The 144,179-nt window shown below is 42.4% G+C and overlaps 5 protein-coding genes and 2 pseudogenes across 10 annotated transcripts; 4 read left to right on the forward strand and 3 right to left on the reverse strand.

The window, feature by feature from the left end:
• Window positions 1-8,984: 8,984 nt before the first annotated feature.
• On the reverse strand, window positions 8,985-15,315 carry LOC139388519 (intracellular hyaluronan-binding protein 4-like). 3 transcript variants are annotated; one of them, XM_071135217.1, is made up of 8 exons: window positions 14,848-15,315; window positions 13,336-13,447; window positions 12,883-13,017; window positions 12,729-12,800; window positions 10,686-10,757; window positions 10,264-10,444; window positions 9,476-9,670; window positions 8,985-9,281 (listed from the first exon to the last, which is right to left on the reverse strand). In XM_071135217.1, the coding sequence occupies exons 1-8, from the start codon at window positions 15,116-15,118 to the stop codon at window positions 9,216-9,218; spliced, it is 1,104 nt and encodes a 367-aa protein (XP_070991318.1). In that variant the 5' UTR covers window positions 15,119-15,315; the 3' UTR covers window positions 8,985-9,215. The 3 variants fall into 3 exon arrangements, with proteins under 3 accessions (XP_070991318.1, XP_070991319.1, XP_070991320.1); XM_071135218.1 differs by having other exon boundaries at window positions 9,476-9,667; window positions 14,848-15,314; XM_071135219.1 differs by having other exon boundaries at window positions 10,686-10,739; window positions 14,848-15,306.
• Window positions 15,316-21,273: 5,958 nt separating this feature from the next.
• On the reverse strand, window positions 21,274-23,756 carry LOC139388162 (uncharacterized; annotated as a pseudogene).
• Window positions 23,757-50,205: 26,449 nt separating this feature from the next.
• LOC139388163 (phosphatidylinositol 4-phosphate 5-kinase type-1 beta-like) lies at window positions 50,206-60,765 on the forward strand (the record flags this gene model as incomplete). The annotated part of the gene is made up of 11 exons (XM_071134737.1): window positions 50,206-50,262; window positions 50,744-50,896; window positions 51,071-51,367; window positions 54,249-54,439; window positions 54,604-54,684; window positions 54,790-54,838; window positions 54,925-55,009; window positions 55,124-55,264; window positions 55,388-55,523; window positions 59,164-59,261; window positions 59,629-60,765. Coding segments are annotated over 11 exons (1,332 nt in total), but the record flags the coding sequence as incomplete, so codon positions are not given.
• A 1,576-nt stretch (window positions 60,766-62,341) lies between these two features.
• Window positions 62,342-96,848, forward strand: LOC139388548 (tight junction protein ZO-2-like). 3 transcript variants are annotated; one of them, XM_071135271.1, is made up of 24 exons: window positions 62,342-62,487; window positions 76,381-76,519; window positions 80,879-80,932; window positions 81,800-81,924; window positions 82,035-82,137; window positions 84,161-84,887; window positions 85,085-85,188; window positions 85,426-85,579; window positions 86,545-86,656; window positions 86,852-86,994; window positions 87,119-87,203; window positions 87,363-87,513; window positions 89,607-89,715; window positions 89,823-90,042; window positions 90,502-90,686; window positions 92,463-92,558; window positions 92,782-92,861; window positions 92,994-93,204; window positions 93,406-93,506; window positions 94,414-94,641; window positions 94,837-94,938; window positions 95,034-95,303; window positions 95,799-95,884; window positions 96,048-96,848. In XM_071135271.1, exons 3-24 carry the CDS (start codon window positions 80,888-80,890, stop codon window positions 96,199-96,201), a joined length of 3,591 nt encoding a protein of 1,196 aa, XP_070991372.1. In that variant the 5' UTR covers window positions 62,342-62,487; window positions 76,381-76,519; window positions 80,879-80,887; the 3' UTR covers window positions 96,202-96,848. The 3 variants fall into 3 exon arrangements, with proteins under 3 accessions (XP_070991372.1, XP_070991371.1, XP_070991373.1); XM_071135270.1 differs by lacking the exons at window positions 62,342-62,487; window positions 76,381-76,519 and adding an exon at window positions 80,348-80,419 and having other exon boundaries at window positions 96,048-96,356; XM_071135272.1 differs by lacking the exons at window positions 62,342-62,487; window positions 76,381-76,519 and adding an exon at window positions 80,348-80,419 and having other exon boundaries at window positions 95,988-96,189.
• An 87-nt stretch (window positions 96,849-96,935) lies between these two features.
• LOC139388549 (amyloid-beta A4 precursor protein-binding family A member 1-like) lies at window positions 96,936-108,304 on the reverse strand. Of its 2 annotated transcripts, XM_071135273.1 has the most exons (14): window positions 108,169-108,304; window positions 106,791-107,117; window positions 102,954-104,850; window positions 102,548-102,763; window positions 102,394-102,433; window positions 102,033-102,178; window positions 101,436-101,468; window positions 101,211-101,294; window positions 98,977-99,180; window positions 98,680-98,859; window positions 98,247-98,459; window positions 97,849-97,968; window positions 97,608-97,748; window positions 96,936-97,408 (listed from the first exon to the last, which is right to left on the reverse strand). In XM_071135273.1, the coding sequence occupies exons 3-14, from the start codon at window positions 104,775-104,777 to the stop codon at window positions 97,337-97,339; spliced, it is 3,273 nt and encodes a 1,090-aa protein (XP_070991374.1). In that variant the 5' UTR covers window positions 104,778-104,850; window positions 106,791-107,117; window positions 108,169-108,304; the 3' UTR covers window positions 96,936-97,336. The 2 variants fall into 2 exon arrangements, with proteins under 2 accessions (XP_070991374.1, XP_070991375.1); XM_071135274.1 differs by lacking the exon at window positions 106,791-107,117.
• Window positions 108,305-116,148: 7,844 nt separating this feature from the next.
• LOC139388164 (structural maintenance of chromosomes protein 5-like) lies at window positions 116,149-126,418 on the forward strand (annotated as a pseudogene).
• On the forward strand, window positions 126,314-140,160 carry LOC139388559 (AN1-type zinc finger protein 5-like). Its single transcript, XM_071135293.1, has 7 exons — window positions 126,314-126,491; window positions 129,594-129,875; window positions 137,262-137,437; window positions 137,570-137,681; window positions 137,848-137,948; window positions 138,101-138,229; window positions 138,386-140,160. Exons 1-7 carry the CDS (start codon window positions 126,457-126,459, stop codon window positions 138,532-138,534), a joined length of 984 nt encoding a protein of 327 aa, XP_070991394.1. The 5' UTR covers window positions 126,314-126,456; the 3' UTR covers window positions 138,535-140,160.
• Window positions 140,161-144,179: the final 4,019 nt, after the last annotated feature.

Raw genomic sequence — 144,179 nt, forward strand, 5'->3', positions numbered from 1 at the left:
TTGCCTGATTCAGGTCTAGAACTTAGGGAATGATTTGTACCAAATACAATGCTCTTAGTTTTAGAGTTTGGTACTGGCCACCCGTTGTAAAACTGACTGCAACTCATTGTTTAGGGTTGCAGTGATTTCACTAGCTGTGGTTGCTGACGTGTATATGGTTGAATCATCAGCATACCTGAATACACACGCTTTGTTTAATTCCAGTGGCAGGCAGGCAGGCAGGAAGGCAGGCAGGTAGGCAGGCAGGCAGGCAGACAGACACACATGCAAACAGGCAGTTATGCAGGCAGGCAGACAGACAGAGGCCCGGCAGGCAGGCAGACAGAGGCCCGGCAGGCAGACAGAGGCCCGGCAGGCAGACAGACAGAGGCCCGGCAGGCAGGCAGACAGAGGCCCGGCAGGCAGACAGAGGCCCGGCAGGCAGACAGACAGAGGCCCGGCAGGCAGGCAGACAGAGGCCCGGCAGGCAGACAGACAGACTGAGGCCCGGCAGGCAGGCAGACAGACTGAGGCCCGGCAGGCAGACAGACAGACAGAGGCCCGGCAGGCAGACAGACAGACAGAGGCCCGGCAGGCAGGCAGACAGAGGCCCGGCAGGCAGACAGACAGACAGAGGCCCGGCAGGCAGACAGACAGACAGAGGCCCGGCAGGCAGGCAGACAGAGGCCCGGCAGGCAGACACAGACAGTTTCAAGTTTCGGGGTCAAATGACTTCAAATGGCATATGCCGCGTCATGATGGTCCACCAGTCACAAATATGTACAATTTAGGAAGATTTCATATTTTTAACCCTAAGAAACTGCTCCTATGACCTCAATTAAGTCACTTCCTGTGATCACAGGAAGCTCAAATTCAATGTATGTCCTCCAGGGGGCGCTCTTTAATGATGCCCTTTTATTCTTTACGTTAAGAATTGACTGTTCTACAGAGGATGGACGACAGTGTTTTGTGTAACTGCAGGGAGAGAATGAAGGACCAGGTTTAGAATGAATTAAGACACTTCCTGTTACCACACGAAGCTGACCCTCAACACAGGGCAATCCTATAAGGTCACAATTGGTTGTGTGCTGGTTAGCTAGCTTAATCGCAGTCAACGGTCTATGTCCTAAGTCTATGACTTAGGAAACATGTTGTTATATAAAATGTACATGAAATACATTAAATGAGACTACGAATTTGAATTAATTACAACTTCTTTCAAATGTAAACGTGCAACATTGCATCAACATCGCTGAAGAAAAAAAGTGGTTGCATAATTGTCTATGCAAAAAGGGCACTGTAAACATTTGTACATGGGCCTTGAATAAAAAATAACAATAATACAAAAATCAGATGCATGTTTTCTGGAGAACAAAGGAGAGTTGAACAAAAATAACAATCTGAATGCACAGAACCTCACTGTGGGCCGTGCAATATTCATGGATAAGTCACTCTGGGGCTTAATGAGAGAAAAATCCGCTTTCTGTCTCCTACCAATGCTTTGAATTGTGTGAGAGCAACTCTGAGACACTGGTGCAGGTGTTCATTGGTGATGCTGGTGCGGTATTTGTTTTTAATAAAGTTAATTGTGGAGAAGGCTGATTCACAGCTGTGTGTGAAGCCAAACATGGTCAGGATGTATAATGTCAGTTTCTTGAGAACAGGGACCTCAGCTGCAGGCACCATCTTTTCCCCAGAAAGTGACAGGGTCACAATCACCAGCCTGCTCCTTCAAAGCCACCTTTTCTTGCAGCTCAATCAACTCCATCTGCAGTGATGCAACATCTCCCCATCTGAAGATCTGTTTTGCTTCGTCTGACAACTTTGTCACATTTGTGACCATGAAGGGGTTCTGGATGAGCAGCAGCAGTTCTCTTCCAACAGTGAAGTCATCAAAGAGAGCTTTGAAGTTCTCCATCAGCTTCTGGATGAAATCAACATGGTTGAGAACATCTTTGTCTCCCTGCGTTTGCACCAGAAGATTGGAGTTCTCCCTGGAGATCATTCTCAAAAAGCTCAAATTTCTATTGGAAAGCCCGGACTGCTGTTATCATATCCCATACTGTGCTGTCCCATCCCTGCAGCTCAACATTCAGTTGATTAAGATGTATTGTCTGGCAAAAATGCAACTGTTTCCATCTTCTCATCATCTTCCAAAAACTCAGAGAACTGAGTTGCCTTAATTAAGCTTTGATTTCCTCCTGAATGGTCCAAAAGTGTTCCAAAACCCTGCCTTTGCAGAGCCCTCTGACATTGTTGTGCAGTGGTAAGTCATCAAAACTGGCATTGACCTCTGTCAGAATGCCTTGTAGCAGGCGGTGTTGTAGGGATGATGTTGCTCTCAAAACGTAGCTAACTTTCATCATCATTGTCATGACCTCAGAATATACTCTTTCCCCAGACTGGCACACAGGACAGATTGATGGATGATGCAGTGATATGATGTCAGGTCAGGGTGGTCCTCTTTCAAACGTGCAACGAGTCCCCTACCTCTTCCTATCATGGCTGGAGCTCCATCTGTCGTGATGGAGACCACTGACTTCAGATCTGTCCCCCTTTTTGTCAGCATCCCTTTGATGGCCTCATGGATATCCTCTCCTCGCTTCTAGATTTGTTAAACCCAGCAGCTTAAGAATTCCTTTGTTTCATTATAAAATCTAACAAACACCAGAAGATAGGCATTGTCGGTGTTATCTGTTGATTCATCCAAAGTTAATGAAATGCATGGTGCATTCTGAATGGCCTCATCAAGTTGTGAAGTTAAATCTTCAGCTAATATTTCAGTTCTCCTCATTGCTGTGAATGTGACAGGGGGATCTGTTTGATCTTTTTGTTTACCTTCATATGTCAACAACTTCACACATACATTCTTCTACCATCTCAGTGTCTGAAAATGTTTTTTTTGTGTGTTTTCCCAAAACCTAAGTTTTGAACACTCCATTGCATGTTGCTGGGCTGTCAGGGAATTGACAAGGACTTTGGTGGACCTCTCATATTGGGATTTCAGTTGGTTAATCTTGTTTGTTCTCACCTCCGTGTTCAGGAGATATGTCTGATCGGATTTACTATGCCTGGTGTTATAATGGCACTTAACATTGGCATTTTTCACGAGAGATAAGGAACTCACTGCATATCAGGTACATTGGTTTTGTGCTAGTTGCGGGGAGAATTAATAAATACTGTTCCATCCACTCGTCTTTGAAATATATGTTTTTCAGAGTCCTTTTAAAAAACTTTTTTTTTTACCAGCCATATTAACAAAGATACTGGTAACTAAATTCTATCTGTGATATTTACAGTTGAACCGCGGTCAAATATTTCTGTTTCTTTCTGCCTACTTATCCCAAGGTTCCACAGAGGATATTTGGATTCATGTGATCGGGTAAAACGTAGCCTCCTGTATTTGCATATAATCTTGCGTTTGGATAAGACGGGGCACTAGTAGAGGTGGCCATTGCTTCAGGAGAAGAGAGTGAGAAAGAGAGTTTACTAAGTCAAAGAGGCCGCTGCGCCCAGTTGATTTCTTAAAGCTGTCTAAAAAAATAATGCAATGTTGTCCGGTCCGGATTGACCCTTCTCTGGGTCCGGGTCCGGAACGCAGTCAGCCAGTTAAGTTTGGCTGCCATATGTGAATTTTGTTTCTAGCCTCAAACGTTCTGCCAATGTCACTCAAAAGCCCATTAAGTCTAGGTAAAGTTTCAAGTGAGGCCTACCTTTCTGCCATGTAGTGGGGGGAGGGGCACATGAATGAATTGTTCATTGAACGGCCTAACCCAAGCTTCATGTCCACTCCCTGCCCAACCCCAACCATAACTAGCTTCATGTCCACTCCCTGCCCAACCCTAACTGTAACCCCAACCGTAACTAGCTTCATGTCCACTCCCTGCCCAACCCTAACTGTAACCCCAACCATAACTAGCTTCATGTCCACTCCCTGCCCAACCCTAACTGTAACCCCAACCATAACTAGCTTCATGTCCACTCCCTGCCCAACCCTAACTGTAACCCCAACCATAACTAGCTTCATGTCCACTCCCTGCCCAACCCCAACCATAACTAGCTTCATGTCCACTCCCTGCCCAACCCTAACTGTAACCCCAACCGTAACTAGCTTCATGTCCACATCCCGGCTCAACCCCAACCATAACTAGCTTCATGTCCACTCCCTGCCCAACCCCAACCATAACTAGCTTCATGTCCACTCCCTGCCCAACCCTAACTGTAACTAGCTTCATGTCCACATCCCGGCTCAACCCTAACTCAAAGAGACAAGATGTGGAGGGCTATGGTTGAGCCAGGATCTGGATATGAAGCTAGGGTGTTAGGTTTAGGGTTGAGTTTAGAGTTTGTCTGCCTGCCTGTCTGTGTCTTTAACCAATTTACCCATTGCAGCTCTGTCACCAACTTTGTTGCCTTGAATGCAATGTATTGACTTATATGTCAATATCCTCTCTGTGGAGGGGGTGAAGTGGAGAGAGGTGGAGGTGGGAGAGAGGGAGAGAGAAATTGTATAGAAGAGACAGAATGGGGGGAGAGAGGGAGGCAGGGAGAGAGGGGGAAAATAGAGGAGTAGGGTGTCATGTACAGTGACTTGCGAAAGTATTCGGCCCCCTTGAACTTTGCGACCTTTTGCCACATTTCAGGCTTCAAACATAAAGATATAAAACTGTATTTTTTTGTGAAGAATCAACAACAAGTGGGACACAATCATGAAGTGGAACGACATTTATTGGATATTTCATACTTTTTTAACAAATCAAAAACTGAAAAATTGGGCGTGCAAAATTATTCAGCCCCTTTACTTTCAGTGCAGCAAACTCTCTCCAGAAGTTCAGTGAGGATCTCTGAATGATCCAATGTTGACCTAAATGACTAATGATGATAAATACAATCCATCTGTGTGTAATCAAGTCTCCGTATAAATGCACCTGCACTGTGATAGTCTCAGAGGTCCGTTAAAAGCGCAGAGAGCATCATGAAGAACAAGGAACACACCAGGCAGGTCCGAGATACTGTTGTGAAGAAGTTTAAAGCCGGATTTGGATACAAAAAGATTTCCCAAGCTTTAAACATCCCAAGGAGCACTGTGCAAGCGATAATATTGAAATGGAAGGAGTATCAGACCACTGCAAATCTACCAAGATCTGGCCGTCCCTCTAAACTTTCAGCTCATACAAGGAGAAGACTGATCAGAGATGCAGCCAAGAGGCCCATGATCACTCTGGATGAACTGCAGAGATCTACAGCTGAGGTGGGAGACTCTGTCCATAGGACAACAATCAGTCGTATATTACACAAATCTGGCCTTTATGGAAGAGTGGCAAGAAGAAAGCCATTTCTTAAAGATATCCATAAAAAGTGTTGTTTAAAGTTTGCCACAAGCCACCTGGGAGACACACCAAACATGTGGAAGAAGGTGCTCTGATGAAACCAAAATTGAACTTTTTGGCAACAATGCAAAACGTTATGTTTGGCGTAAAAGCAACACAGCTGAACACACCATCCCCACTGTCAAACATGGTGGTGGCAGCATCATGGTTTGGGCCTGCTTTTCTTCAGCAGGGACAGGGAAGATGGTTAAAATTGATGGGAAGATGGATGGAGCCAAATACAGGACCATTCTGGAAGAAAACCTGATGGAGTCTGCAAAAGACCTGAGACTGGGACGGAGATTTATCTTCCAACAAGACAATGATCCAAAACATAAAGCAAAATCTACAATGGAATGGTTCAAAAATAAACATATCCAGGTGTTAGAATGGCCAAGTCAAAGTCCAGACCTGAATCCAATCGAGAATCTGTGGAAAGAACTGAAAACTGCTGTTCACAAATGCTCTCCATCCAACCTCACTGAGCTCGAGCTGTTTTGCAAGGAGGAATGGGAAAAAAATGTCAGTCTCTCGATGTGCAAAACTGATAGAGACATACCCCAAGCGACTTACAGCTGTAATCGCAGCAAAAGGTGGCGCTACAAAGTATTAACTTAAGGGGGCTGAATAATTTTGCATGCCCAATTTTTCAGTTTTTGATTTGTTAAAAAAGTTTGAAATATCCAATAAATGTTGTTCCACTTCATGAATGTGTCCCACTTGTTGTTGATTCTTCACAAAAACATACCGTTTTATATCTTTATGTTTGAAGCCTGAAATGTGGCAAAAGGTCGCAAAGTTCAAGGGGGCCGAATACTTTCGCAAGGCACTGTATGTGATGCCTTTCTCTGTGTCCATATTGTGATGCTATTCTTCCCCCATTGACTGCAATTTATTGACATACGCTTCAACCCGTGACACATCTTTTCCTATAAACTACATTTATTGACATAAGATTAAATTGGTTGAAGCTTGTATTTTCCCATTGACTGCTATGTATTAGCATAAATGTCAACCCTTGTGACACTCATCTTTTCCCATTGACTGCAATGTATTCAGAAAATCAGATTCAATGACCTTTGTTTTTAGCAACAACTAAAAAATGTGCCAGGATGATGTGTTCAGGCTAATAATGGGCGGATCAGCCTATTTGGGCCCAATAACAATTATAATATATGCCATTTAGCAAACACTTTTATCCAGACTGAGTCTTAGTGGCATCATTAGAGTAGAAGCAGTGTGTACGCTGTATATACACTTATTTTTCAGTGGGCATTGCGTATACTCACTTCTTAATCCCCACGATGTGTATCAAAGTAGTGTACGGGAGGTACATGCCGTATCAATTAATAAAGTTGATGGAACAGATCAGAATGTTTAGATTCAAATGTTAAACTATTATTTCTTCACATCATAGGCGCAGCAATGTGCACACGGTGGTAAGCCTACTCAAATGTATTTTTTTGTCGATATTATCAATGTACTGGGACAGAGCCAAGAAAAACCACAATACTGTCTGGTGGTCTTTGTGCACTTTAACCAGCCTAGATGGGGTCATAAAAGCATAAGGACATGCAACAGACATGATTAAGTATTGTTTCTTAATGTTCATTCCCCACCCTTAATTTTTTTAAATACATGTTCATCTCAGCATGTATGTGTATTGTGATTTTTGATTTTGTGATATTTACTTGGGCATTTACAAATTCCTTGTAAATAACCAGACTGAGGCATTGACAGATGAACAGCACTCAAACCACTCACTCTCTTCTGAGAAAAATAAATAACTTCCCCCACATCCTTTGCAACAACAGGGCCTTATGGGGCTCCACTAAGAGCCTTGTTTTGATTTCCTCAGATGAAAGACAGATAATTGCCAAAATAAAGGAAACACCAACATAGTGTCTTAATATGGTGTAGGGCCACTGCGAGCCAGAACAACTTCAGTGCACCTTCACATAGATTCTACAAGTGTCTTGATCTATTTTGAGGGATGGAACACCATTCTTCCACAATAACTTCCATAATTTGGTGTTTTGTTGGAAAACGCTGTCTTCGCTCCGGAATCTCCCATAAGTGTTCAATTGGGTTGAGATTTGGTGACTGAGATGGCAATGGCATATGGTCTACATTTTTCCCTTGCTTACCAAACCAATGCCCCCATCTACTCATGCCCTGTAGATGGGGGCATTGCCAAGGTAACCAAAAATAATGGTCTGCCCAGCATTGTTATAGATGACCCTAAGCATAATTGCTTAACTCAGGAACCACACCTGAGTGGAAGCGCATGCTTTCAATAGACTTTGTATATCTCATGAACATAAGTATTTCCATTATTACCTACATCAACCCCCCACTGACCTTTACCTGCCAATCAATATAATGAGCACTCCTTTCAGAGAACCCAAGGAAGAAAGGTGTCTGCACATTGGTTCAAAACCCATTGTCAACGTCGCTAGTATATTAGATTTTCTCAATTGAGTCACTGTTCTGGTAGGTCTACATACAAATCACTGTCAGCTGTGCTGCTAGATAAAAAATTAAAAACTTAGTCAACTTGCAGTTTAAATTTCTCACACACCTCTGCGAGTTGATTGACGAGTCCACATGTAAAGACTATACAGTGCTCTAGAGTGTAATTAATGGTGTGCATAGCCAGAGTCAGTGTGGATGGCTGATTGAGCAACATGCTGATCAGATGACACATTGATTTAGAGCTCAGCTCCTCTACCAGAGGCTCTGGCCAGCCATCTACCCATTAGCCAATATCTCTTGCATGGGGATTGGTTCTCCCACTCCCATCCCAAGACCTTAGTCTCATTGGGCCCCAGTATGACCACCAAGAAGCATACATCATGTAGCCTAGCTGTCTCTCTAATAAGAAAATATTTCCTTATAAGAAATCAGACAGGTCAGACTATTTTCAGTGAATAGCTTAACTAATGAGCAGACCAATGAGTGTTGCTCCCTGACTAACTGATTCTAATTGTTAAGCCCAGTAGGAACTTAGAACTGACCAGCCTCACTAGGGGACAAAGTGTAAACACACCAAATTCTTGAGCATCAACACAAAAGGTTGAACAAAATTCATTAAAATAGCATTAAGTGAGCGACCAGCTTAGTTTCACAGGAGAAAAAGGTGGAGCTGGCTGGGGCACTGGCGCTATGAAAGGTCTATAATGACACGAAGCTTCATGGATTGAAGTTCATTACCAGTGAACAGCAGGGGGAGAGCTCAGTTACTGACACTACTTTTACAGAATGGAAACGTACGCAGATGTTTACATGTCCTACAGACAACGCATTTCTATAGCCTATAACATTTAACAATAAAGATGAATACACCAAACAATTCACTCTAATGGGCCAAGTATCACATGCAGTTTAACATTGGTTTCTTATTTGGATGAGTGGTTGTTCGATGGCTTGAGGCAAATTTGAGCTGGCTTGTGAGGAATGAAATGGTCTCGACTCCCCCTTGTGGCTGACAAAGGCACGCTGCAGGTCTAGGCATGGGCACAAATGGCCATCAACTACAGTAATTAATGTGCTCAAATTAAATTGATACATTTTCACTGGAGCAAACAATAAGGGGTCCATCACCATGTCAATATACACAAGGTTGTACAAACTGTATCCTATACCAGATGTGTCAATGTCAACAGTGCATTTATTATTATAATCAGGTCAAGTATTCATATTTCCCATTACAATGAAAGGCCATTCATCTGAACTCTGATTTATATACAGTTCTTTGGGATGTATAGGAGTTACTTCTCTTGGGAAGTGCAGCTCATTCCACTAAGGCACAGTACAGGTGACAGTCCACCAATGGACTGGGCTCTGGTCTAATGCTGGCCCCTTCCTTTAGGCCAGGGCAGGGAAGTCCTCTGGGTCATCAGGGTTTGGTGCCTGTCCCTGCTGGACCTGAGCCTGGGGAGAATCAGAGTCAACTTAGTGGGATGCCTGCATCAAGACATGAGCAAAGAACAAAGCCCAGCAGGCAATTGTAGTGCAATTCACAAATGCATGAGGCACCAGGGATTAAACAAAACACTTTGCTGCCCTCTACTGTGGTTTGAAACCCCTTCATGTACAGCCAAAATGACCCAGTCAACCAGACACACCTTTTCAGGAGGCTTCTGAGGAGAAACGGTCTCTGGCCGTGTGGCTGGGCCACCTCGTCCACCCCCCCCTCTTCCTCTGGTCCCCCGTGAGGGTCGTCCCAGGCTGCCAAAGTCAATCTTCAGCTTGGCTGTGATGTCATTGGCAGGGCGACGGAGAGATGCAGCATCATCCTCCTCAACCTCAACCTGCTCCTGCTGAGTCAGAACCCAGGCAACGCAGACAAACACTTAGAGAAATCAGTACTGTGACTAGGGTTGTAAAACCACCAGTAATTTAACAAAGTTACTGGAATTTTGGTAATTGAATAAGTAATCTATGGTAACTTGTCATTTGTATTCATATTCAAAAAAAGATAAACCCGTGTCCATAAGTTTCTAGTGGATTCATTTTCAAATCAGGTCTTCAAAGATTTACCACCATTACAACTGTCACCAATTTGGCACCAAAACATTTTACAACAAAGACATTGAAAGATAAATAAGTATAAAATATCCTTCAATATTGCATGCCAAAACCCTCATATTATACAAACAGTATTCACTTATATCGGTTATTCAGGATAATGTTATACAGCATTGTCATTTTATTAAAAAAAAAATATATATATATATATATATATATATATATATATATATATATACAAGTTCCCAAAATACTGGTAGTATTTACAGGTAATGCACTCTCCCTTTTGCAACCTTAATTGTGATTCAATGAGAGGTACCAAACAGGAAAACGAGTGGAGTGATTAAGCAGCAGGTATTTGCAGCATTTTACCAGGACTCCTCACCTCAACCTGTTTCTTGGACTTGTGGATGACCACTGAGTCAGAGGGCACAATGGTATCAGCCTTGCGCAGGTTGAACTCCTTCTTGGGCCGGTTCTGTTCTTGCAGGGCTTTCCACTCATCCAGAGACATCTCCACAGCAACATCCACCACTGCTTCCCCCTCACCTTCATTCTCAGGGGCGCTGCAGAGAAGCAACAGTTTACTATGGCATAGGAAAATCGAACACTCCAAAACTCATTCTATAACTAGAGTGAATTGTGAGTATTTAAAATGGGAGTCAGAGCATGTATAGCCTAGTCTAAAAAATCTATTTAAAAAAATGTGTATTGCAGAAAGAATTAAACTATACATGTATACTGTTTGCATGGTCTCACTGGCTGATTAAATAGTGGTGCTGTGCTGGTGAACCATTTGTCACTCACAGATCTTCACCAGTCTCTGCCACCTCATCTCCATCACCTCCCTCAGTCGCCGCAGCCCCATCAGACGCCGCACTAAAAAAAACACATCAGGTTTAACTACAGTCACAATCGTGCAAGACAATTCTCAGATGACGAACACTTGAGACATGGTTGTTGAACCACTCAATGAGGGCTTTTCTAATTCAGATCAGAAAGGAATACATTGGCTTTAATTTATATTTTTTCTAGACACAAGTCACAACATTCCACCATCCTTCCAAATCTCATCTTGTTGACTACTATTGGAAGTGTGGGAAACTTCAGTATCTGATTATGTGTTCGAATTTATCCTTCTTCGACCAAATTGGACATTTAAGTAGCCTGTGGCGTTAATTTGGAAACTTACGCTAGCTAGCTTGTTGCAAGTCAGAAATGTTTTTCTGAGAACCTCTGGACCGCCAGCCATGGGGAAATATTTGATTGGTTTTACAAGTGGCAACAAGTCACTAGCATCCTAGACCAGGAGTTCCAAAACTTTCTCCCTCGGGCCGCCCTTCTAACCTTGTGCATTCTATTACCACTTTCAAAAGTAAGTTGAAAGCCGGACTGACTTTTGGGGGGGACCCCACTACCCCTACTGGGGGCGTGCCCCAGTCTGGGAACCACTGCCCTAGATTAGTGATGCACCGATATGACATTTTTGGCGTAAGCGATATTTTCCTTTACAACAAAAAAAAGATACACAATAACCAATATTTAATTTTAGCAGCCTTACACATTCTAGTACAGTTACATCACACACGGACGCAGTGGTCTAAGGCACTGCATCTCAGTGCAAGAGGAGTAACTACAGTCCCTGGTTCGAATCCAATTTGTATCACAACCGGTCGTGATTGGGAGTCCCATAGGGAAGCGCACAATTGGCCCAGCATCATCCGGGCTGTGATTGTAAATAAGAATTTGTTCTAAACTGACTTGCTAAGTTAAATAAAGGTTACACACTACACTGACCAAAAAGTTATTTTTTGGCCATTTACGCACGTCCCCATTACCAGTAAAACAATCGAAACCCATTTCTTGCACTTACTTGCTGTGCTATTTCGTTGTTCATTTGTTCAGCCGTTTCATTCTCAACCAGGATTTCTATGGAACGCCGTTTGGGTCTTTGCACGTCAAAAAAGATAAGTCAAATAACACTACATAAATCTGTTTAAGTAGCTAGCTAACTATATAGCTATGTGTCACTTAAAATAACCCTAATTTACAAGACAGATTTCACCTTGGAGTTGTCTCGCTGAGATTATCTTACTCTTTCAAATGACTGCTCGACTTGACTGCTCGATCCACACAGCAAACACTGTGGGCTAGGTTAGGAATGCTGTTGCACATGTAGCGCACAATTTTACATGGCGTTATTACATCATGTACCTACGTTATACAAGTATGCACAGTAGCTTTGACATCGTTTTTTAACATTGGCGTTACACTAGACATCGATCAATACCAATGTTATCATTTTTAGCTAATAATCGTCCGATTCCGATATGTTCACCGATATATTGTGCATCCCTACCCTACTGTAATCCACCCCTTTTTAATAGTCTACCTGATGAGAACTTCCCCAGGCTTTTGAACATAATGTGAAATGCCTGGGCTTCAGAGGCTACTCCCCCAATTATAGCAGAGCTCTCCTATAGATAGTTAAACACTGTACTGAGCAAAAGCAAGGCGCTACAGAGGGTAGTGTGTACAGCCTACAACAAGCTGTGTCAGAGGAAGGCCCAAAAATTGTCCGACTCCAGCCTCCCAAGTCAGACTGCTGTTACCGCACGACATGCAGTACTGATGCAAGTCTGGAACCAACAGGACCCTGAACAGCTTCTACCCCCAAGCCATAAGACTGCTAAATAGTTAGTTCAACTACCTTTGTTACCTACATTGACCCATTTTACACCAACTCTCGACTCTTCTGTTTAGCTTTCCTGTTGTCTCGTCACTTAATCCCTACTGTTAGTCTACACCTGTAGTTTACGAAGCACCAACGGTCCTAGTGTGCATACTCACCTTATGTGGTCCCTCATAGATCCCCAGTTACGTGGACCACTGCCCCCTCGCTTCTCCTCTGACCGCACACCACTGAAACAGGCAAATGCTCAAACGTCACCAACCTCTACTTCACGAAAAAATTGATACGGGTTACGTGGAGTATTGATCTTACGTTCTATCACTGCCACTGTGGCGCTCGAACTCCCTCTTGCCTCTTTGGTCAAAGCCATCTGTGGATCTTATGTTGCCCCCGCCACGCATTCCTCTTCCACGGCCCCTTCCAGGACGCTCACCCTGATCCACAGGCCTGTTGGGGTAGTGTGAGTAGTTATTACAGTCCTTGTGGCCAGAGTCAAAACACATACTCTAGACCAATGATAAGCCTTTGTTCTATCCTAGCTGATCTGAGAAGACTAGAATGGGGTAAGGAGCATGACAGCTCCACCAAGGGTGATGTTGGGCCAGGTAGAGCTTGAACTTGCATACAAGTAACCAGTTCTCAGATCTGCAAAGCAGTGTCAGCATGGAAAATAAACAGAAGGAAATTACACATGGGAATCCTTGAATAGCCAGTGTCCAGTTTAATATGTGAAACCAGAAAAATGCCCACCTCGTGTATAACTACCTTTCAATAGAGTATCCTAAGGGTGCTTCACTGTTGTTCTGCCTTCGATCCCGGAAGCCAACTCGTCGCTCCTCTAGATGGCCAGGTGCACCTTGAGGAGGATATTTTGAACCTGCACATAAATTAAAGCTTAATGTAGATGACAAATTATGCAACCAGCACCACACACACAAAACCAGTAGAACAGCCAACTAATCCAGTGAGGATCCAATTACCTACAATGTAACCAAGAGCTTGCTAGCCGATAGGTATTATCGCAAGGCCACAGCTTTCTTGTTTCTACCATTTAATGGGTAGCTATACTGAAGAGAAAAAACATTATTGAACGTTTTACTAAGCTACAGTTCATACACAGAAACCAGTCAAGTTAAACAAATTCATTAGGCCCTATTCTATGGATTTCACATGACTGGGCAGGGGTGCAGCCATGGGTGGTTAGAGGCCAAACCACTTGGTAGCCCAGCCAACCAGAATGAGTTTCTCCCACAAAGGGGCTTTATTACACCACAGAAATACACACCGCCCCCACAATCTTGCAGGTGAAGAAGCTGGATGTGGAGTTCTTGGACTAGTGTGGTTACAGTCCGCGGTTGGACGTACTGCCAAATTCTCTACAATGATGTGGGGGCAGCTTATGATAGAGAAATTATCTTTAAATGGTTTGGAAACTGCTCTGGTGGATATTCGTGCAGTCAGCATGTCAATTGTACTCTCCCTCAATTTGGAGACATCTGTGGCATTGTGTTGTGACAAAACTTCACATTATGAAAGCTGTCTTATTGTCCCCAGCACAAGATGCACCTGTGTAATGATCATGCTGTTTAATCAGTTTCTTGACATGCCACACATGTCAGGTGGATGCATTATTTTGGCAAAAGGAATTCACTAAAAGGGATGAAAAATAAAAATGAAGTTGTGCGTATGGCAAAAGTACATTTACATGGTGCGTACATTTTTGTTCAGTACATTTTCAGACATTGCTAACCTGTACAGTGGCGTTATGACCCAAATCCAGGTTTAAGCCATCGTTAGCTAGCTGACTACCGTGGCAAGTCTACTAGCTAGATACATTCAAAGGCCTGTTCTGTATGACAACTAACGTTAGCTTGCATGTCATCGATTTAGCGGCAGCCTACCTGATTGCTAACTAAATTGTTAGCAAATTCACGAAAGTAGCACTGATTCAAGTAAAAATACCTAGCTAGAGCAAACCCATGTTGCACCGAACTAGGATGTTATCTACAGTAGTTACCGTTACATTAGGCTAGCTACAGTAGTTAACGACCCAAAGCATCTAAACCCCAAAGTCTACAATCCCAGTTCCATAAACACGAAGGACAAACAGGAAGAGCCTCTTATTAAAGTTCACTAGCAAGCAAAGTTCGTCACGCCGCAACTGTGTAAGTTTAACTACACATGCAATACACCCGACACGTGCTGTCAATCTTTACTAGAAGTTAGACACTTTCTTGAAGTAAACTAGATAGGCCTTCAGCTATCGCATCGACTTACCCTGTAAACTTTTAACGTGTGCATTGTCGCATTCCCCTGCACTCAATGGAGTTCTCCTGTCCTTTTGAGAGTCCTTCTTCACAAGTTTATCTGTAGTGGCAGTTTTTTTAGGCTCATCTTTCTTCTTTTTCTTCTGCTTCTCCACCTGAGCCTCGCGAATGATGTCGAACGGGTCGGCATCGTCGTCTAAAAGATGACCAAAGCGGTTTGTCACAGAGCACCCAAAACCAGCACTTTCGGTGTCGGTGGGTTCTTCAACAATTCCCTTCATGTTGAGAATGGAATTTTCCCCCAAAAAATATACTGGAATACAATCTGGATTACACCTCTAAATCTATTGACCTTCTTTACGAGCCGAAGACCTCAAGAACAAACATATTGACCCGTGAATAAATCACGAATATTCCCTGTGGCTAAAATTCGAACAGACTCACTTGCATATTTGAGCATGCGGTTCGTCCGAAAATGGCGGATAATTTATATTCAACCCATAATATTACAATATTATTCATGAGGTTAAAGACACCCCCCTTTTTAATATCATCACAATCACAGCCAAACAACATTTATTGGGCGCGTTCGAGCGGATCACTTTTGTGAAGTTAGTGACTATGTTGCATTCTGTGGATAAAAATGGTTCGACTTCCGCCTACATGACGACTGTATGAACTTTATAACAAACATTTTTATCATCATATATTCTGCAAATCCAGCACCTTGCATACAGTGCCAGTGTATGAAAATGTCAATTTTTGGTCTACTATTCATTTTAAATATTATTTAGTCATTTAAAAAGTAAATTCAAATAATGAAATATATCCCTTGATTTAACCAGGTGAAGAGAACTGATCTTTTGCACAGTGTGGCTGCAAAATAGATACCTGTTTTCATCATGCCAAGCATCAGAAAATAAAACACCACTGCTCATAGCTAATGAAATCAAATGGTTCTCATCATTAGTTGTGATAACCGTTGATCTCAGGCAGCTGTACACCCGTAGCTGGATAATTTTTGACCAACAGTTTCTTGGCGATACTTTCTTTGTTCTCAACTTAGAAGAAAATTGTGATTTATAAACTTCCATCGATAGTTGCAGGTGGAACGTTGGAATTTAGAAAATGCTCTATTATTTAAAGCTTCAATATGTAACTTTAAGGGCATCCTGACCAAATTCACATAGAAATGTGAGTTACAGATCTGTCATTTTCTATGCTTCCCGTTCTTAGGCGTAGCTGCAAATACAATCGTTTTGGTTATTGCAAAGATAGCTCACAGCGGATTAGATGATCCAATGATTCTGTACACTATACATTGCTTGTTTTGTTACAAACAGAAATTAGGCGAACTATTCAAATTTTTGCAACCAAGAAATTACAGTTGAAGTCGGAAGTTTACATACACCTTAGCCAAATACATTTAAACTCAGTTTTTCCACAATTCCTGACATTAAATCCTAGTAAGAATTCCCTGTCTTAGGTCAGTTAGGGTCACCACTTTATTTCAAGAAAGTGAAATGTCAGAATAATAGTAGAGAATTATATATTTCAGCTTTTATTTATTTAATCACATTCCCACTGGGTTAGAAGTTAACATACACTCAATTAGTATTTGGTAGCATTGCCTTCAAATTGTTTAACTTGGGTCAAACGTTTCAGGTAGCCTTCCACAATAAGTTGGGTAAATTTTGACCCACTCATCCTGACAGAGCTGGTGTAACTGAGTCAGGTTTGTAGGCCTCTTTGCTCGCACATGCTTTTTCAGTTCTGCTCACACATTTTCTATGGGATTGTGGTCAGGGTGTTGGGATGGCCACTCCAATACCTTGACTTTGTTGTCCTTAAGCCATTTTGCCACAACTTTGGAAGTATGCTTGGGGTCATTGTCCATTTGGAAGACCCATTTGCGACCAAGCTGAAAATTATGTCTTGAGTTGTTGCTTCAATATATCCACATCATTTTCCTACCTCATGATGCCATCTATTTTGTGAAGTGCACCAGTCCCTCCTGCAGCAAAGCACTCCCACAACATGATGCTGCAACCCCCATGCTTCACGTTTGGGATGGTGTTCTTCGGCTTGCAAGCCTCCCCCTTTTTTCTCCAAACGGTTATATTTTTTTCCCCATCAGACCAGAGGACATTTCTCCAAAAAGAACGATCTTTGTCCCCATGTGCAGTTGCAAAACATAGTCTGGCTTTTTTATGGCGGCTTTGGAGCAGTGGCTTCTTCTTTTCTAAGCGGCCTTTCAGGTTGTCGATATAGGACTCGTTTTACTGTGGACATAGATACTTTTGTACCCGTTTCCTCCAGCATCTTCACAAGGTCCTTTGCTGATGTTCTGGGATTGCTTTGCACTTTTCGCACAAAAGTATGTTCATCTCTAGGAGACAGAGCACATCTCTTTCCTGAGCGGTGTGTCGGATGTGTGGTCCCATGGTCTTTATAAGTGCGTAATATTGTTTGTACAGATGAACGTGGTACATTCAGGCGTTGCTCCAAAGGATGAACCAGACTTGCGGCGGTCTACAATTTTTTTTCTGAGGTCTTGGCTGATTTACCCATGATGTCAAGCAAAGAGGCACTGAGTTTGAAGGTATGACTTGAAAAAACATCCACAGGTAAACCTCCAATTGTCTCAAATGATGTCAATTAGACTATTAGAAGCTTCTAAAGCCATGACATCATTTTCTGGAATTTTCCAAGCTGTTTAAAGGCACAGTCAACTTAGTGTATGTAAACTTCTGACCCACTGGAATTATGATACAGTGAATTATAAGTGAAATAATCTGTCTGCATATAATTGTTGGAAAAATTACTTGTGTCATGCACAAAATAGATGTCCTAACCAACTTACCAAAACTATAGTTTAACAAGACATTTGTGGTGTGGTTGAAAAACAAGTTTTAATGACTCCAACCTAAGTGTATGTAAACTTCCGACTTAAACTGTATGTAGCGACTTCTGCATATTGCACCTTTAATAATAATAATAAAAAATTGCTCTGTGAAATAATCAGACTATTTGAGTCTTTTTGTGGGCTGCTCTAGTGTAATTGGTGTTTCCATTGTCTTGTCATTCCAAGCTGGAAAGTACCCAGGGCCTTGCCTTGGCTCCAACATAGAGCAGATCCGCCGCAGCCATGGCCCAGTGAGACACGGATGCCGGCCCGTGTAGATGGAAACAAACAAGTCTGAGCCTTTTGGGTTAAACACTGGGGTAAATTCACCTCACAAAGCAACTGTCTTGATTGATGGAGGTTGTTGATTCTTCTTGCCACAAGTCTTTAGTGTCACACAGAGCCTACATTAACATAAAACACTGGTAGCCCACTGGTGTGGGGGTAAGTCTCACTGGAACGGCAATGGTAGTGTGTTCAGATTTCTATCACATGAAGCGTGCACACACAGCGTGAATACACAAGACGCAGCATGCATACTCACCAAGCTCACCTTTACATGGTTTTGACCATGCTTCAGTTAATAGAAATCTGAACACACAACCAGCACTTTGAAACGTTGGTTTAATAATACTTTCCGGTGGATATATTGTCAAATCTCTGCCCACATAAGGACCAACAACGCAGGTAACAGGTAGAGTAGGTTAAAATGTCATTTTAGTCAACATTCCAGCTTGTAGAGGACCATTTCCTGAATTAAACGAACACAAAGATATTCCAGACATTAGTGGATTTAGAAATTCACGCATCTGGTCCCCGGGCAAATCACTCTGTGACCATCATATTTCATTCCATTCCAGTCTTTAGTCCGGTCATGGCCAGCTCCGGAATTACTTGCCTATTAAATCAATTTATGCTTGATCTAGCAATAGGGTACAGAGACTCTGTAAGAAGGGTGTGGCACAATTGAGGTGCCTCTGGAGGTTTGCAGAGGACAAATCGAGCTCTGTACTGCATCAGCAAGCGCCTCGCACATTTTGTAACAATGCGGAGGGCTCCATATAGCTCCGCATTGACATGATTTGTTGACGGTAGGTTGGGGCGTGAGGTCCTGTACAAACAAACTCACTTCCATGACATCTTCCTTTACAACAGCGCTGCGTAGAAGAATGGATGCCTTGACTTCTCAGAGGCCGTATCACCAGTAAATGCTGTACGGCCATTGCAGGTCAGATTGACCACGCAGAAACTTCAAGGCAGGGCGGTAAGTCATTCCATGGAGGGCCTAGTGTCTGCTGGTTTTTGACATTTCCTTTCAATTAAGACCTATAAAACCAGGTGAGTTCCTTACTAATTAATGAACTTTATTCAACAACCAAGTACGAGGAGCGAAAGCCCGCAGACACTCAGCCCTCAGTGGAATGATTTTGACACGTGCTTCAAGGGATACGAATAAGAAGTGTTTTGTAACATTAGGCCCTAAAGCAAGTGTTGATGTGTGAAGAGATGATCACAGTAGTAATGTAAAGGGGATTTCATTTTTCATTTTTTATTTGTTCCATCACCACAGCACTGTGTTGGCTACGCAAGTAGATAAGTGTTACTATTTACTTCCTATCCTCACGAGGCTAGACCTTTATTGCTGGCAGTGTTGAATTATAACCACCACAGATCAGCCAGGCAAAACTCAAAGTCTCCCTCATCTATTGGGTGTAATATTAATTAATTGAATGCAATCAGAACACCACACAACAAAACTATTGCTCACTCAAGGCAAAATTCCAATTAAAACTTGTTAGGAAAGTATTGACTTTTCCCATTGATTCAATAAATATTTCACCAAATATCTTATCTATACATTGAAGACAAAACAACGACATCTTCACTGAACAAAAATTGGGTTGGTCCCATGTTTCAAAAGCTTATTTCTTTCAAATTCTCTTCACAAATCTGTTTACATCCGTTAGTGAGCATTTCTTTGCCAAGAAAATCCATCCACCTGAGGCATATCAAGAAGCTGATTAAACAGCATGATCATTACACAGGTGCACCTTGTGCTGTGGACAATAGGCCACTCAAATGTGCAGTTTTGTCACAACACAATGCCACAGATGTCTCAAGTTGAGGGAGCGTGCAATTGGCATGCTAACTGCAGGAATGTCCACCGAAGCTGTTGCCAGATAAATTAACATGACATTTTCTACCATATGCTGCTTTCAACGTCGTTTTTGGCCTCACAACCACAGACCATGTGTATGGTGTCGTGTTTGCGAGCAGTTTGCTGATGTCAACGTTGTGAACAGAGTGCCCCATGGTGGAGGTGGGGTTATGGTATGGGCAGACATAAGCTACGGACAATGAACACAATTGCATTTTAGCGATGGCAATTTGAATGGACATTGCCGTGACGAGATCCTGAGGGCCATTTAAAAAAAAGTTATTTGTGACCAACAGATGCATATCTGTATTCCCAGTCAAGTGAAATCCATAGATTAGGGCCTAATGAATTTATTTCAATTGACTGCTTTCCTTGTATGAACTGTAACTCAGTAAAATCTTTGAAATTGTTGCATGTTGCATTTATATTTTTGTTCAGTATACTTCCAAACAGTAGAGTAGAATTGTCTATTGTGCCTTTAAAAGTATAATCTCTCCATCAAATGAAACTGAACATTTATGAAGTAAGCCCATCCCATTATACAGAGGGATCAGGTTTTCTTCAGAGTGATCCTGTAAATTTTTTCCAATGACTGTTTTCTAGTTGAACTTGCACCTATGAAGTTTCAGGTTTCGGGCACATGCATAGCCATTCCCACATTTTGTTGCACACAAACACTTTCACACCAGTGTGAACACACTGGTGAGAAACTAAATGACTTGTCTGGGAGAATCTCTTGCCACTTCACAAGCATATGGTCTGTCCCGTGTGAGTGCTCATGTGGTTTACAAGAGTACACTTTATCGTGAAACCTTTCCCACAAATGCAACAGTTGAATGGTCTCTCGCCTGTTTGACTGAGGCATGTGGATATCAAATGTAGCCTTCATTGTGAAACCACAAATATAACAGCTGAATTTTTTTTCTCCTATGTGTATGTGCTGATACAGTACAGATTTGTGATAGCAGCCTTTACCACAGTGGTTACAGACATGACTTTACCACAGTGGCTACAGACGTGACTTTACCACAGTGGCTACAGACGTGACTTTACCACAGTGGCTACAGACGTGACTTTACCACAGTGGCTACAGACGTGACTTTGAAGTTAAGAAGGCAAGTGAATCATCTTGTGTTTCTTGGCGTCGGCACGCGATGATGCGAGGTAAAGCCTTCCCCACATATATTACACGCGTAAGGCTTTTCACCAGTGTGACTGCAATGACGTATCTTAAGGATTGTTAATTGGGTGAAACCTTTACCACCAGTAGTACAAACGTACAATTTCTGCCCTGTGTGAGAAAGCCTGGGTTACAGAACTTTTTACCACATATTACAGGCAAAAGATTGTTCTCACCAGTATGTACGATCGTGCTATTTGAGCCTGGTTGCATCAGAGAGATCACAGACATACTGGTAGTCTCTTTTTCTGGTATGGATGGAGGCCACATGTCATTTGAGAGCACTTGCACCCCGGAAGCATGCCACATGAATTAGAGACAGGTTCTTGTCCAGTGTGCATGGTTTTGTCTTTCAAAAGTGTGCGAGATGAAAACACTTGGCGCATACGTCACAGACAGTCGGTTTCTCTCTGATATGGGCAAATGTGCTTTGAGCTGGCTTGCTCAACAGTAACTCTTGCCCATAAACCACAGACAAAAGGTTTCTGTCCAGTTTGTAAAGTCATATGATCTTTGAGACTGGTTGAAAGACGGAAACCTTTGCCACATGCATCAAAGTGATAAGCCCTTGCTTGAGGAGTTGCACTCTGACTGGATAAGGATGAAAGGAAAAGCTTGCCACAGGTTTCACAGCAATACTTCTCCTTCGAGTGCTCTGCTTTATGAAGATCCCATTGATACCATGACTGAAAGGTCTTAGACAGCAGCTGTGTGCCCTTTCCGCGTGATCACTGAAGTTGTGCCTTTTCAGAGCATGTTCCCCACAGAATATTTTTTCACATGTTGTGCAGGTGTTCCGAGTTGGGTTAAGCTCCCTGTGTTTGACCTAACTACTTCTCAACGCAAACATCTTCCCACAATCTGCGCATTTGAAGGTCTTCTCTTTAGAAAGCACCACCAAGAGGTGATTACTACACCCTGTCTTTGTACTAAAACCTTTCCCACACTGCGGGCAACTAAAGGGTTTGATGTGAGAATTAAGGTGGGCTTAAGCATATATCTCCAATTGAAACACTTTCCACAAAAGTTGCAAATGAAGGGTTTCTTCGCTGCTCCGGTGGCAGCGCTTCTATCCGAACTTTGGGCTATATTTAAAGAATCACCATTCTGCACATTATCTCCAATCCTGCCTGGGTTTGGTTCTGTGTTTGAGGGATGGCCATCTAGTTTCTCTGGGTCTGATGCAGGTGAGATCTGGGGATTAAGGTGAACTTCCTCTTGATGATCAAATTCAGAGAGCAATACCACATCTGCAACAGAGAGGGACATTGAGGTTGCTGAGGCATAAATGTAAAACAAACTACTGCATTACATATATGAATAATATTGTGGATATGAATGACCATTTCTCCTAAATAACTTTAACAGCAATGTACCCACCCTTAAAAAGTCTGATGGTGGCATTTACCCCAATAAATGCATAGGAACACTAATTTTAAATGTTTTTTTGACAGATTGTCCTGAATATCCTTAATCATAAAAAGTCACTCAAAAGTTGGCTAAATGGTAGTGGTACCACGATGCCATTAGCTGACTGATTCAAGTAATATGTTTCATAAAATTGCACAATACAATACGGCTATTGGACTTGACCATGTCTACCCGTATTCAGTGTGGTCTTGTCAACGTCTCAGTGTTTCTCTGATTATCTTTGTCTGAGTCAGCCCAAGGGGAGGTCTGGGAGTAAAAATCCTCTTCCTCTTGATGAGCCTCCTCAGAGAGAGGGTCAGAGCAGTAGTTGTAGAAATGAATACGGTCTCAAAAAAAATCTGTATGTGTAAAAAAAATAAGACATGCAACAACACCAAAAATATTCCTCATTATAAATCTGCTAGCTAAGAATTTAATTCCAGTGTTTGATACATGTCAAATGTATTCTCTTTTTGGACATAGAAATCAGCCTAGTATTGACATCATGCATTACACGTGCACTGTTCATGTTGATATCATTATCTGTTCAGGTAGCTAGCTAAGTGGGTTATTAAGTAGGGAGGGAGTACAAATTGAACTAGTCTAGAACACTTGCTGATTTTGGCTGACAAGTTATACATTTCCACACAATTAGAATACTTCAGTTTACACACACACCTTTAATGACCAATGATCTATCTAGGCGGACGCTTTTATTCTCTGATACAGCCTATGGGTGCGCCTTCCACCTCAATCCCTTTTTCCCGACTGACACTCGTTCCTGTGGAAGTCTTCTCCCTTTTGACCATTATCACGTTCATTAACATCGCCCTTTTTTTCCCAACATCTTCATTAATATTGTATCTGAAAGATTAAAATATGAAGTTAGAGCGACCTAACAGGTTCCAATTAATGTTCAGGTAGCGAACTTGGTAGGTGGGCAGACGACAGTAGTTACAGATGAGAGGTGGAGTATCTGGTTCAGTAACAGTTAGCAAGGTAACCTTCACTGGTAAAAGTTTGTAGCTATCTAGTTTGCTAGCCAGCCACGTTTTCACCAGCAAACTCGTTTTTCCGACCAAATGTGTAGTCACTGTCTTGGTTTTGTTCACACGAAGTTTATTCTTCAGCAAACTAATTTCCTTATTCTGCTGAACCAACATCAGACTCATAACAGCAGCGAAGGAGTCTTCTCATCTGCGCAACTGCAACTAATACGTAGACAATGGTGGATAATTGTGTCTGAAAAGTCTCGTTACTCAACATTGCTGCAAGCGAAAACAATTATATTCGTGATTTATGAAATCACCCTTCTCAAAAAGTATTGAATATAATTATAATTTCGATTACTGTTAAGTATCGATGTGAGAATATTTTTAAAATAATTTAAAAATTTAAAAAATTCATAATACAAAAATCAATATTGAATCAGTATTGATCAAACACTTTTTCAACCAGTTTATCATGACTGTTATTTATGTCAACAAAATCCAACACTTCTAGACCGCCTTCAGCTCTTTTGTTAGAAAGACAGATTTTTGTAGTTTGTGAGACTTATTTTTCCAGATGAAGTCAAGAAAGGTCTTATTGATCTCTTTACAAATAGCAGGATTTACACATAACGATAGTGAGGGGTACACAAAATGAGACAGGAAATCATGCGAGGAAATCATCTTTGAATTTTTAAAAGTTTTATAAAAATTTACATGAACCTTTCCTTTTTATATTATTATTATTCGTTTCAGTCGTAGTTTTAGTGTTAGGGACAGAAAATGACCTATGCGTCCATTTATGTGTTGTATAGTTTTTTGGGATGTCACTTCTTGCCACAGTGAGGCAGTAATATATAAACTGATGGGTTAAGGTCATAGGTTAGGTTAGGTTTAAAGGTAGGCTCAGCAAGATGACGTAGATGCACAAAGTAAATAGTAGTAGGGTCAATCCCAGCAACAACCAGGGGTGTTAAAGCATGAGGCTAAACTTATCAGCTATTTTGGTCTCAGTTGTGTCCCACAGTTGTGAAGCGCACCCGTGCACATACTCTGCACAGAAACATTTTTTTGACAATGTTGATTCAAATGTACAATTGCAAGGCAACCAGCTGCAATAGGATTGAGTTGCCTCAACCTTTGGGCATATAGCTAAACCAACATATGTTCTCAAGTTTTTCTTTAATCTTTATTTAACTAGGCAAGTCAGTTAAGAACCAATTATTTTTTTACAATGACGGCCTACCCCGACCAAACCCTCCCCTAACCCGGACAACGCTGGGCCAATTGTGCACCACCCTATGGGACTGCCGATCGTGATACAGCCCGGGATCAAACTATGGTCTGTAGTGACGCTTCTAGCACTGAAATGCAGTGCCTTAGACCGCTTCGCCACTCGGGCGCCTTATAACTATTTGTTGAACTGTAGGCTTACTCAACTTACAATTTTAGGTTGAGTGAACATATAATTACATTTTTAAAATGTATTCCTTATTTGCATATTTTCCAGTGTAGAATGTAACTCCTTATGACAATACATTACATATATCATAAAGCCTTCTTTGCCAAGTTACACCTTAACGCAGTGGTCTGAAACTCCTGGTTTACAGGCCACATCAAGCCTGCAAGCAAGTCACATTATGCTGGCTTGCAAAGTGATGTGTTATTCCTATTGGAATCAGGCAGAGTGAGTTAATCACCCACAACCTGCATTGAGAATAATTTCCAGGGTAGGTGATATTGATTATTGAGACTACCTAAAGCACAAAAACTGATGTTATTTACTTTTGTGTAGCATAAGATTAATCGACCAAGCTATGTACATGCAAAAACACAGGTGAATTTAACCATGTTCCTGTCCTGCTAAGCATTCAAAATGTAACAAGTACTTTTGGGTGTCAGGTAAAATGTATAGAGTAAAAAGTACATTATTTTCGTTAGGAATTAAGTAAAGTAAAAGTAAAAGTTGTCCAAAAAAATAAATAGTAAAGTAGTACTTTAAAGTATTTTTACATAAGTAGTTTTCACCACTGAACATTACACAACAAGTTGGAAATTGCAAATTCAACAATGAGTGGTTTGGAAGGAATCAGTGCCTAACTGCAAGCATTGAAAAGCAATCACTGTTATTCAGTGGAGTGGGTGTGTGGTCCCAAGTCTGAGTTTAAGGGTCTCTTTTCCAAGCTTCAAATGATAAATATTCAACATTGGCCATGCTGTCAATCCAGCATCACTTCTGCCACGTTCAAAACAACTGGAAACCTGGAAAACTGGGAAATCTCAGACTTCAGTGAGCGCCGACTGGGAAAATATATTTTGAACGGTCATCCAACTCAGAATTGCAAGTCGGGAACTTGGGTCTCTTTCTAGAGCTCTGACCTGAAGATCACTGATGTCATCATGATTCAACCTGGTCTTGAACGCACCATAAATCCAGAGAATGACAGATTTTTATGACAAAATTTGCCCATGAAGGACCGTAGCGCCACCTTCCTGTTCAAGTGATCAGAGCACAACACGGTGAGTCCAAAGATGTATTGTATGCTGCTGAATAAATTATGTAGTATGCCAGGGAGATATGAATACTGTAGTTAAGAAAGCAATGCTTTGTATGTTGTGAAGTAAGATGTTAGTAGCCCATGTGCCTCACCCTAATAATTTGGTCCCTTTTCCCTTCATAATTTCACCTAATGTTCTGACTTAATGGTGCACATGTAGCCTATTGCCTGTTTTAGATAAATGTAATCATTGTAGAGTTGAAGTCGGAAGTTTACATACACTTTAGCCAACTAAATTTAAACTCAGTTTTTCACAATTCCTGACATTTTGATCCTCGTAAAAATCCCCTGTCTTAGGTCAGTTAGGATCACCACATTATTTTAAGAATGTGAAATGTCAGAATAATAGTAGAGAGAACGATATATCACATTCCCAGTGGGTCAGAAGATTACATATACTCAATTATTATTTGGTAGCATTGCCTTTAAATTGTAACTTGGGTCAAACTTTTCGGGTATCCTTCCATAAGCCTCCCCACAATAAGTTGTGTGAATTTTGGCCCATTCCTCCTGACAGAGCTGGTGTAACTGAGTCAGGTTTGTAGACCTCCTTGTTCACACACGCTTTTCCAGTTCTGCCCACAAATTTTCTATAGGATTGAGGTCAGGGCTTTGTGATGGCTACTCCAATACCTTGACTTTGTTGTCCTTAAGCCATTTTGTCACAACTTTGGAAGTATGCTTGGCGTCATTGTCGATTTGGAAGACCCATTTGCGACCAAGCTTTAACTTCCTGACTGATGTCTTGAGATGTTGCTTCAATATATCCACATCATTTTCCTACCTCATGATGTCATCTATTTTGTGAAGTGCACCAGTCCCTCCTGCAGCAAAGCACCAGCACAACATGATGCTGCCACCCCCGTGCCTCACGGTTGGGATGGTGTTCTTCGGCTTGCAAGCCTCCCCCTTTTTTCTCCAAACAGTTCTATTTTTGTTTCATCAGACCAGAGGACATTTCTCCAAAAAGTACGATCTTTGTCCCCATGCGCAGTTGCAAACTGTAAGGTGGCTTTTTTATGGCGGTTTTGGAGCAGTGACTTCTTCCTTGCTGAGCGCGCCTTTCAAGTTATGTCGATATAGGACTCGTTTTACTGTGGATATAGACACTTTTGTACCTGTTTCCCCCAGCGTCTTCACAAGTCCTTTGCTGTTATTCTAGGATTGATTTACACTTTTCGCACCAAATTACATTCATCTCTAGGAGGCAGAACGCGTCTCCTTCCTGAGTGGTATGGTGGCTGCGTGGTCCCATGGTGTTTATACTTGCGTACTATTGTTTGTACAGATGAATGCGGTATCTTCAGGCGTTTGGAAATTGCTCCCAAGGAAGAACCAGACCTGTGGAGGTCTAAAAAAAAAATCTGAGGTCTTGGCTAATTTCTTTTGATTTTCCCATGATGTCAAGCAAAGAGGCACTGAGTTTGAAGGTAGGCCTTGAAATACATCCACAGGTACACCTTCAATTTACTCAAATGATGTCAATTTGCCTATCAGAAGCTTCTAAAGCCATGACATCATTTTCTGGAATTTTCCTAGCTGTTTAAAGGCACAGTCAACTTAGTGTATGTAAACTTCTGACCCACTGTAATTGTGATACAGTGAATTATAAGTGAAATAATCTGTCTGTAAACAATTGTTGGAAAAATTACTTGTGTCATGCACAAAGTAGATGTCCTAACCAACTTGCCAAAACTCTAGTTTGTTAACAAGACATTTGTGGAGTGGTTGAAAAATGAGTTTAAATGACTCCAACCTAAGTGTATGTAAACTTCCGACTTCAACTGTATATTGTAAGAGCTTTCATTGTCTTTTTATGTCCCCTTTATTTATCCTATGGTTCTGGAGAATACTGTAAGAATGGTCCATGTTCTGAATTCTGTCTTGGTACATTTCAAAAGTGCTGACAAATAGTTATATTGACTACGTCCATTCTAGCTTGCTCATTAATGTCTTAAATTAAATTTACAGATTGCCTCTTTTCCGCTCATCGTTCCCTTATGCCATAGTTTGTACATCTCAATTCTCAGTAGAAACCACATTTGTTTAAGCAAGTCAGCCTTATCAGCTATGTTTTTTTAAAGGCAGTAAATGAGTCTGAATTAACTGTTTCGCTCCCAGAAAAGGCTCCGCTGATAGCCAAGTGTAGCAGTGGTAAGGATTCACTCCATGGTGCTGAAAAGAAAGCTCTGCTTTTGGGACAGCTTTATGTAGGCCCTAACAGTTTGTGGGCACTGTTTGTCACCGTTATAGTGCAATTCATGTATTGTTTAGTGTTGTGGCTTTACTGGCATGCATCTGCAACATTTCTATTTTTTGCCCCCACCACAATTTACATGCTAAAATCCCTTTTACATCCACCACATGGATTTGCACTGAACATACATATAAATGCAACATGTAGAGTGTTGGTTTCATGAGCTGAAATAAAAGATTCCAGAAATGTTCCATACGCACAAAAAGCTTATTTATCTCAAATGTTGTGCACCAATTTATTTACATCCCTGTTAGTGAGGATTTCTCCTTTGCCAAGATAATCGATCCACCTGACATGATTAAACAGCATGATCATTACACATGTACATCTTGTGCTGGGGACAATAAAAGACTACTCTAAAATGTGCATTTTCCCCCCTCATTTTTAATCTCAGCCCCCATCCCCGCAGGAGGCCTTTTGCCTTGCATCATTTTAAATAAGAATTTGTTCTTAACTTACTTGCCTAGTTAAATAAAGGTTAAATTAAAAAAATACACTGAGTTTCAGAAACATTAGGAACACCTTCCTAATATTAAGTTCCCTCAGAACAGCCACAATTCGTTCGGGTGTTGACTGGGTGTTAAAAGCATTTGACAGGGATGCTGGCCAATGTTGACTCCAAGGCTTCCCACAGTTGTGTCAAGTTGTCTGGATGTCCTTTGAGTGGTGGACCATTCTTGATACACACAGGAAACTGTTGAGTGTTAAAAATCAAGCAGCGTTGTAGTTATTGACATACTCAAACCAGTACGCCTGGCACCTACTACCATACCCTGTTCAAAGGCACTTAAATATTTTGTTTTGCCCATTCATCCTCTAAATGGCACACATACAATCAATCAATAACATTTATTTATAAAACCCTTCTTACATCAGCTGATTTCTCAAAGTGCTGTACAGAAACCCAGCCTAAAACCCCAAACAGCAAGCAATGCAGGTGTAGAATACACAATCCATGTCTCAATTGACTCAAGGCTTAAAAATCCTTTAACCTGTCTCCTCCCCTTCATCTACATTTATTGAAATAGATTTAACAGGTGACATCAATAAGGGATCATAGCTTTCACCTGGATTCACCTGGTCAGTCAATGTCATGGAAAGAGTATGATAAGAGATTATTATTTTTTTTTTTACAATGACAGTTTGTAATATTCCTCCCATTCAGAATGGACCTGTTTTTACTCCACGACAGCTATCATATTTAGCACAATCCTACAAAGAAGACACGCTATTTTGTTCTCCAGCATTGTGACTTTCTATGTGATTCGTCAGTCCGATAGGTTAGGCCAGCTCCGTTATTTTACCCAGTCTCTGTTCAGGTGAAGAACTTGGCCAGCTTGAACAATTTGAAAACACTTGCTGTTCACTAGTCAAATAAGCTCTGCACACAAACACACAGCTTGGATGTTTCTTGCGTCAGATGAGTCTCCTCCAGCTACTGTCACAGACGCCAAGACCATGGCAGTGTGGTATCCCTGGCAATGTGATTTTCACAAATTAGTCACAAATCAGCATGCCAGAGACACACACAGCCACAACAAAGGAGAACTCCACACTGCTTTATTATCAGAAAACCCTGCAACCCTCCTCTTTTGCTTCTGTTCTCCTTCTCCATCTCCTTCCTCTCTCACGTTCCTTTCCCCCTCCCTCCCTCCACTCTCCCATGCTCTGTTTAACGTTGGGTATTCCCTCATTAACTGCTACGCCTCAGAAATAAAAAGATGACATGCTAATGATAGCTGTTAATGATTAGCCTGTGATTTGATGTCAAAGACCCCATAATCTCACAGCAGGTGTGAGGGAAATCAGCTGCAAGCTATAAAAGTGTTGAATAGTCAAAGAAAAAGATCAGAACACACACAGTCCCACACATACCAGTCCAGGTACACTGTTGTTCAAAACATCCCCACGTACCAGCAATATCTCACGTGTCGTATCCAGCCAAACACCTTGTGCCTGTCTCGATCTCTCTGGCATTCCCATGTGAGCAGAGAGGCTGTGTAACCTGTTAGAGCAGCCCCAGGCAGAGACCTTGGCTCTCTCTCCCCTTGTATTTTTATTGGTCCTGACGGAGGACTGTGCATGTGAGCGCCACCTCCAGAATTTAATGAGAAGCACAAACCCCTCGTGGGAACACATGTTCCCAGCAGCAGGTCATAGGGCTGCTCGTTAGAGAGAGACGGGAAGAGGAAGGTAAGAGCAATAAAGGCAGGGTTGTGAGAAGGGAAGAAATAGACTTATGTTTCCTTAGACTATCTACTGTATTCTGACACTGATGACATGGGTGATAGAATAGTACACTCTCAAGCGCAAATACCTGTAAAGTCAAAAGGTCACACATGAGCACATGCACACACACACACTTTCATAGAATGGGTCTTCTGGTGAGAACAGTACACACGGCATGTGGGGACTTGACCTTGTGGGATAGGTCTGATAGAACGGACTCACTTATGTCATGATCTGTTAGGACCTCAAACTGATTAGGGATACATTTCAAACACTGCTTTTGTGCTAGGGTCTGGGCAATTATATGCTGGAAACACAGTCGTGTCTCTGTAAGGGTGGTCATAGTCATGTCAACACTTTACACACAAGACCAGTTGCAAGTCGCTTACTGTCTGCATAATGCTTACATGTTACATTTGGATATTAAACTGTCTCGTCTTTCGGATGGGACGTTAAAACGGGTGTCCTGACGCTCTGTGGTCACTAAAAATCCCACGGAACTTATCGTAAGAGTAGGGGTGTTAACCCTGGTGTCCTGCCTAAATTCCCAATCTGGTCCTCGTACCATCATGGCCACCTCATCATCCCCAGCTTCCAATTGGCTCATTCATCCCCCTTCCTCTTCGTGTAACTATTCCCCAGGTCGTCGCTGTAAATGAGAATGTGTTCTCAGTCAATTTACCTGGTAAAATAAGGGTTAAATAAATAAAAAGCTCTCTCACTTGTATAATACATCTGAAAATGATTCATATTTAGAGTTGGATAAATGTAATTATTGTTGTTCCTCTATGAACAACAATCACTGGTGCCAACAGTGAATAAATAAACTCGTCAGCCAATCTGTGATGATTTATGTTCTGTGACACTCCACAGCTGCCTAGCAAACCGGTCACTCATCCCAGCTGCTCATGGCACGTAAATAATATGGCTCATAAATTCACAGCTCTCACTCCCTCAGTCTAATTGAGCAATCGCTGAACTATAGGGGGATTGTACAAACTTTACGGTAACTTGTTGGGACTCCTGTTCAGGACTGCAATCCTCTGCTAGCTGTGCTATCGGTGTGTGAGAGTTGGAGCTTGTTTAATGGGAATCACACTACAATAACACCTAGATGTGATCCTAACACCTAGATGTGATCCTTTGTTTCATGCCCGTTTTTCCTCGTCCAGCTTCTCAGAGCCCCTTTCCCGTAGATTGACTGTCATGAATCTTGCACTGGAGGCAGAACTGAGTGATGTTCGCTAGATGGGACAGCTGCAAAGTCAAATTGGCTATAGGCTTATTGTAAAAATGTATGAAAACAAAAATGAACTTTTTGGTCTTAATTTAAGGTTAGGCATTAGGGTTAGCAGTATGCTAAAATTAGAAAAGTAAAATTATTCAGCCCCTTTACTTTCAGTGCAGCAAACTCTCTCCAGAAGTTCAGTGAGGATCTCTGAATGATCCAATGTTGACCTAAATGACTAATGATGATAAATACAATCCACCTGTGTGCAATCAAGTCTCCGTATAAATGCACCTGCACTGTGATAGGCGGGAATGGGGTAAATGATCCGGGTGAGTAACTGAAGACAGAACAAACGGAGGTAAGTTTAAGGCAAGCAATACGTAAAAAAACAACAAAACAAATTCTATCCAATTTGAGGCTGATACTATGGCACAACATACTGTTCATGGCTAACGATCCGGCAGGGAATGGATGTCAGGTCAGAGCTTTTGAAGGGGAGAGGTGATGATCAGGACAGGTGTGCAGATTACTGATGGGATACAGGTGCGGGTGAACATCGATCTCCCAACAAGCTAATTCGCCCGGCAACCAGACAGGATGCGTTCCAGGACACCGGAAACACACTCCAGGACAGAAACACAGGCAAACACAGACTCAGGAAGCGGGATTCGTGACAAGCTAGGATATTAAAAATTCAGCATAAAGAAAATATGAACATTTTCACACCAGTGGTGTTTCCACCAAACGGACTTGTTGTGGATAAAAATCAGTGTGTAGAGACGTAGTGCGCACAAAATGTATTTTTCAATGTGTTTCTATAGTTCTGTCACGTTTTTTGCGTTAAATAGTGAATGTGCCTACTCAGGTGTTTGAACGTGCGTTCTAGCCAACAGCTCGCAGAAACTAGGCTGTGAGGGTAGACTAAACTACATGATGCGATTATTGTTAATAAAAGTGAGAATCAATCGATCATCATATCACTAGAATCACACATTCGATAGTGTAACGACCCTGGGTTTATAAGCGCGGAAAACTACCCTGAGCATACTTTTTCGATAGCGCGCCGGACCTCGGGCTAAAAGGTCGAGGGTTCGAGACCTGCTCCCTGTCTGTTTCATTACAATATTTACTGGAAAGCAGCATCAAGATCACGTGCACTTTCACCACCCTGTGAAGTTTATTTATTTATTTAATCTGTAGCCTAATAAACTTAATGCTTTCGCTCTTTTGTCCATAATATGAATATCATTATGTATGTAGCCTACCTGCATCTACTGTATCTACGAGCTGTTGGCTAGAGCGCACGTGCAAAGACGCGAGTGGGCACATTCGCTATAACCCAACATCTTTTGTCACAAAACGATCAGTGGATTTGAAAATGCGATGGAAACCAATGTCATTGTATTTATTTATTCGGTACATAACAGCAAAATTATTTTTTCTGTGCATTACGTCATCACGGACGAAAAAGTAAATGTGACGCAAACAAACCTAGCCACTGACACACTTGTTAGATTACACAGAGTTTTGACAGAAGTCCACACCACACATACGAATAATGGTAACACCTTCAGTATTCTGTATGTGTCTGCACCACCACAGATGGCCAGCAGATACAACCCTTGCTTCACTTCCATCAATAAAACTAAGGCCAAGAAAGATTTTGTAATTTCTCAAATGTTTCCCAAATTGCACCTACGGTTTTGATTATTAGAGTCTGTAAATGTCCGATTCAAATTGAATAAGTAACCACATTTTTTTATGTAAATTCAAAGCAGATTTATTTAACAGTTTGTCACTCCTCTGAAGGGAGGGACTGTATGACTTATCTTTAGTAGTGGCAATGGTTATTAATGGAACTGCTCATTCCAGTGAATTATAAACTATTTGAGTCAATGGGGCTGTTTGGCTGCAAGGCTGGTGTCAGTCTGGGAACACCCACTGTCTCTTTCCAGCCCCTCCCTCTCCTCATCTCTCTATCCAACATCAGTCTGAGCTCCACACCTCCTCAGGACAGACCTGCAGTACACCCAGAATTCTGTGAGGTCTCATCAGACCTGAATTTTCCTGATTGCCATCTGATCAAGATCCAACAGGTTCTGGGTATAAAGGCTCATCACATCAGCTTACTGGATCCACAACCACATTTATCTACAATAAGATACTTTCTCATTCAAGACTGAGTTGAAGGGGATCTCTCCATAACAGGCCATGAGGGTGAGCCGGGTGTTACAGCTGTCCATCTGCCTGGTGGGCCTCAGCCTGGCATGGCGCTCCCCACCACCAGGCAAACCCTCCATAGAGGGGGGTGGCCAGGTTCCTGTGGGCCAGGTACAGGTGCTCTCTGTGGGGCTGCTCCAACTGCTCCAGGGGGTGCAGGAGAGTGCCTGGAGGATGGAGAGGCAGGGCGACCAAGTGTCAGAGGAGCTGATGGGAGACACCCAGGCTGTGGAGAGGCTACGAGAGCAAGGTGTGCAGGTAGGAAGGACCCACAGGCAGGTGACGAAGAACCTCCAGATGATGACAGCACAGAGCGACAGGCTGGAGAATGCAGCCCAGGATGTGCAGCTGGGACTGGAGACTTTATTGGCCGAGCAAGGTGCCTTGGAGCTCAGGATGTGCCGTGTCCTGGAGAGGGTGCAGAGCATAACCAAGCCAGTTCTAAGGATGGAAAAGCAGCTTAATATGAACCTGATGAAGGTGAGCTATTACACATTTCTAACTATATAACCTGCTCCTTCTCTCCTCCCTAGTCACAATTTCTCTGTTTTTTTCAGCTAATGAGTCTAAAAGAAGAAAATTAGAATATTATGCCTTTCAATTGATAATCACCTCCAGGTGTTTCATGCCTGTATTTCCGCTGTTCTGTATTTGGTCCGAACTTACATCTGTCTATCAATACGTGTGTGCTTTAGGTGATAGTGGACACTCAGTCCAGACGTCTGGCTGACCTAGCCTTGGAAGTTATGACCCGGGACAGATTGATTGATAAGCATCTGCAGCACATTGTTGACCTGGAGGAACGGGTATAGTGCAATGGCGCCACGGTTATACACCGACAAAATACAAATTGAGACATAACTAGATAGAAACCCTTGTTCTCATAAAACTAATGTACACGACCAAAGAACATATGAAGACCAGCACAAACTGTACATAAAACATCCTGTCTTACAATCAGAGACAGCAATGGGTATGGAAAGTATAGGCTACACGTTTGATTGAGTCTTTAGAGAACAACTATTTGGGGTGATATCCATGTTTTTTCCCTGCTCTGTGTGCTACTGATGTAGTGTGTTTTTCTCTGTGAAGCACCATATGTTTTAGGAGTGTAAAAGGAATGGAACATTGCTGTTCCTTCTCTGTGTTTGTGTGTGTTCCAGGCGTCTCGTATCAGAGGGGAGAGGCCTCCCACCAGCGCTGAGGGCAGATTCTGATGATGGCTCTGGCCCTTGTCTGGGCAACAACCACAGCTGCATCAATATAAACACTCCATTCAAAACTATAAAAAAACAACATAGTTATAGTGGAAATCTGAGAAAGAAAGACACATAGCATTATTCATACAATATTCAAGCTTCATTTCTTCATCCAGAAACTATGAGATGATCTGATTGGGATTTTAAAAGGCAGACATCCTCGTTGGGTAATCTCCAAAGTGGTGTGGCTCTGTGTTAATGTTTGAGGTTCATATTTGGAAGCTTTGTATTGCAATCCCTTGTCAGCTGGTGCCTCTAGGGCAATTCAGGTAGATGTTAGAGGGCCCTTTTACTGAAGCATGTTTTTGTTTCATACAATTGTGTTTTGCTTTTGTTGTTTTCTTTTCATGCATTGTGTAATTGATGTGTATAGATATCCATACTAGTGTAAGGGTTGTTTATTGATGTGTTCATGCAGGGCTCATCTACAAAAGAGACCTTGGTCTCAGCATGACTCAATGCTTAAAACTGCAATATGTGACTTTTTGGGTAACTCCACCAAATTGACATAGACATTTGTGTTATAGATCTGTCATTCGCATTGAAAGCAAGTCTAAGAAGCGGTAGATCTGTTCTATGTGCACGATTTCTATGCTACCCATGCTTAAGTTTTGTTTTTGCATATTTTACTTTAGCTTTTGTACACCAACTTCAAACAGCTGAAAATACAATATTTTGGGTTATGGACAATATATTTTACAGTGGTTTAGATGGTACAATGATTCTCTACACTATATTGCTTGTTTTGCCACATAAACTGAAATTAGGCAAACTATTAGAATTTTAGCAACCAGTATATTTCTGCATAGTGCATCTTTAAATAAAGGCAAACCCTTTTTAAATAAACAGATTCAAGGTAATGGAATGGATCAGACTGCCTGGAAAAAAATGATTCCTGTCAACTTTGGCTGATTGGCTAATTCTCCTTGAACGTAAAAAAAAAAAAAAAAAAAGGCTCTGTGGCTGTATTCTAGAGGTACAGGAGACCTCCTACTGCCAAAATCAGGAGATTCTCATCTTCTCAGCTGCCCGACAACCAAATGTGGCAAAGGTTGTGTGTGAAAGCTTTGAGGACTGAGGTCCTATCTGATGGCCTCAAGTCTGTGAGATCTAAATGCATGAATGCTGTCCGACTGGTGTTCCCAAACAAACCCAGCCAGAGCAACAAACTCTGACCCAACATGATAAAGAAAATATACAGGAATGTTCCTGTAAATCTATTTGAAATGTGCCTACAGTTCTTCATTTGACTTGGACATTTTAGCCATTTAGCAGACGCTCTTATCCAGAGCAACCTACAGGAGCAATTAGGGTTAGGTACTTTGCTCAAGGCCACATCGACTGATTTGTTTCACCTAGTTGGCTCGGCGATTCGAACCATCAACTTTTCTGCACAACACTCTTACCCGCTAGCTACCAGACACCCCACTGACATACTCCAACAGGTCTTTACTCTTGAATTAATTTACATTTCATTTCAGCCAACCTATGTTACCAGACATGCCCATTGAAGATGGAAGATCAAAGCATATTGAGTGGGCAATTTCATTGTCACACACAATATGTTCAGTTTCAGGTATGATCTTTGTCATATTGTGTAGAGTATGATGATGAGCTTCAGAGTATAGTTCCTCTAGGCTATCATGATTCTGAACTACACTGAACAAAATATAAATGCAACATGTAAAGTGTATGTTTCAACATGCAACATGTTGAAATAAAAGATCCCCGAATATTTCCGTATGCACAAAAAAGCTTATTTCTCTCAAATGTTGTGCACAAAGTTGTTTACATCCCTGTTAGTGAGCATTTCTCCTTTACCAAGATAATCCATTAACCTGACAGGTGTGGCACTTCAAGAAGCTGATTAGTATGACAGTATGATCATTACACAGGTACACCTTGTGCTGGGGACAATAAAAGTCCACTCTAAAATATGCAGTCTTCTCACACAACACAATGCCACAGATGTCTCAAGTTTTGAGTGAGCGTGCAATTGGCATGCTGACTGCAGGAATGTCCACCAGAGCTGTTGCCAGATAAAAATACAATGCAGTGGCTCCCGCGAAACTACGCTAAACCCCTGCATTTACTCAAATGTGACACCTTATAATAGGTTTATGGGTTTGCAGACTAAATTCAATAGGAGTACTGGAATGCATTCAACTATAGATACGCTTTTTCAATGTATCTTATCATTTAAGTAGCCAGCCCATAGTCGCACACAACAGCTTTGTGCGAATATGCGGACACTATACCTCAGGGTTTTACACAAAGGTGCGTGACATGACAGTAAGCGGAGGATGGCTCGAAGTATCGAGGATGCCGTCACTGACGTCATTACCAAAAGCCTTCAGAGGAGTCAGAAACGATGAAACCTGGTTGGAAAAGTTACTCTTCTTTGTTTTTTTCATTTTACAACGACGGTAATATTTAAGGTAAGGACGCACATACATTTGACATACGAAAAAGAATATGTTGTCTTCTTGTCACCAATTGTTTGCAAACTTGACACCGCCTGAATATGTCGGCCATTGTTGATGCCACCTGTCGACGTTTTGGTTACCACTTTTTTGTTTCATAATATAATTAACTGTTCTGTTATTGACATAGTCTTAAGTTCTCACTGCAAATAACTTTTTTACTATTCTTAACATATTCAATTCAAGCAATTTGGTACGATTGCATTTGATCATTACAATGAAGGCTATTGATGATGATACGAAGTTGATTTGCTTAACCACAGGAGGAAATACTGGCATCCAACTAATATAAGGATTACATCAAATTAAATCACAATTTTAAATAAAGTTTGATTAGATTTAGTCATATTCTTTAATTAACATATGTTTGGTTGAGATGGAGAGGTGAATCCAACATATCAATGATTAATTTGTAGACAAACTGGAATTAAAACCGGTCTAAGTCAGTGGCACAGACGGAACTATCCAAATGTTGATATTTGGTTGCATTGACAACTTAACACAATTCAATATCTCTAAATATCATTACATTTGAAATAAACCAGATCTTGAAACCGTGGGCCTATTGTATTGTCTATTTTTAGTTCAATTCTGTGTTGAATTGAAACAATAGCTGTTGATTACTTTGTATATAGGCCTAAATAGCACCATTAAAGATATGAGTGATACAGTATGGTCACATTTCATTTGCTCTATTAAACCCTTTGGAATGAGCAGCAGTGAATCTATTTCGTTTTTAAGTGGAGATCTCTCAACAATAATTCTCAGTAGTAATTAGTACACATTAGTAATAGTCAGTGACAAATAACTAAGCAGGGCCGGGCTTAGTTAAAACCCTGGATGGGATACCAAAGGGTAGCTGTAAATAGATGACTTCTCCAGTAGGAGGTGCTGCCAAGCCTATAGGAAAATAATTATAGTTGATATAACATTGTTTTAAAGGTACGAATTCAACATATTTAAACCAGATTAGGTTATGTTGAAATTTGGTTACCATGATGACATAATGTTGGCATTGAAATTTCACCCTCAAAACAACAGTTGATTACTTTTTTCAAATCCACTGTATTTTCCATGTAGATTTTACGTCACAATACGTAGACAAATTATGTTGAAACGTTGATTCAAACAGATTGTGCCCAGTGGGTTGTCACTTCCCCATAACCTGACAGAGTAAGAACTTCACTTTGTAAAATAATGTAGGCTCCCCATTATTGTTAATATGCATAATTATGGAATCTATGAATACGATTGGCCTGTGATAAAAGAATACACAATTCAGTAAACTAGTAACTGGAGTTGTTGACCTGCATATGAAATTATGTAGGTCACAGGATATTATGTGTGCACTATTTTGGCTGTGTGACTGTATTCAAGCATCAGATATAAACCAGATATTTATACGAACTTCTACTAGAATAGTCCCTATGGACAGACCGTAATAGGATTGCATTCAGGGATTTCTTTGTTCACATTTGGTTATTCCATTATTTTATTACATCCCCTATCTTATGAAACAGTATGTGTAGTGTGTGTGAGTGGGTGTGTGTGTGGACCATATTTGACTATGGCTGATCAACAAATCTTCAGCTCAGATTTCACAGTTCCCCAGTATGACAGCATCACACATCAACCCTTTTTGACGTTAAGGTTAAGTGAATGTTATTCAATCTAAAGTCTGACCAGACACAACTTTTCTTTGCATCATTGTTTTTGATGGGGAGAGCCTTTCACGACTGGTAATCTCTTAACACTCTTCAATTATTCTAAGTAGAATAGCAGTGACTGCTCAGAAGTTCCATGTTTTTACTCACGTTGTGCTGTACGTAATATTATGTAATCCATTGATTGGGTCATCAGTGATTGACATTAAAGGTTTCCCTTAGTGGCATCAGTTCAGTTCAGCCAAACCTAGGGTATGGCAAAGTGGGTCATTTCTACACAATTTAAAAACTCTAAAATGCTATTTGGAGAACAGCAAAAACTAACAAAAATGACTCCAGCCATTAATTATCATCGCTAGATTTACAGGTGAACGGCATATACAATGTCAACCACGACTCAACCTCATCATAAATGTACTAATTTACTTGTGGAACTGTGCATACAGTGCAACGTGACAATTTAGGCTAATAAGATCCAGTGATGAAGACAGTGAATATGCACAATAAGATATGCTACTGTTCGCTCAATTGGGAGTTGAGAATGTTGATAACTAGAGGCAGATGAGTATATTCTTGTCTTCTCTTTTCTGCAATAGTCATTTGCTTTCTAAACTATGTTTTTCCTACGATTTGAATTTTTGAAATATTGCGAAAGGCCTAGGCCAATTTAACTGCTTTTCACTGACTGCAGCAATTCAACAATCAGCTATGATGGCGCCGGAAGAAATGGCAGCCGTTTTACGGGCGCCTAACCAATTGTGCCATTATGTTTTTCTGCCACTGTATTTTACGGCAAAAAAGAGCTTCTGGATATCAGAACAATGATCACTCACCTTTTTCTCCAATAAGCAGGATGCACAGGATGTACTTCAGACACCCGACAAGGCCAATATCCCCGTCATTGGCAGGAGAAAAAGACGCAGGTATAGAGGACACAGGGCGGGGTACCTTGAAAGGATCCACCGACAGCGAGTGGGAAATCTGCCTTTACCATCAATATTACTTGCCATCATACAATCATTGGACAATAAATTAGACGAGGTACAATCACGAATATCCTACCAACGGGACACAAACAACTGTAATATCTTATGTTTCACCGAATCGTGGCTGAATGACGACATGGATAACATTCAGCTGACGGGATATGCGCTGCACCGGCTAAATAGAACAGCACACGCCGGTAAGACGAGGGGGGGGGGTCTGTGTATATTTGTAAACACCAGCTGGTGCACAAAATATAAGGAAGTCTCTAGATTTTGCTCCAATGAAGTAGACTATCTCATGATAAGCTGTAGACCTCACTATTTGTCAAGAGAGTTTTCATCTATATTTTTCGTGGCTGTCTATTTACCACCAGAGAAGAATGCTGGCGCTAAGACCGCACTCAGTCAGCTGTATAAGGAAATAAGCAAACAGGAAAACGCCCATCCAGAAGCGGCGCTCCTAGTGGCCAGGGACTTTAATGCAGGAAAACTGAAATCAGTCTTCCCTCATTTCTATCAGCATGTTAAATGTGCAACTAGAGGGAAAAAATCTCTAGATCACCTTTACTCCACACACAGAGACGCATACAAAGCTCTCCCTCGCCCCCCATTTGGCAAATCTGACCATAATTCCATCCACCTGATTCCTGCTTACAAGCAAAATCTAAAGCAGGAAGCACCAGTGACTTGGTCAATAAAGAAGTGGTCCGATGACGCAGATGCTACGCTACGGGACTGTTTTGCTAGCACAGACAGGAATATGTTCCGGGATTCCTCCAATGGCATTGAGGAGTACACCACATCTGTCACTGGTTTCATCAATAAGTGCATCGATGACGTCGTCCCCACAGTGACTGTACGTACATACCCCAACCAGAAACCATGGATTACAGGCAACATCCGTACTGAGCTAAAGGGTAGAGCTGCCGCCTTCAAGGAGCGGGACTCTAACCCGGACGCTTATAATAAATCCTGCTACGCCCTCAGACGAACCATCAAACAGGCAAAGCGCCAATACAGGACTAAGATTGAATCGTACTACACCGGCTCCGACGCTTGTTGGATGTGGCAGTGCCTGCAAACTCTTAAAGACTGCAAAGGGAGCTGCCCAGTGACACAAGCCTACCAGACGAGCTAGATCACTTCTATGCTCCCTTTGAGGCAAGCAACAGTGAGGCATGCATGAGAGCATCAGCTGTTCTGGACGACTGTGTGATTACACTCTCCGTAGTCGACGTCAACATTCACAAGGCCGCTGGGCCAGATGGATTACCAGGACAGGTGCTCCAGGCATGTGCTGACCAACTGGCAGGTGTCTTCACTGACATTTACAACATGTCCCTGATTGAGTCTATAATACCAGCATGTTTAAAGCAGACCACCATAGTCCCTGTGCCCAAGAACACTAAGGTAACCTGCCTAAATGACTACCGACCCGTAGCACCTACGTCTGTAGCCATGAAATGCTTTGAAAGGCTGGACATGGCTCACATTAACACCATTATTCCAGAAACCATAGACCCACTCCAATTTGCATACCGCACCAACAGATCCACAGATGATGCAATCTCTATTGCACTCCACACTGCCCTTTCCCACCTGAACAAAAGGAACACCTATGTGAGAATGCTATTCATTGACTACAGCTCAGCGTTCACCACCATAGTGCCCTCAAAGCTCATCACTAAGCTAAGGACCCTGGGACTAAACTCCTCCCTCTGCAACTGGATCCTGGACTTCTTGCCGGCCGCCCCCAGTTGGTGAGGGTAGGTAACGACACATCTGCCCTGCTGATCCTCAACACTGGAGCCCCTCAGGGGTGTGTGCTCAGTCCCCTCCTGTACTACCTGTTCATCCACAACTGCATGGCCAGGCACGACTCCAACACCATCATTAAGTTTGCAGACGACACAACAGTGCTAGGCCTGATCACTGACAACAACGAGACAACCTATAGGGAGGAGGTCAGAGATCTGGCCGGGTGGTGCCAGAATAAAAACCTATCCCTCAACGTAATCAAGAAAAAGGGATGATTGTGGACTACAGGAAAAGGAGGACCAAGCACGCCCCCATTCTCATCGACGGGGCTGTAGTGGAGCAAGTTGAGAGCTTCAAGTTCCTTGGTGTCCACATCACCAACAGACTAGAATGGTCCAAACACCAAGACAGTCGCGAAGAGAGCACGACAAAGCCTATTCCCCCTCAGGAAACTAATAGGATTTTTCATGTGTCCTCAGGTCCTCAAAAGGTTCTACAGTTGCACCATCGAGAGCATCCTAACTGGTTGCTTCACTGCCTGGTACAGCAACTGCTCAGCCTTTGACCGCAATACATCACTGGAGCTAAGTTGCCTGACATCCAGGACGTCTATACCAGGCTGTGTCAGAAGAAGGCCCTAAAAACTGTCGAAGACTCCAGCCACTCTGCTACCGCATGGCAAGCGGTACCGGAGCGCCAAGTCTAGAACCAAAAGACTTCTCAACAGCTTTTACCCCCAAGCCATAAGACTCCTGAACAGCTAATCAAATGGCTACACAGACTATGCATTGTGCCCCCCCCCCCCCCCCCCCCCAACAGGTCTGTTGTATTCGGCGCATGTGGCAAATACACTTTGATTTGATTTGGTAGGCTATTTGCTGCGCGCTACCCAATTTGTGAACTTAAAACAATTCACAGCTCATTCTTTAAAAGAAACAAATGATCCTCTGTGGCCAAATCATGCTCTTTGGTTTAGTATTTTGAATGATTGTATTTATTTCTGTATCGGCAGAAGTAATTATAGCTAATTTGGGTAATTTAATTCAACTACCTTTATGGGAAGCTTATCTTTCCCTAGCCTATTGGACGCGCCGCTTATGCCAACATCAATGTAAAAGAAACCGCTGCATAAAACAGCTGGCCCTGAGGCTTACAAGGCCGAGTTCAAATGCAGACATCAAATTCAAAGCAATTGTCTGGCACTGTCTCTGCTTAAAATGAAAGGCATGCAGGCTGGTAGCTTCTCTCCAAGCGATGCTCTGCATGGTCCTAAAGCCAGCGATTCGAAACGCTAAACATTGCATTTTAATCGGGATTGGAATGATTTTACTCTACATTTTTGACGTCTACTTTTACAGTTTTTTTAAAGGAACGAACTCAGTCTGGCTTTCAACTTACTCTTGAAAGTTGCTGCACAAATAGAGTATGTCAGTCTGTAATAAAGCTCTTTTGTGGGGAAAAACTAATTCTGGTTGACTGGGCCTGGCTCCCAAGTGGGTGGGTCAATGCCATCCCAGGCCTACCCATGGCTGCAACCCTTCCCAGTCATGTGAAACCTATAGATTAGGGCCTAATGAATATTTTAATTGACTGATTTCCTTTTAAGAACTGTAACTCAGTAAAATCTTTGAAATTGTTGCATGTTGCGATTATATTTTTGTTCAGTATGTAACTTGTCAGAAATTCCCAGATCAGCTAACATTTTTTTAACCCATAGTAATGAGTCACTGAAATATCACATGAATACACATTAGACATTGCAAAAAAGTATAGAATTGCAAGACCATTCTCTCTCCGCCAACAAGAGGGGTGTGAACAGTTTGTGTCTAGAACTGTGCTTGTGCCCATAGAAATACACATTCATTTCCCACCCAAGTTAACCAGTATGAACTGAAACCCCCACAATGAAAGACCACCACACAAAATGTACAGTACAAGAGTCCAGGACAGTACCAAAAAAGTCAAGGAATGTGAGCTATGGTAAACCTAAACATCAAATTGAACACTTGCACATTCTTTGGCACTTTGAATACATCATCTATTTGATGCATCATTGATGGTGCCTTCAGACACTTTAACTCTATGACGACTTAGATGCTCATATAAGTTGCTTGAGAATGTGAGTGGTTGGTATGAGTCTAGCAGATGAGTTGTTGAGTCTGATGAGTCTGTTGATAAAGTAGCACAAGTAAATACTTTTTTGTCATTGTTTTTTCCCAACTCGACGTGACAATGTGTCGAATAATTGCTTTGCTTTCCAAGATTTTGAGTGGTGTGTTATTGTGGTCATCATATTGGCAGAGACTATAAATCATGAATGAATGAATTAATCATGAATAAGCCCTTGTAACAATGGGTCTCGTGTCCACTTCACCCAGCAGCTTTACCTCAGTGCTACTTGTTGATTTGTTTTGTTTCTTTGGGAGATGTAGCCTGATTGAAAGAGGCTTGAATTTCAGACTTCCTCTTGGAATGTCCCTGGGGGAGATTTAGCCTGAACAGGTTTCTCAATCCTCCCTTTATTGGGACCAAGAGTTGTTCCCGGGGGTTTCAATCAGCAGAGGTGAGGGGTTTTTTTGGACCAAAGGTTTCTCACAGCATAGTCCCGGCCAGAGAGGTATGTAATGTCTCTCTCTCTCATTCTAGAATCTAGACTACAAGATGCCCTAGGTATGTGCTCTGGCAGAAATGATCGGACAGACGTACTACACGGCTGGGAATGGAAGATTGTTGATGTTGTTCCCCTGCGTGCTCTCTTGACTTAAATTGTCATAGTTGCTACAGTATAATGTATTTTCAGCAAGCTGATTGCAAAAACGTCTCCGTTTTGTAGATGGGGAACTTGATATGGATAATGGGATACAGATGTTTTGTGTGTTCTCTATAATGATATACAGTGCTGAGAATTTTTGGACTTGGCCCTCTCTTTCCATCTCCTCTAGGAAGTGTGAAACTGGGATTGGCAGTGATTGCTAAATATTTGCTTTAAAAGGTCAAATCAGCCCTCATATCACACCATTTATTGTGTTGTGGAATAGGAACTCACCTGTTCCCTGTTTATGCTTAACAAAAGAACCAGAAGGATGGCCTTTTAGGGAGTTGTTCTTCGCCACTGTGGTTCTGCCTCTGCATTGCTTACTCTTTGGGGGTTTAGGCTGGATATACCTAAAGCACTCTAATAATTGCTGATGTAAAGAGGGCTTTATGAAATAAATGTGAATATTTGGTTAATAATGAAATACCACAACCATGATTTAGATGACAATAAATAAATTATTATTATGTCATGTTAAACAAGGGTGAAAGGGTATATAATTAATATTGTGTTAGATTAATCTATATTCTTTCTGTCCAAAAGATGGAAACAACAACCACTGAGAATGGAGGTGGAGGAACCAGTGGGTCAAAAGATTACAAAAAGGTATGGATTCTTTGGGCCCCGGTAATTGATTTCTAATTTATGGCACACATCTACAAATCCTGTATAATGTCCTTCTGAGTGTGAACAAGGTCCCATTGGTGAACTGAGCTTCAAGAAGGATTACTGCCATTCCTCTTAATATTGGGCAATGCTTTTCCCTCCCTGGACTGGAGATGGTGTTGTGGTTGAGCGTTACATAACGGGGCTCAGTGTGTCTGTTTGTTTGCTGATGGAGGGGCCGCAGCGGCGGATAACGTGATTAGGTAGATCAGCCACTGTGTTTAGCCACACGAGTTCAGAGCGGAAATGCCAAAAGCAGTTACAAAGCTACAGGTGGTCCTGGTATCCATGAACGTGCTGACTGACATGCATCAGATGTACCTTTCAGATGTACAAAAATGGTATGGTTTGATCTGAAATCCCTACACATTATGATCAGTGTTGTATTGATTGAGAATATTATGTTTGTGTGGTCCCAGCCAACTGCTGCTGCACTGAAAGGAGCCATCCAGCTGGGCATTGGGTATGCTGTGGGGAACCTGATATCCAAGCCTGACAGAGATGTGCTCATGCAGGATTTCTACATGGTGGAGAGTGTCTTTCTACCCAGGTACAGTACACAGCACTGGCATCACTCAGCAGGCTTATACACATCACTAGTTAGTGACATGAATACAGCACAAACCCTGTTAAAGAAGCAAATCTGACAGATTATCCCATCTACACAGGCCGGTACTACATAGCCAATCAGAGCTACAGTAGGCCTATATGCAAATGAGCTATCTGCCACACCGGCCTGCCATCACTCACTTTGAACTGGACTGTGTGTTTACAGGCAGTAGCAACAGCACGACTTTAGATCATTAGAACGCATTCGGCAAAAGCCACAAAATACACCTGAATGAATTTCTGCAAATAAATAAAGTACCACGGGTGTCCACAGGTTCTGCTCGCCTGAGTTAGAATACCTCATGATAAGCTGTAGACCATACTATTTACCAAGAGAGTTTTCATCTATATTTTTCGTAGCTGTTTATTTACCACCACAAACCGATGCTGGCACTAAGACCGCACTCAACAAGCTTCATAGGGCCATAAGCAAACAAAAAAATGCTAATCCAGAGGCGGCACTCCTAGTGGCTGGTGATTTTAATGCAGGAAAATTGGAATCCGTTTTACACAATACATTTTTCCAACAATTGTTTACAGACAGATTATTTCACTTATAATTCACTGTCTCACAATTCCAGTGGGTCAGAAGTTTACATACACTAAGTTGACTGTGCCTTTAAACAGCTTGGCTAATTCCAGAAAATGATGTCATGGCTATAGAAACTTTTGATAGGCTAATTGACATTATTTTAGTCAATTGGAGGTGTACCTGTGGATTGGTTTACATACACCTTAGCCAAATACATTTAAACTCAGTTTTTCACAATTCCTGACATTTCATCCAAGTAAAAAATCCCTGTTTTAGGTCAGTTAGGATCACCACTTTATTTTAAGAATGTGAAATGTCAGAATAATAGTATAATGTTTCTTTCATCACATTCCCAGTGGGTCAGAAGTTTATATACACCAAATTAGTATTTGGTAGCATTGCCTTTAAATTGTTTAACTTGGTTCAAACGTTTCGGGTAGCCTTCTACAAGCTTCCCACAATAAGTTGGGTGAATTTTGGCTCATTCCTCCAGACAGTCAGGTTTGTAGGCCTCCTTGCTCGCACACGCTTTTTCAGTTCTGCCCACAAATTTTCTATGGGATTGAGGTCAGGGCTTTGTGATGGCCACTCCAATACTTTGACTTTGTTGTCCTTATGCCATTTTGTCACAACTTTGGAAGTGTGCTTGGGGTCATTGTCTTTTTTATGGCGGTTTTGGAGTGACCTTTCAGGTTATGTCGATATAGGACTCGTTTTACTGTGGATGTAGATACTTTGTACCTGTTTCCTCCAGCATCTTCACAAGGTCCTTTTGCTGTTGTTCTGGGATTGATTTGCACTATTCGCACCAAAGTATGTTCATCTCTAGGAGACAGAACGCGTCTCCTTCCTGAGCGGTATGACGGCTGCGTTGTCCCATGGTGTTTATACTTGCGTACTATTGTTTGTACAGATGAACATGGTACCTTCAGGCGTTTGGAAATTGCTCCCAAGAATGAACCAGACTTGTGGAGGTCCACAATTATTTTCTGAGGTCTTGGCTAATTTCTTTTGATTTTCCCATGATGTCAAGCAAAGAGGCAATAAGTTTAAAGGTAGGCCTTGAAATACATCCACAGGTAGACCTTCAATTTACTCAAATGATGTCAATTTGCCTATCAGAAGCTTCTAAAGCCATGACATAATTTTCTGGAATTTTCCAAGCTGCTTAAAGGCACAGTCAACTTAGTGTATGTAAACTTCTGACCCACTGTAATTGTGATACAGTGAATTATAAGTGAAATAATCTGTCTGTAAACAATTGTTGGAAAATTGACTTGCGTCATGCACAAAGTAGATGTCCTAACCGACTTGCCAAAACTATAGATTGTTAACAAGAAATTTGTGGAGTGGTTGGAAAACAAGTTTTAATGACTCCAACCTAGGTGTATGTAAACTTCCGACTTCAACTGTATATATATATATATAATGTACTGTAATAGAGGTCCTGGATGGCAGGAAGCTTGGCCCCAGTGATGTACTGGGGGGTACCCACTACCCTCTGTAGCGCCTCACGATCGGATGCCAAGCAATTGCCATACCAGGCGATGCAACCGGATTAGGATGCTCTCGATGATGCAGCTGTATAACTTTTTGAGGATCGGGGACCCATGGCTATTCTTTTAAGCCTCCTGAGGGGGAAAAGGCATTGTCGTGCCCTCTTCACAACTGTCTTGGTTTGTTTGGACCATGATAGTTTGTTGGTGATGTGGACATGAAGGAACTTGAAACTCTCTACCCGCTCCCCACAGCCCCGTTGATGGGAATGGGGGCGCGTTCGGCCCTCCTTTTCCTGTAGTCCACGATCAGCTCCTTTGTCTTGCTCACGTAGAGAGAGAGGTTGTTGTCCTGGCACCACACTGCCAGGTTTCTGACCACCTCCCTATAGACTGTCTTAAGAACAAGAGGGGACTAAGCATGCACCCCTGAGGGGGCCCCCGTGTTGAGGATCAGCGTGGCAATGTGTTGTTGCCTACCCTTACCACCTGGGGTGGCCCGTCAGGAAGTCCAGGATCCAGTTGTTTAGTCCCAGGGTCCTTAGTGATGAGCTTTGTGGGCACTATGATGTTGAACGCTGAGCTGTAGTCAATGAACAGCATTCTCACATAGGTATTCCTTTTGTCCAGGTGGGAAAGGGCAGTGTGAAGTGAGATTGAGATTGCGTCATCTGTGGATCTGTTGGGGCGGTATGCGAATTGGAGTGAGTCTAGGGTTTCCGGGATGATGGTGTTGATGTGAGCCATGACCAGCCTTTCAAAGCACTTCATGGCTACCGACGTGAGTGCTACTGGGCGGTAGTCCTTTAGGCATGTTTTTCTATGGTGGTCTGTTTGAAATCAATCAATCAAATGTATTTATAAAGCCTTTTTTTACATCAGCAGATGTCACAAAGTGCTGTACAGAAACCCAGCCTAAAACTCCAAACAGCAAGCAATGCAGATGTAGAAGCATGTAGGTATTACAGACTCGGTCAGGGAGAGGTTGAAAATGTCAGTGAAGACACTTGACCCAGACATGCGTGACCTTCGAAGCTTCACTGAAAGATGCACATCTGTTGTGACATCTGTTTGGCACTGCTTATCGCACAGCTGATGCTTCTTGTATACTTCAATACTTTCATTGTAGTGGTCCATCACTCAGTCACAATATTCTCTGTTTGCTCAGTGGTTCCCAAACTCTGGGGCCAACTTACTCTTGAAAGCTGTAATAGTAGAATACTTCAAAATGAATTAGTGCATCAGCAGTTTTCCTCTTGTCATTGCTCCCTCAGAGAGCTATTTAGGTAGCCTAGTGGTTAAGAGCGATGGGCCAGCACCCGAATGGTCGCTGGTTTGAATGCCTGAGCCGGCAAGGTGGAAAAATCTGCCGTTCTGCCCTTGAGCAAGGCAGTTACACTGTGCCGTGGATTTCGATAAAGGCAGCCCCCCCGCATCACTCTGATTCAGAGGTGTTGGGTTAAATGCAGAATACACATTTAGGTTGAATGCACTCCGTTGTGCAACTGACTGGTATCCCTTATAATGTTTTAGAAATGACCAGAACCAACTTACTAGCCCATGTCAGCTAATGTTTTTTTATCTAGGTTTTTAAACCCATTTTTTTGTTCCCCAATGATGGAAGGGGGGCCCAGAGTGGAAACGTTTGGGAACTGCTGCTCAAACTGATACATTTGTGTACTGTACCCTGTTCTATTGGGATGCAAATGTACTGTACGGATTTTCAGTGCTAAATTAGTGTTTGTACAGTGTGGCAAAAAAGTATTTAGTCAGCCACCAATTGTGCAAGTTCTCCCACTTAAAAAGATGAGAGAGGCCTGTAATTTTCATCATAGGTACACTTCAACTATGACAGACAAAATGAGAAACAAAATCCAGAAAATCACATTGTTGGATTTTTTATGAATTTATTTGCAAATTATGGTGGAAAATAATTTATAAAAATAAAATAATAACTCTTTGGCATCTCGCCTTCCGCTACTTTAGGGAGCTCTTTGGCATCAAAGCAGATGACTACCTGGTTAGTGTGGAAAGCCCTTTACAGAAAACACTCCTACACACCATGTGCTTCTTTGATAATACAGCACACAATCATGTAGTAATACACCCCATTAGAGTTGTCTGATCTATAAGTAAGAGCACAGTGTTCACACTGGGCACATATGTCATTTCATTGTCTAGTTTGGATTTACATTTGAGTTGTCAACTAATGTGAATTCAATGTGAAATCAACAAAACATTTCACCATGTCATTGGATTTAGTTTAAAAGTTGGGTGAAAAAACTACAATTCCCTTACGTTGATGCCTTTTTTCAAATCCAATCAGTTTTCTACGTTAATTCAACGTCATCACATTTACATTTTTGGGTTGAAATTACTTCGAAACAATGTTGATTCAAACAGTTTTTGCCCATTGGGTTTGTTTTGTTATTTGACAACTTCCATGTTGCTGTCCTGTCAATATGAATTCATGCTATTGGCTCTTCCTGTATGAATTCCAGTACTCCATCTGTAATGAGCCTCTAATCGAGCTGTCCAACCCCGGGGCCAGCAGTTCCTGGTTCTACCTGACCAGCGATGATGAGTTCATCATTAAGACAGTGCAACATAAAGAGGCTGAGTTCCTGCAGAAACTCCTTCCTGGTTACTACATGGTGAGCCCCTCCCTTAACACAAACACCATTCCTGGCATAATAAATAGGGCAACTCCTATCAGTTCTAGTGCCTTCAGGATATTCTTATTCAAAGATTTTAAAGTTTAATTTAAATGTTGGCAGCGTGTGAACTATTCTCAAATGTATCTCTTTTTCCATCTTGTTTCATTTCAGAATCTGAATCAGAACCTGAGGACACTGCTACCTAAGTTCTATGGCCTGTACTGCATCCAGTGTGCCGGGGTCAACATCCGCCTGGTGGTGATGAACAACGTGTTGCCCAGGGCCCTCCAGATGCACTACAAATACGACCTGAAGGGCTCCACTTACAAACGCCACGCCTCGTGCAAGGAACGCGCCAAGTTCTCACCGACCTTCAAAGACCTGGACTTCCAGGAGATGCTTGAGGGCCTGCACTTTGATGGCGACATGTACAGTGCCTTAATGAAGACACTGCAGAGGGACTGCAGGGTGAGGCCGCTTGCAGTAGATTCACTTACTTATTGGTATTGAATATTCAAAACATGAAGGCTAGTCAAGTGTGTGTTGTTAGAGGGACATTTTAGTTCCTTCAATAGCATTTGGTTGGATATTTCTCATTGAACTTTGAACCCTCATTGGCAATCATGTTACATAAGGATGACTGGCCTCTTCTCCATCACCATAGAGCCCTTCTGAATGACTGCATTATTACTCAACAGAGGAACTGGACATGTGGTAGGTAGGCAGCAGCACAGTAAGCTAACTAAGGCATTGTTAAGGCCTTTGTTTAGAGGAGTTATTGTGTCACATCAGTGATGGTCAGAAGCAATGTTCCCTCTAAGCTGTGCACGAGATTGAACTTCACTCAATTTTCTACAGTTTTCCCCTTGAGTTAGCACTATCAACATTTCGCTCTACTGTGGGAATTGTGATTGAATCAATGCAATATTAGCCACGTACACAGACCGGTGCGCCATAACCAATCTTCTTCTATGGTATGATGGCATTCTCAACAATTAGATGTGCATTCCGCCACCTACTGTGCAGGTGCATAATAAGGATCCCAAAAAAGGAAATAATGTGGGTAAAAATAAATCAAATATCGTACAAACTATCAAAAAATAAATTAACAAAATCAACCTGCTTTTCTGTAAAACACTCATTCTAATCAGGTCCCTACACAGGTTCAGAAGACTCCTGTGAGGGCGGGACATTTCCTAGAGACATTAGTCCTTGCAGTGCTTCAGCACTCCAAAAACGTATCGGCTGCAGATAATGACAATTGTGCTGTACAATTAATCACTGTGGCTATAAATGCCACAAAATCCATATTCTTTACAATGAGTGTATCCAGATCACTCGATTTACTTAAAACACTAACAACTGGTTGCGATGCATCCACCGCCATATCTTCAACACTGTTGCCTCTTGACCTTTGACTCTCTTCACGCCTCCACATAGGAGAACCGGTACACAGCTCTGATCCTTGACACCTCGAACCTCCTTCACCCTAACAGGGCACTCAAGAAAGTCCAGAGTATGATCCCCACCACAGTTGCAACATTTTCCATTCACCGATTCTTCAATAGCATACTTCTCCCGTCTGCAAACATTTCACACGTGCCCACATCCTTTACAATTCCCACACTGTAAAGGTTTGGACACAAATGCTCTCACTGCATATCGTACATATCTCTCACCACATACTGTACATAGCTTCACATGTTCAGGTAGTCCCCTCAAACAACAATAATAGGTTTATCTCCTTCTTTCCATTTACCATAGGGGTCAGGTGACGTGCACTGACCACACCTGGGATTATCTGACTAAGTTACTCGTCTTCTATATCCAACGAGACTCTAGCTATAACTCCTTTGGCTGGCGCCCTGCTCCGAAGAGCAATACGTGGGCTGACGTGGGCAATTTTGCCAGATGCAGTGCACGCTTCTGTTCTTCGACACAATTAACCAAAACAAGTCACCTTGATTGAATCCACCTTTCCCACTGCTTTCTTCACAGTCCTCGATATTACAAATGGATTTCCCAAATGAAACTCCTTGTCCAAAAAATGCAGTCCAATAAGAAATTAATTATTGGGCCGGTCTTCTACTATAGCTTTTGCTCGTTTTGTTCCATTCTTTGATTTCACTATTTTCCATTCATTATCCCGCACTTTCAGATTCAAGCACAGTCTCCATTTCCCCACCTAACCACCTAGGGCCTTCCCACCATAACCAATCAGAGCTGCAGTAGGCCTATATGCAAATAGCCATTGCCATATATGGATCTGTACCATTCACTTTGAACTGGACTTTGTTTAGACTACAGTATGAGCGTGGCGAGTAGATTTGCTTGTTTTGAGAGCAGTGACAGCTGCATGTAGCCAGGTGTGCAGATTTGTTCATATTCTTTGCTAGTTGTTGAGTTATTAGCCCAGTTATAGCTCATTTCTAGTAAACAATAGGGGAGTGGCTGCTTCCAACAAGCACAAAATGTGTGCATTTCTAGCCATCTTTGAAAAGCCAGTCAGGTAAAGAGTTTTTTTTAAATGTCTTAAAGGGGAAGTTCTGTATTTTAAGACGGTCTTGAATAAGCTAAGTAGCCAATAGGCAGAGTGTAGCATAATTTGTCTGGTTCTCTGTAATAATGGCATGATAATAATAATACATTTTATTTTGTAAAGTGGTTTCTGGCATCACACAACATTTTCAGTCACCTCCTTGTCTGAAGGACAAGTGGATTAACAGGTAAATGTCAAGCCCTGCATGTTTCTTTTCAAAAGTCTCATGGAATGTAGGCATTGAACACCACATGTTGGCTGCTACTGTAGGCTGAATGATAGAACAGGTATTTCCATGTTAACATTTTAACATGGAAATACCTGTTCTATCATTTTGTGCTTTTTTTCTCCATTGTTTTTGATGGTAGGCCACTCTGATAGGCCTACATTATGATCAAATAGCCACAGTAACCTACTTGGCAACTGTTGAAACTGTAACTTTAATAGTGGGTACAGCCTCAGAGTTCACAGGAAACACGTGCCGGAAGTTGCTCAGAATTTTCACTACATTCAAGTTTGCGCTCAGCAGACCAGAAATGTGCTCAGTGGAGAAAAAAATAGAGGGAACATTGGTCAGAAGGCTAGAGGTTTAAGTGTGTTTGGTTTGCTAATCCATCTTTGGTGGCTAGTTTGACAGGACTTTCAGCATGGGTGGTTGTTGAATGTCACGTGGAGTGGTCAGTTAAGAGGATTGTTGAGAATTTAAGTGGGGAAAAAAAAGTTGTCATGTTTGCTTTGGTCATGTGGCCTTTTATGTTCCTGTCATCTTAATGTGTCTGTGTGTGGATTGTGTGGTCATGTGACGGTCAGGTCCTGGAGAGCTTTAAGATCATGGACTACAGCCTCCTGCTGGGGGTGCATGTGCAGGACAAGAAGTGTCTGGACAGGGGGGCCAGGGCGGACAGTAAGCGCCTCAACAGCCAGAGGGTCCTCTACTCCACCGCCCTGGAGTCCATCCAAGGGGACGGCAAGGTTGCAGAGCCAGTGGCCGACGATGACACGTGAGAGAACATTCACCTTCATAAGGCCCTTTCACCAATGACATATCACTGACTTCACAATGAGTCATTGTAAACATTAGTGCATTGTATTATTCACACCATAATTCAGTCACACACTGCATAGCAGCTGTGTGAGATGTAAATTCCTTTTTTTTATCCATTAGAATGGTTGGAATTCCAGCTAAACACAAAGATGAGAAGCTGCTGATCTTCTTAGGGATCATTGACATCCTCCAGTCCTACCGGTAAGGACTTTTTGTGGAACCACTGTCGTCATTTCCATCAAGACAAACGTACTAATGTTACACAAAACACAAATGATCTTTGTAACACCTGTACTTCTTTTTAAGGTTCATCAAGAAGGTGGAGCACTCCTGGAAAGCCCTCGTACGTGATGGGGTAGGCTACAGTGTGTGTGTGTGATTGTATTCATATTCCATTTTGTTCTCATAGCGGCCGGACACCTGTGTATCTTTGTGTTTCAGGATACTGTGTCAGTTCACAGGCCCGGTTTCTATGCAGACAGATTTTTGAAGTTCATGGGCGGCACTGTATTCAAAAATATCCGTCGTAAGTGACCTCTTTCACTTAAACATCCTCAATGTGACCTTATATATTTCCCCATTCCTTTTCTTCGTAATTTCACTAATGCTCTCTGTTTATCTCTCTCCCACTCTCTCTCAGCTCTAAGAGGAGCATCCTCCAAGAGGAAGAGGAGCTCCATCCATGCGATGAGGTCAGCCTCCCAGGAGGTACTGTCCCCCCAAAAGGAGGAGAAGAAGGACGAGAGAAAGGCCCAAAGCATGGAGAGCCTGGGCGGACAATGTAGTCACCCTTTATAAAAATAAAAAAAGATTGTGGGTTGTGTCTATTGGGCCTGTACACACGCCATGCACTCTCTGCTTTATCCTTTGATGTTTTTTTGTATTTCTCTGTTTTGTTCAACAGTAATGAGTTCCTCCAAGCACTCTGACCTAGTCCTACTTCCGAAATGTTTAAATCAGGCTGTTTCCTCATCCTTCTCCACTCTTGAGAAGATCAAGAAAGACCTTGAGGAGCACTTTGAGGAGCACCTGGAGAATAGGTACAGTGTCGACTGCACATTAAATCTTTACACCTTCACCACTTAGCACCAACTGGTTGAGTTAACATTGTTTCAGTGTCTTTTGTCAACTTATTGTGACATGGAATCTACATGGAAAATACATTGGATTTGAAAAAAAAAAAAAACTGTTGTTTTGAGGGTGAAATTTCAACCACCAGATTACGTATGTGATATTTGTAACCAATTTTCAACATAGACAAACTGTGTATAAAATATGTTGAATTTGTACATTTGAAACAACGCCAGATCTCCAATGTAAAATCCACTGTCAGAAAAATATAAAAATAGGCTGGGCAGCACTTCCTACTGGAGAATTGATCTACAACTATTGCTTTGGTCTCCCATCCAGGGTTTTAACCAAGCCCAGCCTAGCTTTGATATTTATCACTGATTACTACCAATGTGTTATCATGAGAACAATTATTGAGAGATCTCTTCTCTATATTCACTGTTTCTATCGAAGTCATTCCAAAGCGTAGGTTTAACAGAGTAAACCAAATGTAACTATACTATACTGTGCCTTCAGAAAATATTCATACCACATTTTGTTACAGCCTGAATTCATAATGGATTAAATAGATTTGTTTTCTCACCGATCTACAAACAATACCCCAGAATGACAGTGAAAACATGTTTTTAGAAATGTTTTGTAAATGTATTGAAAATTAAATACAGAAATATCTCATTGACTCAGGGGTATTCACACCCCTGAGTCAATACTTTGTAGAAAGAAGTACCTTTGGCAGTGTCTTTCTGCGTAAGTCTGAGAGCATGTGCTTATTATTATTTTCAAAATTCTTTGTTGATCATTGCCTGACAACCATTTTCAGGTCTTGCCATGATGTTCTAGTACATTTAAGTCAAAACTAACTTGGCTACTCAGGAACATTCACTGTCTTTTTGGTAAGTAACTCCAGTGTAGATTTGACCTTGTGTGTTAGGTTATTGTCCTGCTGAAAGGTGAATTCCTCTCCCAGTGTCTGGTGGAAAGCATATTTTGCCTGTGCTTACGTTTTTACCTGTGCTTAGCTCCATTCCCTTTCTTTTTGATCCTGAAGAACTCCCCCGTCCTTAACAATTACAAGCATATCCATAGCATGATGCAGCCACCACTATGCTTAAAAATATGGAGAGTGGTCCTCAGTAATGCTTTGTATTTGATTTGCCCCAAACATAATACTTTGTATTCAGGACAAAAAGTGAATTGCTTTGCCACATTTTTTCGCAGTATTACTTTAGTGCCTTTTTGCAAACTGGATGCATGTTTTGGAATATTTGTATTATGTACAAGCTTCCTTCTTTTCACTCTGTAAATGAGTTTAGTGTTGTGGAGAAACTACAACATTGTTGATCCATCTTCAGTTTTCTCCTATCACCGCCATTAAACTCTGTTTTTAAAGTCACCATTGGCCTCATGAGGAAATCCATAAAGGGTTCCTTCCTCTCCGGCAACTTAGTTAGGAAGGACGCCAGTATCTTTGTAGTGACTGGGTGTATTGATACACCATCCAAAGTGTAATTAATATCTTCACCATGCTCAAAGGGATATTCAATGTCAGTTTTTTTTTTACGTTTTTTTTTACAATAGGTGCCCTTTGCGAGGCAATGGAAAACCTCCCTGGTCTTTGTGGTTGTATCTGTGTTTGTAATTCACTGCTCGACTGAGGGACCTTACAGGTAAATTGTACAGTATGTGTGGGGTACAGAGAAGGTAGTCATTCAAAAATCATGTTAAAGCACAATTGTGAGTCCATGCAACTTATTATGTGACTTGTTAAGCACATGTTTACTGCTGAACTTATTTAGGTTTGCCATAACATAGGGGTTGAGTACATAATTCGACTTTGCCGTTATTGTGTGTAGGCCAGCGACAAAAAAAACTAAATGTAATCCATTTTAAATTCAGGCTGTAACACAGTTGGGGGGTGTGAATACTTTCTGAAGGCAATAAGTAATATCATCAATTATACTATTTAGGCCTACAAAGCATTTGCAAATTCATCAACTTATTGTTTCATTTTAACCCAGGCTTCAATTTAGATCTTTTTTTGAGATGGAGACGTGAATCCAACAGATCAATTTGTAGACAAACTGGAAATGAATTACAACACAACCAAATATCAACATTTTGAAGGAGATCTTCTGCTTGGATAGTTCCATATGTGCCACTGACTTAGTCTGGCTTAAAATCTAGTTTGTCTACAAATGAATATGTTGGATTAACATCTCCATCTCAACCAAAAATCTAAGTTTAAGCACTTTAAATAAAAGTTTGATTTAGTCCTATTCTTTAACTTTGATTCTTGGTTGAGATGGAGATGTGAATCCAACATATTATTAATTTGTTGACAAACTGGGAATAAAGCCAGACTGGGTCATTGGCACAAAGATACATCTCCTTCAAATGTTTATTTGGTTGTGTTGACAACCAAACACAAATAGCCTATTAACTTGTCGACAAGTTAACAAATTATAAATTGGATTCACGACTCCAGCTGAACCAAAAATAAACGTTTAAGAATAGGATTATGCCAGTTGCTCAGATTAATGTATCCAAGGATTAGATATCCTTTAAATGTTGATATTTGGCTGTGTTGTCAACCAAACACAATTCAATAATATTTTTCTAATAGTCAATAGCCTAAAGTTAAAGCTATCTTACAAACTAATGTAACAGTATTTATTCAACTTTAAAATGAGTAACACATCCATTTTGAGGTTAGTCTAGTGTAACTATGATTGTCTTATGTAATCGTAGAAAGCATGCATGTTCAAGGTGGCATGCAAAGGTCTCAGGTGTCACGCCCTGACCGTAGAGATCCTTTTATTCTCTATGTTTGTTTGGTCAGGGTGTGACTCGGATGGGAAAGTCTATGCTTTCTGGTTCTTTGTTTTTGGCCGGGTATTTTCTCATTTGTGGGTTGTTGTCTTCGTTTAATGCATGTATAGCCTTACGGAGCTTCACGTTAGTTTTTGTTGTTTTGTTGGCGACATTTAAGAAATAAAGAAAAATGTACGCTGACAACGCTGCACCTTGGTCCGGTCATTTTCAAGACGACGCACGTAACAGCAGGTCTGTGGAGATCTTCACAATTGCTATAATAATCTGTGCAGAATCTCAAATATCATTGATCACTTGCACTATGTACTTTTAATGTAATCTCAACTGCAATCCAGGTCAGTTGGTTGCGCTATTAGATTAAGCACAGTGATCACACATTAAGTTGTATAAATAAACAATATCTGACATTGTATTCCCATTTGAATTTTGTAGTTTTAAATGGTTGAAAGCATAGTGATAACACATTGGAAATTCAACAAACATCTGTCTGTCTTTTTGAGTGACTGAATAAAGATTGAAATCTCAATGGTCAACGTCTTAACCAAATAATACCCACATTTCCATGTTGAAATGATGCGGTGTGCCCAGTGGGTCCTCACCCTGATTGTACACCGCACCACTTCATATACACCAGACCTCACCCACTCCTTATCCACCTTAGCACCCTTATACCTTTCAAGGCTCACCCCTTGATGGAACCAACAGTTTGTTCTGTTAGACAGTGATGGAGTTATGTATCTTTGTTGTCCATTGTAACTCTTCCCACTGTCTCCTCAGTGATAACCATTGTGACTCCAGTGCAAATGTGGCCCTGGATGACACGGTCCCCTCTCCCCATACCCAGGGCAGTCCAGACTCTACGCAATGTCTACTTGGTGGGTGTACAAGATACACTATGCATTTAGTTAGGAGTCATTATCTGTTTAATAGTGTCTATGACATCATCACTTCTGCTTGTCTCTATGATATCATAAATATTCCATGCCCTTTGTAAGGTCACTGATTATGTCGCTCTGTGACATCATTGCTAACTTAGCTCCTATGTAGGACATCACTAAGATGTATTTAGGCATTTCCCATATGTCCTTTTCAATGTCTGTCTCTGACGTCATCAGCATTGTTTTTTGTTCTTCTCTATTACCAATCCTCTCTGTGAAATCCCTGTTTGTTTGGTAATCTAAGACATCTCCAACATCTCCTCTGTTACATCTCTGATTCTCAACCTCTTATGTTCTAGTGAAGACGGGTGGAAGAAGATGAAAAGTCCCTTCCCACAGCATCACTAAATAGATAATGATCTCTTTAAGCATCAACTGCACATAAAAACGCTATTATGACAGTGCTCCAATACAGACTGTCCTGCCTTTTGAAGTCATGACCTGCACTGTAAAGCACCTTTCTCCTGCTACCGTACACTTTGCTGCTACTTTAAAATCAGGGACAATCCTGAGGTTTTCGAATGGAGATTACTAGCAACAGTCACCTTGAGGAACATGCCAAATCACTTTTATTCAATGCTTCTCTAGCAAAGCTCTATTTGTCACTAATGACAATGTTCAAATCTCTGAGGCTGGATTCCTGAAAAAATCTGTAAATGTTATTTGATTAAATAGGAAGCATTAAAAAAAATGTATATACATGCATAAAGATACATAATTTAATGAAAATAAATCTAGAATAGTACAAGAAAATACTGTATTGAGCAAATGCTTTAGTTACATGACATACTTTTGAGACTCCCGAAATCAACCCATTAAGTCATATCACAATCAGTGCAGTAGACCTTGGACACCAGGGAACACACAATGTAGTGGGGATTTAAGGCTTGCCACATCACAGCGAATGTGGTTCTAGCATTCGTCTACCAATCGTTCAGCACGCTGTGTTTTAGGGACCACCCGCTGTACATGTTTGACTGCCAAAACATTTCTGGCGATTCTACATGTAAAATTGATTCGCAGTTGTTTTGCAAAGTACATTCAGACGTGCTAAATAGTCCTACTCTTGGCCAGCAAATGCTATCGGTGTGTCTGAGCCCTTAGTTGCCAATCAATGTTCCATGCATTGAATTAGTCAAGATTGTAAAACAATGCCATGGTGAAAGAATACCTTCGAAGGCCTATGTTATGTAGCTAAAGACATGTGATTATGCCATATCAAGAAGTGTCTTCCTTTCATGATCACACATTTTATAATGCATTTCATATAGGTGTAGGCCCATTAATGATCAGGCATGATTGCACATTTTATTTGTTTTAAAATGATGTATTTCAAGATTTTTTTTTAAAATGTACAGTTGGCATAATATGTATATTGTATTTTAAAATAATTAGTCTTCTAGAAATATTTGTCTGTCAAATAAAATCAGATTTAATGCCGTAGCATTGTATGTTTCCGTCTCTAAACTCTCTATCATTGCCATGCCCATAAACGATCAATAGGGGGCACAATGTGTATAGAATTACTGATCTCTGTTTCTTTCCTCATCGAGGATTATGTTATGATAGATGCAAACGCTATCAATATTCCATATAGAAGCTTTTTCAGTGAAAACTAAACATAGAAAATATATACATTTTATCTGTTCATGTGAGTTTAAAAAACATGGGTTTGAATGGGGACTCCCGTTCTATTAATTATATCAAGGCTATCAACATACCTGTGTAATTTTTTGTTCTATCCGATAACTGAAATTCAGATAATCTTAGAAAAACTGGGCCCTGGTGATTCACAGCCAAGTCCTCCTGGGTCACGCCTTAAGAATGGGCTGTTGTGGCTTCAAAAGTTGTTTTCATTATCTGGAGATGCACAGGAAAATTCAAAAGGCTTCCATCGATCACAGTTTGGAGACCACTACATTTTAACACATCAGGGAATCTCACTATTACAATCTTCTATGGACATTGCAGTCCAATGCTATCAATATACCCTGTTTGAAAACAATGAACCCATCCATGATTTTCAAATGCAGAAACTCAACAGCTGACATCAAGGAAACATACAACAGGCTATCAACATACAGTGCATTCGGAAAGTATTCAGACCTCTTGACTTTTTCCACATTTTGTTACATTACAGCCTTATTCTAAAATGTATTCGTTTTTTTACACCTCATCAGTCTACACACAATGTCACATAATGACAGAGCAAAACGTTTAAAAAAAAAAATCTTTTTTGCATTTGTATTAAAAATACACATCTGATCGTATTTACTTAAGTATTCAGACCCTTTACTCAGTCATGTGTTGAAGCACCTTCAATTGAAGCACCAAATCAATTGAATTTAAGCACGGGTGGAATCCAATCAAGTTGTCGAAACATCTCAAGGACCATCAATGGAAACAGGATGCACCTAAGCTCAATTTCGAGTCTCATAGCAAAGGGACTGAATATTTACGTAAATAAGATTTTTGTGTTTTTTATTTTTAATACATTTGCAAACATTTCTAAAAACCTGTTTTCGCTTTGTCATTATGGGGTAGATTATTGTGTGTAGATTGAGGGGGGACATTTTTATTTAAACCCCAAACAGCAATCAATCCAGAAGTAGAAGCACTGAATCAAAATTGTAGCCTATTGATAACATGTCGGTAGGATGGTAATGGTTGAGATAAAAATGCTTGAGTGGATGATGAGTTTCCTTTTATGTTTCACTTCCCAGGTATGATTCATACAGTTTCGGTGTGGATTAGGCCCTACTTTGAATTATAAGGAGTGTGTGATTGGCAGGAGTGAGTGGCTTTGTCTCACCTTACATATTAATGAGCTGACATTCAGTTTCTGTACAATTCACTGGGGAGTGTGGACATCCGAACGGAAAGTGGGCTATATAAGTGTACATTTGACGGGGGACTCATGCCCTTTCTGCGGAACTGAACTCACCTACGTATGGTCACGTGGTAGTCTACAGCACTGTGCGTGACTCACCTGCAGTTTCAACGCCACGCCCATACCTGCAAAAACCAGGAAACGCAAAGCATTGCCGGACAACGAACTGCTTTTTTCTTACCTCAAAACACACCTTCTGCTGGTAAACTATCATTTTCAGATTTTAATTGTGGTTTTCCATCGCAAACTACAAAATATCCAATATTTCATTAGGTAAGTCAAACTTCGAAATTGCCTTTCGTAACGTAGTGTATAATCTCTCAGTTTGCTTCTCTTGTCTTATTTGGGTATTGACCATTGTTCACAGTAGCCATAACATGCGCTTTATTTCTAAGGTAAAACATCAAACTTCTTAAAATATAGTACAATTATAACTGATCAGGCTTGGGCGGCCTCAGTGTTTGTCCTTTGTAGCCCATTCATGAGGGTTATTCTGTTACAGAAACGTCACGATTTGGCCTAGATTCTGAGGAGGCCTCAACTCAATGTTACTACTGAACCATTTCCATTTGTTCGTTTCTAGTAGTTGACCTATTCAACTTCATCCACGCTTGCTTTTTGGGGTAACCAAAACCTATTTTATACAGATTATAATTTTGTAAATATTAACTGGTGTCTTTGAGTGTGGCTATGGGTGTTTCTAGCCCTTGATCATGACTCAGTGCCGTTATGTTACACACAAGTCTTTGGATGAAAGCTTCCTCTGTATGGGGGAGTTTGCCGATGCACATTAACGCGCATTGCTTGCGTTACGCTTTGGAAGCATAAGTATTGAACCAGAGTACGTTCAACCTTTTGGCAGCTATCTTTAGGATAGTAAGAAAAGCCATGCATGAATCGTCAATGTGAAATTGAATCAGTGAACATACAAACACCATGTTACGATTACGGACTTACATTTTAGTCTTGAACAAATCTTGCTTTGCAATTCTGACATACAATAATACCTTTCAGAGTTTTGGAAGTTTCATCTCCCCAACAAAAAATGTACACCAAACGGCCTGTGAGGACGACTGCTATGCGAACAAGTAGAAAACAGTATTTACAAAATAAAAAATAAATGGTCAGGAAAGTTTCAAAGTTAAGTCTCTATTACCCCTCAGTTGAGTTTACTTCACATTTAGGTTGCTAATGTAATGGATTTGTTTGTCCAAGTCTAGATAGCACTAGCTGTATTATGCCTACAACAGTGACTTTTCAATCTGCTAGGTGTATCTCTACAGACGTGGACATCCCCATGCATGCATATGACTAATCAAAATATGACTAATTCAATATGGCACCATCCCATTCTCTGGGCTCTGTCTGTAATCATAACCAGCAGTATATACCAGGAATAATGAAACAGAATATAATAGATATTTGGTGAAAATTTAAATTATGTATGACCACTGGAGTCTTTGCCAGTCAAAAAAAAAAGATATATATATATTTCATCACTCAATCTTGCCAAAGCATATTCTGTAGGAGGGGTTTATAGGAATTTAAAATCATTTTACATAATTTGTATGAATCGGGCCATGAACATATGGCCTTTGAAATGAACTAGGGAGAGGTTAAACAGATGTCTGGCATAAACTTATTCCCCACTTTACAATAACTCTGTTGCAGTGGTTTTAGGTAGTTCCGTATAGGCTATTCCCTCCATCGCGACACTGCTGCCCAGTTGAAGAGCTTGTTATCTGCTTGCAGCAGCGCCTTTGGAAAAGCACCCCTCAGCCTCAGAATATGCCCTTCTAGAGGCATGCAGCCATAGTCATTATACCCTAATGTAGACCTACTAGACAGGAAAAAGTGCAGAGCATGCATAATGCTGCATCTCATATTCCAACATTTTAACATTTAGTTCATCCTCCAGTATTCAGTATGTCATTAATTCTGTCATTTGCCTGAGTTGCAATATGAACTAAATCAAAGAGAATAGAACAGTCTTATCCATTTGTTTATTGAAATCCATGTGTGTATTCTAAATTCCTCAAAGGTCTTTAGCCTATCATTTTAACAATTTGATGTTTCATTTTGGCATATCCAAATAAAATAGGACTTCAACTTGTAGGCATTGCAATTTAGGCTATCGTTCTGGGTACTGGTGTCTTGCAGAGTAATTTGAACTATTTGTGTTTTATAACTGCTTTTATTGGCCTCCCCTTAAAAAGAGGCCCTAGCTCACAGGCCTCTAAATATAGCCTCTAAATAAATAGCTTTATGAGTAGTGGGTCTTTCTCCATTCTGATTGTTTTATACTGTTCAATTAAACTTCGACCCCCCCCAAAAAATGCATCAATTTCCTGCACTCATTTTAGATCATTTCCACACTGCCACGTAGGGCTGCATGATATAGGCAAAAAAATCTAGGCCTTATTTTTTAACACATAGGTGAACTGTTGGGATCATGAAACTAGAATAATTTTTCTAATTTTTTAGTTACAATATAATCGTGGGCACTTTGCATAGTGTTTGACATGACAATGATTGAAAATGCCAGGGAGGAGTTATTGTGATAGGGTAGGAAACGGTGTTGATTGGTTCCCCTAGGAAACTCTTATCATCTTTGGCCACATTGAATGATTTCACTTAGCTACATGAAGTAGCTAACATTCTTTCTTTGAGTATTTGGCTTTGATTTAGAAGATATTGTTGCACAAACAACACGCTGATTTAGGTCTACACCATTACTGGTATTATCAGGCTGTATAGCTAATTACGCTTGCTCTGACTCAGTACATTTAATAGCTAGCTGGCGATTAGCATTAGCGGCTAACAAGATTGAGGCCCAACTTGCTAAGAAAATACACTAGCTGTTTGCAGATGTAAGAAACACAAATTAATAGTGTCATTTATAGAACACTGGTGGATTAATATTAAGAAGCAAAGTGAAAACTACATCATTGTCATCAACATTGTTGCATGTTGCAACATTGTTGCTGAACACAAGTGTCTCAGTCGTGGAACAACAAATGCTCTCTTGAGTGCTGGTGCGGGACTAGGTCTGTGTGGAAAAAGCGGCATGGAGAGAGATGACTTAAGTAGCGAAGTAAACTATAAAAATGAACGTTACACCTAGTGTATTACATTTTAACAAACCAAACATTAAAATAGTGTTATAGAGGGTAAAGTAAAAACCCAAAACGGTTCCTGCATCAAATCTGGTATATCGTAAAATATGGTATACCGTCCAGCTCTGAGTATTTGGCTGTTTTGACTTCCAGAGCCAATTCCCCTTTTAAACAGAACATCAAATCAAACTGTATTCGTCACATGCGCCGAATAAAACAAGTGTAGACCTTACCGTTGAACATGTAAGGTCCTTGGACAATAAGGAGTAATGTTAGACTCCTTTTGTCCATTTATTGGGCTATGGGTATGTCTAACCCAAAGCACTGAGACCTTATTCAGAATAGCAGATCCCAGTTAAAACATCTATTTGAGATAGATTCACTACACACCATGTGGAGAAGAGAGATATTGAGATATATCATCTCCTTTTACTCCATTTCTTTATTTCAGTCAGCATGCCCAGACTATGTTTGTAAGAACTGAATGTATGTTTTAATGTGAGGCCTTCTTTGATCGGAGTCGTGACCAGTTCTGAATGTTGCAGGTTTAGGCATTTGTTTTACAATGAGATTCATCACCATTCATCGTGATAGCTTCAGCTTTATTATCTGTGTGCATTCATTTCCTAAAATCACTGCACGCTTATCTTAGATTAGTTCTCAACTGTGGGATGTTGACTGTCTCGGTGATTACTCAGGGACATCATTACGTGAACTGGTCTCAAAGCATTTTGTATTATTCTGTACGTAAATCCAAGTCACTCCATTTATCCTGAACAAAAATATAAATGCAACAATTTATGCATTTTTACTGAGTTACAGTTCATGGGGTGGCAGGTAGCCTAGTGGTTAGAGCGTTGGACTAGTAACCGGAAAGTTCAAATCCCCAAACTGACAAGGTACAAATCTGTCATTCTGCCCCTGAACGGGCAGTTAACCACTATTCCTAGGCCGTCATTGAAAATAAGAATTTGTTCTTAACTGACTCGCCTAGTTAAATAAAGGTAAAATAAAAAGAGCGTTGGACTAATAACCGAAAGGTTGCAAGATCTAATCTCGAGCTGACAAGGTAAAAAATCTGTCGCCCTGCCCCTAGGCCATCATTGAAAATAAGAATTTGTTCTTAACTGAACTGCCTTGTTAAATAAAGGTACAGAAATATATAAATAAGGAAATCCATCAATTCTAATAAATTCTTTAGGCCCTAATCTATGGATTTCCCATCACTGGGAATACCGATATCCATCTGTTGGTCACAGATGCCTTTAAAAAAAAAATAGGGTCTAGGATCAGAACCAATCAGTATCTGGTGTGACCACCATTTGCCTCATGCAACACGACACATCTCCTTCACATAGAGTTGATCAGGATTGTAGCACGTGGAATGTTGTCCCACTCCTCTTCAATGGCTATGCGAAGTTGCTGGATATAGTTGGGAACTGGAACATGCTGTCAATCCAGAGTATCCCAAATATGCTCAATGGGTGACATGTCTGGTGAGTATTCAGGCCATGGAAGAACTGGGACATTTTCAGCTTCAAGGAATTGTGTACAGATCCTTACGACATGGGGCCGTGCATTATCATTAACCCTTCACCTATCCCTTTTAGCCAACCTTAACCCTTCACCTAACCCTTTTAGCTAACCCTAACCATTTAACCTATCTAACGTTAGCCACCTAGCTAGAATTCATAACATATTGTATGTTTTGCAAATTTGTAACATATAATACAAATTGTATTTCGTAACATACCCACAGATTAATACATATCATACTAAATTTAGTCTTGTTTTTACGTACAGAATAATACAAAATGCTATAAAACCAGCTTGCATTACAGTAGGCAAAAAGTCTCTCTCATTCAGACATATTTGTGATTGACATGTCTCCATCTGGCATATACATTCCAAATACAGTGAGCTCCAAAAATATTGGGATAGTGACACATTTTTGTTTTGTCTCTGTACTCCAGCACTTTTAATTTTAAATGATACAATGACTTATGTTAAAGTGCAGACTGTTAGCTTTAATCTGACAGTATTTTCATCCATATCGGGTGAACCGTTTAGATATTACAGCACATTTTGTACAAAGTCCCCCCATTTATGGGGTCCCAAAGTATTGGGACCAATCATTTTCGTATTTATTTACCCTTTTTAACTAGGCAAGTCAGTTAAGAACACATTCTAATTTACAATTATGGCCAATCAAAAGTCCTCCTGTTTTCCAAAGTTAGTTATCTGGTCCCGTATTCCTAGCACCCAATGCTTGTGACTCTACAACCTTGTTGGATACATTTGCTGTTTGTTTTGGTTGTGTTTCATTTTGGAGTCACGTTTTTTGTAAATAAGAATATGTTTCTGAACACTTCTACTCTAATGTGGATGCTACAATTATTGTGGATAGTCCTGAATGAATCGTGAGTAATGATGAGTGAGAGTTACTCGCAAATATCCTACCCCCAAGACATGCTAACCTTTCACCATTACATGTGGGGGAGGGGGGCGGGTGGGGGGGGGTTGTATGCCTCTGTAACTTTCTGATTCATTCAGGATTATCCGTAATCATGGTAGAATCTACATTAATGTAGAAGTGTTTAAAAACGCTTTTCTTTACAAAATAAGTGACTCTAATATGACTCAATACGTTATATACCATCCATTTCCATTGGGCACCAAATAATCTGAAACACAACCAAAACAAACAGCACATGCATTCAATCCAACAAATTTGTGGAGTCACAAGCTTGATGTAGTCATTGCGTGCTAGGTAAATGGGACCAAATACTTAACTTCACAGTGAATTTGTCCCAATACTTTAGTCCCCCCCCCATCCCCATTTAAGGGGACCATCTCCAAAAAGTGCTGTTATTTCTAAACGATTCACCCGATATGGATGAAAATACCCTCTAATGCTGACAGTTTGTACTTGAACCTCATAGTCATTTTATCATTTAAAATCCAATGTGCTGGAGTACACACCCAAAACAAACAAGATGTCACTGTCCCAATACTTTTGGAGCTCACTGTACATATGGACATTGTGAAAGCAGATCAAGCAAAATACTACAGTAATACTGCACGTGGTGAGGGCAGGGTCACAGTGAAACCGACTGGGATAAAACACCTCGCAAGTAGACATTCAATGGCTATCTATTTAGAAATCACCAAGTACAGCAGAATTAACTCAGTTAAAGGATACTTTGGGATTTTGGCAATGAGGCCCTTTATCTACTTGCCCAGAGTCAGAGAAACTTGTGGATACAACTTTTATGTCTCTGTGTTATGTCAGTTTATAGACCCGATGCCAAGGTATTGGGAAATCAAAAAACTGTCCCTAATTGATTTACATTTTATACAGTATTGCTGTCAAACGTTTTGACTTGAAGTGAAACGTATTTTTTATTTATTTATACTAAACATTTTAAGCCATTTATGATATTTATTTTTAGGCAGACAGACTAATTGTCTCTTCCAATTCCAACGAGTTGGTTATAATTTTGTATTGAGCACTGTCTTTACACTTGTGCACGTGCCACTGACTACATGAATTCATATTAGGAATATATTTCATGAGATTACTATAAAGAACTTGATTCTATGTATTAAGCTGTTTTGGAAAAAGTAAAGGTTTTAGATTAGAATTCTAGTCATCAGTCAGCACAGTGGTAGCATCATTCATGCTCTTTATCCCTTAGACTGTGCCTGCTGTCTGGATGATGCACAATGCAAAGCAAGTGCTTAATTCTATGTGTTTGTTACCTAACTGGGTATAAAAGAGACTGTTATTTATAGGCTTGCTGCTTGTTTGTGGCCCATGGAGTGCTCAGGGATTTCTATGCCCTGCTCACTGGCAGTGAAATCTTCTGCTGTCATTGACCAACCATACAGAGAGCGGTAATCCAGACATGCAAACTGCTGGAATATCATTCCTGCCCGGAGGTTTGCATTGGCTGGCAGCTCACTGGATGCATTTATTTATTTATTTCCCCCCATGGGACATGGCTGTGTACTGTCAGCGGGTGACAGGGCATACATGCATGTGAATGAAATAGTGAAGACACTTGCCAGTTTGTCAGCACAAACATGTTTCAAGCAGGCCACCATAGTCCCTGTGCCCAAGAACACTAAGGTAGCCTGCCTAAATGACTACCGACCCGTAGCACTCACGTCAGTAGCCATGAAGTGCTTTGAAAGGCTGGTCATGGCTCACATCAACACCATTATCCCAGAAACCCTAGACCCAATCCAATTTGCATACCGCACCAACAGATCCACAGATGATGCAATCTCTATTGCACTCCACACCGCCCTTTCCCGCCTGGACAAACGGAACACATGTGAGAATGCTATTCATTAACTACAGCTCAGTGTTCAACACCATAGTGCCCTCAAAGCTCATCACTAAACTAAAGGACCCTGGAACTAAACTCCTCCCTCTGCAACTGGATCCTGGACTTCCTGATAGGCCGCCCCCAGGTGGTGAGGGTAGGTAATAACACATCCTCCTCGCTGATCCTCAACACGGGGGCCCCTCGGGTGCGTGCTCAGTCCCCTCTTGTACTCCCTGTTCACTCATGACTGCACGGCCAGGCACGACTCCAACACATCATTACATTTACCTCACCAAGCAAAGTGAGAAGGTCTATCACAGTCTGCCGATATGGACAGCCACATCAAGAGGATCCTCTACACTGCTCAAAAAAATAGAGGGAACACTTAAACAACACAATGTAACTCCAAGTCAATCACACTTCTGTGAAATCAAACTGTCCACTTAGAAAGCAACACTCACTGACAATAAATTTCACATGCTGTTGTGCAAATGGAATAGACAACAGGTGGAAATTATAGGCAATTAGCAAGACACCCCCAATAAAGGAGGGGTTCTGCATGGGGTGACCACTTCTCAGTTCCTATCCTTCCTGGCTGATGTTTTGGTCACTTTTGAATGCTGGCGGTGTTTTCACTCTAGTGGTAGCATGAGACGGAGTCTACAACCCACATAAGTGGCTCAGGTAGTGCAGCTCATCCAGGATGGCACATCAATGCGAGCTGTGGCAAGAAGGTTTGCTGTGTCTGTCAGCGTAGTGTCCAGAGCATGGAGGCACTACCAGGAGCGTGGAGGAGGCCGTAGGAGGGCAACAACCCAGCAGCAGGACCGCTACCTCCGCCTTTGTGCAAGGAGGAGCAGGAGGAGCACTGCCAGAGCCCTGCAAAATGACCTCCAGCAGGCCACTAATGTGCATGTGTCTGCTCAAACGGTCAGAAACAGACTCCATGAGGGTGGTATGAGGGCCCGACGTCCACAGGTGGGGGTTGTGCTTACAGCCCAACACCGTGCAGGAGGTTTGGCATTTGCCAGAGAACACCAAGATTGGCAAATTCGCCACTGGTGCCCTGTGCTCTTCACAGATGAAAGCAGGTTCACACTGAGCACGTGACAGAGTCTGGCGACGCCGTAGAGAACATTCTGCTGCCTGCAACATCCTCCAGCATGACCGGTTTGGCGGTGGGTCAGACATGGTGTGGGGTGGCATTTCTTTGGGGGGCCGCACAGCCCTCCATGTGCTCGCCAGAGGTAGCCTGACTGCCATTAGGTACCGAGATGAGATCCTCAGACCCCTTGAGACTGAATCTAATTGAGCACATCTGGGACATCATGTCTCGCTCCATCCACCAACGCCACATTGCACCACAGACTGTCCAGGAGTTGGCGGATGCTTTAGTCCAGGTCTGGGAGGTCAGGAGACCATCCGCCACCTCATCAGGAGCATGCCCAGGTGTTGTAGGGAGGTCATACAGGCACGTGGAGGCCACACACACTACTGAGCCTCATTTTGACTATTTTTAAGGACATTACATCAAAGTTGGATCAGCCTGTAGTGTGGTTTTCCACTTTAATTTTGAGTGTGACTCCAAATCCAGACCTCCATGGGTTGATACATTTGATTTCCATTAATAATTTGTGTGATTTTGTTGTCAGCACATTCAACTATGTAAAGAAAAAAGTATTTAATAAAAATAATTCATTCATTCAGATCTAGGATGTGTTATTTTAGTGTTCCCTTTATTTTTTGGAGCAGTGTATTTTGAGAGAGCGTGGTAAGCAGCCTGAAACTCCTGGAACCTATAGCAGTAGCCATTGCTTGGATTGAGGTGGACAATGCCATCCTGTCTGATGTTCAGACTCGGTTTGCAGATGTAAGAGAAGAAATCTGTACTGCCCTGCCCACTTCACTGTTGCTCCTGCCCACTTCACTAGTGCTGAAATACATCAAAAAGCGTGAAGATTTCTGCCTGAAGCCCATACACGCCGCAGCGTACGTGTTGGATGCCAAGTATGCTGGCTAGAGCATCCTGTCTGGTGCAGAGATCAACAAGGCCTATGGTGTCATCACTACTGTGTCTCGCCACCTTGGCCTGGATGAGGGCAAGGTTCTTGGCAGTCTGGCGAAGTACACTTCCAAGCAAGGGCTTTGGGATGGAGATGCAATATGGCAGTCGTGCCAACATATCTCATCAGCCACCTGGTGGAAGGGACTTTGTGGATCTGAGCCTCTTTCCCCTGTTGCCTCCATCATCCTCCAAATCCCACCAACATCAGCTGCTTCCGAGCACAACAGCTCCTTGTTTTTGAACACACAAGAAACAAGCCATCCTCAAACATGGAACATGCCATCCTCAACAAGGTTGGTAAGTGACAGTGAAGATGAGGCCTCGGAGTCTGATGTTCAAGAGGTGGACATTGAGGAGGTCCAGGGAGAAGACATGGAACCCTGAGAGGAAGACAACCATAGCTTTAGTTTCCAGACTATCATTTTACAGATGTATGTTAAAAACATTTTTGGGAGATGTGATGGATCATTCAATATTATCTTTTGTTGTTCAGTGAAATCATCCCATGTGAAGAGTCAACTCATTTAAAGTTCAATTTGTAAAATATTATTATTTAAAAAAAACAATTATATTGGAAGGATTTAATCATTTGCAATTATGTCTACTGATAAGGTAAAAGGTTTCTGTCTCCATGTGATATGGTAAATATATCCAATGCAAAAAACATCTACTTTTGAATGGTATTAATATTAATTTGCATATATTCCCGTTAATTCCCACGGAAAGTTTCCTCCTCTGAATATTCCCCAAAATGTGCAACCCTTGTCCAAACACACCAAGACAGCCGTGAAGAGGGCACGACAAAACGTATTCCCTCTCAGGAGACTGAAAAGATTTGGCATGGGTCCTCAGATCCTCAAAAGGTTCTACAGCTGCACCATCGAAAGCGTCCTGAAGGGTTGCATCACTGCCTGGTATGGCAACTGCTCGGGCTCTGACCGCAAGGCACTACAGAGGTAATGTGTACGGCCCAGTACATCACCAGGGCCAAGCTTCCTGACATCCACGACCTCTATACCAGGCGGTGTCAGAAAGGCCCTAAAAATTGTAAAAGATTCCAGCCACCCTAGTCATAGACTGTTCTCTCTGCTACCGCACGGCAAGCGGTACCGGAGAAGCAAGTCTCTAGGTCCAAGAAGCTTCTAAACAGCTTCTATCCCAAGCCCAAGCCACTCCTGAACAGCTAATCAAATGCCTACCCAGACTATTTTCATCCCCCCACCTTGCTTCTATGCTGCTGCTACTCTCTGGTATTATCTATGCATAGTCACTTTAATAACTACTTACATGTACATATTACCTTGACACCGGTGCCCCCGCACATTGACTCTGTACCGGTACCCCCCTTGTATATAATCTCGCTATTGTTATTTCGCTGCTGCTCTTTAATTATTCGTTTTTCTTATCTCTTTAAAAAAAAGGTATTTTCTTAACTGCATTGTTGGTTAAGGGCTTGTAAGTAAGCATTTCACTGTAAGGTCTACTACACCTGTTGTGTTTGTCACATGATAGATGAATGATCTGTTGGGGGATGGAGAGGGTATGGTGTGAGGATGGAAGTGTGTGTGTGTGTGAGGATGGTAATGATAGGGGGCTCTGGGTGTTAATGGCCAGAGGACTAATTCTCTGTGGGGATTATGAGGAAATGGGGCGGGGTGTATACATGATCTATCAGGGCTTAGTACCGGAATTATCCTGGCAGCAGCGTTTTCATTAGTGCAATGTTTAGAGATCTCCAGAATTGTATAAGAGTGACTTGCTGTCATCCCCTCTGGGCCTGCCCACCGCCTGTAATGTGACTGTAATTGTCAATTTTTTTTCTCTGGGGGGGAAAATACATCTGTCGGAGCTGATGGTAGGGGACACGGGGCTCATTATCGCAAATGTAGTAGCTAGTGGGCAGGGTTCAGTGTATGTGTGATGGCAGTGAGCACAGTGGTGGGAGAGAGGGATGGTAGTCAGGGGTTTAGAGTATTGCGGAGGGAAGTGAGGTATGTTAGTGGAACCGTTGTGAGTAGCATGGGGTGTAAGTGAAGAAACAGCTGAGGGCTCAAAGATGAAGTTTAAGAAGTTCATTACCATCATGCAGGCGGCCATGGGGATCGTCCCCCTCAACAAAAGAGAGCTCCTACCACCTGGGAGGAAGCGATGGAAACCCCCAGGGTGAGTGAAGCTGAGGTGTGGTGGATGAGCGTGTTGGTGTGAAATTAATGTGGGTCTAGTGTCGGTAGCATGTAGCTTAACTCTGGTGGATTCAAGTACACGCATTTACTGCACCTCTAACGTAGTTGAATCATTTGCACTACAAATAATCAATTGTGTGTGTGTGTGTGTGTGTGCCAGAATGTATAGATGTTTCAGACAGATGGTTCTAGCCTACATGCTACAGCATGAGCATGTGTGTTGTCATTAGTTCCCGCTCAGGTCATAGAGCTTTGAGTGTGACTATAGATGCACAGCAGATGAATGTAGCAGAGATCCTGTGAGTCGCATGGCTCTCCTGAGCTGACCCAGTCCAGTCACTCACTGGATCCATTATGGAACCTTTCTTTAGTTTGTGTGTGTTTTGATTTATTTATCAATCAATCAAATGTATTTATAAAGCCCTTTTTACATCAATCAGCATGTCACAAAGTGCTATATGACCCCTCACCCACTGAGGTTTTGTGTGTGTGATCCCTCGACCACTTTTGAGGACATTGTAGATCAGTAATTCACTATACACAACATTGGTCTTAATCATTCTCCTAAGATACATAGATTGCAGTATTCTTAGTTTGGAGATTTCCTAATTTATGTAGTCTCATTCCAGGCTGTACCACAACCGGCCATGATTGGGAGTCACATAGGGCGGCGCACATTTGGCCCAGCATCGTTAGGGTTTGGCCAGGGTAGGTCGTTATTGTAAATACAAATGTTCTTAATGGACTTGCCTAGTTAAATAAAATTGAAATAAAAATAAATATATGCTGATAGAAGCTTGCCTGTAGTTTCCCTGCACATCTTAACACTGCTAGGGTCAGGGTTTTGGGGAGACAGTTGAAAAGGCAAACAACACGAGCTGAGCATTTAGTCAAAACAAAAATATGAACGCAACAATTTCAAAGATTTTACTAAATTACACTTCATATCAGTAAATTGTAATACATTTATTAGGCCCTAATCTATGTATTTCACATGACTGGAAATACAGATGTGCATCTGTTGGTCACAGATGCCTTTTTTTGAAAGGTAGGGGCATGGATCAGAACCCCAGTCAGTATCTGGTGTGACCACCATTTGCCTCATGCAGTGTGACACATTTCCTTCGCATAGAGAGTTGATCAGGCTGTTGATTGTGGAATGTTGTCCACTCTTCAATGGCTGTGTGAAGTTACCGGATATTGTTGGGAACTGAAACACACTGTCGTATACGTCAATCCAGAGCATCCCAAACATGCTCAATGAGTGACAGGTCTGGTTAGTATGCAGGCCATGGAAGAACTTGAACATTTTCAGCTTTCAGGAATTGTGTGCAGATCCTTGCGACATGGGGCCATGCATTATCATGCAATTGTGTTCACATAACAGCACCGCCTCTCTGTTTACAACGTTGACATCAGCAAACCACTCGCCAACACTATGCCATACACGCTGTCGGCCATCTGCCGGGTACTGTTGAAACCGGGATTAATCCTTGAAGAGCACACTTCTCCAGCATGCCAGTGCCCATCGAAGGTGAGCATTTGCCCACTGAAGCTGGTTACAACGTTGAACTGAAGTCAGTCAGTCAAGACCCTGGTGAGGAAGACAAGCATGCAGATGAGCTTCCCTGAGACGGTTTCTGACAGTTTGTGCAGAAAATCTTATTTTTGTGCATTTGGGTTTTGTGTGATTTTTTTTTTTCAGCTCATGAAACATGGGACCTACACCTTACATGTTGTGTTTTTATATTTTTGTATGGTGTATTTATTCCTCTTCTGACACAAGGCCAAATAGCAGAGCATATGTTTGGCTCAAATGCAAACAGATTACAGCTACACTGGCTCTCCTTGTTGTCCCCTCCCCCCTCCACTGCCCTCTTACCAATGCAATCAATTTTTAAATTTTTGTGTATTTTTAATGATTTTTGTATTCGACGGGCAGAATAAATAGCATTAGACAAATGATTTATCGCTGCATGTCCATATCACATGACATTCAATAATACAGATGTTAATCTATAAGGTATTTATAGTACATGTGTAACTGGTGTGAAATGGCTAGCTAGTTAGCGTTGCTCGCTAGTAGCGTGCTAGTAGCATTTCATTTTGTGACGTCACACATGCTCTGAGACTTGCTCTGCAAGGGCCACGGCTTTTTTGCAGAAATCGGTACTGATGCTTCGTGGGAGGCAGTTGTTTTCAGAGGGTCCCTGGGTCGAGCCCAGGTTGGGGCAAGGAGAGGGATGGAAGCAACTCTTACACATGCACAGACATACCAATTAACAGTACATGGTATGCTAATTGATTCCACCATTACAAGATCAAATATTTGTCTTAATTAGTTTCTACTTTTTTCTTCCGAGCTACATTTTACATAGGTTGACAATTTAAAACTCCTTATACAAAGTTGAACTCTGATCTTAATGTTGAGTAATGGTTATCGAAAGCCCTTTTGTCTCTCCCCACAGGGACACATCCAGTACTGACCAGTCCAACACTGACCTGTACCGATCTAGCTGCTCCTGGGATAGGTTCTACTGGACCAAAGAAGCCCAGTACCTGTGTCTCCGTCGACTCTCTTCACCCAGCTACTCTGCTATTCTGAAGGTACGTCATCATTTCTGCAAACTTTGTATGTGTATTCTTTACCCATCCTAATCTGCCCTAAGACCGTGAGTGTGTGTGGTTGGACATATGATTTATACATTGCCATTTTGTGATCTACTCTGTAAACAGGAAATCAAGAGTGGTTTTGGCAGTAGGATATGGTTTAAAAGTCCGTTTGAAAATCTCTGCTGGATATCTATTACTTTGGATCATCCTTCGGTTATTCATGTTCCTCATACACAATGTATCCAAGGCCTATGTCCCTTAGCACTATTTGGAAGTTGCTGGCCCACGCACCTCACCCAATGCATATTTAACCAGGAGTCTTCCGTAGAAGCAGTTGAAAAAGAACTCAGCGGAAAAGATTCAGGCCACCCATCACAGCAGATTATTGCGCTAAATGCATGTGCAACCGGAAATGCTGTTTGATCTTGAGGCTACTAGTAGCACTGTTATCTACTTTACTTTGATGCAATGATATGGAGCTACGCTTGATGGCTACATAACTTGACAGCTCTGAATCTGATATTGGAACGACACACCAGCATATTAATATTTTTATTCAGCTTGCATTGTTAGATTGAAAAACCTGCCCTTTTTACAACACTGAAACTCTACAACTAACAATCATTCTGTCCATTTTGGAACTGACTGACTTGCCTCTGTTAGTCTTGGGACACCCGGGGGTGAAAAATCTATTCAAGTAATCTGGAAGGATCCATTTTGTCAAAATAAAATGGACAGAATTCCAAACGATAATGAGTGCGTGTTGTATTTTAATGGTTTGAACATTAGTTGGGTGTTTTTATATACATTATTTGGTTGTGGTAATGGACTGCGTTTTATAGGTCTACGTATTTGTTGAGGTAAAATATCGAGACACTTACCTCCATCTTGAATTGGTACATCCTAATACTGTCGTCTCTTTCGGCACTCGGACTCACTCAACATACTGAGTTGTTTTACAGAGTTTTTTAAAAAATGTTTTTAACTCGGACCCATCTTCCAGCATTGGGTAACAACATCCCCCACGTCTATTTCTATGGGCACAAGCACTGTTCATGACACAAACTGTTCACCCCCCTCGTTGGCAGCTAGAACATTTGCAATTCTACACATTATGCCATGTGTTTTTGTGATATTTGGGTGAGTCAAACATTACAAAAAAATGTTGGTTGATCTGGACATTTCTGACAGGTTGGAAATCACTCTAAAGTCCGAGCCTACTAGTGGTTTTAACCCAGTATTGTAGGTAAATGTTATCCCTTGAAATCTATTAGTTTCTTGGATAGTGCATTTGGGAACCCCGTATAGTGTAGCTAGCTGTTCTTCAAGTAGAGGGCGTGCTGCTACTAGAAGACATTCTAGAGTGGACTAGTCTGATGGCTGCCCTGTAGATAAAAATACACCATAATGAGAACTGTTTAGAATTGCAGTGCTGGAGTTATAGGCATACCTGGCATGTGTTTTGTGTAAGGCTTTGTAGTGGATTTGTATGCTTGTTTGTGTTGTCTTATTATATTGTGTGTGTGTGTGTGTGTGTGTGTGTGCATATTGGGTAATATCCATTTAATTGATTACAAACAATTGTTGTCAAACAATTTGTATTGTTTTGTTGTACAAAACAATCCTTTTCATAATGTCAATTTATCTAAATGTAGAAACTCATATATTTTTTCATATTCGCATATGTTGTAGCTTAGACCTCATTTCACATCTGAGATTTTTGTGTTGTGCTTGCCATCGGTTGAGACACCATTCTCTTGAATTTCAAACATAAAAATATAATTCATAGACTGGAACTATCCCTTCAAACCACCAAGTTAGCTGGTAGACCATTTGACATTTTAATTTAATACAAATTGTAACTTTTAATTACTACCAAAAAACAAAGATGACTGCTGGTCCACCCACCAAGCGAATGTTAACTTAAAAACATGCTCTGGTACTTTGGTGACTAAGAAAGCATTTTTTTTACTGTACCTCAATTAGCCAAGAAATACCTCATTTGAAAGCAACTGTTCTCTTGAAGCTATGCTGTGCAATTTTCCCCACGTGCTACATCAGATGACCTGGCCTCCACAATCACCCGACCTCATCCCAATTGAGATGGTTTGGGATGAAGGATGAGTGAAGGAAAAGCAGCCAACAAGTGCTCAGCATATGTGGGAACTCCTTCAAGAAGTTTGGAAAAGTATTCCATGTGAAGCTAGTTGAGAGAATGTCAAGAGTGTGCAAAGCTGTCATCAAGGCAAAGGGTTGAAGAATCTAAAAAATGTTTTTACTTTGATTACTACATGATTCTGTATGTGCTATTTCATAGTTTTGATGTCTTCACAATTATTCTACAATGTAGAAAATAGTAAAAAATAAAGAAAAGCCCTTGAATGAGTAGCAAAAGTTGTGTCCAAACTTTTGCCTGGTACTGTATGTGATACAGTACCCAATTTTTGGGGACCACTTTTGGCTGGCGAGTGCTACTTTCAGAGCTACTGACTCCAAAGTATACAAAAGTATCAGAGAATCTTTTTAAATGATAGGTCTTGATGTCTATTCTATTAATTATATTTATATGATTTCAATAGATTTCCTATGGAGGGTTGACAGTATAATTCAAAACAGCAGATATTCCCATTCAAGTCAACATTCTCTGATGTGTGGACATCCAACCATCCTTCTTTGTATCATTTTGAAAGTTTAAATGTACATTTTATTCCCATAGTAGTGCATTTATCAGCCAAAACATGACACCTACCCTGTATTCAAGAGCACGTTGTGTCTCAACCAATGGCAGGCAGAACACGTTAGCTAATGTAAAATAGGGTCTACGCTACAATGTACGTGACTATGTAAACAATCAGAGTTTGTGTTTTTTAGATACTTGACGTTAAAGGGGAACTAAACCATTATTCATCAACTCCAGCACCACTTCCGCATATTTGAAAATGGCGTGTGTCTATGTTTTGTAGTTAAAAAAAACAACTAAAAAAACACAAAGATAAGTGCTTCCAGTGACCTCGTCGGTTTTCATCGTGTGATTGTTTTGACCAATTGTGACTAGGCATTGCCTACGAATTGGTTGATTATGTCATTGGAAACACTTAGAGAAAGGATATTGTTTTTACTACATAGAAACGTGCCATTTTCACATGTTGATATTGGGGTGGCGCTTGAGATTATGAATATGAAGTTGAAACATTGTGAAATTACATTTTAATTATTCAGAAATGAATGTTTGTCATATAATTTTGCATACATTATAAAATAGTTTGACAACCCTGTTTGTAAGCTTTTAAATTACATCAATTTCAACCGTTTTAGCTTTTTCAGTGATGAAAACATGGTATGATAGGGTATGCAAAATGGGTCAACTTTGAGCACCTTTTATCTCTTGAATATTTTGGCATTCGGGTCCAAAAAGTCACTTTCTGACCACTTCTACAATGGGAAATTTAGGTTCCGTTTAAATCAAAAGGGATGCTGTCAAAAAGTGATTGAATTAAAATGGATTTACCCTATTTGAGTTAAATGCGTTCACACGCATATACTCATTCGTATATGTCGGTGTGCGATTTATCTCGGTGCGTCTATGCACGTTATTTTGTGTGCATGTGTATTTAATCATCGCCGCGTTTGCAATTGTGTGTTTACACTCTGTGGACGGTGGGATTTGCGCTGAATGTAGGCCAGCAAAATAGAGCTTACGTCAAAGCTAGGCAGGCAGATAAATGCAGGGTGTGGCTGCGCTGTGGGAATGGATGAGGTCGTGGCGTAGCAGCTCAGGCAGCCAGAGCAAATAGTCAGTGGAGGTAGAGCAGAGAAGGAACCATGAAGACTGTCCTACACCTGCACAGGAAGTGGATCCACACCTACAAGGCCATCCGTATCCTCCAGGGGCTTGTGAGTGACTTCAGCTTGGCTCTAGTTAGACAGGTGGTCTCTGGGTGGAAAGGTAGACCGATCAGCAGGTGTTTCATGGTGGGTGTAGCAGTTAGTTAAAATGTGGGTGGGTACTTTGGTCAAGTTCTCTGTTTTCAGCTGGTATGTGTACTGTATTGGATGGTTCGTGTAAGGCTGAGGGTGTGCGGAAGCAGTAGTCCATGCGTGATTCTGCTGATTATTTGGTGTGTACTGTACCATGTGCTCAGAGGGTATTGGTTGGGAACATGGAATTTGTTTGTGCCGGGTATAGCGGAGGGTCATCTTATGTGAACTTTCTGTTGGGTATGTGAGATTTTGAGCATGATGTTTGGCATGGTCCCTCATGATTGAGCTAATAGTTTGCACCTCAGTATGTCCTGTTGAACTGAGACACATGGTTATCTCCTGTTCATTGTGGAACGTGTCCTTCTCCCATAGAGCCCAGTCATGGAGGAAACCGTGTGGGAGCAGTACACAGTGACGCTGCAGAGGGTGAGTCCAGCTTTACAACAACACACATACAGCACCACTCTGGACTACTACACAATACAACCCGTTTAAGTGCTGCAACCACAACACACTACAACACTCTTCACTGCGGCTATCGCATTTCAATTATAACCAAAACAGAATTCTAATTGTCATGCGCAGCTACACCACCAGATTACAATGCAATACACTGTGGGTCCTTTTTTAAGATGCGTTTCAGAACATCTGACGCACTCTAGTACATGTTCACCCATCTACAGCACACAGACTGGAATAATGCCATGCATGCAATCACATCTGCCCAGGACAGTTAATCGTGTGGCGCTCGTGCTCATTGTCTCCTCCACTCACTCTGCTCTGGCTATAAAGCTGCTTTTTTTAACCACCACATCACTGACCCTTCCACATCCAGCTGTCATACAATCTGCTAGCGAGGATAGAGAGAGAGTGTAACGGGCTGATGTGATGCTCCTTTAGCCGTTACGGGATAGGTACTGTTGGGAATAGCATAGAGAGTTTTCGACCGACCTTCACATGCCGACGCTGTCGGCCAAACTCTCGCGGGCGGAGCAGGGAATGTTTTTAGTACAGATGGGAGAGGAGATGGGGGTGTTTAAATCTCTGCTCTAATCTCATCTGGTCAGCACGGGGGCAGGTACATCACACAGACAACAAGGAGAGAGAGAGACACACACACACACACACACCTAAACACTAGGTAGGATGTATGGCTTATCTTACATAAAGACTTCATCACAAACTTAGACAGACAGATACATTTACTCACACACTAACCTGAACAGACGAGGTCACACAGGCACTCACACACCCATACAAACACATCTCTAATACATGTCCTCTTCACTGCAGGACCCCAAGATGGGTTTTGGTATTGCAGTGTCCGGGGGGCGGGACAACCCCAACGAGGAAAGTGGGGAGATGTCCATAGTGGTATCTGACGTACTTCAGGGAGGGCCCGCCGATGGCCTGCTATTGTACGTACCTCTTGTCAATCAGTCATTATGAGAAATCAAGTGTTCTGTCATTTTGAGGAGCTAATGTGTGTACAGTTTGTATATCCTCATATGTTAATTGTGTTTTGTAGTGAGAATGACCGGGTGGTGCAGGTGAACGCCATTCCCATGGACAACGTGCCACACTCCTTCGCTGTACAGACCCTCAGAAAGTGTGGAAAAGTAGCCAAAATTGTGAGTGTTTTAAAAACTTGAATTTTACATTTACATAAGTATTCAGACCCTTTACTCAGTACTTTGTTGAAGCACCGTTGACAGCGATCACAGCCTCGAGTCTTGGGTATGACACTACAAGCTTGGCACACCTGTATTTGGAGTTTCTTCCATTCTTCTCTGCAGATCCTTTCCAGCTCTGTCAGGTTGAATGGGGAGTGTCGCTGCAGAGCTATTTTTAGGTCTCTCCAGAGATTTTCGATCAGGTTCAAGTCCGGGCTCTGGCTGGGCCACTCAAGAACATTCAGTCTTGTCTCGAAGCCACTCCTGCGTTGCCTTGTCTGTATGCTTAGGGTTGTTGTCCTGTTGGAAGGTGAACCTTCAACCCAGCCTGAGGTCCTAAGCGCTCTGGAGCAGGTTTTCATCAAAGATCGCTCTGTACTTTGCTCCATTCATCTTTGCTTCGATCCTGACTAGTCTCCCAGTCCCTGCCACTGAAAAAAATCCCCACAGCATGATGCTGCCACCATAGCTTTCTTCCAGATGTGACACTTGGTATTCAGGCCTAAGAGTTCAAACTTGGTTTCATCAGAACAGAGAATCTTGTTTCTCATGGTCGGAGAGTCCTTTCGGTGCCTTTTGGCAAACTGCAAGCGGGCTATCAAGTGACTTTTACTGAGGAGTGGCATCTGTCTGGCCACAGATGGTTGTCCTTCTGGAAGTTTCTCCATTCTCCACAGAGGAACTCTGGAGCTCTGTCAGTGACCATTGGGTTCTTGGTCACCTCCCTGACCACGGCCCTTCTCCCCCTATTGCTCAGTTTGGCTGGGCGGCCAGCTCTAGGAAGAGTCTTGGTGGTTCCAAATTTCTTCAATTTAAGAATGATGGAAGCCACTGTGTTCTTGGACCTTCATTTTGGTAACCTTCCCCAGATCTGTGCCTTGACACAGTACTGTCTGTCCTCTACGGACAATTCTGTCGACCTCATGGCTTGGTTTATCATTATGGGGTATTGTGTGTCGATTTGGTGGAGAGAAAAAACAACATAATTTCATCCATTTTAGAAGAAGGCTGTAAGGTAACAAAATGTGGGAAAAGGAAGGGGTCTGAATACTTTCCAAATGTGCTGTATATATATAAAAAAAAATGTTTGATTATGGTGGCAAAAGATTCCCAATTAGATCTGTTTGGGATCTGAGGGTAGGCCCGGACAGCACCGTTTCAGCTGCTACACTTGTTTTAGATGTGCTAAATTGCTTAGGTCCTAAAAATCATCATTGTGCTGCCTTCGACACTGTTGGCCGTCACATTCTCATTCAAAGGTTGACTGAAATAGGTCTGGATCAGGCGTCTTGCAAGTGGTTTGAGAATGTGTCCTGTCTGACAGTTCAATGTCTGATTTCTGATGGTGTTAAGTCTCATTTCCTGGATGTTACAGAAGCTGTAGCGCTGGGGTTTGGTATTGGGAGCATCTACATTTTAAAAAGTCAATAAATCTATTTTAATATACACATACAATACATCCATTATTTATTTTGGGCAGGTCTAAAGAAACATGAATAAAATGTAGTCAACAGAATTTGAGACGGCCATGCCGTAGGCTAGTTCAATTAGCAGACAATATATTCTTATAAGTCCCGTGCCCTTATTTTATATATCATTTTTATAGTAAAAATAATTTAATTTAACTTAGCTGAATAAAATAGAAAGGGTATTTTCCCATTCCGGCATGAGTGAGAATATGAAGTGGCTATGTTGAGCATAAAAGTGATCATTTGAAACAGGTCCTATAAGCTAGATTTAGAGTTATTTGGTACCTTATAGTTAAGAATGATACAAACCTCTTAAATCAAAACGTATATGGGCTGCATGTTGTTTATGAATCATGTTGAATTTGTTGTCCTCAGGGCACCAATGAAAATGAGATCCTGGTCTCAATGGATTCCCCTGATTTTTTTAATTAAAAAAATAAAATAATGTTTTAATACAAATTGAATAAATAACAGTTGTGAATGATTCCTGATGGGGTCTTTGTTGTTGACAGACGGTCAAGAGGCCCAGGAAGGTTCCGGTGAACCTGCTGAAACGCGCCCCTTCCCCCGATGACCGCGTCTTCAGTAACGACTACAACGATGACTATGACTACGACCAGGACCGCCGCAGTGTGTACAGCGGACGCAGCAGTCATCAAGACCGCGACCACAGCCAGGAAAGGGGAGGTTACACAGACGCTGGCTATCAGGGACGGGGCTTTGACCGTGATTACGGTCGAGATGACCGGGGCAGAAGTGTGGAGAAGGACCTCCATCCAGACAGGCAGTACAGACGAGACGGCAGCATGGGTCGCACTCTGGACCGTGAACGTAGCCCTGACCGCCGCTACAAAAGCGACCTCACTCTTGACCGCGACCACAGCCCCGATCGGCGTTACCGCAGCGAACGGGCCCTTGACCGCGACCCCAGCCCCGACAGGCGTTTCCGTAGTGAACGCACTCTGGACAGCGCTAACAGCCCCGACCGACGGTACAGGGCCGGTCACAGTCCCGCCCGCAGCCATGGTCGCGACCACAGCTTTGAGCGTAACCGTGAACGTGTTCCCAGTGACCGCGACCACAGGAAAGAGCAGATGAAGAGGAGCGGGAGCAGGGAGCGTCTGGACCGCTCACCCTCCCCCACTGCCATGCCAGTCCCCATGGCCCGCCCCCCTCGGGAGCAGGAGCCCCTGGAGAAACCCCTCAACGTGCTGCTGCTGAAGAACAGGCCCAATGAAGGTCTACATACATGCATGCATGCATACATACACGCACACACACATACATTTAACATACACATACTGTACTAACACTCCATATTTACAGTGATATATCTCTACTATGCTCATTCCTCTAAGACAGCCTGTGCTAAATGTTTACTATCAGTTAAACCATGTTTTTATGTTTACACCATGTGTTTTGTGTGTGTGTTATAGAGTATGGTCTGCGTCTGGGCAGTCAGCTGTTTATTAAGGAAATGACCAGCACAGGTCTGGCCTGCAGGGATGGCAACCTACAGGAGGGAGACATCATACTGAAGGTAGGAAGGGCCTCACATACAGACCACTGTTTCATCTCTGCCCTGGGGGAAGCGTTGTTTCACTGCTGCCTCGTTAAAAGTTGCATGTTATGTTGGCCTATAATGGGATTTATCCCCCCCACACACACACACATTACTTAAGAATGATCCGTCTCAGACAGTGGGCTACAGATATTATGTGTGTTTGCTACGATACACTATGAATGTGATTTGACTCTCTCTCTCACTCTGTGTCAGATCAATGGTACAGTGACCGAGAACCTGTCTCTAAGCGATGCAGGGAAGCTGATCGAGAAGTCTCGAGGAAAGCTGCAGCTGGTGGTGCAGAGAGACAGGAGACAGGTCCTGGTCAGGATTCCTCCCCTGGCAGACAGCGACTCTGAGCTCGATGGTGAGAGACCCTCCACTCTCAGTCTCTGTGGCAGCAGCTCCTTTCCTTTTTAAGGAAAAATACCTTTTTATGTGGACAGATTCAGAACGGTCCCAGTGCTTTGTAGAAGTTATTCATTGAGAGTGTTTTAACCTACTGTAATTGTCTACTGATTTGAAAATGTATGTTTTCGGTTGTATTGTTCTGTCCATATCTGGTTTTATTGAATTGTCTGTTTTCTTTTTGTTTGATTCTGGCAACAACAAAAAGTTTCCCCTTAGGGATAATAAAGTTTTGTTTCAACTTTACTCACCTTCCACCCGACCTGTCATTGGTATAGAGAGATTATGAAACGGTATACCCATGCATGTCAGCCAAACAGACACCTTGTTGATGACATTTAGTCTATTCCATCAATAACATTTCACATTTCTATAGAAGTAATGTATGAAAAAGAGAACCGTGTTCTCTTCAGTGTCACCTGGCCGTCTCTATGGCTACTGGCTCTATTTCAGTATATTTGTCACGTGATCAAAGTGCAGGTTATGATTGGGTTGTGTAATTAAATGGGAGGGTGGGGTGATGCGCTAACCCAAAGCGTTTGAGGGGGGCGTTGTCACACACCCAGGGACTTCTGACCCACTTTGGTCCATTCAGGGACGTGGTGTGTGAGCGCTTGGCAGGGGAATATAATCCCCCCCCGATAATCCACTTATTGAATATGACAGAATTTCATTATGTTATGGTCTGAAATGTAGCAAATAAATGTGCGATCTAAGATTGGAACTGCAGCTTCTGTATTGAGAACAGGGGTGCTTGTCTGTGTGACGGGTATCTGCAAGAAATGTATCTGTCTGAGGTTTGCTGTGTTTGTCTGTTTCTCTCCACTCCACTAATACCAAATGTAACATTTCTTATGGGAAAAAGTCGACTTGGGTTATCTGTCTTGAAGATGAACTAGATGTTGGTAATATTTTGTGTTCCAGATATCTCTGAGATCGAGTCTTACCGCTCCTACTCGCCACAGGATGACCGACGAGCCCCCCACTCAGACCTGTCTTCCCACTCCTCCAATGAGAGGCTCCGAGACAAACCCAGGTAAACAGTCACCCTCTGCTCCCACCTGCTGTATGGATCACTCTTATATAATATCTTACCATATAATATTGTTGAGATGATATTTACATTGAGTATCTGTACACCATCACTATGGCATTTCGGAGAAGATGAAAGCCTACTGTAGCTGTGCTGTACTGTTTGAGAACCATGGGATTATGTGTGTTTTACGATCAGGGAGGAACCTCCCAGCAGGCTGGCTAAAATGGGCGCTATGCCGACACCGTTCGCCATGCCGGCGCGAAAAAAGGATAGAGTTGTGGAGGACACGTCCCTTCTGCCAATAGAGAGGGTGGAGCCCCGCCCGGAAACACCCCCAGGTAAGCACAATGACTTTGAATAACTGAATATATCATTTATCTGTTATATAAGCAGTGCATCAGTTAACTTACCCATCCATCGTAGCAATGCTCACCAATGAGGATTTCCATTTTGTTTTTACAGCACCGGTAGTAACTGTTGCCCCAAAAGTCCACGCTGCCCCAAAGGTACCACTGACACCAAGCATAGAGGATCAGGAGATATACGGGTAAGTGTTGGTTCCACAAACACATCTACAGCGAATGGGTCTAGGGCACAGACTCACTATTAACTCAACAGAGTTGTGTACTCTAATGTAGATTATGAATAGAAATGTACAAATGTTATTAACTTGCCTGTTGTCTTAAATGGATTGTGTGTTGCCCAGGCCCAACACTGTGATGGTGCGTTTCCAGAAGGGGGAGAGCGTGGGGCTGAGGCTGGCGGGAGGAAACGATGTGGGAATCTTCATCGCAGCCGTTCAGGAGGACAGTCCTGCTGAACAGGAGGGTCTTCACACTGGGGACCAGATCATGAAGGTAGGGAAAGGGTTAACTCTTAGTCTTAGTCTTCTTTGGGATCGGTGTCCCTTCCGTGGGACGGTTGAGCTAACGTAGGCTAATGCGATTAGCATGAGGTTGTAAGTAACAAGAACATTTCCCAGGACATAGACATACAGTGGGGCAAAAAAGTATTTAGTCAGCCACCAATTGTGCAAGTTCTCCCACTTAAAAAGATGAGAGGCCTGTAATTTTCATCATAGGTACACTTCAACTATGACAGACAAAATGAGAAAAAACAATCTAGAAAATCACATTGTTGGATTTTTAATGAATTTATTTTCAAATTATGGTGGAAAATAAGTATTTGGTCACCTACAAACAAGCAAGATTTCTGGCTCTCACAGACCTGTAACTTCTTTAAGAAGCTCCTCTGTCTTCCACTCATTACCTGTATTAATGGCACCTGTTTGAACTTGTTATCGGTATAAAAGACACCTGTCCACAACCTCAGTCACACTCCAAACTCCACTATGGCCAAGACTAAAGAGCCATCAAAGGACACCAGAAATACAATTGTAGACCTGCACCAGGCTGGGAAGACTGAATCTGCAATAGGTAAGCAGCTTGGTTTGAAGAAATCAACTGTGGAAGCAATTATTAGGAAATGGAAGACATACAAGACCACTGATAATCTCCCTCGAACTGGGGCTCCACGCAAAATCTCACCCCGTGAGGTCAAAATTATCACAAGAACGGTGAGCAAAAATCCCAGAACCACACGGGGGGACCTAGTGAATGACCTGCAGAGAGCTGGGACCAAAGTAACAGTCTACCATCAGTAACACACTACGCCACCAGGGACTCAAATCCTGCAGTGCCAGACGTGTCCCCCTGCTTAAGCCAGTACATGTCCAGGCCCGTCTGAAGTTTGCTAGAGAGCATTTGGATGATCCAGAAGAAGATTGGGAGAATATCATATGGTCAGATGAAACCAAAATAGAACTTTTTGGTAAAACTCAACCCGTCGTGTTTGGAGGACAAAGAATGCTGAGTTGCATCCAAAGAACACCATACCTACTGTGAAGCATGGGGGTGGAAACATTATGCTTTGGGGCTGTTTTTCTGCAAAGGGACCAGGACGACTGATCCGTGTAAAGGAAAGAATGAATGGGGCCGTGTATCGTGAGATTTTGAGTGAAAACCTCCTTCCATCAGCAAGGGCATTGAAGATGAAACGTGGCTGGGTCTTTCAGCGTGACAATGATCCCAAACACACCGCCCGGGCAACGGAAGGAGTGGTTTCGTAAGAAGCATTTCAAGGTCCTGGAGTGGCCTAGCCAGTCTCCAGATCTCAACCCCATAGAAAATCTTTGGAGGGAGTTGAAAGTCCTTGTTGCCCAGCAACAGCCCCAAAACATCACTGCTCTAAAGGAGATCTGCATGGAGGAATGGGCCAAAATACCAGCAACAGTGTGTGAAAATCTTGTGAAGACTTACAGAAAACGTTTGACCTCTGTCATTGCCAACAAAGGGTATATAACAAAGTATTGAGATATACTTATTTTCCACCATAATTTGCAAATAAATTCATTAAAAATCCTACAATGTGATATTCTGGATTTTTTTTCTCATTTTGTCTGTCATAGTTGAAGTGTACCTATGATGAAAATTACAGACCTCTCTCATTTTTTTAAGTGGGAGAACTTGCACAATTGGTGGCTGACTAAATACTTTTTTGCCCCACTATCTGATATTGGCAGAAAGCTTAACTTCTTGTTAATCTTACTGCACTGTCCAATTTACAGTAGCTAGAATTAATTTTTCTCCCCTTTGTATTATGTTTTACCAGATCTATTGTTTTATATTCTCCTACATTCATTTCACATTTCTTTCAAATTTCAAAGTGTTTCCTTTCAAATGGTACCAAGAATATGCATATCCTTAATTCAAGGCCTGAGCTACAGGCAGTTAGATTTGAGTATGTCATTTTAGGCGAAGAAAAATAAAAACGTGCGGATCCTTAAGAGTTTTTAATGTTTGTCATGTTTGTGAAATTCCTCATGTCTGTTCATGAGTGCTTTACATATGATCGCTAATGTTATGTCTTCTGATGTCTTTGTGTCTGTCAGGTGAACAACATGGACTTCAGGGGCATGGTGCGTGAGGATGCTGTCCTATACCTGCTGGAGATTCCAAAGGGAGAGGATGTCACCATCCTGGCTCAGAGCAAACCAGATGGTGAGTCACGCCTTCACTCTGTAGAGAAAGACACATCTGTCATTTTATTTCAACTCATGTCGCAGGTGAAGTGGTTTGATGTTTGTGGTGTCTGTCCTCTGTTCCAGTCTATAAGGACATCCTGGCATCGGGCAGGGGGGACTCGTTCTTCATCAGGACCCACTTTGAGTATGAGAAAGAGGTTCCCCAGAGCCTGCCCTTCTCCCGAGGGGAGATCTTCAATGTGACTGACACACTCTATGACGGCAAGCTGGGCAACTGGCTAGCCATCCGCACTGACAAAGACAACCAGCTGCTGGAGAAGGGCATCATCCCCAACAAGAGCAGGTGTGTATGAGGCTACTTATACATAATTACACAGTCATAAGACTCCTATTCCATCTGCAGCCAATGGCAGCCTGAATAAATAATTCACTTAGGTTATTTAAGAACTCATCATGGTGAAATAGGAACTCATAATGTTATTAATGAATTAGTGCTGTGCTTATAGCAGACTATATTTGGATCATGTTAATATGTAGGTGTAATAATCCTATCTATTATCATACTGTATGTAGCCTATAACAATGTTGGAAGATATTTGTTTAATTTGGCTTTGTATTCAGTTGGCACCGTATGTAGTAATTCATATGATCTCAATTTCAGAAGTGATGTTCTCTACCTTGACAGTAGTTTTAACCATGTCTGATGGAATTACCAAGTTTTCACCCAAGTGTTTGAAAGTGTGTGTGTGTGTGATGATTGAGACTAAGTACTTTATGATTCCTGGTGTTCTCTGCTTCTCAGGGCGGAACAAATGTCGAATGTGCAGAATGCCCAGAGAGGAACAGCCAATGACAGAGGAGACTTCTGGAGATTGAGGGGTCAAAGGGCGGCAAAGAAGAAGGACCTCCGTAAGAGCAGAGAGGATCTGACTGCCACCCCTGTCACCACTCGCTTCTCTGCCTACGAGAGGGTGGTCTTACGAGAAGGTACGTCTCCCAACGCAAAAGACTCCTATCTCCTGTTGGGGTGTGGTCTAAGAGCCACTTGACTGGATAGAACAGAACAAGTTCTAAACTTTCGATTGAACTTAACTATCAACTGAATTATTAGGAACTTTCTCATAATGGAATGCACAGACAAACTATATAGCATGTCTAACCAGAGCTACAGTTGAAGTTGGAAGTTTACATACACTTAGGTTGGAGACATTAAAACTTGTTTTTCAACCACTCCACACGTTTCTTGTTAACAAACTATAGTTTTGGCAAGTCGGTTAGGACATCTACTTTGTGCCTGACACACAATTTTTCCAACATTTGTTTACGGACAGATTAATTCACTGTATCACAATTCCAAATGGGTCACAAGTTTACATACACTAAATTGACTGTGCCTTTAAACAGCTTGGAAAATTCCAGAAAATGATGTCATGGCTTTAGAAGCTTCTGATAGGCTAATTGACATAATTTGAGTCAATTGGAGGTGTACCTGTGGATGTAGTTCAAGGCCTACCTTCAAACGCATTGCCTCTTTGCTTGACATCATGGGAAAATCAAAAGAAATCAGCCAAGAAAATTGTAGACCTCCACAAGTCTGGTTCATCCTTGGGAGCAATTTCCAAACGCCTGAAGGTACAACGTTCATCTGTACAAACAATAGTACGCAAGTATAAACACCATTGGACCACAAATCCGTCATACCGCTCAGGAAGGAGACGCGTTCTGTCTCCTAGAGATGAATGTACTTGGGTGCGAAAAATGCAAATCAATCCCAGAAAAACAACAAAGGACCTTGTAAAGATGCTGGATGAAACAGGTACAAAATTATCTATATCCACAGTAAAATGAGTCCTATATTGACAACCTAAAAGGCCAATCAGCAAGGAAGAAGCCACTGCTCCAAAACCGCCATAAAAAAAGCCAGACTACGGTTTGCAACTGCACATGGGGACAAAAATCACACATTTTAGAGAAATATCCTCTGGTCTGATGAAACAAAAATAGAACTGTTTGGCCATAATGGCCATGGTTATGTTTGGAGGAAAAAGGGGGAGGATTGCAAGCTGTGAAACACGGGGGTGGCAGCATCATGTTGTGGGGGTGCTTTGCTGCAGGAGGGACTGGTGCACTTCACAAAATAATGTGGATATATTGAAGCAACATCCCAAGACATCAGTCAGGAAGTTTAAGCTTGGTCGCAAATGGGTCTTCCAAATGGACAATGACCCCAAGCATACTTACAAAGCTGTGGCAAAATGGCTTAAGGACAACAGAGTCAAGGTATTGGAGTGGCCATCACAAAACCCTGACCTCAATCCTATAGAAATTGTGTGGACAGAACTGAAAAAGCTTGTGCGAGCAAGGAGGCCTACAAACCTGACTAAGTTGCACCAGCTCTGTCAGGAGGAATGGGCCAAAATTCACTGAACTTGTGGGAAGATTGTGGAGGGCTATCTTGACACGTTTGACCCGAGTTAAACAATTTAAAGGCAATGCTTCCAAATACTAATTTAGTGTATGTAAACTTCTGACCCAATGGGAATTTGATGAAAGAAACAAAAGCTGAAATAAATCCTTCTGTCTTATTTTGACATTTCACATTCTTAGGATCACCACTTAATTTTAACTGACCTAAGACCGTGAATCTTTACTAGGATTAAATGTCAGGAATTGTGAAACTGAGTTCAAATGTATGTAAACTTCTGACTTCAGCTGTATATTACAGATGTGAGATACTAACCGTGTGTCTGTGTTGATCCTCAGCTGGCTTCAGGAGACCAGTGGTTGTGTTTGGGCCCATTGCAGACGCAGTCAATGAGAAACTGGCCAACGACCTGCCTGAGGAGTTTGTCATAGCCAGTGAGTATGGTGCTCCTAACTTCTGCTTGTAAACGAAGGTGCATCATGTATTTACGTTAGGTGCGCTCAATTTAGTATTTTTTATTTCAATGGAATAGTTCCAAATTTGTTCACCCTGCGCTGACCGGGCATTCGAAATTGAGCATTTCCTTATGGCTTCTATGATCATGTGTGTTTATGTAGTATTGGTGAGAAGCTGATGTGTTTTTGTTTGACCACACAGAGACCGAGCCCAAGGACGCAGGCGCTGACAAGTCCTCCGGTGTGGTGAGACTCAATACCATTCGTCAGATCATCGAACAGGTAAACGCGACCACCACCGGCGTCTTCATCCACCCCTTACCTTCATCACCGTAGTCATCATCCTCCACCTTCCTCTTCCTCTTCACTGTCATCTTCTCCAGCTTCCTTCTCACATTGACCCTGTCTCCCCAGGACCGCCATGCCCTGCTGGACGTGACTCCCAAGGCAGTGGACACCCTGAACTACACCCAGTGGTACCCCATTGTGGTGTTCCTCAACCCGGACAGCAAGGGGGGCATCAAGACCATGAGGAACCGCCTTGTGCCCGGCTCCAGTCGCAGCGCCCGCAAACTCTACGAGCAGGCGGTCAAAATGAGGAAGACCTTTTCCCACCTCTTCACTGGTCAGTCACACACAGCAGCTCCTCTGTATATGGCACTGTACATGTCACTGATGCAAGTCCCCAGGTGAATCCCTAGTATTATGAAGCCCAAACACTAGGGTTGGTCTAAGGAGGCCACATTGTTTCAGTAATAAACTATGATTACGCTGTATTTCTTCTGTTTCTGTTGTGCCAATCATTCTGGTTTGTTTCTCTGGACAGCAACTGTTGACCTGAACTCGGCCAATGACGGGTGGTATGGGAGTGTGAAAGACTCTATCCGAGCACAGCAGGAGCGGGCTGTGTGGATCTGTGAGGGCAAGGTAAGCTCTGTTTTTATTTAATACATATACACTGAACAAAAATATAGATGCAACATTTGAAGTGTTCCTGAAATGTTTCACACACACAAAGCTTATTTCTCTCAAATGTTGTGCACCAATTTGTTTAGATACCTGTTAGTGAGCATTTCTGATTTACCAAAATAATCCATCCGCCTGATAGGTGTGGCATATCAAGAAGCTGATGAAACAGCATGATCATTACACAGGTGCAACTTGTGCTGGGGACAATAAAAGGCAACTCTAAAATGTGCACTGCAGGCCTGTGCACAAAAGCCGTTGCCAGATAATTTAATGTTAATTTCTCTACCATAAGCTGCCTCAATGTTATTTTAGAGAATTTGGTAGTACGTCACCCATTGAGCAGGTTTGGGATGCTCTGGATTGACGTATGACAGCATGTTCCAGTTCCCGCCAAAATATCCAGCAACTTCACACAGCCATTGAAGAGGAGTTAGGCAACATTCCACAGGCCACAATCAACAGCCTGATCAACTCTATGTGAAGGAGCTGTGTCGCGCTGCATGAGTCACACCAGATACTGACTGGTTTTCTGATCAACGCCGCTACTTTTGTTTTTGTGACCAGTCATATGAAATCCATACATTAGGGCCTAATGAATTTATTTCAATTGGCTGATTTCCTAATATGAACTGTAACTCAGTAAAATCTTTGAAATTGTTGCATGTTGCGTTTTTTAAATATTTTTGGTGTGTGTACACACACACACACACACACACACACACACACACACACACACACACACACACACACACACAGAGAACAAAAATATCAACCGCAACAATTTCTAAGATATTCATTTACTTGAATATGTGAATTTATGTACTGTATGTAGTGTCTTTCATACCAACTTGCGTCTTTCTTTCAGTTGGACGGCTCTGAAGAGGAACTGGATATCCATGATGACCACATGTCATACCTGTCAGCGATGAGCGCCGATTACCTGAGCATGGACAGCCGACTGACCAGCGACTTCGACGACACGGCCGACGAGGGTGGGGCTTACACCGACAACGAGCTGGACGAGCCAATGGACGAGCCCCATCAGCCGGTGTCGGCCATCAGCCGCTCCTCAGAGCCCGTACTGCCAGAGGAGGTGGGTGTGCTTTACTACGGTCAATCACTAGCCCTCATTGTCAATCACTCATCCAGTGTCAGAGATGGAGACTGGCATCTGTCTCTCTCAAGTGTACTCCATTAATCTCTCATTGCCAGTCAACAATCTTGACTTGTTGTGTTGACCTAGTCTGTGTTTGTTGACATACGTACATCCCTCCATTCCCACCTGTAGAGACGCCATCCTGCCCCCATACCTCGTATGAGGAGATCAGGGAGCAGAGAGGTGCTGAGAGACCCCAGCCCGCCCCCCACCTTCGTCCCTGAGCCCCCCAAGGTGAGACCCCCTTGAACCCCACCCTCAGCTCTCAAACCCTGTACCACATTTTGTGCTTGCTTTTAAGACCAGAATATCCTCTTCTATTGCACCAGGTGAGGGTGCAGTCTCGGGGGGGCTATGACTCCCATTCCAGCAGCACCATTAGCAGTGACGCGGCCGGGGGGTCCAAGCCCGCCCCGCCCCCCGTGGCCCTCAAGCCCACCCTAAAGGCCCCCGGCCAGTCATCTGAGGACCACAGTGTCCAGGGGGGAGAGGACCCGGCTAACCGCTCATTCATTGGCAAAGTGAAGGCCTTCGAAAAGATGGACCACCTGGCCAGAGCCCAGAGGATGCTGGAGCTCCAGGAGGCCGAGCAAGCACGGGTCAGTACTACTGGTGGAAAACAGACAGTAACGCCCCTAGCAGTAAGATGTAATGCCCATAAAAGAACCAAATGGTTCTACAGGGAAAGTGATCATTTCATATATTCTGATTAAATGTTTTATTTCAAGTGCCAAAAGGTATATTCAAGTGCATGCAGTTGAAATCGGAAGTTTACATTACACTTAGGTTGGAGTCATTAAAACAATTTAAAGGCAATGCTACCAAATAATAATTGAGTATGTAAACTTCTGACCCACTGGGAATGTGATGAAATAAATAATTCTCTCTACTATTTTTCTGACTTTTCACATTAAAATTAAGTGGTGATCTAAGACCCTGTCTTACTGGTATTAAATGTCAGCAATTGTGAAAAACTGAGTTTAAATGTATTTGCCTAAGGTGTATGTAAACTTCAACTGTATGTTGCTTTATGTTTAATGTACAGTATGTGCGTTGACACAACTGTCAAACTCCTCCTGCTCTCTTGACTGTAGCTGGAAATAGCCCAGAAGCACCCAGACATCTATGCAGTCCCAGTGAAACTACCAAAGCCCAACCACAACCGCCCACAGCCAATAGGGTAAGTTCGTCTTTTTAACCTTGTCGATCACCACAAAAATTAGCATTTTTACTTAACTTTCCACTGCCTGTCAGGTTGGGTTCAATACTTTTTTTTTTTACAGACTCAATGCCCAACAATCTGAATGAACAAAAATGTCTCTCCCGCTCTCCTGTGTGTCCAGCTCAGAGCCCCAGACCCCGGCCTCCAGGCCACCGTACTCTGAGAGCAAGGGTCACTACGACGACGATGAGGAAGAGTACCGCAGACAGCTGGCCAACCAGACCAGACGAGGCTACTACAGCAACCCCCAGAAGTACAAAGACACTGAGATGTAGGACAGACAGATCCACCTTATTGTTCTCACTGTGGTTACTCGAACACCCTGTCCTGTGGCCCCACCTAGTGGCAGGATGATATATCCCATTCAGGTGTGTCCTGACATTGACTGTTTGCCTCACTGTGTGGGATGGCGTATATGCCTTTTAACCTCCCAACCCCGCAGTCATATTTATCCAAACCAATAGGGTTCGAATACACTTCTTATAACCGTGTATGTATATATATGATCTTTTTACATGTTTTAAATCTTGTTTATTTCAATGTAACAGATCTGGACAGACATGGGGGTACTCTGTCTCCAGCTGGCCTGTTAGTGGGTGGTGGGTAATCTCTCATTGCATACCCTTTGATTTACTGTACTCTGTCATTTTTGTGTATTTTAATACTAGAGATCAGCGCATACAAAGTGCCTTTTATAGTGTAGCAGTGTCAGACCACTGAAAGAAGCAGTCAGCACTAGGCTCTGAGGTGATGGACAAAACATGCCAGTTTACATACAACCTGAGACAATCACATTTTTATGGCATATACAGTATAGATGCTCCATTCTTGTTTTACCAGGGTGTATCAGGAGTGTCAACCATCTGCTGAAATCAACTAGTGAGTCGTTAACTTTCTCAAATAAATCTATTTTAAACTTTCATTTGTGTCGTGGTGACTGTTGTTTCTAGGAGTTCATTCAACCAGGTGCAAATTATAGCACAGCTGCAACATCGCAGTTACATATTTTTTACATGCAAGGCTGTAGAAGTGGCTTTGGTCCAATGAAAAGCTAACATTTGGGTTACCACGCCCCCATGGAGACAGTTTACAGTACATTCATAGGATCCTGAAAGACCAAAGGTGTTTCTCCTCAATACGCATATTTAAATTCCGCTATCTGGTTACTGATCAAACATTAATCTGCCTGGTAAACTACTCTGTGCCGTTTCACTTCAGAGTTGCACCTGTTTAACAGGTTCAGATTAAGGCAAGTCAGTGCGGAGTGGCATGAAAATACTTTGATTTTAAGCAAACAGTGATGTGAAAATCAAATACGTGGCTGATGAACGTAATTAAATAAAAACCGAAGTAAAATCCCCTTGATGTGAACTGGAATGGAGAGTTTTGTCCAGGGAGAGAGAGCAAGTCTCAGATGTAGACCGGCTGTTCCTGGGCAGTCAATAGACGGTACATGGCTGCAGGCATCGTCTTCATGTGGATCTGCAGCACAAAGGTTGCGTGATCAAAACACAGCTGAGCATAGAGTTTTCCTGACGTTTTGAATTGACTATCTCCACTCCATAAATGAATTGTAATGCCATTTACAGAATCAATTAGGATTATTTCAACTCATGACTATTTAAGTTCTTGACCTCGAACACTGGACTATTACATGTTACTGTTGCGTGTGTTCTTGTACCTCTCCCACTGCATTAGACAGGACTTGAACAATCTTCTCATGAGGTGTAGCCACCACACTCTGACCGTTGATATCAATGATGCGATGACCGACACGGACCCCTCCTCTCTCAGCAATGCCCCCCCTCATCAGACTGCAGATCTTTACAGGACAGAGGGACACAAACAGCAATAAAGCTAATCAAGCACGCAAAGCTAAGGGTCATCTCCCCCCCCCCCCCCCCAATTGTCATGATACCCACAATGCCATTCTGTACGCTGAAGCCCAGCTGATATCGGAGGTCTGGTCTGCGGATCAGCACCATAGTGACGGGGGGACACCTGACGATGTTCAACTTAATCTTGGACTGGGCCTTCAGACCCTGGGGGGACAGATTATAACAGGAGGAGACAGCCAAGAGAAGAGGGGGAAAAATGCACTTACAGCACCGCATGGTCAAAGTCAATTGTTTTCAGTGTGTGCCAGCTTGCAGAGGGGTAGACTATTTACATTTAAAACGGACTGTCTGCCTGACCACAAGTACATTTGCATTTTCAGCAGAAATGCACAGTTGGGCTACAGTGACACAAAGAGAGAGAAGGTGAAGGCAAGGAGATGAGGGAAAGAGGCTGAAAGAACACAGACAAGAGAAAGGCAAACCTTGATGATACTCTGGCAAGTGGAGAGGGGCAGTCCAACCAGACTGGTTCCATTGACGGTCATGAGCTGGTCACCAATGTTGAGTCCACCAGACTTCTCCGCAGGCCCAAAATGCATCATGCTAGCAATGATGACGGTGGGCAGAATAGAGCCCCAGCCTGACTCCACTATGACCACGCCCAGCATCTCTCCCTTCTGCTTCTCTATGTAAACCTGCAATAGGATACACACAGAACAAATTACACTACTTACACCAATAAGGTCAAGGCAACTGTTCACTTGAATGTCTTTCAGTTAGCCCTTCTTGTTAATGCTATGTGTATTACAGGTATAGCTCACTGTTTTAGAACTAACTAATAGCCACTAAGGTCTAAAATCCCATATAAAAATTCTAAGCACCCAACACTGGCCTGCCCCCTGGTGGTTGACTCACATCTCTGCAGTTCTCTGACTTGGAGAAGTGGATGAGGTCATCGTTGTACATGTCCTGAGTGTTGAGCAGGTCGCTGTACTCCCTCTGACTCAGGTCATTTGGGTCGATGCCATTGGCCCGCAGGAACTCCTGGTACGCCACACTGAAGGCCTGGCCAATAGACTGGGCTATGAGCTGGGCCTGGACAGAGGGTAAGAGTGGCAACACAAACGCACATATTACGTTGTATGTCATAAAGTTCCTTCATACACACACTTGTGTCAGAGTTAAACAAATCATTTGTAAACACACACTTACATCCTCCGACTCAAACACGTGGCAGACCATCCTGTACTGGGGGAGGTCGTCGCGGGCAGGGCTGTTGGTGTGGTCAGTTGTATGGTTCAGATGTTCCTGAGCGCTCCTGGAGCGTACCATCTTCCCCCTGGCCATCAGCACCACCATGTTGCCTATGTCGGCGATGTAGGAGATGGTCCTCAGTGGCAGGTCCATCATGGACGCCTGATAGGAACACAGGATAAGGACATGGTTATGTGGCTATAGAGGGTAGTTTAAGTGTTTGATAACTGCGCCGTTCCACCAATTAGGTGGCAAATAAAAATTAAATGTTCACCTAATTGTAACATTGTCATTAAGAGCACATGTTCAACTTCATAAAAAAAAAACATTTTTCCCATCTCAATAGGCTAAATTTAAAAAAATGACTAGTAAGTGTCAAATAAAGTAACAGTGTTGACGATTTCATCTTAAACCAGCCATAAATCCCCTTGTGACGGGGGAATGGAAGCTTGTTGTGTACAACAAGGGAGGGGCAATTTAATGCAAAAAAAAAAGGAAATTTAAACATTTCTAGCCTGCCTATCTATGGGTAATAGGGTTGACGTGTTATGCTTGACCCACTCAGTTTTCCACCACAAAATGGACAAAGGGTAGAACCAGCTCACCTGCTTTATCACTATAATTTGGCTGTTTAATGTTTCTTTTGAAAAAATATTTAAAAAGGAATAGTTTCACCATATTAAAAATGAGAGTTCAGTTCACGTAACAGGGTTAACCTTAAAATGAGGGACAGATGTAAATGAATCACTAATCACATAATAATCTTTATTTACAATGATGGTGAATACTTGTTTGGGCTAGGCATCCCGGTGAAACTGGAGGGCGCGCAATTAAAACAAATAATCATAAAAATTATGGCTATTAAACATTTAGGTACATATCAGTTGAAAGCTTAAATTATTGTTAATCTTACTGCAATGTCAGATTTACAGTAGCTAGTACAACGCCCCACATCAAACATTTTTACCACCGGCACAGGTTTCATAAATTCACAAATAGCGACTAAATATTCACTTACTTTTTGAAAATCTTCCTCTGATTTGTCATCCAAAGTGTCCCAGCTATAGCATGTAGTGTCGTTTTGTTAGATAAAATCCTTCTTTATATCCCAAAAAGTCTGTTTAGTTAGCGCCATCGATTTGAGTAATCCACTCCAACATTTTTTAAAACTTTAATTTAACTAGGCAAGTCAGTTAAGAACAAATTCTTATCTTCAATGACGGCCTAGGAACTTTGGGTTAACTGCCTTGTTCAGGGGCAAAACGACAGATCTTTTACCTCGTCAGCTCGGGGATTCGATCTTGCAACCTTTCCTAAAATCTACCCCGAAACTTTGTTTCAACAAGTCAAAATACGTTTCTATTCACTCCTCAGATACCCTAAAATGTAAACAAACTATAATATTTAGTACGGAAAGAAGTATGTTCAATAGGAAACCGATTTTTAGCAGGTGCATCCTGTCTTCATGGCGCACAGACACAAATTTCCAAGACTGTTTCCCTGTATTAAAACTGATATTTCTTATTCGTTTTTTAAATTAAAAGCCTGAAACCTTGAACATAGACTGCTGACACCCTGTGGAAGCCATAGGAATTGCATCCAGGGAACTAATTTTCAGTATGACCTTATGCTTGCCATTCTAAGACGATGGTCTTTTAAAAAAAGAAAATTCCGGTTGGATTTTCTCCTACCATTTCTTTTTTGTTATATTCTCCAACATTATTTTAACATTTCTACAAATGTCAGTGTTTTCTATTCAATGGTACCAATGAAAAGCATATCCTGGCTTCAGGGCCTGAGCAACAGGCAGTTTACTTTGGGCACGTCATTCATGCGGAAATTGAGGGTAAAAAGGGGCCTAACTAAGAAGTTTAAAATTGTTCTAGAAGTCACAGAGGGTGTACGGAGGGAAATATCAATATGCCAAATTTTGGCACTAGCATTTATTGAATTCTCCATGTGGTCTATACTAAAGCTCACTTAATTTAATATAACAGGCTTTAATATCCAATATTGGTGCACAATTTCTACTTAAAATATCAAAAGGGTCGCACGCAACAGGCACTCATTTCATGGAACGACCAAATTAACACCGGGATTACTAACACTATAGCGATTGTCTGGTACATGTAACATAGCAGCCGCTATACTTGAGTGAGTCCATGCTAAGGTCAATATTATACAGTATTTACCTGAGTGTCTGCATTCAGCACTTTGATCCTCTGTGTAGACATGAAGAGATCCACTTCAGTGGAAGAAGGAATCTCCCCCCCAGTCTGCACATTTAGGGAGAGGAGAGCATCACTTCAACAACAGAAGACATTCAAACAACCATTACAGACAAACAGAAAATATGACTGAAGACACAGAACAGACAGAAAAAAATATATGTTACAGCCGTAATACTGTCACTGTACCTTCTTTCTGTTTTTAGCTTGCTTTTGTGCAGTCTGCCATATAGAATAGCAAGAGAGAGAGAGAGCGAGTGCGTTCAAGACAATGCTCCGCCAAGAATAGTAAGATGGGGCTAGGGTATGGACGACACTGGATTGGCTCACAGAAGATTGGCCATCCCATTTGGTGTATTAGGGCTGTGTGTGTGTGTGTGTGTACACACATGCCTTGTGTGGGCAGGTGGTGATTTAAGCTGTCTACCACATCTGACAAAAGTTACTGGCCCAGAGGTTATGAAGCAAACATCCTCAAAAGTTTCCCCTTCGTCAATGTGACATTAGCACCCCTCAAGAAACAAACAGACTGCATGTGATAACAACATAGACTGACAGATGCCATGGGCATTCCCCAATACTTCTTTATGGACATGAAACAATGTTATTTGGCAGATGTGTCAATAGCTATTTAGTAAAAATGTAATGCACAATATAATGCACATAATTATATAGAACTAAGGACATGAGAATGATTACTGCCTGTCACTTAAAAGATGGAAGAGGGAAGGAAGGAAAAAGGGAAGAGTATTCGGTCCTAGCTGATGTGACCCCCGTGTGGCTCACCCTGACACGGCTCATAGCCTCCTGGGCCTGCTGCATGCGGGCACTCTTAGTGGGAGTCCTCTCTGACAGCAGGTGGGTGGAGCCCAGGTAGCTGGCTGCAAAAATGATGCCATCAATCAGGTCCTCTGGGTCACATGGCCCTGGGACTGTGGACAAGACGGTCATTGAGGTTGGCGACAATCAATGGTCATCACTTTTGATTTGAGTGAAAACAAAATCAAAAGTGAGTGTCAACATGCCACTGATGCCTAACCTTTTCCATCAAGTAATTGAATTGCATTTTATACCACAGCAAAGCTTAATCTACAAAAACGTTCTGCTTATCTCACTAATGACCCCCCCAACCACCCAAGACACTCACCTTCCACGTATGTAGGGAAGGACGGCATATGCCTCTGGATCTGAAATGAAAAAAGAATATTACTATTATACATCAGTAATGGTGACAGTAACAGTAGAATAGCACTTCTCTTTCCACAGTGGTGCGTGTGACACAGTGCAGAGCAGTCACTTACCTCCTCAATGGATGGTGGCCTAGGCGGCTCCCTCTGTTCTCTATGCTCCTTCTGCTGATCCTGGTGTGTTCTGGAGGACTCTACCCTCACAGGACAGACATGCTCTGGGACTGGCACCGGAACTCTGGATGGGGCTGGAGCTGGTACTGGAACATGGACAGGGGAGGGAACTCGGGCTGGGACTGGGTTATAGTGTGAAGGAGACTGAGAGACAGGCTGTAGAACAGATTAAGAGATAACCTCAATTGATTTCTGGTGGCACATTTAAACAGGAGTAGATAACATTATTACCTCAGAGATCACTCTTATCACTGATGCAATGAATGGATAAACATCCATTCTCTCCACTATGTAAACATTTCAAAAATGTGATTTCTGTAGTGATCCAGGGCTGGCTCATACTCACTTCGCCACCCGGTGGCTGCTCTGGGGAGGATTCGTCCTCATTAGGACTGACCTCCGGTCTCATCACCCACACAGGCTCTATGGGCTGGTCAGGAGTGTAGGGCGAGCGCACCGTCTTTGTCTTCACCTCCTCTATGGCCTCTCGGATGTCCCTGATGGCCAGAGAGATAGCATCTCCTGAGCCTGTGACACTGTCCTCTGAAAGGCCTTCCGCTGGAGGTCGGAGCTCCAACCCGGCCTGCTCATCCTGGAACTCACCTGAATCAGGCTGCCCAGAGCTGGGACGCTCTGACTGGGCTTCACCTTGCACGTTCCAGGGAGGTGGCCCCAGGCTTTGGGATCTGGGGCTTTCTTTGAGGCTGTCGTCCTCCCCATCAGACGTAGTGTCATTGTAGTGGTGTAGCCTTGAGCCGACTGAGCGTCCCTGCCAATGGGGGCTGGTCTGTGGTAACCCCACATCCCTACCTGGCCAGGAGTCACAGGGTTGGGGTTCAGTGTCTGTAGCTCCCTTATAAACATGCTCGCTCTGTCTACGACTGCAGGAACCTGGGTGAAGTTCTGAATATGGCTCATCAGGGTCAGCCTCAGATCTCCTGTCTGGATAATTAATCAATTTCAAGGGTGCAGGGAAAGACTGAGGGTAGGATTTTGCGTAGGGCTCTGTGTTGGATTCTGTGATAGATTCTGACTGTGGGTAGGACTCATTATAGAATTCTGCATAGGTCTTAGGATACGAGTCTCTGAAGGTGAAGGATTTGGGGTGGGACAGTGGAGAATCAGTGTAGTTCTCATCATCAGGCATTATGTCATTTTCATAGGTGGGACTTGGGCTAAACTCGTCACTATATTGGTCCGAGTTCTCAGACTGAAGTGGAGGGGGCAAGAATGGTGATTGGTGAGGAGGTGAACTCAGGGGCGGAGCCTCCATGCTTAGCGAGGCAGCACTCTCAGTGTCAGAACAGTACTCATTAGTTCTATCTTCCTGATCATCCTCTACCAGATCCCTCTCGCTGCTGTCTTCTTCTCCCAGACCGGTCTCTTTTAGCTCCCCCTCTCCATGGCCCCCCTCCCTCTGGTTCTCTAGGTCTGTCTGGTTGTCAAATCCACTTTGAGTACTAACAGACTGCGTTATGGATGAGCTGTACCCTTCCTCCTCTTCCTCCTGAGGTTGGGGAGACTCTATGTTGGGAAGGGTTTGATGCAGGTCTTGGGAAGGGGGATCAGGGGCAGTAGGACATGGTGTGTGGTGTGTGGGGATAGGAGAGGTACCAGCAGTAAGGTCAGGTGCTCTACTGTTCTGTGTGTGGTGGGGTGGACAGGAGTGTGGGGGGTGCTGCTGCTTCATTGTTGCGGGACCAGTCATGTCCCTCTGTTCAGTCAGGGGAGCGCCAGATGACCGTTGCTGTTGAAACGGCAGGGCGTGGGTGTCTTGGCCATCTCTCGTCGGCGGTCTCTGTCTGTGAACTCTAACCCTGGGCTCTCCCTGGCGGCGGTAGCGGGCCGCGCCAGGGCGAGGCGGCTGGGTGTGGTGAGGAGGCTCCATTTCTGCTCCCTCCCACTGTCTGGATGGGCCCTGCCCTGAGGGAGTTCGTCTACGGTGCCGTGCAGGGCCGCGGCCCGAGCCTTGGTGCGGAATAGGAGGATGATGGTGGTGGTGATGTTCCTTCCCATCCTGACCGAGCATTTGGCAGGGTCTCCAACTTCTCCGGACAGGGACCCCTTCTCCCCCTGTGCTATTGGGCTGCCGGTTTCTGGAAGCAGGTGAAGCCTTATGCTCCTCCAAGATAGCATCACCTAGCCCCTCCCCCTGCTGCTTGTAGCTCATCACTCTGCTGTGGTCTGTTTACCTTTAGAACATGGTCCTTCCGTCTCCTAGGAGACACCACTCAAAGCACTGCCTGCAGGGAGACAGGAAATGAATGTGAACAGATAGTTCAGGGGTTATGGTTCAGGGGTGAAACAGAAGGATCAGGAAGGCATGTCTACAAACAGGAGATTGTGTTTGTGAGCGAGCACCCCTGTGGTTATGAAGTAGATCTATGTATCACTCTCCCAATATCCATTTTAACATCAATTCTATCCTCAATTTCAGAGATCTGCCAATCCCCCACACATCTACAAAGTACAAAGCACACACGCACAAGATCCTGATAGATAAGCAGAGCCGCAGGGGCTCCCTATACTCCAGGGTAAAACCTAAATCCCATGGGATTCATCTGGGTGTGTTTAATCTCAGGCATATTCTCCCTGCACCAGCAGCGGCACCACGCCACACCAAAGCAGCTGGCAGATGGCGTGAGGAGGAGGAGCAGGAGGAGGGACAAAGCACTGACGTCACTGACCTGACAGAGAGGAGGTCAGGCTGAATACCAAACTTTAAGCTCAGTGTACAGAATATTGATGTCTGAACTCTAGATAGACTGTGCAGTATACTCAGCATCAATCAGTAGACTGACTTCACAGTATCGTATAGGATCAGTTTTCAAAATTGTGCACAGTATTGCAGGTAAAGTATTTTGTAGCTTTAAGGGCTATAGCCCATTGTACTGTATGAATTAGTGGCTGAAATTCAAATTTGATGGATACAGAAAGCAGAGAGTGTACAGATTTAATAAAGGCTGGATATCTGGAGACTAGGGGCAGAGGTTAATGCAGAACCTCAGAATGAAAAGGAATCTGAGTGCAGGCGAGAACCGACAAAGAGGAGACATGTAGGAGGACAAAGAGTATAGATTATATGCTAGAAATATGCCCTTTCCCCAGTGATTGGTGCTGCTGACTGGGTGGGCCCCTGGGGGGGCAGTGCCCAGGTCACAGATGGTCAGGCTGTGGGCAACATCGGCTAGGCGGCAGGCGGAGGGAGCTGTGAGCAGCTCCTCCATCTGTTGGGGGCCCAAGTGAAAGCCACAGGGAGGGGTCACTGATCTTACGCTAGCCTAACACACACAGGCCAATGTTAAAACAGTGTTTACATGTAGGGGAGAGTATGTTGAGCCATTTTCTACATTCAGCATCGCTACATCAAGGGAAATATAGTATTATGTCTAAAAGATATTTACACCGAGTGTACAAAACATTAGGAACAAATTAAATGTGTCAGGGCATGGACTCTACAAGGTGTCAAAAGCATTCCACAGGGATGCTGGCCCATGTTGACTCCAATGCTTCTCACACTTGTGTCAAGTTGGCTGGATGTTCTTTGAGCGGTGGACAATTCTTGATACACACGGGAAACTGTTGAGCGTGAAAAACCCAGCAGAATTGCAGTTCTTGACCCACTCAACCTGGTGTGCCTGGCACCTACTACCACCCTGTTCAAAGGCACTTAAATATTTTGTCTTGTTCATTCACCCTCTGAATGGCACACATACACAATCCATGTCTCAATTGTCTCGAGGCTTAAAATCCTTCTATACCTGTCTCCTCCCTTTCATCTACACTGATTGAAGTGGATTCAAGATGACATCAATAAGGGATCATACTGTAGCTTTCCCATGGATTCCCCTGGTCAGTCTATGCCATGGAAAGAGCAGGTGATCATAATGGTTATTGATATTGTGTGTCCCTGGAAATAACCAGAATTAAATGTAAACTAAACAGTTTTCAAAACATAGCTTGTCCAAAACAAAGTTGTCTCTTGGCACAACTTCCCCGGGGTAAGGGGGTTTGTTGAGCACATGTACAAGGTAAATTGAGCAGCCTTGAGGGTAAGTGGGTGATAGTGTCTTGTGACAGCAGGTGATGGTGCTGGTAGGTCAAAGTTGAAGTCATGGAATGGGGGTGTGGTATATCGTATATATGAAATGTATGCCTACATTCAGATATAGATCTCACTTACCCTTCCATTTCTTGACCAATTGTCTGGGACAAGGATGTTGTTTCAACGTGCCAACTCGTAGGCAAGTTCTCTGCATTTGAGGATACTAAGCCCATGAAACTGGTCCGCGAGATTGTTAATATGTTTAGCAAGCTCAGACTCCATGTCATCAGATGAGACCTCATGAGCATCTGCTACTCTTTCACACAGGTACATATTCCTTTTTTATCAATGTATCTATTCAGTGTCATTCAGTCTAATTTTTCATCCCTTGCTGCTGCTCAAATGGACTTCTTCTCTTCTCTCACTTCCTTGTCTGCTCTCTCAAGAACCTCAATGATGTCAGCTCTGTAACAACAACGACAAAATGCACTTGAGCTCATTTGCATGACACATTGCAAAAATACTATGCATAAAACTGACAAAATGTTATCATAATTTGTATGGAGTATGGTGGACATTGGCTCAACTTACCCCAAGGCAAACATTTTGACTGTATTAGCCCACACAGCTACAAGGATGCACTTTCATGCTAGATTAAGGACCTCATTTGCAGTTTATAAAGACCCAAATTGATGTATTAAACAATATTTGGTTTAGATAACGTTGGTTTAGATACAAGCACCATGAAACTTACAACATAAATTCATTTGACTTCGTGAAAATACATTTTTTGGGACCTAACTTGCTTACCACTTTTTCCATGTGGTTTCTTCCTTCACAGACTCTATGAAATTATGACCTCTTCCTAAATATTTGGTCACATGATTAATTTTGTGCATGGTTTCTTAGAAACAAGGAGTGGCTCAACTAACCCTTTGGCTCAATATACCCCACTCTCCCCTAGTATCAATAGGCCTATTGGTTATATTTTGTTGATATATTTGTGGTTTCAGCAGGACAGGATTAATGCATAGACTAAGAAAAGGGTTGTGACGACTGGCAAATGCTTGTAGACTATTCAAGTCCCACGTTGAATGGCCGCTGGGAGGACTTTTTTTTGCCTGAACGTGAGGAAATTAAAAGGGTAGGACAGCAGGTAGCTTGTGCAGAAAACGCTCTTCCGATTCTGTCACCGTGTATGGAGTGGGACGTAACCCAAAAGAAAAGCAAAACGAGTAGGCGCTCCTGTGATGAAATATCCTAATACATGTTTACTTATTGACAACTGCTCAACGAACGGGCTATTATCCTATTTAACAAACAGACACCTGTCTGAATGTCCGACGACGATGAAAGCCAAAACGATGTGACACGTCTCTAATTAAATGATCCGCGGGGGGCCTTTCATGGTCAAATCATCGGCGCCACTGGTACCTTCATCGATTCGCTGGTGTTATGCGATTCGTCATAATGTAGGCTATTTGCCCGATCTCCTGGATCATAAATAGGCGCTTACCTGTTCATGACTAGGAACTGGTAGATCGCGTAACATTCCGCTTCACCATCTTTATCCTACTGGTCCCTCTGCTCGATACCTTCAAACAATTTGCATGGATTAGGCCCGATCGGTCAACTCCTGCTGCATCGTGACATTTGAGCGGATTACCGATGCACAAAGCGACTTTAGACTGCTGTGTTTCAACATGATGGCGCTGCAACGATCGTGTTCTACGTAGCCTACACTACTGCTCTTGTCTGCACCACTTTTTCCCACGCGCAGTGAGATATTAGAGCCCGCAAATTCTTCCCTTGCGCACAATGCATCCCCTAGAGCTAAGAAACACCGGTGTAAGCAAAATATCGACACCACGGTGTCAAGCACACAGAGCAAACTATTCAAGGACCCTCGCTCACAGCATTTTATCAGAATAGCCTATGGATGAAGACTAGCCTACATGATCTATTAGGAAAATATTCCCGAGAACGCACTCACACCTATATTGCTATCTTCTCTACAGTCTAAACGAGATCATTGGGACGTCCCAAATCTGATGTCAACCTGTTGAAGTGTAAAACGGTTAATGCTGGGGTAAGATTTATGGTTAAATTAAGGGTAGGGGTTAAATTTAGCGTTAGGCAGGAACGTCTCAAGGATTCCCGGATTGCAATAAATGTGTGTAGTCACCATGTTATCCAATCTGTGTCAGCATTTAAACCTAGAGGGGCCTAATTGTCCCATCTCTATCTCCCGCACATCCATAATTTCAGCTCATTCTTGATTAACAGTAAGGGAGTGATTTGTTTGGCAAGTGTGGATTCATAAAGTAGCCTATCCATATAGTAGCCTAGCCATATACCCCCTTCTTATTGGTGCCACCTAGCATTTCCTGCTCCCATTCACACATGTGCTGTTCTATTTTAAAACCGGGCATCAATAATTTCTGGTCCTTTCTTTTCATTCATTGATGAAGGTATATATTATGTCTTAAGTTATTTAGGAACATGACAGGCTTTGAGAGCATGTTTAAAACCCATCTTTGAAATGATCATTCATAAATGTTTGATCAGAGCCATTGCAGTGTTGTCACGCAAAACCCATGGCCCACATGCAAGGCCTCCAGTATGACTGGCTTAGACTGCACTGAAAAAAGCAAAAGGGTTGGATGGTGTAGTATTGTCTCTTCTTCTCCTATCTTCCCAGTACTTGTCATTGTGCTGGGCTGCAGGTGGTGCTGTCCAATGGCTGAACTGTTCTTAATCTTTTGATATGAGCTGACCAACCATATGGTAGTCCTATCAATCGTTTGTGCTTACAGAATTTGTACATCATTGCAAGGCTCAAACCACTCCCATAACAATCCATGACACTCCCATAATAAGTGTGGGACATTGTTTGAATATATATTCAAAGGTTGTGTCCTACCTCTTGCATTATAATGTTAATAATAATATTTTTACTCAGAGGATCTTTGGTGCCGTTCAAAAACAGGGACTTGAAATCATTTCCCCAGGTCATTAAGAACAAATTCTTATTTACAATGATGGCCTGGAAATTCCACACAATGCTGGCCTAGACACCCAAAAAGACCTGACACATAGAGTCCTCTGGTCCCTTGCCACATTCTGCACAGAACCCGTCAGGGTATCAGCTAACACACAACAGCACTGTGTCAACCCAGATGGCTACAGATATCGTATTCTTCAAGCACACTTAGGTGTTTATGAAAACATTCTCACAGTGTTTACAAGGTGCTTGAGAAAGGGCATGTTATTTTACAGTTTTTGTTGATTGTCATTTTATGATGATTGTGGTAGTTTCTGCACTAATTGGTTTCTGTGTATCTTGCTGGTTCAGTTCTCTCAATACTTGGTCTAACACTGTAAATGACCCCACTCTTCTCTCTTAGCAAAAGAGATCCATTGATTGCTGAAGTCCTTCTTCACATAATAAAGTGTGTATACTGTAATATTTCACCTAGAACTGACCTGTTTTCCCATGTAGCATTTCACTGCACCTTCAGGAAAGAGGGAAAGGCGAACATTTAGGGACAGACCAGACAAAGTTCCTATGACACAGGGTGCTGTAGATGTCCTGGAGGGCAGGCAGTGTGTCCCTATTGGACCGGCCGCACTACCCTCTGGACAGCAATGCGGTTGTGGGCAGTGCAGATGCCGTAGCAGGCAGTGATGCAGCATGACAGAATGCTCCCGATGGTGCATCTGTAGAAGTTAATGAGGGTCTTAGGGGCCATGCTGAATTTATTCCGCCTCCTGAGTTTGAAGAGGCATTGTTGTGCCTTCTTCACTACGGTGTTGGTGTGGTGGGCCCATTTCAGGTCCTACGTGATGTGCACGCCAAGGAACTTGAAGCTTTTGACCCTCTTCACTGCGGCCCGTTGATGTGGATAGGGGCGTGCTCTCTCTGCTGTCTACTGTAGTCCACGATCAGCTCCTTCGTTTTGTTGACGTTGAGGAAGAAGTTATTTCCCTGGCACCACTCCATCAGGGCACTAACAACCTCCCTGTCGGCTGTCTCGTTGTTATTGGTGATCAGGCACTGTTGCTGTTATGTCGTCAGACAACTTGATGGAGTCATGCATAACCACGCAGTCATGGCTGAACAGAGAGGAGCGGGCTGAGCACGCATCCCTGGTGGGCCCCTTGTTGAGGATCAGCGTGGCGGAGGTGTTATTGCCTACCTACACAGCCTGGGGCGACCCGTAAGGATGTCTAGGACCCAGTTGCTGGGTGTTAAAACCCGAGCTGTAGTCGAATAACAGTATTCTCACTTAGGTATTCCTCTTGCCTAAGTGGGATAGGGCGGTGTGCAGAGCAGTGACTATTAGGGTGGTGTGCAAATTGTAGTGGGTTGTGGGTGTCTGGTAAAGTGGAGGTGATATGGTCCTTGATAATCCTCTCAAAGCACTTTATGATGACAGAAGTGAGTACTATAGTGTGACATTCATTTAGTTCAGTTACCTTTGCTTGCTTGGGTACAAGAACAATGGTAGACATCTTCAAGAAAGTGGGGACGACAGACTGGGATATGGATAGATTGAATATGTCCATAAACACTCCAGCCAGCTAGTCTGCACATGTTCTGAGGATGCGGCTAGGGATGCCATCCGGGCCAGCAGCCTTGCAAGGGTTAACACTCTTGAAAGTCACGTCGGCCACAGAGATCTAGAGATCACAGTCCTCGTGAGCAGAGTGGGCCCCCGTCGGCGGCTCTGTCATATTCTCCTCAAAGGGGGTGAAGAAGGCGTTCAGCTTATCTGGGAGTGAGGTGTTGATGTAAGCGATGTGGCTGGTTTCCCCTTTATAATCCAATTGTCTGAAGTCCCTGCCACATGCGTCACATGTCTGAGCTGTTGAATTGCGACTCCACTTTGTCAATTCTTTGATTACCTTACGGAGGTCATGGCTGGTCTGTTTGTATATGTCCATGTTCCCGGTCAATTTGCAGTGGTTAAATGCAGTGTTTCACGCTTTCAGTTTTGTGCGAATGCTGCCATCTATCCATGGTTTTTGGTTTGGATATGTTCTGATCATCACTGTAGGAACAACATCCTCTAAGCACTTCCTGATGAACCCAGTGACAGAGTCAGTGTAATCGTCAATGTTATTTCCAGTGGCGACCCGGAACATATCCCAGTCCACCTGATCACACAGATTCAGAGTGTCCCTTTCCTCTTCTCCTACCTCTCATTACTTTTACAGATTAGTTTAAAGGTAAGAGAGGAGAAAAGCATGCTATTAAAGAGTATTGGGATGCAGCCTCCTAATGTCTCCCATGTGTGCCGCAGAGACAACCTTTGATCCCTCCATCGCCAACTGTGACTTTGAGGGTGGTTTCTGCTGACACACCCAGGATCAAATGGAAGGATCCCCATGGAAGAGGGTGTCAGTCAAGCCCAACATCTACAGGATTGGGGACCACACAACAGGGGCAGGTAAGAGATGATATGATTTTGATCACCAAGAGATGCTAGAGGCGTAATTAGTAAACGAGAGATGGCTTCTCTATCTTCTCCTGCTTACAATTTGCACTGCGTTACATTTGGCTTTGGTAAAAACCTGAAGTATTTCAAGTGTCAGAAAGACACTTAAACAACGGCGTATTTTGAGACTTAACCAATGTGTGCAAAGTGAAAATATTCCACGGCAAACCAATTGACAGAAAACAATATTGCTCAAGACAATAATAACAGTTCTTTCTCTTCACACAGGATCCTTCCTTCTGGCCCACTCCCGGCTGAATCCACGCGCTGGCTATATTAGCCACCTGCTCGGGCCTCTTCTGCCCGGCAACATGAAGTACTGTCTGAGGTTCCACTACTCTCTCTGTGAATTCATCCAGACAGACCAGGCTCTCACCGTTTACATTCAGGATCAGAGCGGAATCACACAGGAGAGGATATGGACCCAGAACGACAAGGTGTCTGGATAGCGACAGAGGTCACCATCCAGAGTCCACATGTTGCCAATGTAAAATGGCTTAACATGTATTCTTTTCCTTTTTAGTTAGTCAGTTATTTTCATTCCTCAGTCAGAACAACTGTCCTGTGCATGCCTTGCCTATAGTGTTTCATAATGTTTGTGACGGAACCCCTTGTGTTTATTCGGCCTTACGTTGTATCTTTGACATCGTTTTTTTTAATTGTCAGTCCTTTGGTTTGGCTCCAGCTTCATAAGGAGCAGCAGTTTAAAATGAAACAGGAATGCCGAAGTCCATAGTCAGCGATTCTCCTCGTTGGTTTTTCTTTTTAAACAGTGGAATACCAAAGTGACCAACAGCATCAGGCAAGTGGTGAAAAACATCACTACCCATAATCCCTCTCCTCCTCTGTACAATAACACCTGAGACGTAATAGGAAACGAAACACCCCACTCGCTGTTTTATTCGTCGTCTGCGTAGAGGTGGATCAGAGAATCACCAGCAGCAAGAGGGACATCATTGATGTATACAGAGAAAAGAGTCGGCCCGAGAATTAAACCCTGTGGCACCCCCATAGAGACTGCCAAAGGTCCAGACAACAGGCCCTCCAATTTGACACACTGAACTCTGTCTGAGAAGTAGTTGGTGAACCAGGCGAGGCAGTCATTTGATAAACCAAGGCTGTTGAGTCTGCCGATAAGAATGTGATGATTGACAGAGTCGAAAGCCTTGGCCAGGTCGATGAATACAGCTGCACAGTATTGTCTCTTATCGATGGTGGTTATGATATCATTTAGGACCTTGAGCGTTGCTGAGGAGCACCCATGACCAGCTCGGAAACCAGATTGCATAGCGGAGAAGGTACGGTGGAATTCAAACTGGTCAGTGATCTGTTTGTTAACTTGGCTTTCGAAGACCTTAGAAAGGCAGGGTAGGATAGATATAGGTCTGTAGCAGTTTGGGTCTAGAGTGTCTCCCCCTTTGAAGAGGGGGATTACCGCGGCAGCTTTCCAATCTTTGGGGATCTCAGACGATACGAAAGAGAGGTTGAACAGGCTAGTAATAGGGGTTGCAACAATTTTGGCGGATAATTTTAGAAAGAGAGGGTCAAGATTGTCTAGCCCTGCTGATTTGTAGGGGTCCAGATTTTGCAGCTCTTTCAAAACATCAGCTATCTGGATTTGGGTGAAAGAGAAATGGGGGAGGTTTGGGCAAGTTGCTGTGGCGGGTGCAGGGCTGTTGACCGGGGTAGGGGTAGCCAGGTGGAAAGCATGGCCAGCCGTAGAAAAATGCTTATTGAAATTCTTAATTATCATATATTTATCGGTGGAGACAGTGTTTCCTAGCCTCAGTGCAGTGGGCAGCTGGGAGGAGGTGCTCTTATTCTCCATGGATTTTACAGTGTCCCAGAATTTTTTGGAATTTGAGCTTCAGGATGCAAATTTAATGTTTGAAAAAACTAGCCTTTGCTTTCCTAACTGCCTGTGTATATTGGTTCCTAACTTCCCTGAAAAGTTGCATATCGCGGGGGCTATTCGATGCTAATGCAGTATGCCACAGGATGTTTTTGTGCTGGTCAAGGGCAGTCAGATCTGGAGTGAACCAGGAATATCTGTTCCTGGTTCTATATTTTTTGAATGGGGCATGCTTATTTAAGACGGTGATGAAAGCACTTTTTAAAGAATAACCAGGCATCCTCTACTGACGGAATGAGGTCAATATCCTTCCAGGATACCCGGGCCAGGTCGATTAGAAAGTATAATATAAAGACATAATGATGTCAGACACAAAATACAACTTTGCCATGATGAGTAAAAGAGATCCTGCATTTACAACCAATCAAATTGCTATATCACTGTAAACGTTTTAACTATGTCACACCTGACTATACTTGCTCTTTGTATAGAAACTGGTAATAGTCATAGTCAACATTTCCCCAGCAATAGAGGATACTTTGTCTTCAGATGAATATGAATTGGATTAATGGTAAAAAAAAAAATTTAAAGAGAGAAGCTTTTTCAACATGTTTCCTTGTCTTGATTTTATCAGAAATCACAAAGCATGCCTTTAACTTCCAAACGGAGTAGCTATTAAGAACCTTTCGGATGCAACAGACTTTTTCATGAGAATACCGAATTTCGGGATACCTCATTGTCTGACAAACACCGCTGTAACTCGGCCACCTTCTTCTGCTGATGCGGAAGGCCGACATAATGAATTACTGTGATTACTGTAACAAACTGTTACTGCCCCACTTCGTGGACATGAGTTGCATGTGGTAACAGGAGCAGTAGAGAAAAGATGGCGGAAGTGGATGATGAAGTGGATTATTAATCTAATGGCTGTAGACTCAAGCAGAATTGGAATATTGTCCAAAATAATGGAAAACAGATCACAGTAGAGTACAATGATGAGAATGTCACTAAGTATCTTGTAGGAGTACGGTTTGTAAATGAGGAGCAGCTGATCAAATTACCCATCTTGAGGAATCCATTTGAGATATCCACACTGGTGGAGAGAGTGCTGGGTAGAATGAAGGCTGTGAGGATCACAAGAGATGGGCTGGTTTGGATTTTTTTGCGCTTCCAGAAGAAACGTGTATTTCGTCTTTCCCGATTTAATAAGTTTGAAGTGTTGTGTGTGTCTCTTAGGAACAGGGCACCCCTCAAGGGGGTTATATCTTGTGGGAAGTAGATGTTGAAGAGATGAAGCACCCTGCATCCCATTGCTGGCTTGCTTCTGAAGCTAAACAGGGCTGGTCCTAGTTGGTCCCTGAATGGGAGACCAGATGCTGTTGGAAGTGGTGTTGGAGGGCCAGTAGGAGGCACCCTTCCCTCTGGTCTACAAAAAATATCCCAATACCCCCAGGGCAGTGATTGGAGACATTGCCCTGTGTAGGGTGCTGTCTTTTGGATGGGATGTTAAATGCGTGTCCTGACTCTCTGTGGTCACTAAAGATCCCATGGCACTTATTGTAAGAGTAGGGGTGTTAACCCCGGTGTCCTGGCCATCATGGTCACCTAATCATCCCTAGCGTACAATTGGCTCATTCATCCCTCCTCTCCCCTGTAACTATTCCCCATGTTGTTGCTGTAAATGAGAATGTGTTCTCAGTCAACTTACCTAGTTAAATAAAAAATACAAATAAACTCTTCTTGGTGTGACTGATGCACATCAGATTAATTGTGTGAAGAAAAAGTGTTATTTTGGTTTTTGATATGGAGTCTCTCCCTACTCACGTGCATTTAGGGTATATTTAGGGTACATTTATCCCAAGACCAATACAGTGTGATCATTGTAAAGATTTTGGTCATGTTTCAAGTGTTTGCAGAAGGGAGAAGCCGAGAGGTCCAAGTTGTGGAAAATATCATATTATGTGTTATAAAAGTGATAAATGTGACATGTTGCAATTGTGGTGGGAAGCATGAAGCTACGTCTTTCGATTGCCCCACAAGGGTGAAAGAGAATGAGGTGGCCAAAGTCAGGGCTATCCAGAGCATATCATATGCAGCAGCTGTTAAAAGGGTTGAGGGTTGGAATGGTGCACATGAAGAGTCCATGGTGGTGGATATGCCTTCACTGCAGGCTGCAGGGGTTGCCTTTCACCAGCAGGATCCTGCCATTTCAAAGGTTAAGAAGGTGGAATTTGTGGCCTTTATAGCTAAGGTGATAAATAGCACTGCCAAGGTGGAAAGCAAGTCCAGGAAGATAGAAATCATTGTGGAAGAGGAGGAGCGGCTCCTGGGGCTGAAAAACTTCTCGGTGAAGGAGTAACATGGAATATTATCACAAGCCGTACCACCCTCTTAGGTCCTAGAGCCTGAGAAGGGATATATGGAGTATTGAAAGAAGAGAGAAGTAGGAATTTTGTTTTGTAAATGTACTATTTCTATTTGGGTGAAGTAAGTTAGTTTCCCTATCACGTATGGATTTTTTTTTTTTTTTAACTTGTTTTGGTTTCAATTTGTCCAGTTGGTGGCGGCAATACACATTTTGGGGGTGTAGTCCGCCATAAAACCCACAGAAGAAGAATGTGTTGCATGTTGTTTTGTTGATGAACTACACGTGATCCACCTTGTCCAATCATCAATCAAAACCTTCCACACTGGGCGCTCGAATCGCAGTGACAGACTGCTAGGGCGTCTTATAATTTTCAAGAACAACATGGCTTCTGTGGGCGAAAGGAGTATGTAACGTAACGAACACACAAACATCAAATAATGAAGTTAGCTCGTCCTCTGGTACTGAAACTGACCCACGTCCCGTTGGAGATGGTAAAATGGCTGGTTTTGTCGAAGGCTCCATACTTTGCATCATAATGCAAAACTTCCTGTGAGTCAACTCCCCCTTGAAATGCTCACAAACAAACAAACAAGCTAGGTAACCACAATGACGTGATGGCGATTTACCTAACGTTAGCTTCGTCTCTTGTGTGCTAGCATACGTTATCCTTGTGAAATGTTTGAAGTAAGCTAATCTAGCTAGTTAGGTAATGTAGCTAGCTGTGAGAGATGTTGCTGTTTTGCAGAGAAACACCTACTTGGCATGAACAACCGAGTCAAAGATTATGGTCATTCTATGTATGACCTAGTCTTGTAGATAACTAAATGTGCCAGCAAGCGTCAAAGTTGCTGAATGTGCTTGTGTCCGACATAGGTTGTTGTATTGTAGCCGAGGCTACCTAACGTTAACTAACTGAATATGCTAACTATTAGATAAAGTTGCTGCACTTAAGTTAAGCTGACACAATTCACTCCTTCACACAGAACCTACGACCACTCCATAGTTCACCCTGGACCAAACCCGAACATGATTGTGGGAGCCAATGGAACTGGGAAGTCCAGTATTGTCTGGGTCTAGCAGGAAAGACTACCAATCTGGGCAGAGGGGACAAGGTAGTTGGCTATTTATTAACAAGTGTAACATTACTGGCTTTAGCTAGCTACAACTGGGATATGTTGTCAACCTTCATTTAACTTCAAGAGCTTCAAACTTTCTGTAGCATTATTTTGGATTGTTGCATGTATGGCACTCTATATTGTACTTCATTTCTGTTTGTTTTAGGTTTTGTATTTGATTGTACAGAATTTAATTGATAGCTTGTATTATTCTGACTAGGTTGGACTGTACATGAAGCGTGGGTGCAACAAAGGCTCGGTTGAGATAAAATTGTAAGTCTGTTATTGATTAAATCAGAAATGCCATCACACTGATTCCCATATGTTTCCAATAGTGGGTATAATAACATGGATGGAACCCCACCTGTGTTTTCAGGTACAAGGCCGGGGGAAACCTGGTGATCAACAGAGATATCCACATGGAGAATAACCAGTCAGTGTGGCTGCTGAATGGGAGACACTCCAGCCAGAAGACTGTGGAGGAGGTGAAGGCTCTACAGATCCAAGTAAGCAACCTCTGCCAATTCCTGCCACAGGTGAGTGTAAACTTGGAGGTAGCGCCTTTTTTTTGTTTGTTTTTTTACTTGAATGCTAACATCCTACTCCTTCCAATTTTCTGACCACCCTTTGCCTCCTGCCCTGTGACTTTGCAGGAGAAGGTGGGTGAATTTGCCAAGATGACCAAGATTGAGCTGCTAGAGGCCACAGAGAAGTCAGTGGGGCCTCCAGAGATGTACGAGTTCCACTGCAAGCTCAAGATCTTCCGCACCAAAGAGAGGGAACTGGAGGTGAGCACAGTTTTAACTCTAGCTCTATGGATGAACGGGGACTCATTGCTTCTTCTTTTATAAAGACGTTTTTTCTGCGGTGTTGACCGCTCAGGGGAGAGCAAGTTCAATGGTATGCTGGTATTGTTTTTTGGTAGAATGTGTGCAAGGAAGAAGGCCAGCGCCCTGGAGAAGTTCAAGCAGAGGAAGGAACGGAACAAGCATGGCGTGGGGCGCTACTATGAGAAGAAGAGGCACCTGGACATGATTAAGATGCTGGATAAGAAGAAACCCTGGGTGGTGAGTTTCAATAGCAAGATCATCTGACACACGTATTTATTATGCACACCAACGTAAACCGCTTACTCCAAACACTACAACGTGATGCAAACTGTTTCTGTTGCAAAACATTTTGCTATGTTGTGCACTAATGAATACAACCCTGTAGTCATTCATAGCTTGCAATAAGACACTGGACATGGGTAGATTATTCCCAATGTAAAAACAAATTGCATGTGAGTGTGTTTATATGAATGTTATGTGAATATGTTCATCTTTGTCAATCCTTTCTGTCCTCTCCAGGAATTTGAGACCGCCTGTAATGAGCTGGGGGGGGGGGGGGGGTGAAGAAGGAGAGGGAGGATGCCAAGAAGCAGCTAAAAACCGTGAGGGAGTCCCAGGCCCCCATGCTGAAGAAGATCCAGCACATCGACAGCCAGCTGAGGCCCATCGAGAACCAAATGAAAGACAAGGTCAGACAGGCTCCCTGGGCTGTGTAGCTGGGCTGGATGGGGATGTCCATTTATTCCACTTAGTTCCAGGGTCGATTAATTTTGAAACGGGGCCCTGGGTAGAAGCATGGGTTCTATTTACTTGGTGGGTGATACTGCAAAGACATTTGTGAACCAGTGTGTTTTGTAGCCCGTGGACTGGTGGTGATGTATCCTTGTTGTGTTCCAGACGGCCAGCGTCAGGGAGGCCTCTCAGAAGTGTAAACAGAAACGGGACCACCTGGACAGTAAGCACAGAGAGGTCTGGCGCTGTTTTCTTTCTCTTTTTCTGCCTTATTTTTATACTCTCTTGATACCAATGAGAACGTATGACATAAAAATACATGTACAAATGCTTGATTCTCCCTTATCCCTCTAGATTAAGGACATCAAGCAGGCATTCAGCCTGAAGCAGACTGAGGAGGCGGACCGGCAGAAGCAAATCAGCAACATCCGATGCATGATTGACGACCTGCGGGCAGAGGTGGCTAACCTGGGCGACCGATCGGACGTGATTGCGTGGTGAGCGCCGAGTTGAAGCACATCCATGAGGAGAAGGCCGACCTACGCAGGGAGAAGGACAACCTGAACGGAGAGTGTAGACGTAGGAGAGGCACAGGCTCTAAGGAGTTTTGGCACAGTGCCTTACTGCACCATTTTAACCATGGTGAAGTGTTACACACACCATTTGACTTGGTGCTAAACATCCTGTAGTGTTGAAGAACAGGCTGAGAAGTCTGGATGACATGATGAAGATCAAGGAGGAGAAGCTGAGAGGGTGCTCCAAGGACACCTACACTGCTCTCAAGTGGCTGAGGCAGAACAAACAACTCTTCAGTGGCAATGTCTATGAACCAATGATGCTAGTGGTGAGAGCATACTATTTGTCCTGGCCATGTCCTAATACTTTGAAGTATCATTGTTGTTGAGCACCCCTCATACTTTTGTTTGTTTGCTGTAGCACGGAGGTCTTTTTTCAATTAAGACTACTTGGTTCGAAGAACAGTATGTAGGACTATGTAAAAATAATTTGAAAGCCCGTAGTAGCACTTTGTTGAATTAAACGTTCTGTTCTATCAGATCAGTGTCCGCAGCCCGAAAAATGCCAAGTACGTGGAGAACCACATTCCTTTCAATGACCTGCGGGCCTTCACCTTCCAGAAGAGCGAGGACATGGAGAAGTTCATGACAGAGGTGAGAAGGGTCAGCAATAGATTCAGAAAGAAATTCAACTGCCAATACAAGAAAATCCAAATGCTCTGTCTACAATGATATAAGGCAAGGTTTGTACGTTTATGAAAATCCTGTACGTTCATGAACATTTTTAAGTGGTGTTTTCCAGGCCTGGAAAAGTTTTGGAAAACGATACAATTCTAAAAGGTTTGGAAAAGTAACAAACTATTAAATACATTTCTATGAATGTAATTTATTTAGGCACAGTTTTTAAATATGTTTATTTTTATTTAATTGATAACACGTCAGTGTCCTGGCTGACATGTCTGTGGTTGCGCGCGTCACTCGTAAGGGTTCGAGACAAGTGGGCTGTTGCTCAAGGAGAAGCGGGACAGTCAGACATTGTAGCAGCAGATAGGCCTAGCCTGTAAAATATTATAGAGAACAGACTAATAACTAGGTAGCCAATTCAAAACTGTTAACTGTTTAGCTGTTATTAGCGTGTATTAAGGTTTTCGTCATATCCCAGAACTTTTCACCGACAATCACAAAAAAAGGCCATATGAAGTTGATTAACTTTTTTGAACAATTCGTATGATTAATTGAAACGATTCTTTTTGACAAAACGAACAATTCACTTTGCCATTAGTTGGGATTCGGTTCAATTATGGTGAATCTAATCGTGTGAATAAAAATTATAATTTGCGAATAGTAATATTAGGAAAAAATATTTGATGTAGCTTTTTGAATTATGTGGATACTTCCAGTTCGTTTGGGCATCCAATGTATGGGACATTGCAACTCAATAGATGCTAGTTAGCCTGCAAAGTAAACACAACTAAGGTAGCTAAGATATATATAAATATGACTAAAATCGAAAAGGTATATTTTCTGGAGAAAATTTGTGGGTTTGCTTCAGCTGAATAAAAATATTTGTAACCTACAATAGCCATTTGATCTTTGATATGTTGAGTGAGCTAATTATTTCAAAAGGCATAAAGTATTTGGTTATAATGTTGCAATGTTCTACATCAAGGGTGGTCAACCATCCTCCAGGAGAGCTACTGGGTGTGCAGGGCTTTTATTCTAGTCCCCCTCTAACGAACAACATTTTTAGAAATTAGCTGCTCAACCGGACCTTGATAGACTGGCTCTGTGTTTGAGCAGAGCTTGATCAAAAGCCTTGACACCCAGTAGCTCACTGAGGGTTGACCACGTGTTTTATGTAGTTACCTAACAGGTGTTCTGCATTGTGGGGGCTTAAGTGCCTTGCACAGCGACAGGTGATGTGGTACATGGGATCAGAGAGCGTCCTCCCAGAGTCGATACCACATTACGCTTACTTTTTTATACATACATATGTTTATACATATACAATTGTTGGTCATGGAAATTTGGTTAAGTCAAAAGTTTACTGACCATGTGACCCACCTGCCCAGGCCCTAGTTATAGGCTCTAGTTAAAGGAACTATATACAGTGGGAAAAGTTATAATGGATTTTTCCTTGGCCTCAGGTACGTGACAGCCAGAACCTGAGGGTGAATTCAGTCTTTGCTCCTGAGGAGTCCTGTGCCACACACCCCCCTTCCCGACCCATTGAGTCCCTGAAGTGAGTGGTCCTCTCATACTGTCCCAATATGGATTGTAAATGTATCAAGCCTATACCTAACCTCAACCGTAATCCCAACCCTTCCATTTGTATGTGTAAGATAATTTAATAATAATATAATTTAATTGCTATATTGTAATTACATCGCCACCATGGCCTATTTATTTCCTTAACTTACCTCATTTGCACTTACTGTATATAGACTTTTTGTTTTCTTTTGTTCTACTGTATTATTGACTGTATGTTTTGTTTATTCCATGTGTAACTCTGTATTGTTGTATGTGTCGAATTGCTACGCTTTATCTTGGCCAGGTCGCAGTTGCAAATGAGAACTTGTTCTCAACTAGCCTACCTGGTTAAATAAAGGTGCATTTAAAAAATAATAATAATAATAAAGATGCATTTTTTATTTTTCCTGTCTGTAGACGTTTCGGGTTCTTTGCGTACCTCTTCGATGCTCCAGAAGAGGTTATGAGCTACCTCTGCAACCAGTACAAAGTGCACAATGTTCCCGTGGGAACGGACCAAATCAAAGCCATGATCAAGACGGTACGTTCCATACCCCAGAGTGGCTGGGAGGATGGAGAGTTATTTTGAATTTCAACAAATGTCACTTTTTATTTGATTTCTGAACAGACTGGAATATAAGATGCTCCAAACTAGGGGTGTGACTGTTAAATTGGGATCCCCAACAAAATATATGTTTTAGGCTATAAAGGCCTGGGGAAAGTTGTGTAATGTAAGTAAAACCAGAGAGGAAGAGGTGAACTTTAGGCTACTGCAAAGCATGCGAGCTAAGACATTGTGAGACGCAGATTACCAAGATGTACAGTGGGGCAAAAAAGTATTTAGTCAGCCACCAATTGTGCAAGTTCTCCCACTTAAAAAGATGAGGCCTGTCATTTTCATCATAGGTACACTTCAACTATGACAGACAAAATAAATAAATAAATCCAGAAAATCACATTGTAGGATTTTTTTTATGAATTTATTTGCAAATTATGGTGGAAAATAAGTATTTTGTCAATAACAAAAGTTTATCTCAATACTTTGTTATATACCCTTTGTTGGCAATGACAGAGGTCAAACATTTTCTGTAAGTCTTCACAAGGTTTTCACACACTGTTGCTGGTATTTTGGCCCATTCCTCCATGCAGATCTCCTCTAGAGCAGTGATGTTTTGGGGCTGTTGCTGGGCAACATGGACTTTCAACTCCCTCCAAAGATTTTCTATGGGGTTGAGATCTGGAGACTGGCTAGGCCACTCCAGGACCTTGAAATGCTTCTTACGAAGCCACTTCTTCGTTTCCTGGGCGGTGTGTTTGGGATCATTGTCATGCTGAAAGACCCAGCCACGTTTCATCTTCAATACCCTTGCTGATAGGAGGTTTTTCCACTCAAAATCTCACGATACATGGCCCGATTCATTCTTTCCTTTATACGGATCAGTCGTCCTGGTCCCTTTGCAGAAAAACAGCCCCAAAGCATGATGTTTCCACCCCCATGCTTCACAGTAGGTATGGTGTTCTTTGGATGCAACTCAGCATTCTTTGTCCTCCAAACACAACGAGTTGAGTTTTTACCAAAAAGTTATATTTTGGTTTCATCTGACCATATGACATTCTCCCAATCTTCTTCTGGATCATCCAAATGCTCTCTAGCAAACTTCAGACGGGCCTGGACATGTACTGGCTTAAGCAGGGGGACACGTCTGGCACTGCAGGATTTGAGTCCCTGGCGGCGTAGTGTGTTACTGATGGTAGGCTTTGTTACTTTGGTCCCAGCTCTCTGCAGGTCATTCATTAGGTCCCCCCGTGTGGTTCTGGGATTTTTGCTCACCGTTCTTGTGATCATTTTGACCCCATGGGGTGAGATCTTGCATGGAGCCCCAGATCGAGGGAGATTATCAGTGGTCTTGTATGTCTTCCATTTCCTAATAATTGCTCCCACAGTTGATTTCTTCAAACCAAGCTGCTTACCTATTGCAGATTCAGTCTTCCCAGCCTTGTGCAGGTCTACAATTTTGTTTCTGGTGTCCTTTGACAGCTCTTTGGTCTTGGCCATAGTGGAGTTTGGAGTGTGACTGTTTGAGGTTGTGGACAGGTGTCTTTTATACTGATAACAAGTTCAAACAGGTGCCATTAATACAGGTAACGAGTGGAGGACAGAGGAGCCTCTTAAAGAAGAAGTTACAGGTCTGTGAGAGCCATAAATCTTGCTTGTTTGTAGGTGACCAAATACTTATTTTCCACCATAATTTGCAAATAAATAAATTAAAAATCCTACAATGTGATTTTCTGGATTTTTTTCTTCTCATTTTGTCTGTCATAGTTGAAGTGTACCTATGATAAATTACAGGCCTCTCATATTTTTAAGTGGGAGAACTTGCACAATTGCTGGCTGACTAAATACTTTTTTGCCCCACTGGATGCTCATGGTTCTCCCTGCTCCATTCTTTCTCCCTCGTGTTGGCCTGCCTGCTTTTTCTCTTCACTAATGATGCAAGTGTGTGTGTTCATTCTTTGGTCTGTTGCGTGTAGAATATCCTAGCCTTTTCATGACACCGATGTTGCTGGGATACAGAGGTATCTTCAGGCCAGTCTAACGAGCATGGGGTAGCCTACTCTTCGTTACTGAGTGGGTGGGGGTGCTTTTGTCTCATATGAAATTACATTAGGCTACTGGCATGTTTGTCTGTTAGGGTAGGCTTTTTAAATATCGGCACGAATCCTCTAGACATATGAACCGGCATTTTACTTGTCTGTAAAGGAATGCCACGAAGCGGGACTAACATTCATCACTAGGCAACCAGAACTGTCCATCAAATAATCTCAAACTGCCTGCGCACAGACATTTAAATACTGTGACATACAAAGACATTTAGTATAAAAAAAACACATCTAGCTACCCTACCATTAAAAAACACAGCAGCACATCAATCCCCAATGTTTGTTGCCAGGGAAACAATACAGAACATTCTATGCCCGAGCAGAATTCTGAGAAGTTAGACGCTTCTGATTTTTGAATGCAGCTTTTTTCATGTATTTTTGTCTGAAAAGTTATCCATTGTTGCTATTGACACGTTACTGTAGCTGCGTCCTATGTCTGGTAGATATAATATAGCCCTAGCAGTCATGCATGCATAATAGGGAAATTATTCTGCATTGTTAACTGACGTGGAATTGTATGATTTTTTTTTTTTTGGTTATCGTTTTAACGGAAAACCGATTTAATAAAATTAAAAAATGTTGGTCAGTTTGTCACATCCCTACTTTCACCTCAATCATTCGACCATATATGTTTGTCAGGTGATTGAGGAGCCTTATCTGAAGGTGCTCTATACGGCTGAGGAGAAGTACTCCCTGAAGAAGTCCTTCTACTCAGGCAAGACCAGCACCAGTAACTCTGCTGTGCGGCCCTCCCAGTACCTCACCATGGCCGAGGACAAACGCCATCTGGAGGAGCAGATCAGTGTGAGGCCAGGAAAAATATGAATTTGAAATAACACATGCTGTAAACTGTCCATTAGCAGTCCGTATACTTTTGTCATTTCGCATAGGAAAGGAACTTTCTTAAGATTGACTTGACACCTGCCATAGTAATACATTTATATCATAGACACACTGATGCTAGTTGGCATAGATAACTTGCAGTAATGTAGTAATAACCAGATGCTTAGCATAGCATTACACCTTGAAAGTGAAGTGTAACCTTTGGCCATGCCCAGGCAGCTGAGAAGAGCATGCAGGCCATCGATGCACAGATGATAGCCATGCAGGAACGTGCTGCCAAACAGGATCGCCGTGACAACGAGCTGCGGGCCCAGAAGGCGCTCTCTGAGCTAAAGGGCAAAAAGAGACAGCTGGAACAGAAGGTCAGCACCAAACAGGACAGGTGGGTGGCAGACACACACAGTGTAAACGTTTAGACAATCAGCTTCGTATTTGTTCTCACATACCATTTACTCTTCTGTGTGTAGTCTTTGGCAGATGGCGCAGGGGGCTGAGGAAGAGACTAAGGCCCAGATCTCTGCAGTCAACTCCCAGAAGGTGTCCATTGTGGCTGAGTTCATGGCCCACATGAAGGTACTGTCACTGGTTAATACTGAAGGCTCTATATACACAGATTCTATGTTACATGAGATTTGTATACTAAAACCCTTTATTTTTATTCAACTCTCTCCTTCTCTTTTCCCTTCTCCAGCTGAGGGCTAGGTTGAGTATGGAGAAGGTGTACATGGCTCTAGAGACCGTGGGCATGACAGCAGAGAAGACCAAGCTGGAGACTGACTGCAAGGAGGGCTCGGCTGAGCTCAGGGTCCTAGAGGTCACACGCGCGCACACACACTAAACTATTACACAACACAATATGTAATGTATGATTTGCTGAGTGCTAACCGTGTGTGTTTCCTCTTCTCCCTACACACGGTCAGTACAGTAACCTTTGCACATTCCAGTCATTCTACCAGGTTAAATTCATTCCTCTATTCATTCATTTGTGTATTTCTTCATGTGTGTTGTGTAGGCCTTCAGTCAGCTGCCCAACACTCTGGATGAGATTGATGCCATGTTGAATGAGGAGAGGTCCAGGGCAGAGTGCTTCACTGATTAGGAGATCAAGAACCTGGAGAAAGAGCTGGATGACGAGCAATGCCCTTGACACCTACAGACAGAACATATCAGAGGTACTTCAGTGTTTGGATTGGTCAGATTTACTAGGCTTTTGCAACTGTGCAAGATTGACCTGTTTTTTGTTGTTGTGAGGATTACAAAAACAAAGCTTAAATGTGAAATTGCCTTTAAATAGTTCCATACCTGATTTGAACCTGCGTATCTTTTTCCTTCATATGTTTTGTTATTTCAATGCGTCATAAAGCAGGTGCAAAATTGGTCTCTGAAAATACACAATCTAGAAAATCTGTGTGTGCTAGTGTACTTGCCTCAAAGTGCATGTTCAAGTGTGTTGTCTTACAGAGAGTAATGTTTCCTTCCTGATGCCTTCGCCCTCTCTGTTGACATGCTAAGGAGTGCTGGCTGAACCCTCTTAAGCAACTGGTAGAGCAGATTACCAGTTAACGCTCTCTGCCATCTCGTGCCCTAATTTGGGGTTTGACAGAAAAAAAGTATGCACAGTTTATTTTGGCATTGCTCCCCTTACACATTTGCTCAACTTATTTGTTTGTTTTATATATACTCTCGTCAAATTAATAAATATTTTGTATATACTGTTCGAAACACTGTTCAAATAAATGTTTTCTTTCAGATTTGTAGGACTAAGAAAAGTTAATTGTCAATTGTTTAGATGCAAGTGGGGAAGGGGATACCTAGTCAGTTGCACAACTATGCATTAAACCGAAAAGTGTATAACACACTTAAAACGACCCCCCCCCCCCTAAATCAGAGTGGTGCGGAGGGCTGCCTTAATTGACGTCATCGGCGCTCGGGGAGCAGCTGTTGCCTCGCTCAAGGACAGAACAGCGTATTTTTCCACCTTGCTGGCTTGGGGATTTGAACAAGCAATCTTTCGGTTATTGTCCCAAAGCTGTAACTGCTAAACTATCTGCCGCACAAGCGTTGTTCAATTTTGGGTCAAACAAATTAATAATGGAATATTTTTATATTTCAGTGACATCTAGCAATTCAGCGTGGCAAAAGACACATTTTATGAATTATTTTTAATACATGTTAGTATGTTAGCTAATGGTTTTTGCTGAGTGCTTAGGACATCAGACACTGAAATCACCAAGCTTTTCCCTCACCCCCTCCCATTTGTATCAATGGTCTCTTGATCAACTTGGATACCTTTTGTCTACAAACCAGAGTGAAAATGTCATAATTTTGTTGCGCTCATCACCTCTGATCACATTATAGTGCAAAAGAGCTGGAAAAGCCTTGTATGGGGGGGGGGGGGGGGTCATGTGAGTCATGTGAGTGTTAGTTCACAAAAGTTTTATTTTTTTGGGGGGGGGGGCCTGTGGGATTATTTTAAGATGCTCTTTGAAGAGGTAGGGTTTCAGATGTTTTCCCGGAGGTGGGCAGGGACTGCTGTCCTAGCTTCAGGGGCAAGCTAGTTCCATCATTGGGGTGCCAGGACAAGAAGTGATAGAGCTGAGCGGGAGCCAGGTGTGGGAGGGCCAAGAGATCAGAGGTGGGAGAACGGCGTGCTCGGGTTGGGGTGTAAGGGCTTGAGCATAGCCTGAAGGTAGGGAGGGACAGTTCCTCTTGCTTCTCTGTAGGCAAGTACCATGGTCTTGTAATGGATGTGAACGTCGACTGGAAGCCAGTAGAATGGACGGAAGAGCGAGGTGACATGGGAGAACTTAAGGTTGAACACCAGGCGTGCTGCAGCATTCTGGATAAGTTGCAGGGCTTTGATGGCACAAGCAGGGAGCCCAGCCAGCAGCGAGTTGCAGTAGTCCAGACGGGAGATGACAAGTGCCTGGATTAGGACCTGTGTGAGTTAGGGTCATACTCTATGGATGTTGTAGAGCATGACCCTGCAGGAGCCACTGCTTTGATCTTTGCAGAGAATGACAAGGTGTTGTCCAAGGTCACGTCAAGGTTCTTTGCATTTTTTTTATTGTTCAATTAGCTGGCCGCTCAACTATCTAAACTTATGGTCAAATTGCCTGCCGGGGGGCCCCCATTGATTCTGTTAGTCTGTCTCACTCATATATATTAAAAACATTTCTCTCCACCCTATGGCAAACTATGTAGAATGGCAGCAAACTTGCTTTAAAACTGTAACATTGTCTCCACCCCATGGCAAAATGTGTAGATTGCAAAACATGTATTTATTTATTTGCTGTCAAGAGTGGGGCCACATGTTTTGCTTGCAATGTTGGGAGTATGGATCTGGGTACGCAGACACCCGTGCGCAATTGCAGCCCCTCGTGATGAGTTCAGATTTGTTTGTGGCCCCCACCCCCATCAAAGTTGCCCATCCCTGATGTGAGGATATGACAGAGCCTGAGTGACTTGGTGTATTGACAGAGGGAGGGGGCCTAGAACCGAGCCCTCGGGTACACCAGTAGTGCGAGTACTTGATGCAGACACAGATCCTCTCCACATCACCAGGTAGGATGCAGTCCAAGAGTTAGCAGAGCCTGAGACACCCAGTCCTAAAAGGGTGGAGAATCTGATGGTTCACGGTAGAGGATAGATCTAGCAGGATGAGAACAGAGGAGAGTGTCCGTTTTGGCAGTGTGGAGAGCCTCTGTGACACACTAATTTACCAGACAAAATGTGTAGATTTGCAGGAAATTTGCTTAACTTATCTCCTCCACCTGTGGCAGAATGGGTAGAATTACAGGAAATGAGCTGTAATACTGCAAAAATTATCTCGCTTAGGTCCTCAAAGGCTAGGGCCCTGATAACCCTCATATTTTATATTGTCTTGTTCTGTGCATTTTCTTTTCTTGTGTTCTCATATTGTTCCACGTGTAGTTTCAAAAGATTGTTTCAATGCCATTACCGAAATTAAACTCTACCTCATATTATTTTCTTTACTAGAGTCAGTGCTAACATTAGTATGATATTGTGTAACGCAAACAAGGTATTACTCAAGTTCGACATGATTTACTTACCTAATATACAGTCATTGTTTACTCCGTTGTTTTGTTGTTACACCGTGTCCAAGCCACGATTGATGTAAAAACGATGACGAATGATTACAGATGCTTTTTGGGGGCGTTGACTGCTCAAATTCACAGATTTCCAAAACATCCACTGACGGTCTGATGGTTACGTTGTAGCTAACACTTGTTCTGTATGTGTTAAACTATTAGCGACGACCAAAAGGGGTGCATGCCCCTACTTTCCTCTCCTCCAACCATCGGGTCGCTATCTTCCATGACGTGTATTGCCACTCCTCCTAAGGCAACAAACGCAAAACCGGTGGACAACAGTAGCGAGGCTAACCAGCTGGAGGGATTCAACTCCGACGGAGTCCTTAGTATCGCAGAAAGGGGGAACGGAGAGTCTGCCAGGGCTTTTCTAACACCGAACGATCCACGGAGCAAGAACCCGCTTATTCAATTAAGCTACTATAAAACTACACCGATAATAAGGTAAGTGAAATGACGTTAAAAAATATTTGCCAGCCTATGTTAGTTACTGTCATTTAGCTGACTAACAGTTTACTGTGAGTGTGAAAGGATATCGAAAATGTATTAGCTAGCTAACGTTACAACCAGCTAGTTTTTACTTTTACAAGTTAAGGCAAAATGTCTTAACTATACAGGTCTAAGCAATTGTTATCCAGTTTAATGTATGGTGAATTATTAAGGGCAAACTGCTGGCTACCTAACGTCGTTAGCTAGATAACTTACTATTTTTGTTCACGAAGTGAAAATGGCTAGTTAGCGTCCCGTATATCTAGTTTTTTCCACGGGGGGGTCAGAACAGTTTCACCGCGGAAAACAACCGTTAGGGAACATTGGAGTTACTGTAACCACGACAGAACCGGCTAACTAACATTACTACCTGAACCGGCAACCATCGGAGTTCGATCAGCGTGGTCGATGATGGTTGACGAGAGGGATGTGCGGATCATCTCGAGGCAACCTCGAATATCTTATATGGTTAACGTAGCTAGCAAACAACGTCTGTCGAAATGGGCATCCATTTATATTTAACCTACGTTAGATGTAGGTAACTAGTTATTGGTGTACCGAAAGTATTTGTTCATCTTGAACTGCCAAAACAGGAAGAGTGGCAGGAACAAAGACATGACAAAGTGCTAACGTTAGCTAGCTAGTAAGATATAGTGGTGATTTGCGAAGAACCACATTTCGCTAGCTAACGTTGGATATATTGTTGAATCATATATTATTGATCATTGCGTAGTTAGCTACTGCAATATGATCATGTCATGTATAGGTAGGAAGCAACGCCGTAGCTTTATTGCTATATCTAGTACAGTACGTTAGCTACCTAACGTTTGCCATTCCGACATCTAGCTAACGTTAGCTAGCATGACTCAGTGGATTTACAGAGCAGTCGAGGCCTCCACTGGCTGCAATGTCTGAATAGTTGGCCTGAGCTTTCGTTCCAGCTTGTTCGCCAGTCTGCTTGGGTGGATTTATTATGTTGAGATGCATTATAGTTTTATTGTATATATAACGTTGTCAGTTGGCTAACGTTATTTCGATAGAAAGTAAACTTGTCCTTGGACCCTAACGTGGGGGGATGGTGGTCGTGGCAGTAGGCAGGCAGCACATATTCCTTCATGTTGATTTTCATGTGATATATTATTTATAGCTAAACATCATATGACTGTTGGTTTATCCTTTAGCTAGCAACACACATTTCCTATCAATGCAAGACATATGCATGTGGCTTTGCAACTTGTAGGTATGTAGCTAACCAACTCCACGATTTACAATGTAGTTGAGCGACATTCTATCAAACGACTGATTTTCAGCGCACAGAATAACACCCAATTATTCCGTGTTCATGACGCCGATGAGCTTCAGGTCTGGAGTTGGATGACCGTTCAAAAGTTTTTCCCCAGTTGTTTTGAACGCGGCATTATACAGTATGTGCGTTACTATTTTTGTTACGTCGGATCTCCAGTCCGCCCACACTATTGTATAGTTGAGTTTAATCGGCTGGTAATGTAGCTAAAGATTAATCTATTGCTCAGTCAAACTTTAAGCGCCCTACATTCGTTCCTGTATAAATAAACAACCAACGCACAGTCTTGCTGTGCCAGCCGGCTTTTTGTGATGTAACCAAACCTTAGTGGGGCTTCCAGGGTTGCCTAAAAATAGTCAGCCGAGCTGTTAGCTAGCGAGGTTGTTTGAGATCAGTGTGTCAACCTTGCTTGTAACAGGCGAAAGTGAAATCCCCTGTCCATGTGAGTCAGTGTGGTGGGTTAGAGGACTCTAGATGGATAAAACCTGTTTTGGCATTGCCATTGAGGGCTTCCACACAATTTTAAAGTAGCCAACTGGGTGGGCCTTCCTATGGGTGAGGAGTGATTACAGGAGTGCAGTCAAGGAATTATACTTGTGAGCAAACATTCCATTACTATAGGTGGCAGTCAATTGCCAACCTTTGCTTTATACCTGTTCAAACACTCTAGCTGGCAGTGTGCATCCTTTCAGTTTGTTTGCCAACTAAGAAGTAGTAGTTCTTCAATCTGGAGATGGCCTCAATGTCACTGCCTGTGTGCTCAGATGCCACAATGGGACATGTACTCATACCCCTTGACTTTTTCCACATTTTGTGGTTACAGCCTGAATTTAAAATGTCACACACTACCCCATAATATAAAAGTGGATTTTTTTTTTATAGATGAAAAGCTGACACTTTGAGTAAGCATTCAACCTCTTTTATTGCCAGCCTAAATAAGTTGTTTGCTTAAGTCACAAGTTGCATGTACTGACTGTGCAATAACTGTTTAATCTGATTTATAAATGACTACCACATCTGTACCCCACACATACAATTATCTGTAAGGTACCTCAGTTGACCAGTGAATTTCAGATTCAACCACAATGACCAAGGGAGGTTTTCCAATGGCTTGCAAAATGTGAAGTTTTTTTTTTGTCTTGAATATGAAGCGAGTACCACTCATAGTATTTTCAAGCATGGTGGAGGCTGCATCATGTTATGGCTATGCTTGTCATCAGCAGGACAATAACCTAAAACACAAGGCAAATATACACAGGAGTTGCTTACCAAGATTATATTGAACGTTCCTGAATGGCCTAGTTAGTGTTAACTTAAATCTGCTTGAAAATATATGCGAACACTTAAAAATGGCAGTCTGGCAGGGCATAAAATGAACACCTGCTAAATGAGAGTAGATTTAGGTATTGGAGGCTACGGATGCTTATTTTACCAGCCACATTGGCGGGTGGTCAATTTGCAGAGCTCTAATGCGAGCATTACATGTGCGAATAGAGAGTTGCGTATGAGTAAGTGCGAGTTGCGATTTCTATTAGAAAAATGCTGCAGTGGCTGTTTTCAAAGTACAGTTCGTCAGTGTGTTTTTAGAACACGTTGAATAAGTAGGAGTCACCCTTTGACTGGTACTGTATTTTGAAGGGGTTACAGAGATGACAAGCAGGCACTTTAGAGTTGTTTGATCAGTCTGGTGAGGTACAACACAAACTACAGCTTAGTAATCACAATGACTAATTCATTGAGGAACGTATGTGTTTAATCAGGCTGTGTTTGTGAGCGCTGGACAGACATTTATGAGATGTTGAAAGATCTGTCACAGAAAAGGTGATATGCCTCATTTAAATGTTCAGAGAACTTGTGTAACAGCATTATTGTAAGAGGGCGAGCGCAAATAATTGCTTAAACCAAAGTATTCTAAAGAGCTACCATGTGTAACGTTAACAGACACCTATCATCTTAGTGTTGGTTTGATGCCAATGACAGATTGTGCCCATTACCGATACCAATTAAGATATTTAAAAACCTGTCATGGAATTTGTTGATGCGTAGTTTCAATGGGGCCCACCCTGCAACACTTTTAATTGGTGTAGGTAATACTTTATTTTTGTACTATATTTTCGTTGAACGTGTAGATGAGTAACACCACTATTACACTAACTGTTTGAATCAACTTCGTTTCTACGTCATTCTACTACAACAAAAATCTATGATGGGAAAAATTTTGGAAGGGAATTTTATCGTAATTTCACTTAAATCAAAACTAAACGTTGAACTGACATCTGTTTCCAGTAGGTAACAACTGTTTTTTTTTTTGAGTCTGCTGCTTCAACTGATAGCGAAGAGACGCCATTCGTCACATCCAGGGTTGTCAGTTCAAGCAAATGTTTTTTGTCCAATGACCAATCAAAACCTGCCCAAATGACCTGAGAACTAAGCCTATTTTATTTATTTTTACAGCAAGGGAGGAGTTGCCATATCTATACAATGAGCAATTTTTTTCATACCGTTATCAAGGTAATTAATAAGGAATATTAACTTTTAAAGAAATTAGAAGCAAAATTCAGGGTTCCTCAAAATAATTATTGCAAGCTGTGACATGACGTAATAAAGGAATTTGAATGTGACAAGCAAAGAATTTGCCCTTATTAAACTTGCCAGATCATTTTCCATTAATGGATGTCGATTTACTAACTCGCTTGATTGTTGTGATTAATCAATAAGGCACAAGGAGGTATGGTATATTGCCAATATACCTCGGTTAACCTTTTGCGACTAGCAATCCCGGATCCGGGAGCGTAATCATAGCCTCAAACAAATTAGCATAACGCAGCGGACATAAATACCCCCTAAACTTTTCCTATTCATGAAAATCGGAAATGAAATAAATATATTCAAACACAAGCTTAGCCTTTTGTTAATCACACTGTCATCTCAGATTTTCAAAATATGCGTTACAGCCAACGCTAGACAAGCATTTGTAAGTTTATCATGGCATAATGCTATGCTAGGCTCTGCTGGCAGCAGGCAACATTTTCACAAATAAGACAAGCAACCAAATTAAATATTTTACCTTTGAAGAACTTCAGATGTTTTCACTCAGGACACTCCCAGTTAGATAGCAAATGTTCCTTTTTTTCAAAAATATTGTTTTTGTAGGCGAAATGGCTCCCGTTTGTTCATCATGCTTGGCTGAGAAATCGACCGGAAAATGCTACCACTACAATGCCGAACTTTTTTCCAAATTAGCTCCATAATATCGACAGAAACACGGCAAACGTTGTTTAGGATCAATCCTCAAGGTGTTTTTAACATATATATCCGTCGAGGCAATTGGTTTCTCATAAGAAGCGATTGGAAAAATGGCTACCTTTTCTGCCGGAGACACCATGTGACCACTTGCTAAATATGGTCCCTTACGGCTATTCTTCAACGGAAATGCGTAAAAAGACGTCACAATGCTGTAGACACCTTGGGGAATACGTAGAAAACGTAAGCTCATTCGTAGCTCATTCACAGCCATATAAGGATTCATTGGCATGAGGTGGTTTTAAAAAATGTCACTTCCTGGTTGGATTTTTCTGGTTTCGCCTGTAACATCAGTCTGTGAGTGCAACAGAACTATCTTTGCAGTTTTGGAAACGTCGGAGTGTTTTCTATCCAAAGCTGTCAATTATATGCATAGTCAAGCATCTTTTCATGACAAAATATCTTGTTTAAAACGGGAACGCAAGAAGTTTAAGGACTGTTCTTAAGCGCAACGCTGAGTGCCTGGATACAGCCATTTAGCTTTGTTATACTGGCCATATACCACAAACCCCCAGGGTGCCTTATTGCTATTATGAACTGGTTACCAACAGTAATAAGTGCTGTTTTGATATACCTGTGGTATATGGTCTGATATGCCACTGTTTTCAGCCAATCTGCATTCAGGGCTCAAACCAAGTTTATATTTGTATATAAATCCCCTTTGAGCATGTGCATAACTATAGATAAATCTGTCAGGAGTTTGAGATATGAAAGTTGGACAGAGGATCTCAATCTCTGAGCAAGAAACATTTGGATGAACAAACTGTTAGGCTATTTTCTGGCAATTGTTCTCTTATGCGCTTGGTGTTAAGACTAAACTGTTATAAATGGCCCCATTTGCGAGATTTACTTGTTATTTCAATAGGTGTAGGACACAGACTAAAATCTTTATTATTCTAATTAAATGCCATAGTTTGCTTAGATAAAGTCAGGTAGCCTATAGGCCCACATCTCATTTCAGTCTACAGTAGCCTAGACTAGATGTAAAACTGAACGATTTAGCAGCTTACTTAGTTAAAATGAACAGACTAACTCAATATGCTTGTCAACAGCCACGGTTCTGTAGCCTAGTCTGACTACTGTTACCATCAACCTAATGCGTTCATAAGATCACCAGGCTACAACGACAATAAACTGAATTTCTAGACCAATTTATTAAATTGTTTTGCCAGCTCCAGGTAGGCTATACAGGTGGCATTGTAATTTCAACAGCGTATACGTTAATGGGCTACCTGATGGCTAACAGAGACAAATATGTAATTATCCACATTTAGGACCCCCCCCCCCCCAATAAAAAGAAAGAACCACGTGAGGGAGTTCCACAACTTCCATTTCAGATTTCCACTCCACTTGGCAACCTCCAAGAATTGAGCATGCATAAATCACTGCGCTTGACAGCAGTCAACATTAGAATGCATTTTAAACCTCCTCTGAGTGGATTTATGTCATGTGCCCAAAATCATTTTCCAGTGCTTTGTCTCCATTATTTCTTGATGTGCATCAGTTCTAGAGTTTTAATGTTTTCTGTAAAAAGGGTTGGAAATAGGTGTCTCCGTAATGACAATCTAAATAGCCTACCCACAACTGGTAAAAAGATGTCACAATGTGTGTGTGTGCTGCTGCTCTCCTCCTCTCGCTCACGTGATTCAGCCAATAACTGTAGTGGTCTTTCAACCCACATGCACCCCTCTGGTCCTCCCCACCACTCACTCAGGAACTACCTGACAGTCTGGAGCAGGTCACAGTGAAATGTATATATTTTAAGAGAAATGCCACAGTGGCTGCGGTGCAACTTAGAAATAGCCCAAAAACCTACAACCCATGACCAATAGATTTTTGTCCACGACATCCTATTCAAAGGAGCCCGATTTGGCAGGAATACCGCGAACATGGCCACACACACACACGTGGCTTTACACGCCAGGTAGCCTAGTGGTTAGAGCATTGGACCAGAAAACCAAACCTTTTTGTTTTTTTCGTGTCAAAGAATTCCTTCACAGCCCTAATAATTATCAGTTGGGGGGCCGTTCAAGTAGATTTTTCCCAGTCGTATGTGGTAAACATAGAAATTGTGTCCCATTATTGCGTCTGAACACACCAGCAGCACCGTTGAAAACATATCAATTTTGAAGTAAACAAACTGAAATGGTGCATACTGTCATCATAGTGTGTTGTTTAAACTGGTATGAAGCCAATGATGGCGATTTACTGCCTCCTACACTTATTGAATGTTTGCGTGCAAGTAGAATTGTCTGATTCCTCCTGATGACCCACTCTGACCTTGATATACAGGGTGAGTGAGATCATTCAGGTTCAACTGTTGAAGTGGCAGTGCTTTTAGAATGGTGGCAAGCAGTTCAAGGCCACAGATGCCAGGATAGCCCAACGAGATTAAAATGCTGGAATATAATATTGCTTCTTTGTTAAGGGTTCATTTTCTTCTATTGGTACTGAATGTTGTCTGATGCGTTGCTGGACCAATACTGTAAACAGCTTTGTCTCACTAACAATTGATTATGTTTAGACATTTGGCAAATGTGGCTAATAAAAATGGCTAATAACTGTACTAGAATCATATTAGAAGGGGCTCGCCATATGTCGCCATATGTCATAAGCCCCCCCCCCCCCATAAGAGAACCATTGTCTGCCTGTTTTTGACACATGAAATTCTGCCTGACTGTTTGTAGCCCACACGTCTCACTCTCTAATGAGCATGTCTGTTTAATTCTGTCCAGGGCAATTTACCCAGCAGAGATGGCACAGGAGACCAATCAGAGTCAAGCGCCCATGCTTTGTGCTACCGGCTGTGGTTTCTTTGGAAACCCCAGGACCAGTGGCATGTGCTCTGTCTGCTATAAGGACCACCTGACCAGACAGAACAATGGAGGAGTGAGCCCCCTGAGTGCAATGGGTAAGATCTGCCATTCCTCCATAAGCTGTTAATCGTTTTTGTTCATTTTTATCCGAGAAGTAGATGCCTTAGGACTCAGGTTTGCGGTCATGACCTTTTCTCCTAGTAAATCCAATAATTTGTATCATTTAGGTGGCAGTGTCTCCGGTAGCCCCACAATGGAGGCTTCTGCCATCCAGAGAATTGAGGCCACATTGAATAATGCTGCGGCGGCTGCTGCTGAAGCTGATGCGGAAGCTGCCAGGTGAGTGTCAGTTGCTACTTAGAAATGACCATGGAAACAATTCTTTAAGACCAATCCACACCAAATGACTGTCGCTTATTTGTTATCATTACATCTGAATGAGATGGCTAGTGTGCAGTGGACGATTTGGAGTAAAACTTTGTAGCTTCTCTTTCTCTCACTGTAGTGGGGCAGCAGCTGCTCTTCCTGTTACCCAACAGATGACCGAGATGAGCATTTCCTGTGAGGAGGAAGGAGCATCGCCTAAAGCAGAGCTTGCAGAACCTGGTGGGTGTCTGACTCATATGGGTGTTCAGAGCCTCATGGGCGGGGGGGGGGGGGCACACACTTGTGAGTGGTTACACGCCTGTGATGGGAGGTGGTTGTGAATATTCTCGGGCTGTTTTGAGGTCTTATTTTGCGTTCCCCTATTTTTCCAGTGGTCACTCAGCCCATCGCCTCCGCTTCCCCTCCCAGTGCTGCCGGGAGTGACGAATCCAAATTACCTGAACCCGCCAAACCGAAGAAGAACAGGTGCTTCATGTGCCGCAAGAAGGTTGGCCTTACAGGTGAGGACAAACATTCCATTACTGCTTATTCAGTCAGTTACACCTCAAGAAGGCTGTGGCATATGTGCTTCTATGATTTGAGTGTGATACACTGTACAAAGTTGGTATGAGCCAGGTCTATTAGTGTGACTCACTGTACCCTTTTTAATCTGCCAGGTTTTGACTGCCGCTGTGGGAACCTGTTCTGTGGACTCCACCGTTACTCAGACAAGCACAACTGCCCATACGACTACAAAGCAGAGGCTGCCGCCAAGATCCGCAAGGAGAACCCTGTGGTGGTGGCCGATAAGATCCAGAGAATATAAGACCTTTTCTCACTTTGACCTTTTCTCACTGAGTGATTGGATTAAAAAAAAGGACTCGTGCTGACCTGCGTTCTAAAGGACTAGTTTTTTAAATTACAGTATGGGTTGTCCAGTTTCCTGCAATGCATGAACGATCAAATGTTTTTATTTTGTTTTCTGTTGGTGTCTGTGCTTATGATTTAAAGAAAAATTAGAAAGATCAAAAATGTTTTTTTAGAATACTACAGACTAGAAATGTTGCTTTTCCGGTGATGCCTGGACCTGGCTTAATTCTCACTGTTTATGGGGAGTCTGATTGTTGTGAAGTAGGCGAGCTGATGTGTTAACTACTTTTGTGACTGGCTATCTGTGTGTTGTTGAGATTTTTCTGAGGATAGTGGGGGACACTAGCCTATGAGACTGTTACAGCCCCGACCGGATCACTCCCGCAGTGGCAGGTCACAGCTGGCTTATGTTGGGAATAGCTGTTTTTGCTCAACTTCTCATAACGTGTCATGGTGTCCTCCATGGAGTCTGTTTTATATGTACTACCAGACATGTTTGTTTCTGTGCTGCATGGGGCCTCAGTTCAGGGGAGGTCCTCAAGCACATTTCCCTATTGTGAGATAAGATGTGAAGTAGTGACATAAAAAAAAGCTTGATTTATTAGTCAACTAAAGAACATATTGGAGGAGCTTATGAAGTTATCATCCAGTAGGCATGGTGAAAGCAACCAGACCCCTGACACTTGGACGATGGCTGGATGGATGTGTTCTATTCCAACCTTATTGGCTTTCATCAGAGATGCATCTGAATCAAACCGAATATCATTGTGTCATACAAGCCTGCTCCACTGGTTCATTCTTCTGGCAATGTGTGCTGCACTAAAAAAACATTGCTTAGGTTTACTTGTATCTGTTAAAGATTATTTCCTAAAGAAGTATTTAGGTTCGATGCTGTGATGCTCATTTGCAGGGGATACTTGGCGCTGCCTCTGACCGGGTGGATGGGAAATTGGAGGAAGACTTCCTGCAATGAGATCAAGGTCATGTGACAGTGTTGATGCCCATTCTGTGTTCTTTTTTCTCCCTTCTCGTGTCCATGTTTTTGAGGTTATGGAGTGTTTTGCATGGGTTGTTGTATCAATGACAAAAAGCCTAAATGAACCAGATTGCTGAGGTTGGAAGGGTTAGGTCCACTAATCTTTTGATGAATGTTTCACTTCTGTTTTGTTTTATTATTCTTTTTAATGTATGTGTGCTGATATGTTTGATATATTGTGGAGTGCGTGTCACATGCTATGTATTAAACACAAGTGTAGTGCAGTAGACTTGGATGGATGGTGGATGAGTATTGTGTATGTATGCAAGTAAGTGCTTGTGTTCCTCAGTAGTCAGAACTGGTCCAGTGGACTCACTCTGGATTTAGATTATTTTAGTTTTTCTATTTTTATTTGGTCCTGCTGTTCACGCTGTAGGGCTGTGAGATTTCACTTTAATATCTGTTTTTAATATTTTTAACCCTTTTTTTTTTTTAGTTATGCAAGTTTGTACAAACCATTATTTATGTACTGCGCATTTAATCTTGTTACACAACATTACTGCAAAATTGTATCATGTAAATAAAATGATGTACAGAGATATAGAATCATGTAACCTGTGGCCATTTTATTTAACGTTGATGCTATCAGCTAATTTAGTCTGTTTTCACGTTGAAGCTTTTAACATGTCGCAACAGTGAAGGTGATGCATTTACCAATGTCTCTAAGACTCCAATGTCTTTGCAAGTACCAGTACGTAATTGCAATGGCTTGCTACACGGCCCATGGTATTTTACTATGCAGAGGGGCAAAACCCGATAGTGTCATTTTCTCCCTCCTGCTATGACAACTGTGGAGGTGCTGCTTTTTTAAGTCTGTATTTGAATTTAAGGATCCCCATTTGCTGCTGCTTCTTATCAATACCTCTCACAAAGATAAGGAGTGATACTGTCAACCTCTCCAGCTTTGAGCTTGAGATATTGACATGCATGTTATTGATGTTGGCTCTCTGTGTACATCAGAGATGGTCACTAGTCTTTGAGGTAGAGGTCAAGTCTCAAGTCCCTTTTGGCAATGGCTTTCTGCCTGGTGTGGGTTAGGTCTTGTAAACCTTGTAAATGATTTGAAGAGACTCCCTTGTTCATTAGTCCATACTTGTATGAAAGGAAGCACATCAGGTGCTATTTAAATCAAAATACATTTCCTTTTAAAATGTAGACGGTTTACATTAATAAAAGTAATTGTACTGGATATGAAAAAAAGCAAACATTTTAAAGTGTATGGTATTTTGTGGAAGACATTGTCTATATTTCACTTCATTCTGTCACACAAACAGAAAAGCTGTAGGTGAGGGAAGATATATGACAAGTATGAATCTAAACCAAAATGACTTGACAACTGTTCAATAACTGCACTACTAAAGTGTCCTATATATCAAACTTAATGGCCTTTATCCCTAAAATATACTTACTGACCTGGACACTTAACCCTCCATTGAAATAGATACATCATTGTCTGCATATTTTTTGCAGAACACAGATGTTGTAGAACGCTTTTCAGCCCTCTGTATTAAATTACGTTCTCCGTGTTACAATTCTGCCTCTTCCATGTTATCTGACAGAATGCACAACAAGAACTTATCCCAGTACTGACTTGTATTGTTCACGAGTCTCTCGTCTAGAGTCCATGTCAAGTCTCAAGTCAATTTATCACGAGTCCAAGTCAAGTCGTAAGTCATTTTCTTTGCAATTGAAGTGCGACTCGAGTCTGAATCTCATGTGCAGTTGCAAACCGTAGTCTGGCTTTTTTTATGGCGGTTTTGGAGCAGTGGCTTCTTCCTTGCTGAGTGGCCTTTCAGGTTATGTCGATTAAGGACTCGTTTTACTATGATCAGCAAATTTGCAGACAACACAACAGTGGTAGGCCTGATTTCCATCAACGACGAGACAGCCTACAGGGAGGAGGTGAGGGCCCAGGCGGAGTGGTGCCAGCAAAATAAACTCAACAAAACAAAGGAGATGATCATGGACTTCAGGAGACAGCAGAGGGAGCATGCCTGAATCCACATTGACAAGAATGTAGTGGAGAAGGTGAAAAGCTTCTAGTTCCTCGTGGTCCACAGCACTGACAATCTAAAATGGTCCACCCACAGAGAGAGTATACTGAAGAAATGAGGCTTGGCCCCTAAGACCCTCACAAACCTTTACAGGTACACCACTGAGAGCATCCTGTTGGGCTGTATCACCGCCTGGTACGGCAACTGCACCGTCCGCAACCGCAGGACTCTCCAGAGGGTGGTGCACTCTGCCCAACGCGTCACTGGGGGCACACTGCCTACCCTCCAGGCCATCTACAGCACCCGATGTCACAGGAAGGCCAAAAAGATAAGATCATCAAGGACCTTAGCCACCGGAGCAACGGCCTGTTCTCCTCGCTATCATCCAGAAGGCAAGGCCAGTTCAGGTGCAACAAAGCTAGACAGAAAGACTGAAAACATCTTTTATTTCAAGGTCATCAGACTGTTAAATAGCCATCCACTCAGTACCCTGCCCTGAATTTCGTCACTGTCACTAGCCGGCTACCACCTGGTTACTGCAGCCGGCTACCACCTGGTTACTGCACCCTGCACCTTAGAGGCTGCTGCTCCAGTCCACCTGGCCGTGCTGCTGCTCCTGTTCTGCCTGCGGCTATGGAACTCTGACCTGTTCACCGGACGTGCTACCTGTCCCAGACCTGCTGTTTTCAACTCTCTAGAGACAGCAGGAGCGGTAGAGATACTCTCAATGATCGGCTATGAAAAGCCAACAGACATTTGCACCCTTGACAACTACTGTGATTATTATTATTTGACCTGCCTGGTCATTTATGAACATTTGAACATCTTGGCCATGTTCTGTTATAATCTCCACCTGACACAGACAGAAGAGGACTGGCCACCGCTCATAGCCTGGTTCCTCTCTAGGTTTCTTCCTAGGTTTAGGCCTTTCTAGGGAGTTTTTCCTAGCCACTGTGCTTCTACACCTGCATTGCTTGCTGTTTGGGGTTTTAGGCGGGGTTTCTGTACAGCACTATATCAGCTGATGTAAGAAGAGCTATATAAATACATTTGATTTTATTTAGGAAAACTCCAAGTGGGCTGTCATATGCCTATTACTGAGGAGTGGCTTCTGTCTGGCCACTCTATCATAAAGGCCTGAGTGGTGTAGTGCTGCAGAGATGATTCTCCCATCTCCACAGAGGAACTCTAGGGTTCTTGGTCACCTTCCTGATCAAGGAAACTGATTGCTCAGTTTGGCAGGACAGCCAGCTCTAGGAAGAGTCTTGGTGGTTCCAAACTTCTTCCATTTAAGAATGATGAAGGCCAGGGTGCTCTTGGGGACCTTCAGTGCTGCATCCATTTTTTGGAACTCTTCCCTAGATCTGTGCCTCGACACAATCCTGTCTCAGAGGTCTACAGACAACTCCTTGGACCTTGTGGCTTGGTTTTTGATCTGACATGCATTGTCAACTCTGGGACCTTATATAGACAGGTGTGTGCCTTTCCAAATCATGACCAATTGAATTCACCACAGGTGGACTCCAATCAAGTCGTAGAAACATCTCAAGGATGGACAATGGAAACAGAATGCATCTGAGCTCAATTCTCTTAGGAAAGGGTCTGAATACTCATGTAAATAAGGTATTATATTTACATTTTATTTGGGGTGTTGTATGTATTTTTTTATTTTTTATTTCACCTTTATTTAACCAGGTAGGTTAGTTGAGAACAAGTTCTCATTTGCAACTGCGACCTGGCCAAGATAAAGCGTAGCAATACATAAAACAACACAGAGTTACACATGGAATAAACAAAACATACAGTCAATAATACAAAAAGGCTATATACAGTGAGTGCAAATGAGGTAAGTTAAGGAAATAAATAGGCCATGGTGGTGAAGTAATTACAATATAGCAATTAAACACTGGAATGGTAGATCGGCAGAAGGTGAATGTGCAGGTAGAGATACTGGGGTGCAAAGGAGCAAAATAAATAAATAAACACCAGTATGGGGATGAGGTAGGTAGATAGATGGGCTGTTTACAGATAGGCTATGTACATGTGCAGTGATCTGTAAACTGTTCTGACAGCTGATGCTTAAAGCTAGTGAGGGAGATGTGAGTCTCCAGCTTCAGAGATTTTTGCAATTTGGCTCTTTTATAGATGACATCATCGAAGTCGAGGATCAGTTTTACGAGGGTATGTTTGGCAGCATGAGAGAAGGATGCTTTGTTGCGATATAGGAAGACGATTCTAGATTTAATTTTGGATTGGAGATGCTTAATGTGAGTCTGGAAGGAGAGTTTACAGTCTAACCAGACACCCAGGTAGTTGTAGTTGTCCACGTATTCTGTTATGTAGATTACTGAGGATGTTTTTTCTTTATCCATTGTTGAATAAGGCAGTAACTTAACAAAAGGTGGGAAAAATCAAGGGGTCTGAGTACTTTCTGAAGGCACTGTATGTTAATGCAACCTATTTTTACAATTTTCTGGTTGCTTGATTGTTTTTAATTGCTTTACTGGGAGGCTTATCAGAGGTATACATGACAGTGATGTTTGTATTTGATATGATAGTCCAGGGTGAACT

Source organism: Oncorhynchus clarkii, chromosome 29 (genome assembly GCF_045791955.1).
Source record: "Oncorhynchus clarkii lewisi isolate Uvic-CL-2024 chromosome 29, UVic_Ocla_1.0, whole genome shotgun sequence".
Classification (NCBI taxonomy): Eukaryota; Metazoa; Chordata; class Actinopteri; order Salmoniformes; family Salmonidae; genus Oncorhynchus; species Oncorhynchus clarkii.

What these genes read in the sequence shown, in the direction of transcription:
- LOC139388559 (XM_071135293.1), top strand. Translation starts at nt 126,457, where the DNA reads ATGCCCTTGACACCTACAGACAGAACATATCAGAG. An exon ending in GAGCCCCCTGAGTGCAATGG is followed by an intron (nt 137,438 to 137,569) that starts GTAAGATCTGCC and finishes TGTATCATTTAG; the next exon opens with GTGGCAGTGTCTCCGGTAGC. An exon ending in GCTGATGCGGAAGCTGCCAG is followed by an intron (nt 137,682 to 137,847) that starts GTGAGTGTCAGT and finishes CTCTCACTGTAG; the next exon opens with TGGGGCAGCAGCTGCTCTTC.
- LOC139388549 (XM_071135274.1), bottom strand. Translation starts at nt 104,777, where the DNA reads ATGAGCTACAAGCAGCAGGGGGAGGGGCTAGGTGATGCTATCTTGGAG. An exon ending in AGTCAGAGAACTGCAGAGAT is followed by an intron (nt 98,460 to 98,679) that starts GTGAGTCAACCA and finishes ATCCTATTGCAG; the next exon opens with GTTTACATAGAGAAGCAGAA. An exon ending in CTTGCCAGAGTATCATCAAG is followed by an intron (nt 97,969 to 98,246) that starts GTTTGCCTTTCT and finishes CTGTCCCCCCAG; the next exon opens with GGTCTGAAGGCCCAGTCCAA.
- LOC139388548 (XM_071135270.1), top strand. Translation starts at nt 80,348, where the DNA reads ATGAAGACTGTCCTACACCTGCACAGGAAGTGGATCCACACCTACAAG. An exon ending in AGGCTCCGAGACAAACCCAG is followed by an intron (nt 86,657 to 86,851) that starts GTAAACAGTCAC and finishes TTTTACGATCAG; the next exon opens with GGAGGAACCTCCCAGCAGGC. An exon ending in CTGGGGACCAGATCATGAAG is followed by an intron (nt 87,514 to 89,606) that starts GTAGGGAAAGGG and finishes TGTGTCTGTCAG; the next exon opens with GTGAACAACATGGACTTCAG.
- LOC139388519 (XM_071135217.1), bottom strand. Translation starts at nt 15,118, where the DNA reads ATGAAGGGAATTGTTGAAGAACCCACCGACACCGAAAGTGCTGGTTTT. An exon ending in CACAGTGGCAGTGATAGAAC is followed by an intron (nt 12,801 to 12,882) that starts GTAAGATCAATA and finishes TGCCTGTTTCAG; the next exon opens with TGGTGTGCGGTCAGAGGAGA. An exon ending in TCTATGAGGGACCACATAAG is followed by an intron (nt 10,758 to 12,728) that starts GTGAGTATGCAC and finishes TGTTTTTTTTAG; the next exon opens with TGCGGCGTCTGATGGGGCTG.